The sequence below is a fragment of the Hypomesus nipponensis genome, chromosome 3 (genome assembly GCF_054491055.1).
Source record: "Hypomesus nipponensis isolate SF chromosome 3, ASM5449105v1, whole genome shotgun sequence".
Classification (NCBI taxonomy): Eukaryota; Metazoa; Chordata; class Actinopteri; order Osmeriformes; family Osmeridae; genus Hypomesus; species Hypomesus nipponensis.
In genome coordinates, this window is record NC_140363.1 from 5,256,670 (window position 1) to 5,367,033 (window position 110,364).

Consider the following 110,364-nt stretch of genomic DNA (forward strand, 5'->3'; position numbering starts at 1 on the left):
CGATGGATCGTTATTTTCATCGTAGAGTACCCTCGTAACAGCTATGATCCATATGCTCGTAAGGAGAACCATCGTACATGTCTCTTAAGTTGCACTTAACCAGACGCTGTCCATTGTACTGAAATGTGATTCTTCTGACGCAACTTCAAGACTTCAAAATTAAAACGTTAACCAATATAATTGAAGAATTACGGTACACAAAATTTTTTTTTCTGTCTCTACAGAAAAATTTACATTTATTATTGGCTACTTATTTGAGTACTTTTCAATGTACATTGTATGATGCTACATGAAGGCAAAGACATTAAGGTGATCGTGCAAACTGTGCTGCATCTGAGTTTTACACCGGTGTCAGTTCCTTGCAATCACCGCGACAAGTATAAAAATGCTCAGGTAACGCCCAAACCATTTGATGAAAGACCAATGGCGTCAGAAATAAAGGAAGGCTGGCTTCAAGCCTGACGAAATGGCGATCCTGATTGAAGAGGTTGAAAAGCATAAAGACATACTGTTTGCTATTGGTGCCCACACCAATAAACAGAAAACTAAGGTGTGGGAGGATATTGGCCAAAAATGTATGGCAGTAAGTGGGGTAAGGAGAGGGGGAACAGACATACGAAAAAAGTGGCAAGACTTCTCCAGCCTCTCAAAAAGAAAGGCAGCTGCAGTGAGGGCTTCCCTGAGCCAAACTGGTGGTGGCCCAAGCTCTGCCACAACCCTGACACCCGAAGAGGAGAGGGCAATTCATATCATGGGTGTCACGTCCACTGACGGAATCACTGGGGGGGTGGATATCCGCAGGGGTGTTTTGCCCACAGCCAGCACCTCAAGAGCACATGACCCTGATTTTACAGTCTCCCTTGGTCCCCCGGTCTCCCCTGGTCTCCCCTGATCCCCTGGTCTCCCCTGGTCGTCTGCTCTCCCCTGGTCCCCTGGTCTCCGTTGTGCTGCAGGCGGCGGTCTCAACTGCACCCAGGTTTGAGGCCACCTGTGCCTGCAGTCAGGATCTAGGGGAGCTGGAAAGGGAGAAAATCACTCTTCTGGGGGGGGAAGGGAATCCAGCAAACCCTAAAGGACTCAGCGGCCAGAGATGCAAGATTTCAGGAGGAGGTCTTGGCCATCAAGAGGGCTCGCCTCCAAATTGAGGAAAATAAGCTCATGCTTGAGAGAATGAAATTTGAGAGGCCCTCCATTTCTGTGCCCATTCTTCTGCCCAACCAACAAGGTAGTGTATAGGTTAACTTACAGCCTAAGCATACAATGTTCATTTTAATTAAGTAAAGGCTAAATTGTGTATTGTATCATATATTTAGTGTTGCCTGTCCCATCCTTACATGCTTTTGTTTTTTCATCTTATAGATCCAAGTGAGGAGCAGGAGCAGGGAGAACAAACTCCCCAATAAAACAAATATTTCTCTGATATCTTGTGCCTTGGTTTTTAACTCTTCTTGATACTCCACTTTCCATGGGCAAATCTATATGATTCCTATATTTACTACTTTACTGAGCAACAAGGTAAAATAACATGCATATAAATCGTATCACACATGCCATAACACAGCTAGCAGCCTAAATAATACAATGTACAAATACAAGCATCTCAATCTCCAACATATTCACTGTCTTATTTTCTAGTGTTGACTATGTCTACAATCTTGCAATAACAGGCCAACAGCTTTCCAAGACCATGTTTGCAATATCATGATTCCCACATTGGCCACAAATGACAATGTGACAAACAAAAGTAATGAACACCCCATGTCTTCAACATGGATTCATTGTTTCCAACATGAATATTCAACTCTAATTGATGGTTGATCTGTCTACTCATTATGATTGTTAGATGTGTCAGATGACTCTAATCAGTTTACAGACCCGTCCATTACATTATCACGGGATATAAAGAAGAGGTCTAGCCTACTTCTCAAACGGAACATGGCTGCAATACAGCAAATAATTTGCTTGCCAAAGAGAGAGAGAAAGAGAGAGAGGCGGCCCAGAAGTAGGCTGGTAAGGCTCAATGCCTTTGTGAGGACGACGATGAGTCCAATGGACATCCTTGACGATTCTGACGTCTCCACAAATACCGGCTGAGAAGGGCTGACATTGTGATACTCCTGAATCTGGTCGAGGCAGACCTGCAGAGCAAGGCCAACACGGAGGTCCTATGCACTGACCCCTGCAACCCAGCTACTGGCAGCGTTGCGCTTTTATGCCACTGGCAGTTTTTTGGAAGAGCTTGGCGATGGACATGGGCTCTCCAAGGCCTCAGTATCAAGATCTGTGCAGGCTGTAACATCAGCACTACTTCACCACATCCCAGACCACATCCACTTCCCCACAATCAGAGGGGACACGTCTGTGGTGCAGGATTTATTTTTCCAGACACACAACATCCCCCAAGTCATTGGGGTAATTGATGGCACCCTCATTCCAATTCTCACCCCTTCCAATGACGCCCACGTTTATTTTTGTAGGAAAGGCTATGCTGCCATCAATTGCCAGGTTGTCTGTGACCATCAGGGGCTCATCACTGATCTTGTGGCAAGATGGCCTGGCAGCAACCACGATTCTTCTGTTTTTTTTCAAACTCTTCTGTTGGCCAGGAAGGAAAATCTTCCAGGGATGGATGGCTGCTTCTCGGGGACAGTGGGTATCCCCTGAGGCCATACCTTTTCACTCCTGTCGCCGACCCCCACAAGGAGTCTGATGAGAGATATAATGAAGCTCACCGTGTGGCCAGGAGTATCATTGAGAGGACTCTTGGCAGATGGAAGATGAGTTTCTGATGTCTCCACAAGTCAGCTGGAGGTCTTCTTTTTCACCCTTCAAAATGTTGTTCAGTTATTGCAGTAACTGCAATGCTGCACAACATAGCTGTAAGAGCGACTACACCCTTGGGTCCTCAAGAAGACCAGCTGGAGGAAGATGGTGAGGAGGAAGAAGATGGCCCTCCCCTGCAGGCCCACGATCCCTGTTATGTCCGGTATCTGGCTGGCTTTGAAGCACGGCAACGTGTCATCAATGAATTTTTTGTGTAGGCCCAAAATGGCTTATGATTTGAGTTTTTGTTTGAGTTTTCACTCCCTCCCAGCCCCTTCACCCTGTGACTTCCCAGTCAACCCTGTGGAGTCCTTCCATTTCCTGGGCACTACCATGTCCCAGCACTTTTTGTAAATCTCTCTCTTAGAGGCGCTTTGGATAAAAGCGTCTGCTAAATGAATACATGTAAATGTAACATCAGCTCCCTCAGCAAGAAGGCACCCCCCTCATCATTTAGTTACACTATTTTCTACATACCAAAAATGTTGTTAGTGTGGAAGTTTTTAGGAAAACCTGTAGGAAGGGATAAGCCTGAAACAGGCTAACCACATTGCCCAATATTGAAGTCTAAACAAGAGCAGGTTGTAAACCTGCCAGCAGCCAAGGCGTTTCCTTGTTAGGGCCTGTTCTGTGTGTCCTGATAAGAAGGTCAGGATGACATGCACCCACAGCTGAGAGAAGGGGAAAGGTTGTCCTATGAGAAATGAAGCAACATGTATCGTGAAATATCGAGGTCAGTTGCCAATAAAATTGTTGTGTGACGCACTTATCTTGTATAAATATCCCTCTGTATCATGGGAGTGTCGGGGTTTTCTCTGAGCAGAAATCCTAAATGAATGTTGATCCAATGTCAACAAATGTCAATAAAAGCAAGCCTTTGTTATAATCGACTATGACTTAAAGAACTACTTCTTGTCCACATCATCTCACCTTGGACCATAAGAAAAGAGCTTATAGGAGTCCACAACATTACTATTCCTGTTGCTACATGGTAGTTAATGTAACCTTCATGTAAAGTGTTGCTTTGTAGATGCATGGTAGTAAATGTAACCTTCATGTAAAGTGTTGCTTTGTAGATGGGTGGTACTTAGGTGAGAGGGGGGAAGTGGATGGTGGGAGAGAGAGAGTGAAAAAAGAAAAAAAAAGCACCTGAATAAACACTGCATGCCTATCCTGTATGTCTGCTTTGCATCGTTCTCTTACATCGGCCAAGTAAGGGATGTTGCAAATGAGGTAGAGACTGTTTCAAGGTTGTTAAGCACGCTCCTGTACTGAGGGGCCCTGTGTGACTGAAAGGATTTGTGAAGGAAATGTACCTAACCAGGAAGGTCAGTGATTTGCCTACTACCTCAGCCCAGTTGGTAAACAAGTCTGAGCCCTGAGGCATGAACGTTAGGGACATGACCAGGTGTAGGGTCAGAGGTACAGGTGATCAGGGTGGTGATAGAGGTCAGGAGATATGACCTGGTTCTATGAAGAGATGATGGATCCAAACTGAATGTCTCTCCACAGCCCCCAGCTGGAGTGCTGCCCAGGCTGTCTGAAACACTGCTGATGTTTGAATCCTTCCTGCTGTGCAGGTAGAAACACTGCTGATGTTTGAGTCCTTCCTGGTGTGCAGATAAAAAACACTGCTGATGTTTGAGTCCTTCCTGGTGTGCAGGTAGAAACACTGCTGATGTTTGAGTCCTTCCTGGTGTGCAGGTAGAAACACGGCTGATGTTTGAGTCCTTCTCTTATCACAGGAGGGTTTTTGTAGAGGAGACAGGGAGGGTGCATCACTGTGCAGACTAGCAGCACAGAAATACACTGCTCCGTCACTTGGAGGGAGTGTGGAGATGGAGAGTTTTGACTTGCTACGCCCATCTCCCTCAAAGCTGATTTGTCCTTTCACATCTTCTGCTGGATATGGAGAATCAAGATACAAATAACCAAGTAGCTGGAGAGACCCATCCAAATGTTGTTTGTACCAGAGGATACGATCATAGCTTTGAATGCTGTGTGAACAAAGGATCTCTTTGTCAACAGAGTCTCCCAGGTTCTTGATCAGAGCAGAGGGGGTCTGCTGAACTGTGGGACTGGCAGAGGAACCTGTGGAGAGAAACAGTGGTGATGAGAAAAACTAAAACCATGACTCTTTGTTTTTGTCTCAAAAATGTTGTGCTGCTCACCCTTGATGCAGGGCAGACAGAGAGAGCAGAGGATGAAGGCTAGGGTCATGGTGAACAGTCTTCAGTTGTTTGATGACCTGATGACCTGCTGGCAGTCAGCATGGTCCTGTACATGAAGAGGAGGAGGGCGGGGCTACCAGAGTGACATCACAACTGTCACCTCAATACCAACATCCTCAATCTTCAAAAGTTGAGGTCTGTCTCCCCCTGCTGACTCAGTGTTCAACCCATCTCCTCATTACATACACACAATCTAACATTTAACAGCTTTAAATCCAAAGCAGCACATTCAGGGAGAAGGTGATCATCACAATGTGATTAGCCTGGTTTCTTACAGGCTGTCTTGCACTGAGCTAAACCCAATACCTTCTGTGTCATTACATGGTAGTTCATGGTACCTGAAGAAGGAAGCGTTGGTTAGCCTAGGTTAACGGTTGATGATGTTGTTTGTTGTTGTTGCCATGCATCAATAAAACCTTTATTTCAATCACTGTAGAAGCATTTGGTCAATATGTCAACTTTATTAATGTTCATTGGTTCAAGGTTGATAACGTTCATATTTGAGGAAAAGCCTGTAGATGTAGTGGAGATGTTGTAGAGGTCCTGGTGATCAAGGTCAGCAGCAGAATGTCATCCATCCTTCTAGACACGGTATAGAGCTGTAGCAGGGGAGAGCAATGGGTAAGTATCCCTTCTTTTAGAAGTTAGATCAAAAAACAGGTTGAAGGGTTCTCCCATGACATTTTCCTCATTAGATGTATATACAGGCATTTTTTATTTTACCCTATCTTGATTTCCCTCCAGGGGGCCACCATGACTGATCTGAGGCCCCAACTGAAGGTGTAGACTACGTATCCTCAAAGGCCTTTATGTTACGGTCGACCTCCTTGTTCAGTTTCTCCACATATGCTTCAATCTCAGCCAGTCTGGCTCTTTTTTTCTCCTCTTTTGTTGCCTTCTTTTTTGGTTTTACTTTCTTCTAGAGCTGGCTCCAGAAACCACGTTTCTTCTCCATGTCTGTTAACAAGAGACAAGCATTAAATACTTCAACGTGATCTAGAGCACACCGAATAACGACTTGTCAAGCCTGCAACAGTGTCTCAATAAAATTATTCTGACATTATTATATAGTACACTTTCACATCACAAAAAACATTTCTTACTTGTCTTTGACTGTTCCTTATCTGACTGTTCCTTCTCTGACTCTTCCTTATCTGACTCTTCCTTATCTGACTCTTCAGTCTCTGTCACTTCCTTCTCTGACACTTCCTTTTCTGTCCCTTCCTTGTCTGATCCTCCCTTCTCTGTCACTTCCTTCTCTGACACTTCCTTCTCTGATACTTCCTTCTCTGTCACTTCCTTCTCTGGCCCCCACGCATTCTTAACCTTCTCCCTGCATTTCTGTTTCATTTCTGCATCGTCCTTCTTTACTACTGTGCAATCCTCCTTGGTATCTGCTATTCTCTCCTCCTTAAGTTTCTCTTCCCTTTTCTTTTGTAGTTCCATCTCTTTTATTCTTTGCTCCTCTTCTCTCCTGTACTGACTCCTTTCCTCGATGGCTCTCCTATTCTCTTCCTCCCTTCTCCTCATGACTGCTAGGCTATGCTTCTCCTGCCACTGTCGTCTTGCCTCATCTGACTCTTGTCCGCATTCCTGCCGTTGTCTTTCCTCCTCCTCCCATCTCTTCTCTGATTCTTTCATTTTCTCATCCTCTCTCATAATTCTCTCCCTGTCTTTAACTAACTCTATTTGCTTGTCCAATGTTGTTTGGAGCCAAAAGTTATCTGCAGCTTTTTCTCTCATGTCATATAACTTGGCCAACTGGGTTTTGTCCCTCTCTCTTAGTCTCTCCATTTCCTCCTCCATCCACTTTTTCTCCTTGTCTCCTTTCTCCTCATGTTGTTTTACCTCTTCCTCTGACTTTTTCTCCAGCTCTTTCTGTCTCTTCAGTTCTTTCTCTTTCCATCTCCTGTCTCCTTTTTGTCTCCATCTCAGCTCCATGGCTTTTCTATTCTCTTCTCTCTGCCTCCTCTCCTCCATTTTTCTTTCCATCTCTCTTTTTCTTTCCTCCTCTTGGCTTTCCGTTTCCAGCCTTTTCCTTTTCTGCTCACTGTCTTGCTCAATTTGTTCCATTTCTCCAACCTCACCCCTTTCTTCCTCAGTGACCACTTGTTGTTGCTCTGTCTTGTAGGCCTGTAGTTGGCTAGAACTTCCGGGTCCAGTGTGGGCTTCTTGAGAAGGGGACGGATGACAGCAACCTTGAGAGCCGGTGGGACACAGCCAGACTGAAGGGAAAGGTTAACAACTTTGGTGATGAAAGGACTGAGAGTGGGGATGTGTGACTTGAGCAGAGCAGTGGGGATGGGGTCCAGGGGACAGGTACAGGATTTCATTTTGCTGACGATTTCCTCAACATGGCTCTCCTGAACCTCAGCGAGATGAAGGGAGACAGCACACACGCAGATAAGGTGTTGATGTCAGAGGGAAGCAAAGATGGAGAGCTGGACATCACAGAGCGAATGCTGTTGACCTTTGATCTGAAAAAGTCAATGAAGCTGTTGCATTGCTCCTCTGTAGCCTCAGTTGAAGAGGATGGTTGTGGCTTCAGGAGATATTTTAAAAAGCTGTTTAGAGTTTCCAGGGTTTTTATTCATTAAGCTGGAATAGGACTGTGAGCGAGAATCTTTAAGTGAACTGGAGTAGGCCCTTTGATGCTCACGGAAGGCATGTTTCTTGGAAGTCTGAACACTTCCAAAATACTCGAAAACTAGCGATAGCTAACTAGCAGTAACGTTATTGCATTACTCTGTCTGATATGATCTGACTATGTTTTATTTCTCGGTCACGGGGTACAGTTTCCAATCAAACACCCAGAATGCAACAAACAGACAGCATACCAAACATACCTAAAACCTGTTTATGAAACCAAGAGTAAAATAACTACCAAACCCCTCAAAAATCAATTGTGTTCGCTAAACAAAAAATACTCAAACATATCCAAATAACAATATGATTATTTACTGGAACATTTTTATTTTTTTCATTCTTTAATGAGCATTCAGTTATCCTGCTGAATCAGATAAACCAAAACCCCTTGTTCACAGAGAATATAAAAAAGACTGGAAACACATTTAGCAGTTTGACTAATCCAAAAGGATCCACAAAGCAACTAACAAAATAACGTCACTGAAGAAAAATCACAGAGAAACCTCCACATTGACGCTCATTAGCCTTCCATATCATATCTTCTGAGACAAATTACTAAATGATGGAGTCAGTAACAGCCTATTCACCCACAGAGAACCGGAAGAGAGAGAGTGTCACGGGACTGGCAAACACAGATGTAGTTGAGGGAAACAGTTTATTGAGGACGAACAGCCAGAGAACAAACACGACTGTTAGGAACCCCTTGGTGGAAGTACGAGGAGGCAGAGGGTTCTCACTGATGTCTTTATTAGCTATCGCCGTTCGACGTTGATTTCTTTGTAGTACTATGCATCAACATACATCGTACACGAAGACTTCTAGACACCGTAAAACTACACCAAGAATACACAAATACAACAATGTAAATACACACATAGCACAAAGGAAATCATGTCTCGAACATGTGCTACTATTACAAACATGTGATCATGTCTCGAACATGTGCTACAATTACATTCAATTATACGTGCGGAGGTAAAATATTACAAGACGACAAGTTTGACACATATAGAAATTACCTCGCTCCGTTTTCCAAAGGGAAACCATACAAATGTAGACTTATGTTCACCACACGACCATCCATAAACTAAATGCTGCTCCTTATAACAACGTCTGCATTAAACTTCTTTCAGGTAATTTAGCGCTTCACAGCTGCACGCACCTTACGTGATGACGTAAGACAGCCCAGAAACATCAAAACAAAAAGCCGGTCATTACAACGACCAATAGGTTGAAGGGAACACAGACGTTGAGGAACAGATCCTCTCACACGTTGATACACGTGGACAAACCCACGGAAGAGCACAGGCTCGAAGCACTCGTAGCTAACTGAGGAAACAGGCACGGAAGGCGCAGAAAGGAAATTAACTTGAAAATTTACTGAATGAAGGCAAACTCTCTAAGCTAACTAAACTAGACCCTGTAGCGTGAAACAAAACCCACGAGTCAAACTCGGCTAAACTACGAACTGAACTACAGACATCCCAACCTGCAGAGACTCATTTCCGGGAGACCTCCCACCCCCACCCGCCCTTCCAGAAACGTCCGGGAGACTTGGGATGTCTGAAACTATAACTAAGGCTGTGACACAAACAAGAGATAAAACTTTCCGGAAAGGAGATGATACGCGGGAATTCAGGATTGTGAATTTTGTCCATGAAGTGCGAGACCAGAAACGGAGTGGAGTGAGTGCAGGTTATATAAAGGGAGTGAATCAGGTGTGTGTGATTGTGTGATTTGGGAGATGTGAATGCAATGCAGCCGGGACGGTGAATGAGACTGATGACTTGCAGCTGGGAGTCTTATTTTTCAGTTACAATAAAGGGGGTTTTACATTGTACAGTGTCTATTTCTCGGTAACTAAAAAAATGTCTAAGCAAAAAAAAGTCACAACCATCTACGGAGTTTGGTCCGCCATCTTTTTTTAGATTCCCGCTCGTTAAGCGTGAGCATAAACGCAATCTGATTGGCTAGCGCCTGTGCTGTCAGTTATGCATGAAAGGCAATTTGATTGGCTGACGCATGCGTTGCCTCTCGAAAAGTTGAACATTTTTCAACTCCTGCCGCAAGCAACGCATGAAACGCAACACAACGGAACCCAACGGAGACACAATTCAGTTCGGCAAAGAATGACGTCAGCCCATTCAAAGTGAATGGGGATCCGTCTACCTTGATGGATCAACCCATTCCAACGCGTACTTGTGAATGGCAGGTGAGTGCTGAAGGGGGCGTGGCCAGAGCGGAGCTCAGCAGGAACGTGACAGAGAGAGAGAAAGGAGAATCATTATCATTTGCATACAACGAATTTGGAATCAAGTCAATTAAGTCCTGGCGGCTCCAGACATAGCTTGCTTTGCAAATCTCGACTAACAAACACAAAAAAGAGTACAAAATAGTACAAACAAAACACCACACTGGAGAGCAAGGAGCCACCGCACCTGTGCACGCCACAATTTTGACATCTATGTGTGTATTGGCATCAGAAATATGAAATAAAGAATAAAGTAAAAAGTGAAAAACAGTATTAAATGTATAAAATACAATTTCATTGAATAGGCAGTAGGTTCATAGACAGTAGTTACATTAAAGAGTTTCACTGAAACAGCACATCTGAATTTTTATTATGTAATGCAAAAGTGAGTAATAATCAGCTACAAGGGACAACTTTTCACCCTCTTCATTCTGCACTTGTAATGAAGCAAACTCTATATACTAACGGGATCTACATTTATTTTAAACTGAGTCATATTTTCTATTTAATTAAATTCAATTTAATTTATATAAGAGCCAAAACAATAAAATTTTCTCAAGGCGCTTTACAGAGCCCAGGGCTTGTTTTCTATATCTAACATTCTTACATTATTAAAACATTTAACTGTCAAGCCTTTACAGAGTCTAGGGCATGTTTTCTATTTCTGATACACTATATGGCATGGCTACACAAAAACCTGTTTTCCACACCCACTCTTCAATAGATTCTTGCCGCTGTTATTCATCAGTTACGACAGACTATCCAGTGTTGCAATTTCAATGCTGACATCTACAACAAAGAAGAACACAGTCAGTCGTGTTTTCTCGTGTGATTAATACCAGCTGAATGATCAGACCCCTGAAAAAGGATTTTGATCAGATTTACAAACATCAGTGTCCAAGCAAGGCTTTGGAATGTGAGTTTACTGTTCATGCAGATGGATACTGGATACAATGAAGTTCTGCGGAGATCCTGACTTACCCAAGCTAAACGGGAAGTTGGATTCAGTCAGTGCATGAGCCATATCTTCCAGTAGGTACTTTCTCAACTTGGCCTCGATAAGTTCCTTGCAAAGAAAGAAAAAAAAAGATCAAAGTCAAACAAACATTTGTTTAAATATTTCCGAAGTAATGGATTCACCTGAGTAACTAAATCTTCCTAAAGAATTTCGAAATCCTGAAGAATTTTCATTTTTGAACTTCACATGTAAAAGTGAACAAACTGTCAGATCTTTGAACAAAACCAGCATCCTGTTCTTTGCTTTGTTGAACATGGTGTGCTTCAGTGACTCAGTATGTTGTATCAGTACTCTCTGCTTCTCCAACATGGATCCCAGTCCCGAAATGTTTACAGCCACTGCAGCCAAACAAGGAACATTTGTTTTTTTATTACCGAATTTACATAAATCTTCAAATAAGTCTTTGAGGAATTAACCACAATACCACTGTCTTACTGTTGTAGCCAGGAACCATTTCTTCTTTAATGGTATCTATGATTGATGCATATATTTTCTTCTTTTGTTGCGCAATATCTATATATATCAAATCCTTCAGCTTGGCTTCCTGTATATTTTCATGAGAAATAAATTAAATATTGTATTGAGCAAACAGTAGTATATTATATAACAGTGCAAGCACTAGAGAGCTTTAATGAAACAGTACTAGAAGGCCAACAGAAGTTTCCAAATGAAGCAATAAGGCTTTATGAACATACATGGCAATTTCACTTAATTTAAATGAATTCATGGAATGTTAATGGTCTCACCACACTAGTCAAATGTGGGACACATAATAGGAAAATTCATTTTCCAAATGAATGTTGAATTGTGTTTTCACCCCCATAGCCATCGGATGTGGTACTGATATTTTTTACTGTACTTACAGTCTATTGTGGCTAGTTTTTTTTTTACCTCAGTGTTTGGTGATATATTTACCACAAAGACAGAGATAGAGCAGTGTAAACACTCTTGCTTACCTCAGCTTTTAAGAACCTCAGAATGTGAGTCATTGCGGCAGGGTTGTGTAGCCCTCAGTGACACTGATCGAGCAGACACTGAATTGTTCGACCTTCTCCCGCACTGACAGTCTAGCTTTCCCTTCATTTCTGCACACATAACATTGGACACATTCCACACAGGTAGGCTCTGGATGAATAATACTTTTAAGACTACTGTAGGAGTACTTACGGGAAGAAGGCGTTAAACTTTCCATTGATGCTTTCATACATAATTTCAGCCAAAGACTTGTTCAAGTCTCTTGTTTTTCCATTCCTTGACCTGAGGTAACCTTCATTTCTGCACAAGGCTGATAGAGTCTGATGGTATCCACGTCCACCTTTGCCTGCCTAAGGAAATAATATTTAATGGTAAATTAATTAAATGTGTGTGGATTAAAGCATGGTAGATCTGTAGCAGTTTTAAATATAATACCATAAAATAACTTGATCTGCCAAGTAGTAGTACTTACTGGTACATCCACGTTTTTCTTGGTTATTTCAGCACATTTCATCTCTGACTTGTTAACTCCATCTGAGAGGTACTTTTCCAGTTCTTTGTAACATGGCTCTAAATGATCAAACCATAGACATTTCAGTTCATCGTCCAGCTTCTTCCTCAGCTCACTGTGCAGCTTAGCTTTGTCCTTATTCTGAAACACATTCCACAGAACCATCTGAGTTTCTCCTCAAGATAAGACTAATTTACAGACAACACAAGGACACCTTCATTAATGGTGACACTTACCATCTCCTCGTTGTTATCTTTGGATGTCTGTATGAGGGACAGGATCCCTGTGGCTCTTGTAAAATACTGTGTGGCCACTCTGTTTGTGTGACTGTGGTTAAACCTTCTCAGCACATCTCTCAGCAGTTGTATCTCTTTGTTTTGTTTTTCCAAGGAAATAAATAAATAAAATACATAGTGTAGTGTCAACTATAATGACTATATTGACATGTGAATCTGCTCTGATTGTGCTCACTTCAAGAAATACACAAACTCCCTTTATGGGTGTTGATGCACACACACACACACACTCCTCTAATGGAAAAAAAGAGACAACTAGTAAAACTGATGATGCTCTACCTGTGTCCTCCTGTTTCAGATATGGCTCCTTTGAGCAGAACTCCTGTGAACTTACAGTAAACACTGAAATGCTTGGCATGTAATGTTTCTGAAAAAAAATCACAGTAGGTCAATCACAGCCAGCTGTATGATCAGAAAAATCTATCACAAACACCTCCTGGGTGAGAGAAATACCTGGTGATGATGCTGTTTTTCAAAGACTTGTTTCACTTGAATCTTGGCCATGTTATTCCTGTGCTGTATGCATTTAAGCTTTTTCTCTAACTCCTGGGAAATGGGGAGAATAATAAATCACTTTGTATTTCATCTGGCATAGATAGATCATCTAATGAAGTAGTGTCGGTTTGTATTAATTTTTCACTTACATTGTCCGCTGTGATTTGTAGATCTTCATTCTTCAGTCTAAGGGATGTGAAAATCATTATGTAATTTCTGTTGTTTTCTGCATACTGTTTCAAACCTAATAACATAATAAACTAACTAATAGTACACTGAACACACTCTTTAGTACTGCATACACTTACATACACAAAATCGAGGATAAAAAAAGAGACTGACCTTGATGATCTCATGTAAGACTGGGGATCCATATGATCAGTTTTGGTGCAAATGAAAGAGATGCATGAAGAGATGCTAGTGCATGCCCCTCCCTGTACCATATCTGTCATGCTGCTTCTCAGGATATCCCAGGCTGCCTTGTCAGATGCGGCTCGATTGATATCACTCACAACCCAAACATCTATGCACTCCCTTAACATCTGGAAAAAAAAGTTATTGTTTTTGTTGTTCGTTTGGTTTAATGGAATATATTTCTCATTACAAACCACTGGTACAGTACAATCCAAACCTGTTTCTATCTATTCAATATGAAAAATAAAATAAGCGCCTGTACCCACATAATTTGTCAGTGTATTGAAACTATAAACTATATTTTCTCCCAAAAAAAGAAATTCACTTGCCAAATATGATTTTTTTTCATTTTTATTAAGGAATTCATATATTAATGTAAAAAATGGTTTGTTTAATGATGTCACACCCTGGTTCTCTCCCCCTGCTGGTCATTCTATGTTGGGTTCGTTTATATTGCTGCCCCTCAGTTAACCTTGGTAGTCAAATCATTAACTGCACTTGTTTTTGCTTATTCTGTCTTTCTTCTGTTTTGTATCAATACTCCTCATTTTCACTTGTTTGATTGGGTGTGAAATTGTACTATCAATATGGTGTCTAAACTTGAGGTCTGACACAAGGATCTTGTAAGTTCCTTTAAGTTATTTGTTTCATTTAAATAAGTTGGGCGCTACACATGCATCCAGAATCTCCTTCAGTTTGTGACAAAGAGCACTACAGTGAGCACTTACCGATTTCCACATCTCGTCTCTGGTCTGATTGTAGTCTCCATTTCCAGGGAGATCAACTAGCACAATGTTCTGGAGAAGCTCTTTTTTATCTGGCACTTTGATTCTCACAGTCTTCACTACTGGCCAATAGAGTCCCCCAAGATCAGACTTGTGATGGTGAATATAAGGCCTAATTTCTTCAGAGAGATCTGAGGCCAGTTTGAGCATGGAATTAGACTTAGAAGGTAATCATTTTTCACAAGTATGAGCTGTAAATAAAGTAACTTGAACTCACATACAATTACAATTTACAGCTACAAGAACTGTAACTTACCTGAACATTTGAGATGGTTTTAGTGGATAACCTGAGCACGGCTGAACGATCATCCTCTATCAGTTCATCAAAGCTTTTTGCAGTTGCATTCTTTCCATACAGTGCTTCAATCTTGTCTTCTGCCATTTTGCAGATGGTTTCATTCCTTTCCCTTTGTTCTGCTAGAAAACCTAGCAGGCTCTTTAGCTCATTTTCCCAGGCCTACAAATGAACATGAAGTATTTTTCAGTATTCATTTTAAACATAGGATGTGAGTTGTTACATTACAGTATGACAGTGGTAATGTAACAGTTGTAAGAAACCTCTTTTGAGATGAATTCAATAGTTGCTGTGTACTGGTCACTCTCAGCTCCAGCCTCCACTTGTATGATGACTGATGTACAAGCAACAAGTGTCCCTGTTGGTAACAGCTCCTCCTCATCTAGGATGGCATTTATCAGGGAGCTTTTACCATCTCCTGTCTTTCCAAACACACCAATAGTGGTTTTCTGTATCCTTTTCTTTAGCAGATCTGCCATAATGTGCCTGGATACAACAAACAAACAAGTCGTAGATAAATAGCTAGATAGACATACATAAAAATAGATACATTTGTTTTAATTAACAGCAGATTCAGGAAAACATCATGGATGTTAATTTGTGCTATTATACTGAAACAGGCAATGTACCTGATGAAGTTCATAAATTCTGTGTTGGTCTTGGGATTGGTTTGGATTTTCTTTTCAAATCTGTGTTGAACCTGTGCCATGACTTCTTGTGCTTGCTGTATGGCTGCAATCTCTTTAATTTCTATAAATTAAAAGACCATTAAACCATAAACAATATCTGTTCTTTGACAATTACCTGTAGTGAGAGTAAATGTGAAAGTCCATGTCTTTTGGCCAGATCTGACCACAGTATCCAGACAGGTTTGACTAACCCTTTAATCTAAGATTTAGATTAGAATGATTGTGAATGGATTGGATGAAGTCTTAGGGCTGTTTGAATATGTGCTAAACCAAAACATTCCAAAACTAACAAACCATCGTGCTGATCTTGTTATTATTCAACTATAACCATTGTTTTATTATTTATCATAATTTAATTTGTGTAACAGATGGATGTGACACAGTATTTACCATGGAATGATGACACTATCAGTAACTTGTCTGTTATGGGACCATATGGTAACCCACAGAAGAGCCATTCTTTATTCAGAACAGTCATTTTTTAAACACAGGTTCCTACCTCCTGCTTTCTTCTTCTTCCATTCTTTGTCTTTGTGAGAATCACTCTCTCTTCCTCTTTTTGCTTTCTGTTTGCTCTCTGGAAGTAATGAGCCCCCTGGTGTCACCCCAATTTCCTCACAGGTGAGATGTCTTTCTCCATTCTCTTCCATCATCTTGTCTATCTTCTCAAAGAGTTTAAGAACTTGACTAAATCTGTAAATCTTATCAAATACGTGATGCCTCATCTTACACTCCTGTATGATCAGGCCTAAAGGGTCTTCTTTTTCACCAGCGTCAGTTGTAGAGACATGTCGCGCACTTCTAACAGTAGTTAGTACAATGGTAAAGTTCATGGCCTCATCGCTGAACAAGTTCAGTATGGCTTTCACTGTGTGTCTGTCCTCCTCTGAGAAGCTGTCAGGCTGCAGCACCAGTAGAAATACATGAGGCCCTGGAGCAGACAGGGTCACACACTCTTTCACTGCCACCGAGAGCTCATGTTGTGTGCGTTGGGGATGAAATAGGTCAGGAGTGTTAATGACTGTGATGGGTCTTCCCTCCACCTGTCCTCTGACTCTCTCACTGACATGTTCTTCACAAACCTCAAGGGCTTCAGTCTGAAATGCATCTCTTCCAAGGATGAGGTTTCCCACTCGGCCATTGTCCAGTTCATTCTTCCCCAGCAACACAAGCCTCACTGCAGAAGATTAAACCAATTGCAATATAACAGTATAAGCTTAATTTACAATTCATGTAAACCACTGGAATTAAGATTAAGCAAAATTAAGATAATCTTTGGAAGAAACTATGAATTCAGACTCAACTTGTATAGTTCATTTCGTGGCATATAGGGGCTCTCATGTAGCCTACCAACTGAGACAACCACGTCATACGCTATGGGCCTATATCACGTGTATTCATGATGTACAAGTGTAGCTAAGGGAACAAAGCAGACATCCCAACGCATTTTCATCCTGACGCCCGCAAATGCTACAATCTCCCGGAAATCGGTGATTTTGTATGTAAAAAGAGCGAGAGACTGTCCTACGATCATTTCTGGTTAAATAAAAGTGCATATCGCGCGTCCTGATTGCGCCCCGGAGGAGGGGGGGGGGGAAGCCACCTCCCGGAAATGAGTCTCTGCAGGTTGGGATGTCTGACAAAGGGTGCGTTCAAAACGGGTAAAACGCAAACTCTTGTGCCCCCCCCCCCCCCCCCCCCCCATACAGTGATACAATTCTCATAACTTCAGCTGTAAGAAAGTGTATAATTTATAAGGCCTGGCTGAATCGCTTTTGTGGCATAAAGGAGGTGTCATATACCAACCGCGTCAATCACTCCGTATAATTTCATGTATATTTCCCTAAGCAATTTCAATGCTGCAATAAATCCGTAAAAGTTAACATGTGTCGGCTATTCACCTGAAACCAAAGGACTGGGAAAGGCAGTGGCAGTGGTTGAGACAGACTACTACTGTACACCACCATCAGGAGGGCAGAATAGACGGGTACAATTTTTAAATTTAACATTAACTGTTGTTTTCCTCTATTTTATGCGCAATTTACGCAGTAAGAAATACGCAGAAAAAACTGGATGGAGTTAATTACTTACTGTTTGCCGGTTAATTGTTGCTTCTTCTTCTGCTTGTTTTGCTTAAGCTTATGTTCAATGTAGCACTGAATTAGAATTTGTCTGATAGAACTTGGAACTTCCAAACGCATTAAGTTCACCTTGTTCAGGTGACGACTAAAGGAATTACTCAGACTATGGCATCGGGTATTAGCTTACATGTACAGGACATTCTACTTTCCAAAAAATCCTTCTTTCCTTCTTAAACCAGATATAACGCTTCCCGCTCAAGTTCCCAGAAAATGAAACTTAAATTCAGCACTTCATTAACATAAGCGTAAATTTACTGGTTTAAACCAGTCATAGAAGAGCTAAGCTTCCTGCTCAAATTCCCCGATAAAGATTCAACCGTTATATAGCTTGCCCTTTCACCAGATGACTACAGCGCCTTTATAAACTTGAGTGACTGTCCTTTAAAACAGAAATCCAACAGATGTGTTATGGTTAATTTTGCTACAAAGCCTCTGACACACCCATATCCACCGGTCTTGTGTGGCGGTCCAACCTCGTTGCCAACTTCCACTACCTCTTTCGAGTGCTTCCTCCAAAGGGAATTGTTAACCTTGTGTAACCTTATGGTCATAGTGACCCACCGTTGTGTTGCATCAACTTTAGCCAATACAAAAATAAAGTGAAGCATTTTTTTTCAACAGTCGGGCTGTCTCAGACTTATGTCTCAGACCCCCAACAGTGCTAAGGGTTAAAAGAAAATGCTTTTTATCTGTTTTTGTATTGTGTAAAGTTGTCACAACACAACGATGGGTCGTCGTGACCCAAATGCAGCACAAGGGTTAAATCAATATAGTAAACGATGTGCTCACACGGGCGATTTTAGGCACGGGCGGACCGGGCATTTTTTCATGTCACGTGGGGGGCGCACAAGCATAAAATAAAAAAATTCTCTGTGGGGGGGGTGCAAGTGATAACCGGACCGCCACTGTGCTCTTTTGCATTACTTTTGCATACATTTGCTTCCGTCTTTCAAGTGCTTCCTTCAAAGGGAATTGTTAAATCAATATAGTAAACGGTGTGCTCACACTTACAATACAACTACATGTCTGGTCTTGATGAAGAAAGTGTTTTGTCCGCCTCTTCATAAACGGAGTGACTAAATTCAGTTTGCTTTCATAAATACAAACTTAAGGTCTGCATTGCGACAATAGTCTTTCTTAACGCCTCTGTCTGCTACACAGATGAATAGGTGGCCTGACAATAGTGTAGCATCAACAAGCAATAATAAAACACTTCTGTCAATAATTCCATCTTAACCCAAATGGTTTTACAGTTGTTCTAACGTTTTTAACCTACCACATCCACACTGAATGTATTAACCAAACAAGTACAAAGAGGTGATATGTCTGATGATTTAGATTAAAGCTGTTAAATACAAACCTAGATAATGTGTGTGTAATGACGAGATGGGTTTCGTCATCAGAAATATACATGTGTCATCTGTCCTGTAGGTGGAGCTACAGCTCAACAAGTCCTCCAGCAGCAGGCTGGGGGTGAAGTCTTGTTCTGGATCAAACCAGAGCTCAGAGCTCCTCAGAGTCCCTGAACATTTCTGGACCGAGAGTCAACATGATCGCATGTCTCATAGTCACAGTGATTTTCTCACTCCTGATCGGTAAATGTTTTACTATACTCTGAATAATTACAGTTTAGATATTGTCGTGGCGAGCTGATTATTGTATGGCAGAGCTGATTATTGTATGGCAGTGTATTAAGGATGGATGGAGTCACCTTTAACCATATTAGGAGAAGGCCTGTTTGAACAGGAAGGAATGTTGCTGCAGACTCTATGTCTGCCTTGAAAGGCAGGAGGGGGGCCGAGAGTGTGAGGCTGGGCTGATTAATACAGGGGGATTGACTCATCTTCCAGAAGCTTCTAGGAGGTTCCATATTGCACAATCTTATCTCTTGGGACAAGGGGTGTGCGTTAAATATTCTGCCTATATTACCCAGTGTTGCTGAGAGTTGCTTGCTTTTTTTCTCTCTACCAGTGTATGTTTGTATTCAACTATCTGCCTGGATAAAGACCATGAAGCCACCTCTTTGGACTTGGACTCTTGGAGAGACTTGAGACTCGAGATTTGAGATCCACTCCTATCTGAGGACCTTCTGAGATTTCCACATCAATATGCTAAATGTGAATGATTTCTATATTGTAATAAAGTGTTTTTTATGTCTTGTGTGTCCATGAGGTGGTAATATCTTCACTCTGTCTGTCCAGGTGTGTGTCAGACTGTGGAGGTCCACCAGACTCCCTCTGATCTCCTCAGCAGAGATGGAGATACTGTGCAGCTCGTCTGCACCCACAGTAAAACAGATTATACATTGATGCTCTGGTACTTCCAGAAACCAGGGGACACAGCTCTCACACTTATTGGGTATTTCAATTTCAGGACTCCAAACTTTGAAGGTTCAAATGAAAAAAAAATCAATTTCACTGGGGATCTCGGTGGTGACAAGGCAAAGAACACCTCTCTTGTCATTAAGAAACTGGGTGTAAACAGCCACAGTGCAGTTTATTACTGTGCTGCCAGCTATGCACAGTGCTGCAGATCACCACTGTTCTCTACAAAATCCTCCTCTCTCATCCAGGAGTGGTTTGTGTGTCAGAGTGAAACACCTGCATCTTAGGTATGAATTAGATCCAGCAACATCATGTCAGCAGAGCAGGATTAAATCACTTCCTGTTCCTGCTCCAACTCCAGGAAGTGATGCTAAGTCCTCAGTTGGTCCACCAGACTCAGCACTGATGGTCACCATGATCAGACTTTGCACTATCTTCTCTGTTCCTTTGTTCTGGATCACAGGAAAGCCTGCTGACCTTACAGGACATAAGACTTTGACGCTGCTGTGGAAATGCCTTTAAACTGTAGTTTAGTAACCTTACATGATTAATCAAATCTGTTTGGCAAGATTTAAGGTTAGTATCATTCAATGTTACAGTAATACCCTCTCCGTCTCACTCCACAGTAGAGTCACTCAGTCAAGAGGTGACCCAGACTCCCTCTACTCTCCTGGGAAAGCCAGAAGAAAAGATTCAACTGAGCTGCAGTCACAACATTCCTGATTACTACACTATACTCTGGTACCAGCGCTCAGTGGGAGACACTGCCCTGACAATAGCCTACAGTAGCTCACAACATTTGTATGAACATTTGAAAGCCCTAAATCTGGGGACTGGGGATCAACTGCTAAACTTCTCCAGCTGGAAGAACTGACCAAATCTGAACCACATCAAGTCCTGCTCGTTTCATGTGCTGCCTAAAAATTCAAGTGTACAGTATGCTCTTCCACAGCAACTCACAATACTGCTTACTGACAAAGATCAAAATGTTCATGCATCAATGTATTTAGTATCAGTGACCTGTTGTTCAGTGATAAGAGAAATAAGTCCTTATGAATATAGAAGTGCAGAAGTGCAGACCTACAGAGTCTAACCAATGGTGACGCATTCTAAACTTTGTCATTGTGATGTCATGAACCTCAGAAGTTTTGCAACATTATGTTGTGCCAACACTGCGTTCTACTGTCATTTCAGAGAAGATTCAAGTGAATGTAGTTAACTTTTGCTACTAACGGTTTGTGATCATGATCAGGAAGATGATCAGAAGTATTGAGGTGAGGACAAAGGCACAATTGAGACATTTACTATTAATAAGCATGTATGCTTGAGAGAAAGGTTTACATTACAATATGGCAGACCATGATGGAATTAACATAACAATAATAATGTATCTGTAAGACAGAAAACACAGAAACAATAGAAGCCTAAAGCATAACATTTATGAAAAAATACGAATGAACAAATATGTTTAAAATAGCTATTGTCAGGGATTTGGGATGCAGACTCAAAAATAGGCTACAACTGACAGTAAAGGGAAACAAATGTGCAGCAAGATTTAAACCATGTCATATGCTGTATGCTGCTGTAACACTAATGCTGTTCATAATTCAGCGACTAATGACTTTAACAGTCATTAGCCTGCTCTCCCACAGCTACTCACAATACTGCTTACTGATACAAGCAGTCCTGATGAATATATAACTCCCTGATCAACACAGACTGATGTAGAGACTGGAGCTAGCCAGAAACAAACGTAAACACAGAGTGACAAACAGATATGTACAACTGCTGCTCGTTTTTTTTCAACGTGAAATGGGGTTTTGTGAGACGGCAGACATGTTAGCGATTGTGTTTAGTAATTTTGAAGGGAAGTTCCGACAGAATCCATTATGGCTGCGGCGGTTGCGTCCGACAGTCTAATAAGCAATGGCGGCGCATTCTAAACTTTTGCATTGTGACATCATGAACCTCTGACGTTTTTTAACATTATGTTGTGTCAAACATAGATATATATAAACCTTGTTGCTGCTTCCTGTATCTTGTCCTTCCAGTGTTTTATTTGTTACTGAACAAAACGTAGTATTTGGTATTGACTTTCCATTGTCATGTGTGTCTTCACAGAGGAGAGAAAAATGAATTGAAAAATGCCAAGGAAGATGTAAGTTCTTTCTTACAAAATATTTCTGAGGTGCTGTTTTAGATTCTTTCTGTTTTTAGACTTTAACAATCTTTTCTAGTTATGATGAAATGTGAATTTACAATGTCATGTTGTCTAAGTTGTTGTGTGTGTTTGAAACAGAGAGAAAGTGGCTCTCTACTCTGGGGAGTTACCCAAAGCTCTCTTTTGGAAGAGGGGGAGTCGAAAGTAAGTCCGCACTAAAATAGAGTTTATGCTGCTAGACTAGTAGTTGTCAGTTTAGGGTTTGGAGGTCTGATGTGTTTTAGTTGATTTATTACAAGAATACCGAATGTTCATTTGGATGATGTGTTCTTCCAAATTGTACATTGAGTGCAATAGACTGTTGGTGTGTAGGCCTCTATCTGCATGTCACCTGTGTACAATAACACATGATGGATGTGTGTGTTTCTCTCCACAGGGATGATGAACCCTCCTCCTTCAGAGCACTCTCACCTGGACAGATTCCAGACATGAGGATGTTGAAGAACATACGGTAAGACAGGGTTGCCTCAACAGAATCGTAGGAATGTCCGGGCGTCCAAATGACGGCTAAGTTTAGGGTTGAAGTTTGGGTTTAGATGATATGATAGTTTTAAGGCAGGACAGACTAAATGCCAGTGTTTGGAAAGAGGTTAAAACACAACTGTGATGTGATGTCCGGTCTGTCGCGTTTTAATGTGAGTTGATAACATGCTGCCTGTGATGTGTCCATGTTACTGCAGAGGGGAGAGGTTCTATCTTGGAACCATCACCCTGGGGCTCAGTGACTCTGAGAGTTCCTCTGACGAGAGCGCTTCCTTCTCGTCTCACCGACTTCCCTGTCAACTTCCTGTAGCCACAAGGGGGCATCCTCAAATGAACCAGTAAGTGTCCTCTTCACAAGACACACACACTAAATGCTACAAAATGATTATGCATAAGAAATATTAGGAAGGATTTCTTGACATGTAGAGTGAACTACTAGGATATTGACCATGTTGTAATGGGTCTCATTCAGCGGGAAGATAAAGGAGCTAGAACACCTGGTGGAGGATTTGAGGAAGACCATCACAGAGCTTCAACTAAAAAATACTTCTTTGACAAAGTGGGTTAAGAAATTACAGCATGTTGAAACTACGAAGAAGGCTGAGATAAAGAATCTCAAGATGGAGGTATGACAATGTTACTTACTATTTCCACAGCACATACCCAAAGTTCTGCTCCAAAACAATGGTATTATTGTGTTCTAGCATGGTCAGTTGCAAGATTCTTTAAGGTCGTAAACACAAAAGAAAAAGTTACCATAGGGACACAGATACACACAGAAGAGTTACCATGGGGACACATAGGTGTCCCTCTTCAGTTTTTGTCATTTGTGAGTTCAATGTTTATAGAGGACAGAATAAGCTACCTTTTGTATAGTGTTTCATTGACCTTTTATACATGCAGGTGCAGACACTGAAAGAAGCAGCATGTGATGGTGCTTGCCATAGAGGTCTGGACAGGAAGAGGGTAGAGAACAGTCGAGAGAGAGTGATCAGGAGAGTGGAAAAAAGAGAGATGTACAGTGATGAAATGTACACAGAGAGAAAGGTTGACAAGCGGACAAAGCAGAATATTGACCAAAGGCAGATTGTGATAGACAGCTGGCGAGAAAAGGAGAACGAGACACGTAGTGATGTGGAGGAATGGGACAACATGAAGAAGCAGAGAGACAAGCTGCAGTGTGAGATCAAGGGGCTGAAAAGTGAACTTCTGCAGATGAAGAGAGAGAAAGCCCATGAAAAATATGAGAAGGATAGAATAAAAGCAAGGCAAGATGAAGAAAGAAACACAACAGAGTCACAGTGCCGGGCAGGAAAGAGCAGAGAAGTGTTGGGAAGGGGAGAAATGGAGAGACGGATGAAAGAGCAATCATTAGAAAAACAAAGAGAGGATGAGACACAGAGGGAGATGGAAAGGAGAGAAGAAGAGCTGACGCAAAGAGAGGCTAGGAGACAAAAGGAGAGACAAAAAGCTCTGGACACGGAAAGGGAAGCCCTGCAAAGAAAACTGGAAAAAGAGCATGATGGACAGACATATGTAGACAGACAGCGAGCGCAAGAGAGACTGGAAGACGAGGACGGACAGAAAGTGCTAGAGAGAGCGAGGGAGGATGCAAGACAAAAACATGATCATCAGAAGGAACTAGAAAGACAGAAGAAGTTAGACAGAAAGGCCAAACAGGAGATGGAGGGTGCAAGAGAAAAAGAAGCACTGAAAAGGGAAGTTGAAGAGATGCAGAGACGAGAGAAGGAGAGGGAGAGACAGAGAGAACTAGAAAGAGAGAGTGAGGCCGCAAGACAAAAAGAGGATCTTCAGAAAGAAGTAGAAAGACTTGAAGAAAAGGTGAGACAAAGAGACATTGAACGTCAACAAGAACAAGAGAGACAAGCGGAGGAGGAAAAGAGACAGAAAGAACTACAAAGAGAGAGGGAGGACGCAAGACAAAAAGAGGATCTTCAGAAAGAACTAGAAAGACAGATCAAGTTTGACAGAAAGGCCAAACAGGAGATGGAGGATGCAAGAGACAAAGAAGCACTAAAAAGGGAAGTTGAAAGACTTGAAGAGAATGTAAGACAAAGAGACATTGAACGTCAACAAGAACAAAAGAGAAAAGAAGAGGAGGAAAAAAGACTACAAATATATAGGGAGAATGCAAAACAAAAAAAGGCACTGAAAAGGGAAGTTGAAAGACTTGAAGAGATGGACAGACAGAAAGAGACTAAAAGACAGCAAGAACAGCAGAGACTGGAGAAGGAGAGGGAGAGGGAGAGAGAACAAGAAAGAGAGAGGGACAATGCAAGAGAAAAAGAAGCATTGAAAAGGGAAGTTGAAAGACTTGTAGAGATGGAAAGACAGAAGGAGACTGAAAGACTGCAAGAACAAGAGAGACAAGAGAGGGAGAGACAAAAAGAACTTGAAAGACAGAAGAAGTTTGACAGAAAGGCCAAACAGGAGATTGAGGATGCAAGAGAAAAAGAAGCACTGAAAAGGGAAGTTGAAAGACTTGAAGAGCTGGAGAGACAGAAAGAGACTGAAAGACAGCACGAACAGAAGAGACGAGAGAAGGAGATGGAGAGACAGAGAGAACTAGAAAGAGAGAGGGAGGATGCAAGACAAAAACAAGAGATAGAGGATGCAAAAGAAAAAGAAGCACTGAAAAGGGAAGTTGAAAGACTTGAACAGATGGAGAGACTGAAAGAGACTGAAAGACAGCAAGAACAGCAGAGACTAGAGAAGGAGATGGAGAGACAGAGAGAACTAATAAGAGAGAGGGAGAATGCGAGAAAAAAACAGGAGATGGAGGATGCAAAAGAAAAAGAAGCACTGAGAAGGGAAGTTGAAAGACTTGAACAGATTGAGAGACTGAAAGAGACTGAAAGACAGCAAGAACAGCAGAGACTAGAGAAGGAGAAGGAGAGACATAGAGAACTAGAAAGAGAGAGGGAGAATGCAAGAGAAAAAGAAGCACTGAAAAGGGAAGTTGAAAGACTTGAACAGATGGAGAGACTGAAAGAGACTGAAAGACAGCAAGAACAGGAGAGACGAGAGAAGGAGAAGGAGAGACAGAGAGAACTAAAAAGAGAGAGGGTGGTCGTAAGACAAAAAGAGGATCTTCGGAAGGAAATTGAAAGATTCGAAGAAAATGCAAGGAAAAGAGAGAGGGAAAGTCAAAAAGATGAAATTAGACTAGAAAAGGAGGAAGAGAGACATAAACAGATGGACACAACGAGTGAGGAGACAAGAGAAACAGAAGCACTGCAGAGGGACGTTGAAAGACAGAGAGAGACAGAAAGGGACATTGAGAGATTTGACGGGCTTGCAGAACATCGAGAGATTGAGATGAAGGGAGAACAACTGACAGGGGAGAGGAAAGAGAAGGGACAAAAAGAAATGGAGAGCGCAAAGGAGGCCAGACAAGAAGAAGACCTGCAGAGGGAAGTTAAGAGACTGAAAGAGAATGAGAGACAGCAAGAACAGGAGAGACAGGAGCAGGAGGAGGAAGAGAGACAGAAAGAACTACAGACAGAGAGGGAGGAGGAGAGACACAAAGCAGATCTGCAGAGGGAAGTTGACAAAAAGGGAGAATTCCAAGAAGAGCAGCGGACTGAAGCTGAGGACCACAGACTTATCATGGAGACAGAGCAACAACAAGTGGTCATTGAGGAAGAAAGGGGTGAGGTTGGAGAAATGGAACAAATTGAGCAAGACAGTGAGCAGGAAAGGAAAAGGCTGGAAACGGAAAGCCAAGAGGAGGAAAGAAAAAGAGAGATGGAAATAAAAATGGAGGAGAGGAGGCAGAGAGAAGAGAATAGAAAAGCCATGGAGCTGAGATGGAGACAAAAAGGAGACAGGAGATGGAAAGAGAAAGAACTGAAGAGACAGAAAGAGCTGGAGAAAAAGTCAGAGGAAGAGGTAAAACAACATGAGGAGAAAGGAGACAAGGAGAAAAAGTGGATGGAGGAGGAAATGGAGAGACTAAGAGAGAGGGACAAAACCCAGTTGGCCAAGTTATATGACATGAGAGAAAAAGCTGCAGATAACTTTTGGCTCCAAACAACATTGGACAAGCAAATAGAGTTAGTTAAAGACAGGGAGAGAATTATGAGAGAGGATGAGAAAATGAAAGAATCAGAGAAGAAATGGGAGGAGGAGGAAAGACAACGGCAGGAATGCGGACAAGAGTCAGATGAGGCAAGACAACAGTGGCAGGAAAAGCATAGACTAGCAGTCATGAGGAGAAGGGAGAAAGAGAATAGGAGAGCCATCGAGGAAAGGAGTCAGTACAGGAGAGAAGAGGAGCAAAGAATAAAAGAGATGGAACTAGAAAAGAAAAGGGAAGAGAAACTTAAGGAGGAGAGAATAGCAGATACCAAGGAGGATTGCACAGTAGTAAAGAAGGACGATGCGGAAATGAAACAGAAATGCAGGGAGAAGGTTAAGAATGCGTGGGGGCCAGAGAAGGAAGTGACAGAGAAGGAAGTATCAGAGAAGGAAGTGTCAGAGAAGGAAGTGACAGAGAAGGGAGGATCAGACAAGGAAGGGACAGAAAAGGAAGTGTCAGAGAAGGAAGTGACAGAGACTGAAGAGTCAGATAAGGAAGAGTCAGAGAAGGAACAGTCAGATAAGGAACAGTCAGAGACAAGTAAGAAATGTTTTTTGTGATGTGAAAGTGTACTATATAATAATGTCAGAATAATTTTATTGAGACACTGTTGCAGGCTTGACAAGTCGTTAATCTGTGTGCTCTAGACCACGTTGAAGTATTTAATGCTTGTCTCTTGTTAACAGACATGGAGAAGAAACGTGGTTTCTGGAGCCAGCTCTGGAAGAAAGTAAAACCAAAAAAGAAGGCAACAAAAGAGGAGAAAAAAAGAGCCAGACTGGCTGAGATTGAAGCGTATGTGGAGAAACTGAACAAGGAGGCCGACCGTAACATAAAGGCCTTTGAGGATACGTAGTCTACACCTTCAGTTGGGGCCTCAGATCAGTCATGGAGGCCCCCTGGAGGGAAATCAAGATAGGGTAAAATAAAAATGCCTGTATATACATCTAATGAGGAAAATGTCATGGGAGAACCCTTCAACCTGTTTTTTGATCTAACTTCTAAAAGAAGGGATACTTACCCATTGCTCTCCCCTGCTAAAGCTCTATACCGTGTCTAGAAGGATGGATGACATTATGCTGCTGACCTTGGTCACCAGGACCTCTACAACATCTCCACTACATCTACATGCTTTTCCTCAAATATGAACGTTATCAACCTTGAACCAATGAACATTAATAAAGTTGACATATTGACCAAATGCTTCTATAGTGATTGAAATAAAGGTTTATTGATGTATGGCAACAACAACAAACAACATCATCAACCGTTAATCTAGGCCAACCAACGCTTCCTTCTTCAGGTACCATGAACTACCATGTAATGACACAGAAGGTATTGGGTTTAGCTCAGTGCAAGACAGCCTGGAAGAAACCAGGCTAACCACATTGTGGATGATCACCCTCTCCCTGAATATGCTGCTTTGGATTTAAAGCTGTTAAATGTTAGATTGTGTTTATGTAATGAGGAGATGGGTTGAACACTGAGTCAGCAGGGGGAGACAGACCTCAACTTTTGAAGATTGAGGATGTTGGTACTGAGGTGACAGTTGTGATGTCACTCTGGTAGCCCCGCCCTCCTCCTCTTCATGTACATGACCATGCTGACTGCCAGCAGGTCATCACACAACTGAAGACTGTTCACCATGATCCTAGCCTTCATCATCTGCTCTCTCTGTCTGCCCTGTGTGAAGGGTGAGCAGAACAACATTTTAGAGACAAAAATAAAGAGTCATGGTTTTAGTTTTTCTCATCACCACTGTTTCTCTCCACAGGTTCCTCTGCCAGTCCCACAGTTCAGCAGACCCCCTCTGCTCTGATCAAGAACCTGGGAGACTCTGTTGACAAAGAGATCCTTTGTTCACACAGCATTCAAAACTATGATCGTATCCTCTGGTACAAACAACATTTGGATGGGTCTCTCCAGCTACTTGGTTATTTGTATCTTGATTCTCCATATCCAGCAGAAGATGTGAAAGGACAAATCAGCTTTGAGGGAGATGGGCGTAGCGAGTCAAAACTCTCCATCTCCTCACTCTCTTCAAGTGACGGAGCAGTGTATTTCTGTGCTGCTAGTCTGCACAGTGATGCACCCTCCCTGTCTCCTCTACAAAAACCCTCCTGTGATAAGAGTGGTGATCAGTGTGTGTGAGCAGCCAGTCTGAGGCTGGCTCCCTCTCAACACCTGGGGCTCACGTCTGCCAGGGAATCAGGAGCAGCACTTTGATCAACGCTCACACACCACCACACTGGTGCTCTGCTGATAAAGGTTCAACTGCAGTCTGACTTGTTCTGAGGACACGTCTGAAGAGCCCCACAGAGAAACAGCATCTAACCTGGTGGAGGAGGTGACAGGACTGGAGGTGGAGATCAGGAGGGCTTCTTCGGGGTCACGTCATTTCCTCCCTCCAGAGAGAGAAGCACAGCTCAGTCATGTTTCTGGTCAGTTGCTGAGATGTGTTCAGCTCTGACGTCCTCATCCATGATCTCTCTTGTCATCCCAGTCTCTGTGTTACTACTGTGGTCTGCAGGTACTGTCCAGGAACTGTTCTCTCTGCTACAGTGTGGAGAGATTCATTCTCAGGTCTGGCTGAGCTGGTGGACCTCAACGGTGGTTTATCAAGTCATCCTCATGTCCTGGTTTTGGTCTCTGTGTCTCCAGGTCTCTCTGAGGGGAGTGATGTCACCCAGACACCTAGCTTCCTCTGGTCAATCAAGGGGCAGCCTGCTGAGATGGACTGCAGTCACACCAAGGGTGCTTCATACTACCAGATGTACTGGTACAGACAGTTACCAGGACAGGGGATGAAGCAGGTTGTGTTCAGTGTAGCCAGCAGCAAGCCTGACTATGGAGAGTTCAGTGAAGTCAAATTCTCTGCAAACAAGACTGTAGCAGAGAGAGGATCTTTCACAGAGAAGAACTCTTCACCAGAAGACAACGGCATGTACTTCTGTGCTGTGAGTGAACACAGTGATACAGACATCATGTGCAGCTGCACAAAAACCCAAGTGAGCTTTAATCTTCATTCAGAACGATGAACCATCTGATGCTGTTTATCCCCATTTTGACTGTAGGGGGCTCTCTAGTTCCATCAATCCTCACGTCTCTAATGTTGCTGCTGTTCTTCTAAAACCTCAGACTTCTCATGAAAGGCCCTAAGTGTCGTCATGTGAGATGACAGTGTGTTCTGCTGACACTCCCTCCATCCACCTCCTCTGGGCAGAGTCACTGTGACACAGCAGGGGGTGGGTGTAGCTCAGTGGTAGACAGCCTCCTCCCTCTCAGTCAGTAAGCAGACTTCATGTGAACAGAACTTTAGAAACTGTTACAAAGTGCTTTCCTGTACATTTATCAATCCAACAAACCAACAAAGAATCAGAGCAAGTCCCAGTAAAGACAACAATGGTCCAGCAGTAACAGCTCAGAACAAGTCCCCAATTATCTGAGTGAAGCCTCACTGGTAGAGCTTCAGCAGACAGGAGCACCATGATCATCCTGCTCATCAGCATATCCATTCATGCTGTCTGGGCTTCAGGTGAGTTTACATTCATGAGATTATTCATTCCTTTGTGTACTTGTTATTTTTTTATAAAGGCAATAACATCTTGCCTTACCTCATCTGCAGGTTCATCTCTGAGTGACCAAGTTCACCAGACTCCTGCAGCCTTGATTAAGGACCTGGGAGATTCTGCTGAGCTGAACTGCAGACATCATATCCAAAGTTACAGTGTTATCCTCTGGTACAAACAATCTGACACAGGAGAACTAGTGTATCTGGGATACATGCAAGGGTCAACTGGATTTCCTGAAGCTGGGTTCAAAATCACAGGAAATGCAAACCAAGGCCAAACCTGCACATTAACCATAGAGAAGCTCTCTTCAGACAGCAGTGCAGTGTATTTCTGTGCTGCTAGTCTCCACAGTGGTGTAAATCCCCTCTGTTCAATACAAAAACGTCTCCCAGACTGTGCTGTCTGTGCGGTAGGACTCCTCCACACACCTGCATGAAGCCACCGTCACCAGCTTTGATCCAGGGCCAGAACTCTGCTCAGCTATGAGGAGAGGAGGAGCTTTCCGTTGCACCTCAGATGATGCAGGCCTTTTACTCACAAACACAGACACAGACACACCCTCCCGCCCTCCCAGTCCTAGTGAAACTCAGTTTGGAGAAGGTGCACCAGTGGTTCTGTTCAGAGCAGCTCTCTCCAGATCTCGAGGGCCAGCATGAGTCTCCAAGCTCTCATCCCAGTGTCTCTCTCTCTACTCTGGCTCACAGGTACTGTAGGGTCAGTGGCTACATAGGAAACATCTCCATGATGGACTAGATAACGCTCACACGGTGTAGATGTTTACAAGAGCATCACTTCCACTCTGCTATGATTATAATCTCCATCCCACAGGTCACTGCCAGAAGAGTGATGTCACACAGCAGCCAGGAACGATCTGGAGTCTTGCCCGGAAAACTGCAGAGATGAACTGCAGCCATGAGAAAGACGCGGGTCACATTCAGATGTACTGGTTCAGACAGCGTCCAGGGGAGTCCATGATGCTCATCGTGTTCACAAGCGTTGGTCTACAGCCGGACTACGGAGATCTCAGTAAAACCAAATACTCAGCTGTTAAATCTGTAGCTCAGAACGGAGCGTTCACCGTGAAGGACTTGACACCAGAGGACAGCGGGCTGTATTTCTGTGCTGTCAGCCAACACAGTGATACAAACTGATTGTACAGCTGAACAAAAACTGGTTTGTGTAAGCCTTGGGTTTGTTTTCCTGCATCATCAGAACAGATGTGGTGTCTGTCCTGTAGGTGGAGCTACAGCTCAACAAGTCCTCCAGCAGCAGGCTGGGGGTGAAGTCTTGTTCTGGATCACACCAGAACTCAGAGCTCCTCAGAGTCCCTGAACATTTCTGGACTGGGAGTCAACATGATCGCATGTCTCATACTCACAGTGACTTTCATCATCCTGACCGGTAAATGTTATATATTCTTCTCAGAGTCATTATTGTTTAGATATGCTGATGATGTGAATGATTTCTATATTGTAATAAAGTGTTTTGATGTGGTGGTTATATCTCCTCTCTGTCCAGGTGTGTGTCAGACTGTGGAGGTCCACCAGACTCCCTCTGATGTCCTCAGCAGAGATGGAGATACTGTGCAGCTCGTCTGCACCCACAGTAAAACAGATTATACATTGATGCTCTGGTACTTCCAGAAACCAGGGGACACAGCTCTCACACTCATCGGGTATTTGAATTATGGGACTCCAAACATTGAAGGATCAAATGATGAACATTTCAGTTTCACTGGGGATCTCAGTGGTGACAAGGCAAAGAACGCCTCTCTTGTCATTAAGAAACTGAGTGTAAACAGCCACAGTGCAGTTTATTACTGTGCTGCCAGCTATGCACAGTGCTACAGATCCCCTCTGTTCTCTACAAAAACCCTCCTCTCTCCTCCAGGAGTGGTTTGTGTGTCAGAGTGAAGCACCTGCATCTGAGGTCTGAATTAGATCCAGCAACATCATGTCAGCAGAGCTGGATTACATAATAATAATAATAATAATACATTTTATTTATATAGCCCTTTTCAAAGTGCTCAATGTCACTGTACATGGTTAACATATACATAAAACAAGTGCATCATATACAATCACAGCATTAATTACACATTAAAAGCAGATCTAAAAAGGTGCGTTTTGACTCAGTGATTTAAAAGTTGACAGGTTGGTGCAGTCTCTGATGGGTTTGGGGAGTGAGTTCCAAAGGGAGGGAGTGGCGATGGAGAAAGCTCTGTCACCCCAGGTTCGGTGCTTGGTCCTGAGTGGCGTGGACATGAGGTTGGCATCAGAGGAACGGAGGGAGCGGGAGGGAGTGTGGTGGTGGAGCAGGTCCGTGAGGTAGCGGGGAGCCTGGTTGTGAAGGGCTTTGTGAGTGAGAAGAAGGACTTTAAAGTGAATGCGTTGTGGGACGGGGAGCCAGTGGAGGTTCTGGAGCACGGGGGTGATGTGGTCACGGGAGCGGGTGTGGGTGAGCAGACGTGCGGCGGAGTTCCGGATGCACTGGAGTTTATTGAGGATTTTGGATAGTGAGCCGTAAAGGAGGCTATTGCAGTAATCGAGTCTGGAAGTGATGAACGAGTGGATCAGAATCTTGGCAGTGGAGGAGGAGAGTGATGGACGGAGGCGTGCAATGTTTTTGAGATGGAAGAATGCAGTCCCGGTGATGTTATTGATGTGACGTTCGAAGGTGAGGTGACTATCAAAAATGATGCCAAGGTTACGGATGTGAGGAGAGGGGGACAGAGTGGCGTTGTCAATGTTGATGGTGAGGTTGTGGGCGGTTTTGGTGAGGGATTTCGGACAGATGATGATGTAGTCTGTTTTGTCACAGTTGAGTTTGAGAAAGTTGATTTGCATCCAGGATTTAATTTCACTGAGACAGTTGGTGAGGGTGGAGATTGTAGCAGGGGTGATGGAGGTAATGGAAATGTAAAGTTGGATGTCATCGGCGTAGCAGTGAACGCAGAGTCCATAACAGGGTATGATGTTGCCGAGAGGAAGCAGGTAAAGGATGAATAGGAGGGGACCAAGCACCGAACCCTGGGGGACACCTTGGGACAAAGGGGCAGGGGAGGAGGTGCAGTTGTTGATGTGGATGAACTGTTGTCGGTCAGTGAGGTACGATCTGAGCCAGGAAAGGGGAGTGCCGGTGATATTAATGGTGGATTGAAGGCATGAGAGGAGGATACAGTGGTTAACAGTGTCAAAGGCTGCAGTGAGGTCGAGAAGGATGAGGATGTTTAGGTGGCCGGAGTCTGAAGAGAGGAGGAGATTGTTGACACGTACATCACTTCCTGTTCCTGCTACAACTCCAGGAAGTGATGCTAAGTCCTCAGTTGGTCCCCCAGGCTCAGCACTGATGGTCACCATGATCAGACTTCTCACTATCTTCTCTGTTTCTTTGTTCTGGATCACAGGTAAGCCTGCTGAACTTAAAGGACATCACACTGTGACACTGCTACTAAAATACCTTTAAACTGTAGTGTTTTACAGAAATAATGAAATCTGTGTGGAAAGCTTTAAGGATTGTATGATTCAGTATTAAAAAGTAATACCGTTGTCTCTCCACAGGAGTAACACTCAGTCAAGAGGTGATCCAGACTCCCTCTACTCTCCTGGGGAAGCCAGAAGAGATGATCCAACTGAGCTGTAGTCAACATTCTAAATTACAACGTTATTCTCTGGTACCAGCGCTCAGTGGGAGACACTGCCCTGAAACTAATAGGGTATGTTTATTACAAAACTATTACTGTTGAGTCTCCATATCAGGGCCTCTTCAATGTAAGTGGAGATGGTGAGAAAGAAGCCAACCTTCATCTCCTCAAACTAAGGCAACCTGAAGATGATGGACAATATTTCTGCGCAGCCAGCTACACAGTGGTGCAGAGCTCAGCTCCGCTTTACAAAAACCTTTCAGAGATTAACAGGCCCTCCCTTCACACCTGTATTAAACCACAATAACAGGCCTGTACTAAGACAAGATGGGTATTGTCATCATAGCTGCAAATGTTAATTTTAGGGTTTACTTTGAGAGGATGCAAAGCATGAAAGGTAGTTACATATGTTAGTCTAAAGGGTGTGGTAGACTGCTTTGAATGTAAATGTTATTTTTGAGAGCATGAAATGAGCAGAAATCAACCATGACATTGCTTTTGAAGGTATTTATTGGCAATCTTTGACATTCCTCACAATTACATAGAGATTTCACACCATTTGCGTTCTGTATCATTGCATTTGTAGAGGATTGAAATTGGGCCACTAGACATTCTGTCACAATTCCCAGTCTCTGAACCCAAACGCAGACCAGGACAAGGTAGGTGGTGAAAAAGGTTAGGCGTTACTGATGACTGAAGAGGTGTAGCCAGGTGAGTACGGGTAATGGGGTGCTGATGCTGGTGAATGGTTCTGGTTGCCAGGCCGGAGTGAGGGGAATTCCAGGGTTAAGGTACTAAAACGGAAGAACAGGAATTAGAACAAAGAGCAACGTGAACAGAGACTGACTAGCAAAACGATATAGGCTGACACGCAAGCACAACATATGAGTTTGGCTTACGATCCGGCAGGGACTGGATGTCAGGCCACAACTTAAATAGTGTTGTGAGGATGATGATCAGGACCAGGTGTGTTTACATTACATTACATTTATTCATTTAGCAGACGCTTTTATCCAAAGCGACTTTCAAGAAAGCGCTTTACAAAAGTGCATAGGTCACTGATCATAACACCGATATATCCCCAAACATTGCAGGTAGCCAACCATGAAGCATACATTGTGAAAAAACTTAAATAAAAAATAAGTGCCAAAGGGAAGAACCATAAGAGCATGAAGTTAAACAAGTTACAATTAAACAACATGAACCTCAAAAAAGTGCAAGAGTATACCTGTAGAAAAGCAAGCAACAGGAAAAATATTTCACAGTGAGTACAAGAATTTTAAATCAGTTAACCAACAAGAGCAATGAGTCTTTAAGTAAGAGTCATTGTGATCCTGGAGGAAACTAAGATCATGTCCAGCAAATCATTTTCTGGTACCGTTGTATTCCCGGAAGAAGTGCATCTTGAGCCTTTTCTTGAAGGTGGGAAGACAGTCAGTGTCTCTGATGGAGGTGGGGAGTTGATTCCACCACTGGGGGGCCAGACAGGAGAAGCGCTTGTGTTGAGACCCAGCGGTCTTGAGCGGTGGGACCACCAGACGGTTGTCAGAAGAAGACCGTAGGTGGCGGGTGGGGGTGTAAGGCTGGAGGAGAGACTTGATGTAGTCGGGTGCAGTCCCGTTCACCGCTCGGAAGGTCAGTACCAGGGTCTTGAATCTGATACGGGCTGTGATGGGAGATGAGGAGCGGGGTAACATGGGAGCGTCTGGGTAGGTTGAAGACCAGGCGGGCTGCTGCGTTCTTAATCCTCTGGAGAGGGCGGGTTGCGCATGCTGGGAGACTGGCGAGCAGCGAGTTGCAGTAGTCCAACTTGGAGAGGACAAGTGCTTGGACTAGCAGCTGGGTGGAATTCTCAGACAGGTATCTCCTGATCTTCCGGATGTTGTAGAAGGTGAACCTACACAACCGGGAGACCGCAGCAATGTGGGCTGTGACGGAGAGCTCTTCATCTATGGTCACCCTGAGGTTCCTAGCAGAGGATGAAGGGGTCACCGTCGCCGATCCCAGGGTGATTGAGAGATCGTGGGAGATGGAGGGCTTGGCTGGGATGATGAGAAGTTCTGTTTTGGCGAGGTTCAGCTGGAGGTGGTGCTTGGTCATCCAGGCGGAGATGTCTGTGAGGCAGGCCTCAACCCTAGCTGAGATCCCCGGATCAGTCGGGGGGAACGACAGGTACAGCTGCGTGTCATCAGCGTAGCAGTAGGTGCATTCAATATGGACTGTGGCTGCATAAAACGACCAGCGAGAGTAGCCGCTTGCAGTCTGGGAGGAGTTAAAAAAGGATGTGAAGTCGGACATTCCAGCTTCTCGTGGTTTGTTGCGTTGACGTCAGTCACGGCCGATTAAGCTCTGTTTGCTTACTTTACTTTATTTATAATTAAACAGTCTTTTTGTTAGTGAAAAGGCGGAATAAAACCCTTTCTTCTACAAAGGTTTTATTCAATTAAACAGTTTGGTCCGGATTTGAGCATTGGCGAAACTGAAGGTGTCAGAATAATTACGAAACACGCGTCAAAGTTGTCGTGTGTGAGTTTAGCCAATCATGAAATAGCTGTGTCGTCATTAAAACCTGTTCAGTTGCTCTTGAGAAAATGCGCTCGGTTACACATCTGACAGTTTTCAAATCGATCTCACGGTACTTTGATGGCTACGTTACAGTGACCTAGCCTCGGCGCCGTCTCAAGTCGGACCAAAAGTTTAACCAGGATTCACTGTTTCAAGTCAGCCGAATGTAGCCGGCTGCAGCGCTGCATGAAGTCAGTCCATGTCGAATGCACATAGTGGTAGGAGAAGCCATGGGATGTGATGATGTTGATTGCTGATGAGGAACAGATGAGAGCAGATTCAGAATCCCGCCTTGCACTCGTTTCCCGGCAACCGGAACGGGGTACGTTCAGGGACGTAACAGAAGAACAAACCAGACACACAGACAAACAAAACGACAGACAGGGAAAACATGCTCAAGGGGATGGGGTCGTGACACATTCTTTCCTCTTTGTCTGCCTCATGGCTGACTAGTTGAACTGGAGATAGTGTAGCATTAAAAAGTAATAAATAATAAACTGAGGTAAATAATTGTATGCTAACCCAAATAGTTTTACACTTGTTACCTTATAGCACGTCAATGTAGTTCAAGAGATCCCAGGTTCAAATCTCTCCTGAATGTGGTGCTTTGGATTAATGATGTTCACTGAAAACATAGACAATGTGTGTGTAATGAGAAATGGGTATCGTCATCACAAATATACATCTGTCATCTGTCCTGTAGGTGGAGCTACAGCTCAACAAGTCCTCCAGCAGCAGGCTGGGGGTGAAGTCTTGTTCTGGATCACACCAGAGCTCAGAGCTCCTCAGAGTCCCTGAACATTTCTGGACTGAGAGTCAACATGATCACATGTCTCATACTCACAGTGATTTTCTTCATCCTGACCGGTAAATGTTATATATTCCTCTCAGAGTCATGATTGTTTAGATATGCTAAATGTGAATGATTTCTATATTGTAATAAAGTGTTTTGATGTGGTGGTTATATCTCCTCTCTGTCCAGGTGTGTGTCAGACTGTGGAGGTCCACCAGACTCCCTCTGATCTCCTCAGCAGAGATGGAGATACTGTGCAGCTCGTCTGCACCCACGGCCAGACTGACTACAGAGTGATGCTTTGGTACTTCCAGAAACCAGGGGACACAGCTCTCACACTCATTGGATATATTTACTTTCAGAGTCCCACATATGAGGGTTCATACAAAAAATATTTTACAATGAAGGGTGATTTCAGCGGAAGTGGAACCAAGAATGGCTCTCTGTCTATTAGAAGCCTGTCTATATCAGAAGATAGTGCAATTTATTACTGTGCTGCTAGCAAAGCACAGTGCTGCAGATCCCCTCTGTTCTCTACAAAAACCCTCCTCTCTTCTTCAAGAGTGGTTTGTGTGTCATAGTGAAACACCTGCATCTGATGTCTGAATTAGATCCAGCAACATCATATCAGCACAGTCGGATTACATCATTTCCTGTTCCTGCTACAACTCCAGTAAGTGATGCTAAGTCCTCGGTTGGTCCTCCAGGCTCAGCACTGATGGTCACCATGATCAGACCTCTCACTATCTTCTCTGTTCCTTTGTTCTGGATCACAGGTAAGCCTGCTGACCTCACAGGACATTACACATTGACGCTGCTACGAAAATGCCTTCAAACTGTAGTGTTAAACTTAAATGATGCAAGCTTTAGGGATTCTCTGAATCAGTTTTACTATTCTTCTCACTCCACAGGAGTGTCACTCAGTCAAGAGGTGAACCAAACTCCCTCTACTTTCCTGGGGAAGCCAGAAGAAAAGATCCGACTGAGCTGCAGTCATAACATTCCTAATTACGACACTATACTGTGGTACCAGCGCTCAGTGGGAGACACTACCCTGAAACTTATAGGGTATGTTTTATCCATAAGTCACAATGTGTGCGGAGATGGTGTGAAAGAAGCCTACCTTCATCTCCAACTGAGGAAACTTGAAGACGATGGACAATATTTCTGTGCAGCCAGCTACACAGTGGTACAGAGCTCTGCTCTGCTCTACAAAAACCTTAAAGATAATATCAGGCCCTTCTGCACACCTGTATTAAACCACAATAACAGGCCTGTACTAAGACAAGATGGGTATCGTCATCACAGCTGCAAATGTTACTTAATTTTAGGGTTTACTTTGAGAGGATGCAAAGCATGAAACGTAGTTCCATATGTTAGTCTACAGGGGTGGTAGACTGCTTTGAATGTAAATGTTATTTTTGAGAGCATGAAATGAGCAGAAATCAACCATGACATTGCTTTTGAAGGTGTTTATTGGCAATCTTTGACATTCCTCACAATTACATAGAGATTTCACACATTTGCGTTCTGTGTCATTGCATTTGTAGAGGATTGAAATTGGGCCACTAGACATTCTGTCACAATTCCCAGTCTCTGAACCCAAACGTAGACCAGGACAAGGTAGGTGGTGAAAAAAGTGAGGTGTTACTGACGACTGAAGAGGTGTAGCCAGGTGGGTACGGGTGATGGGATGCTGGTGAATGGTTCTGGTTGCCAGGCCCCCCCCAAACATTGCAGGTAGCCAAACATGAAGCATACATTGTGAAAAAACTGAAATCAAAAATAAGTGACAAAGGGAAGAACAATAAGAGCATGAAGTTAAACAAATTACAATTAAACAACATGAACCTCAAAAAAGTGCAAGAGTATACCTGTAGAAAAGCAAGCAACAAGAAAAATATTTCACAGTGAGTACAATAATTTTAAATCAGTTACAGCTAACCAACAAGAGCAACGAGTCTCTAAGTAAGAGTCATTGTGATCCTGGAGGAAACTAACATCATGTCCAACAAATCATTCCTTTGTACCGTTGTATTCCCGGAACAAGTGCATCTTGAGCCATTTCTTGAAGGTGGGGAGACAGTCAGTGTCTCTGATGGAGGTGGGGAGTTGATTCCACCACTGGGGGGCCAGACAGGAGAAGAGCTTGTGTTGAGACCGGGCGGTCTTGAGCGGTGGGACCACCAGACGGTTGTCAGAAGACCGTAGGTGGCAGGTGGGGGTGTAAGGCTGGAGGAGAGACTTGATGTAGCCGGGTGCTATCCCGTTCACCGCTCAGAAGGTCAGTACCAGGGTCTTGAATCTGATACGGGCCGTGATGGGCAGCCAGTGAAGGGAGATGAGAAGCGGGGTAAAATGGGAGCGTCTGGGTAGGTTGAAGACCAGACGGGCCGTTGCGTTCTGAATCCTTTGGAGAGGGCGGGTTGTGCATGCTGGGAGACCGGCGAGCAGCAAGTTTTAGTAGTGCAACTAGGAGAGGACAAGTGCTTGGACTAGCAGCTGGGTGGAATGCTCAGACAGGTATCTCCTGATCTTCTGGAGGTTGTAGAAGGTGAACCGGGAGACCGCAGCAATGTGGGCTGTGACGGAGAGCTCTTCATCTATGGTCACCCCGAGGTTCCTAACAGAGGATGAGGGGGTCACCGTCGCCGATCCCAGGGTGATTGAAAGATCGTGGGAGATGGAGGACTTGGCTGGGATGATGAGAAGTTCTGTTTTGGCGAGGTTCAGCTGGAGGTGGTGCTTGGTCATCCAGGCGGAGATGTCTGTGAGGCAGGCCTCAATCCTAGATGAGATCCGCAGATCAGTCGGGGGGAACGACAGGTACAGCTGTGTGTCATCAGAGTAGCAGTAGGTGCATTCGATACGGACTGTGGCTGCATAAAACGACCAGCGAGAGTAGCCGCTTGCAGTCTGGGAGGAGTTAAAAAAGGCTCTGTTAAGTCGGACATTCCAGCTTCTCGTGGTTTGTTGCGTTGACAGTCACGGCCGATTAAGTTCTGCTTGCTTATTTTACTTTATTTATAATTAAACATAGTCTTTTTGTTAGTGAAAAGGCGGACTAAAACCCTTTCTTCAATAAAGGTTTTATTCAATTAAACAGTTTGGTCCGGATTTAAGCATTGGCGAAACTGAAGGTGTCAGAATAATTACGAAACACGCGTCAAAGTTGCCGTGTGTGAGTTTAGCCAATCATGAAATAGCTGTGTCGTCAATAGAACCCGTGCAGTTGCTCTTGAGAAAATGCGCTCGGTTACACAGCTGACAGTTTTCAAATCGATCTCACGGTACTTTGATGGCTACGTCACAGTGACCTAGCCTCGGCGCCGTCTCAAATCGGACAAAAAGTTTAACCAGGATTCACTGTTTTAAGTCGGCCGCCTGTAGCCGGCTGCAGCGCTGCATGAAGTCAATCCATGTCGAATGCACATAGTGGTAGGAGAAGCCATGGGATGTGATGATGTTGATTGCTGATGAGGAACAGGTGAGAGCAGATTCAGGATCCCGCCTTGCACTCGTTGCCCGGCAACCGGAACGGGGTACATTCAGGGACGTAACAGAAGAACAAACCAGACAGACAGACAGACAGGGAAAACATGCTCAAGGGGATCGGGTCGTGTATGCTAAACCAAATAGTTTTACAGTTGTTACCTTATAACCTTTTTTTCCTAACACTTCCCCAATTAAGTTTTAACCAGACCAGTGTAAAGACGTGACGTGGCTCATTGGTAGAGCACATCAATGTAGGTCAAGAGATCCCAGGTTCAAATATCTCCTGAATGTGGTGCTTTGGATTAAAGATGTTCACTGAAAACATAGATAATGTGTGTGTAATGAGGAGATGGGTATCGTCATCACAAATATACATGTGTCATCTGTCCTGTAGGTGGAGCTACAGCTCAACAAGTCCTCCAGCACCAGGCTGGGGGTGAAGTCTTGTTCTGGATCAAACCAGAGCTCAGAGCTCCTCAGAGTCCCTGAACATTTCTGGACTGGGAGTCAACATGATCACATGTCTCATAGTCACAGTGATTTTTCTTCATCCTGACCGGTAAATGTTGTATATTCCTCTCAGAGTCATGACTGTTTAGACATGCTAAATGTGAAAGATTTTTTATATTGTAATAAAGTCTTTTTCCAAGTCTTGTGTGTCCATGTGGTGGTAATATCTTCTCTGTCTGTCCAGGTGTGTGTCAGACTGTGGAGGTCCACCAGACTCCCTCTGATCTCCTCAGCAGATATGGAGATACTGTGCAGCTCGTCTGCACCCACAGCCAGACTGACTACAGAGTGATGCTCTGGTACTTCCAGAAATCAGGGGACACAGCTCTCACACTCATTGGTTATTTGAATTATGGGACTCCAAACTTTGAAGGTTCAAATAACGAACATTTTAGTTTCATTGGGGATCTCAGCAGTGACAAGGCAAATAACGCCTCTCTTGTTATTAAGAGTGTAAACAGCCACAGTGCAGTTAATAACTGTGCTGCCAGCTATGCACAGTGCTACTGATCCCGTCTGTTTTCTACAAAAACCCTCAGAGTCAAACACCTGAATTTGAGGTATGAATTAAATCCAGCAACATCATATCGGCACATTCGGATTACATCACTTCCTGTTCCTGCTCAAACTCCAGGAAGTGATGCTAAGTCCTCAGTTGGTCTTCAAGGCTCAGCACTGATAGTCACCATGATCAGACTTCTCATTATCTTCTTTGTTCCTTTGTTCTGGATTACAGGTAACCTTGCTGACATTACAGGACATTACACTTTGATACTGCTACTTAAATGCCTTTAAACTGTAGTGTAGTAACATGATTGATTAAATATGTGTTGCAAGCTTTGTATAAATCAGAGTGACTCTCCACAGGAGTGTTACTCAGTCAAGAGGTGATCCAGACTCCCTCTACTCTCCTGGGGAAGCCAGAAGATAAGATCCAACTGAGCTGCAGTCATAACATTCCTGATTACTACACTATACTCTGGTACCAGCGCTCAGTGGGAGACACTGCCCTGAAACTAATAGGGTATGCTGTATACAAAAATCCTACTGTTGAGTCTCCATATCAGGGCTTCTTCAATGTGAGTGGAGATGGTGAGAAAGAAGCCAACCTTCATCTCCTCAAACTGAGGCAACCTGAAGATGATGGACAATATTTCTGTGCAGCTTATATGACACAGTGGTAGAGAACTCTGCTCCGCTATACAAAAACCTTCCAGACACTATCAGGCACACCTGTATCAAACCACAATAACAGGCCTGTACTCAGACAGGATGGGCATCGTCATCACAAATATACATGTGTCATCTGTCCTGTAGGTGGAGCTACAGCTCAACAAGTCCTCCAGCAGCAGGCTGGGGGTGAAGTCTTGTTCTGGATCAAACCAGAGCTCAGAGCTCCTCAGAGTCCCTGAACATTTCTGGACTGAGAGTCAACATGATCACATGTTTCATACTCACAGTGATTTTCTTCATCCTGACCGGTAAATGTTATATATTCTTCTCAGAGTCATTACTGTTTAGATATGCTAAATGTGAATGATTTCTATATTGTAATAAAGTGTTTTGATGTCTTGTGTGTCCATGTGGTGGTAATATCTTCTCTGTCTGTCCAGGTGTGTGTCAGACTGTGGAGGTCCACCAGACTCCCTCTGATCTCCTCAGCAGAGATGGAGGTACTGTGCAGCTTGTCTGCACTCACGGCCAGACTGACTACAGAGTGATGCTCTGGTACTTCCAGAAACCAGGGGACACAGCTCTCACACTCATCGGGTATTTGAATTATGGGACTCCAAACATTGAAGGTTCAAATGAAGAATATTTCAATTTCACTGGGAATCTCAGTGGTGACAAGGCAAAGAATGCCTCTCTTGTCATTAAGAAACTGAGTGTAAACAGCCACAGTGCAGTTTATTACTGTGCTGCCAGCTATGCACAGTGCTGCAGGTCCCCTTTGTTCTCTACAAAAACCCTCCTCTCTCCTCCAGGAGTGGTTTGTGTGTCAGAGTGAAACACCTGCATCTGAGGTCTGAATGAGATCCAGCAACATCATATCAGCACAATGAGATGACATCACTTCCTGTTCCTGCTCCAACTCCATTAAGTGATGTTAAATCCTCATTTGGTCCTCCAGGCTCAGCACTGATGGTCACCATGATCACACTTCTCACTATATTCTCTCTTCCTTTGTTCTGGATTACAGGTAAGCCTGCTGACCTTACAGGACATTACACTGCGACGCTGCTACAAAAAAAACAACTTTAAACTGTAGTGTTGTAGTTTTACAGGAATAATCAAATCTGTATGGCAAATTTTAAGAATTGTAAAAATCATTATTACAGTAATACCCTCTCCTTCTCACTCCACAGGAGTGTCACTCAGTCAAGAGGTGATCCAGACTCCCTCTACTCTCCTGGGGAAGCCAGGAGCGAAGATCCAACTGAGCTGCAGTCATAACATTCCAAGTTACTACATGATTCTCTGGTACCAGCGCTCAGTGGGAGACACTGCCCTGAAACTAATAGGGTATGTTTATTACAAAAATCCCACTGTTGAGTCTCAATATCAGGCCCTCTTCAATGTGAGTGGAGATGGTGAGAAAGAAGCCCACCTTCATCTCCTCAAACTGAGGCAACCTGAAGATGATGGACAATATTTCTGTGCAGCCAGCTACACAGTGGTACAGAGCTCAGCTCCGCTCTACAAAAACCTTTCAGATATTAACAGGCCCTTCTTCACACCTGTATCAAACCACAATAATAGTAATGTACTCAGAGGAAATGGATATCGTCATCACAACAGATGTTACTTCTGCTGAGGGTTCTTACTTTGAGAGGATGCGATGCATGATGGGTAGTTACAGATGTTAGTCTGTAGGGGGTGGTAGACTGCTTTGAATGTGAAAGTTGTTTTTGAGACCGTGCACTGGACATAAATTAACCATGACATTGCTTTCAACTGGTGTTTATTGGTCACCTGTGTCATTCCTTATAATTACATATAGAGATTTCACATATTTGCGTTCATAATTCCAGACTTATAATCGAGTCTGAATGCACACAACAGTCTTTTTTAACGCCTCTGTCTGCTACACAGATAAATAGGTGTCCTGACAATAGTGTAGCATCAACAAGCAATGATAATACACTTCTGTCAATAATTCCATCCTAACCTGAATGGTTTTACAGTTGTTATGTTTTTAACCAACACGTCCACACTGAATGTATTAACCAAACAAGTAGAAAGAGGTGATATGTCTCAGTAGTTTAGCAATTGAATGCAGATGAAGAGATGCCAGGTTCAAATAACCCCCTGAATGTGATGCTATAGATTAAAGCTGTTCAATAAAAACATAGATAATGTGTGTGTAATGACGATAAGGGTATCGTCATCACAAATATACAACTGTCATCTGTCCTGTAGGTGGAGCTACAGCTCAACAAGTCCTCCAGCAGCAGGCTGGGGGTGAAGTCTTGTTCTGGATCAAACCAGAGCTCAGAGCTCCTCAGAGTCCCTGAACATTTCTGGACTGGGAGTCAACATGATCACATGTCTCATAGGCATAGTGATTTTCTTCATCCTGACCGGTAAATGTTTTATATTCCTCTCAGAGTCATGACTGTTTAGACATGCTAAATGTGAATGATTTCTATATTGTAATAAAGTGTTTTGATGTCTTGTGTGTCCATGTGGTGGTAATATCTTCTCTCTGTCTGTCCAGGCATGTGTCAGACTGTGGAGGTCCACCAGACTCCCTCTGGTCTCCTCAGCAGAGATGGAGATACTGTGCAGCTCGTCTGCACCCACGGCCAGACTGACTACAGAGTGATGCTCTGGTACTTCCAGAAACCAGGGGACACAGCTCTCACACTCATTGGATATATTTACTCTCAGAGTCCCACATATGAGGGTTCATATGCTAAATATTTTACAATGAAGGGTGATCTCAGTGGACGTGGAACCAAGAATGGCTCTCTGTCTATTAGAAGCCTGTCTATGTCAGAAGATAGTGCAGTTTATTACTGTGCTGCCAGAGAAGCACAGTGATACAGATCCCCTCTGTTATCTACAAAAACCCTCCTCTCTCCTCCAAGAGTGGTTTGAGTGTCAGAGTGAAACACCTGCATCTGAGGTCTGAATTAGATCCAGCAACATCTTATCAGCACAGTCGGATTACATCATTTCCTGTTCCTGCTCCAACTCCAGTAAGTGATGCTAAGTCCTCAGTTGGTCCTCCAGGCTCAGCACTGATGGTCACCATGATCAGACTTCTCACTATATGCTCTCTTCCTTTGTTCTGGATCACTGGTAAGCCTGCTGACCTTACAGGACATTACACTGTGACGCTGCTACTAAAATACCTTTAAACTGTAGTGTTGTAGTTTTACAGAAATAACAACATCTGCATGGCAAATTTTAAGGATTGTATGAATCATTATTACAGTAATACCCTCTTCTTCTCTCTCCACAGGAGTGTCACTCAGTCAAGAGGTGATCCAGACTCCCTCTACTCTCCTGTGGAAGCCAGAACGTTCCAGCCAATAACATTCCAAGTTACAACGTTATTCTCTGGTACCAGCGCTCAGTGGGAGACACTGCCCTGAAACTAATAGGGTATGTTTATTACAAAAATCCCACTGTTGAGTCTCAATATCAGGCCCTCTTCAATGTGAGTGGAGATGGTGAGAAAGAAGCCCACCTTCATCTCCTCAAACTGAGGCAACCTGAAGATGATGGACAATATTTCTGTGCAGCCAGCTACACAGTGTTACAGAGCTCAGCTCTGCTCTACAAAAACCTTTCAGAGATTAACAGGCCCTTCAGCACACCTGTATCAAACCACAATAACAGTAATGTACTCAGAGGAGATGGATATTGTCATCACAACAGATGTTACTTCTGCTGAGGGGTCTTACTTTGAGAGGATGCGATGCATGATGGGTAGTTACAGATGTTAGTCTGTAGGGGGTGGTAGACTGCTTTGAATGTGAAAGTTGTTTTTGAGACCGTGCACTGGGCATAAATTAACCATGACATTGCTTTCAACTGGTGTTTATTGGTCACCTGTGACATTCCTTATAATTATATATAGAAATTTCACATATTTGCGTTCATAATTCCAGACTTATAATCGAGTCTGAATGCACACAACAGTCTTTTTTAACGCCTCTGTCTGCTACACAGATAAATAGGTGTCCTGACAATAGTGTAGCATCAACAAGCAATGATAATACACTTCTGTCAATAATTCCATCCTAACCTGAATGGTTTTACAGTTGTTATGTTTTTAACCAACACGTCTACACTACACAGACGCAAAGCCTCAACGAGGCACACCTGTTGCTCATCTACCCCACTCCTGGTGAGTACAAAAGGGGACAAAAAGGGGTGATATGGTGGTTGATGTGGACATGTTTTATGCTACACAGACTCGCCCCAAGGAGAGAAGAACGCTTGAGCCAGGCAGGCCTGAGGCTACGACCCATAAAGACTGAAGAGACATGCCGACATAGTTTTCATTTTCCTTAGTACTGTTTTTGTTTTACCCCAAAAGGGGCTATTAAAAAACCTTTGTCTCAAACCTCTCTCATTAGTCTGGCTCAGTGCTTCACAACAACCACACATTAGCACTGGTCAACTTGTTTGGTCAGCTAAATTAATTCACGGTGTTCTGTAATGTTATGTCTACCTTGGAACATCACTTCCTTCTTAGCAACACAGTAATTAAACACATCCAGTAGAGAGCAGTAGCACAACACTAGCTGTGACACTGTAGCAGCTATAACTCTCTCCCACACCAGGAAGTATGAAGATCCAATAGAGTTTAGATCTCCTAGCTCCTCCCACATCAGAACCTTTAAAGATCAAACTGAGTTTAGGTGTGTTTCTGATCTACTCCTCTCTCTGAAGCTGACAATCACCATGACTACAGCTCTTGTGGTGGCCTGTGTCTGGAGACTGGGGGTCCCAGGGGGAGGTTCTGTGTCATGTCCCACTGTCAGGACTGGTACCGGGTTAGAACTGTTGGGAGCTGTCCTCCCTCTCCTCTGGATCGCCACGGCAACCGGCTTCTCAACAAACTTTGTTCAACAGTCGCCACGGGAACTCGTTGTGAAGCTAGGAGATGCCATCAAACTCACCTGCAGCCACCATGATAAAAAATACGATAAGATTTTCTGGTACAGGCAGGGGTCTGCGCAGGGGCTTCAGCTCTTGGGCTTCCTGACCTTCAAGCAGATGTTTCTAGAAAGTATGTTCCAGAACACATCAGACGCTTCAGAACCCTTCACCATGTCAGGTGACGCTGAGGCCGAGGGCTTCCTGGAGGCGTCTGCAGTGAGAGCTGAGGACAGGGCCGTGTACTACTGTGCTGTGGGTAGAGCACGGTGAGGCAGCTCCTCTCTCCACGCTACACAAAACCCCAGTCCTCCCCCTACTCCTCCCCCCTCTACCGCCCCTCCTCTTCCCCTCTCTCCTCCCCCTCTCTCATCTTCCCTTCCCACATTAAACACCAGCCGACTGCTGAACCCAGATGGTGACAGCAGTTGTCTCTCTACCACCCACTTATCAGTTAATGACAACGGAAAACCGTTCAACTAAATTCAAAAAGCTCAAATACATCTAGCTGTCTCGGAAGTCACACAATGTTTCTCAGTCTTCCTCTCTGTGCTTATTTCCCTGTCCCTCTACCTTACAGGTAAGTGTGACAGAAACATCCCCTTCCTGTCCAGGGAATCGTCTCTCTGTCCTGGCCCTCTCAGCTGGTGTTGTCTCTGTGTCTCTCTGCCCTGGCCCTCTCAGCTGGTGTTGTCTCTGTGTCTCTCTGTCCTGGCCCTCTCAGCTGGTGTTGTCTCTGTGTCTCTCTGTCCTGGTCCTCTCAGCTGGTGTTGTCTCTGTGTCTCTCTGTCCTGGCCCTCTCAGCTGGTGTTGTCTCTGTGTCTCTCCGCCCTGGCCCTCTCAGCTGGTGTTGTCTCTGTGTCTCTCTGCCCTGGCCCTCTCAGCTGGTGTTGTCTCTGTGTTTCTCCGCCCTGGCCCTCTCAGCTGGTGTTGTCTCTGTGTCTCTCTGCCCTGGCCCTCTCAGCTGGTGTTGTCTCTGTGTTTCTCCGCCCTGGCCCTCTCAGCTGGTGTTGTCTCTGTGTCTCTCTGCCCTGGCCCTCTCAGCTGGTGTTGTCTCTGTGTCTCTCTGCCCCGGTCCTCTCAGCTGGTGTTGTCTCTGTGTCTCTCTGCCCTGGCCCTCTCAGCTGGTGTTGTCTCTGTGTCTCTCTGCCCTGGCCCTCTCAGCTGGTGTTGTCTCTGTGTCTCTCTGCCCTGGCCCTCTCAGCTGGTGTTGTCTCTGTGTTTCTCCGCCCTGGCCCTCTCAGCTGGTGTTGTCTCTGTGTCTCTCTGCCCCGGCCCTCTCAGCTGGTGTTGTCTCTGTGTCTCTCCGCCCCGGCCCTCTCAGCTGGTGTTGTCTCTGTGTCTCTCTGCCCCGGCCCTCTCAGCTGGTGTTGTCTCTGTGTCTCTCTGCCCTGGCCCTCTCAGCTGGTGTTGTCTCTGTGTCTCTTGCAGAAGAAGTCCTCTCAGCCCCTATCATCCAGCAGACCCCTCAGCATCTTCTGGTGACGCCTGAACGCCAGCAGGCACGGCTCGATTGTCACCACGGCGACAACAACTACCCTTACATGCTGTGGTATCAACAAAGAGATGGCCAGGGGACCGTGGAGCTGATTGGGTTGCTACACTATGAAAACGCAAACCTGGAGAAGAAATTCCACTCAGGACGCTTCAACATAACGGGCCACTCTAAGGGCAAGGCCGCCTTGGTCATCTCCAACATGGCCGCGGATGACAGCGCTGTGTATTTCTGTGCAGCGAGTCAGCACAGTGTTACATCTCTGTTCCCTCTGTGACAAAAATTCAGTGCCAAAGCCACACGCCTGACAGCAGTCTGCTAACTAACGGGAGAATGTGTGTAATAATGAATTTTAAAAAAGATAGGTAAGAGACAGCATCGCAGATTTAAATAATCCGTTTTCAACATATACAACAAGTAGTTACCAGAAGGGGGCAGGCACAGCCACAAGTTTTTTCATGACAGTGCCAACATCCTGCTATGTGTACAAATAGGACTGAATGTCATATTCACATCTCTCAGCCATGACAATGTCTAAAGCTGGCCTTCTCGTCCTTCTTGTCTTCTCTTTTTTCCTGACTACAGGTAAACAACATAAGCAACACTCACATTTGAAAACAATAGTTTTAGATACACTCACTGCATGAGTAATGTTAATCTGAAAGACGTATATGATCATTATTTATGTCCCAGGTTGCTCCTCTGTGACTAGCAAGGTGTACCAGATCCCACACGCTTTAATTAGTGTCCATGGAGAGAATGTCGAGCTACGCTGCAATCACAAGCAGACAGGCGCTGATTGTATTTACTGGTACCAGCAATCTGTGATTGGAGAGCTCCAATTCCTTGGCAGACTCTTCTACTCGGAGCACGTCATGGAAAAGGACGTCGATAAGCGGTTATCCATGGCCGGGACGGCTTCTTCCAGCGGCTTGTTGCTGATTTCAAACGCCTCAGTAAAGGACAGCGGTGTTTATTTTTGCGCAGCAACGACCACAGTGAAACCAATCCTCCACTTCCCTTAACAAAAACTCAACTGCGAATACAAGCGGCCGAAATGAGCTTTCTCCGCAGGGTGTCCGGGCTCTCCCTTAGAGATAGGGTGAGAAGCTCGGTCATCCGGGAGGGGCTCAGAGTAGAACCGCTGCTCCTCCGCGTCGAGAGGAGCCAGCTGAGGTGGCTCGGGCATCTGATTAGGATGCCTCCTGGACGCCTCCCTGGTGAGGTGTTCCGGGCACGTCCCACTGGGAAGAGGCCCCGGGGAAGACCCAGGACACGCTGGAGGGACTATGTCACTCGGCTGGCCTGGGAACGCCTCGGGGTCCCCCAGGAAGAGGTGGTGGAAGTGGCCGGGGAGAGGGAAGCCTGGGCCTCCCTGCTTAGGTCGTTGCCCCCGCGACCCGATCCCCGGACAAGCGGTAGATGACGACGACGAAAACTCAACTGGTCCAAACTTGTATCCGTGAACACTACGGTTATTTTAGGATGAAAGGATTTATTGAAGTGTTAGGTTTAGTTAAATGGCAAAGCTTGATGGAACTTAACCAATAGTGGGCGGCTTTTAGCTCACTGTATTCGTGCGTGGTCTTTTGTGTGGGAGATTGTGGTTCTGATCTCCCTCATTGCGCTAGGCAATACTGTTTCCTAGCGGTTATAGGAGCCCATGGTGGAGTCCTGCCTCTTCTGGGCATGCTGTACATCGCCCTCTCCAGCCTGGAGCCACAGCCAACATCAGCCTCCAGGGCCGTGTACACGCCGCACACATCTCAAGGCTCACTAATAGTCCTTCTGTGCAGTCAGTTGAGAGCACTGCTAAAGATGCCCCACTTCCTCAACATAACCACTTCTATGATGTTTGTTTCAGGAGCACTGACTAGTGCACTTACGGAGCACGATTAAAGTGTTATTTTCATAAATATTTGCTATTATTTGGTGCAAGTGGGTGGCTCCTCTGTATCATTTTTATTCAGGAAGTGACGTGTTTTACTGTGATGGTTGAACTGATGTTATTTCCTGCCTCCCGTGTTCTGTACCTGTCAGTGTTTACTGTGTTTGTCTGTAACTGAGTCAACATGTTCACAGCCCTCACCGTCAGTGTCTTTGCTCTCTGGCACACAGGTACAACAAGCATTCACCCTCTGCCTTCACAACACTGAATTACCTCATTCTTTGTCTTGTGCTCGTGACAGAAAAAGTTTGAGACTCACTTGGACCTAACTCCTGGTTCTCATCTACCTCCGGTTCCGAGTGTCTAACTCCTGGTTCTCATCTACCTCCGGTTCTGAGTGTCTATCTCCTGGTTCTCCTCAGGTTGGAGCCAGACTGTGCTGATCTCCCAGTGGCCAGGCTACATCTCCAGCCAGCCTGACGCCTCGGTGGAGATGCACTGTTATCAGAACAACACAGACCATCCCTACATGTTCTGGTACAGGCAGCAGAGAGGGAAGGAGCCCGTGCTGATGGCTACTCTCGTAGCTGGGTCTCCGAGCTACGAACCTGGGTTTGATTCTGGCTTTGGAGTGTCAAGCTCGGAGAAAAAGATGTGGTCTCTGGCCGTGGAGGCGGTGCGCAGTACAGACGAGGCGGTGTATCTGTGCGCTGCCAGTCAGCACGGTGCTGCAGAGTCACGGAGCTCTGAGACAATATCCCTCCCTGGGAGGCTGCCAGGAGGCTCTGACACCTGCTGTTCATGGCCCAGCCTGCTCACTGCTGGTGGGAAAGAATGTGTCTTCCTGAATAGGCAGTTACCTTATCTACCGCCAGAGGGGAAAAAAAGTTGATTTATTTTAATTCTGACTTCAAGCCAGTACATGTTAAGGCAGAAACCAACCATGGACAAACCCTCTTGGATGAGGACTTTCTGTAGCCATGAGGAACAGGACAACATGGGTCATGTATCTGTGTTGCTCGACACGTTATTCATTTAGCAGATGCTTTAATCCTAAATGACATACAAATACTACATTTAGAAAACACAGCAGATCAAGGATCTGAATTACATTATTCTAACTTCATTTCAGGGGTTAGTCAAGGAACAGTCTGTATTTACCAGGCACAATGCAAAGTAACATCTCAGTTCAACATTGATATATATTCACTACAGGATATCTCAAGTACAATATGACAATACCATCTCAATTATATTACATAGTACAGTGCAACAATAACATTTCAAGGACAACATTACTGTTGCCTTACTATGTGAAAAGCGCCCCTGGGTGTCTTGAAAGGCACTGTTAATGTAAGTTATTATCATTAGTATAGTACAACAATAACGTGTTAACGACAATAGAGGGAGCCCAGATGCTGTCATGTGGAGTATGTGGTTAGGGATTAAACATCTCTATCTGGTGACTGTGAGTCTCTACAGACAGCAGAGGTGTCTAACTGTGAGTCTATACAGACAGCAGAGGTGTCTAACTGTGAGTCTCTCTACAGACAGCAGAGGTGTCTAGCTGTGAGTCTCTCTACAGACAGCAGAGGTGTCTAGCTGTGAGTCTCTCTACAGACAGCAGAGGTGTCTAGCTGTGAGTCTCTCTACAGACAGCAGAGGTGTCTAGCTGTGAGTCTCTCTACAGACAGCAGAGGTGTCTAGCTGTGAGTCTCTACAGACAGCAGAGGTGTCTAGCTGTGAGTCTCTCCAGACCTACTGATGCCCTTGGGGCCATGATTGTTCTGGGATGTCTCGGTTTGTTCGTCTTATTTCCATGTAAGCTTTTCCTCAGGCTATCAAAGCTCTGACTAATTGCTTCAAGAGATGTCAAACCTTTATTAAAAGGTATGCTGGTAAAATACTTCCTCTTTCTCTCTCCATGTCCTGTTTGTCTCCTTTTCTGTGTTCATCCTGTTATCTCCGTAGGTGCTGTGAAGAGCGTGACCTTCCAGCAGTCTCCGTCGGTCATGGTTACAGAGAATACCACGGTTCAAATCTCGTGTAGCCATGACGACAACAGCCTGGTGGTCATGCTGTGGTACCAGCAGCGACCTGTCTCTCGGGATATGACCCTCATCGGGTACGGCTATGCCTCCTCCGAGCCCAGCTACGAGGGTCAGTTCCAGGAGAGCTTCCAGCTCACCAGAGAGGACACCCTGAGAGGAGCGCTCCTCCTCCCCCGTGCAGCTCCTGCAGACTCGGCCGTGTATTTCTGTGCTGCCAGTACACAGTGATGTGGCTTGATGCCACCGCCTCACCAAAACCCTGGTGCGCTCAGTCACACAGGAAAACCACCTCACTGCTGTTAGGCAGTTTGGTTGTTTTGTTTTAGACGTTTCTGTGGAGGAATTGGTCAAGTTGTATTCTCAGTGTGAATTATGTTATATGTATATCAAATAGCATATATCCAAATGCTGGGAGTTAATTCACATTAGTTTTGTTCACAACGTTCCCCGACAACAAACTGAAGTGAGTCTCGTGTTCTCATGAGGAGTGAGGGAGAGCCTTCTGAGTGGTCGAAACTTTACGCTGGAGCCAATCTTAACTCATTTAGTCTTTCTAACCTCTGTACCTCTCCTCCATCTCCCTTTATAACTGAGCATCTCATGTAACATATTAATCCAGCAGGCGTTTCTATCCAAAGCGACGTACAGAAGGAATTTGAACCTGCAACCTCTTGACCTGCAGTCACATACTCTAACCTCTGAAATGTCCTTTAAGCCTATCCTCAGATTCATGTCCTACAGTACCCCTACCAAGCACCAACTCTCAGACGCTAACACAGCGAGACCCTGCATTACTAAACTCATGTCACTGATCCATCACTTCACTGCACCAGACACAAGAGCCACAGGGCACCACAGAGCAAGAGCTAGTCTCTAAGCAACACCAACTATTGGTCACGTGACCAGCCGGCTGGTTTACCCTCAACTGGTGAGAGTGTGATGTGGATGTAACATCATTCAGTAGGGGAAGTGCAAGTGCTAACCAGCGACATGCTATTCACAGTCCTAGGACTTCTTCTGACGCTGATCTACTTATGTGAGTGCAGGAGAGGAATGTTCTGGTACTTTTTCCACACAAAACAATTAACACAACTGTGTTACTGGAGCATGCACAGTACTGCATACTAAACTGGAAATGCTGAAATCATATTTCATCCTCAGATTCGATAACGTTTTTCCATCCCCCACATCTGTTATACCTGATCTCCTGAATGCTGTTTCTTCTTCTCTGGTGTTGTGTAGGCAAGGGTTCAGGCCCCACGGTCCTCCAGGCACCCAGACACCTTGTCCTCCATGCTGGACAGACCGACCAGGTGACCCTGCAGTGCAGCGTGGGTCCCGGCTTCAGCATGAGCAGCTACACCATGCTGTGGTACCGCCAGACTGGCCTCGGGGCTCCAATAGAGTACCTCACCAAGGAGTACGAGACTCCCGAGGGCCACCTCCAGCCCTCTATCGACACGTCCAGCAACAGCTTCACCCTGCGGATATCAGAGCTGTCTCCGGATGACAGCAGCACCTACCTCTGTGCTGCCAGTCACAGTGCTGCCAAGCAGACTGGGAGCCATGCAAATACATCATGTGAGGCTAATGACATTAGAATGACATGAAAGGCTGATCAGAGATGTGCAGGAAGGTGTTGTGGCTCTTCTGGTTTTGTTAGTGAGCGGGCTGGTGTAACGGTGTGTTGGTGGCCTGGTTGTCTGTATGTTCAGCTGGGAACCTTCTGAGGGGCGTTTCATTGTGATAGAGGAGGAGAAGGTTTTGAGGCTGTTGGGCCAGAATAGGAGGCCGATGGGTTACAGCCACCTCAGTCTTGTCAACAATGTCAACAAAAACTGATGTGACAGCAGGAAGTGAAGGTGTCTCCCCACCTTCAAGAAAAGGCTTAAGACGCACTTGTTCCGGGAGTACAACAGTCCTTAGGAATGATTTGCTGGACCTGATGTTAGCTTCCTCCAGGAACACAATAACTCTTACTGAGGGACTTGTTGCTCTTGTTGGTTAGTTGTAACTGATTTAACTTCTTGTACTTGCTGTGAATTATATTATATTATTGTTGCTTGAATTTTTTTCTACAGGTACACTCTTGCACTTTTGAGGTTCATGTCGTTTAATTTGTAACTTGTTTAACTACATGCTGTTATGGTTCTCCTCATTGGCACTTATTTGCTTTTCACAATGTATGCTTCATGTTTTGGCTACTCGCAATGTTTTGGGGCTATCTTGTTGTTTTGATCAGTGACCTATGCTCTTTTGTAAAGTTCTCTCTTAGAAGTCGCTTTGGATAAAAGCGTCTGCTAAAGGAATACATGTAAAATGTAAATGTAATGTAAACTAGCCACTCTAGAGGATCCACGAGTCATACTTTACAAAACCACCCCTACTCATCCAATAAGATCCTTGTGCATAATTTTCCACATGACCCCCCCACACACACACCCTCCCCCCTCCCGTGGGTATCAGTTTCTTGGTGATGTCAGTAGACGACCTCCCTCTAGGCATGGGGAGGCAGTGAGGATGCAAGGGAGGAGGCAGAGCAGGGCTGGGGACAGAGACCTGGACGTTCTCACTCTCTCTCTCTGGTGCCATGGAGCTGCTCTGTGTGTTAGTAGCTCTCCACCTCACTGTCGGTAATAGCAACCCTCTTCTCACACACAGAGGGTTATGTGCCCATCTAAAAAGTGTGTTCAGATATACATTCCAGAACATTCCACCGACAACTAAATGGCTGTTATTTCATTTCCCAGAGTTCTGCTCAGCTGTGAATGTTCAGCAGAGGCCCCGACACGCAGCGCTACGTCAAGCGGTGTCCGTGACTCTGGACTGTGAACACGATGACAGCAACTTTTACGTCATGTTCTGGTACCGACAGACAGGCAGCCAGATGCGCATGCTTGCTTCCTCCATGGGCAAGAATGTGTCCACTGTGGAGGCTGGACCCAGATATGCCATGTCTCGTCCTAACCTGACTTACTCCTCCCTGGAGATCAGACAGCTGGAGGGCCAGGACTCTGCGGTGTATCTCTGTGCCTCCAGTACTGGCACGCTGACTCAGAGCAGCCACATGGCGCGACAACAACCTCGAAACCACACCGTGGAGTGTGTGTGTGTGTGTGGGGGGGGGAGGCTGTATGAAGACAGAGCTGTCATTCTAAAAAGTAACATTCTGATTACATCGTTATGTTGCTATTTCATTTCTATGTAAAAACCTTCCCATCAATTTTCATATCAAACTTCGACTTCTCACTCTAATGACAGGTGACAGGTCTGATAGCACAGGTGTCTACCTGAACAGGAGCAACAGGCCCTCAGTCCATGCTGGAGAGGGGCACGCTACAGTCGCTTAGCAACACGTCAGTGAACCAGCTGTCTCAACTGTCAGCTCAACTAGATTCACCTCAGAAAACATCTCAATCATGATCATAGACTGACCTCTATGGGAGAAGTATGTAATTACATCAAAACATTTTTTCTATGTTTATAGAGTTTTATATGACAGGATATACTGTAGATCCAAAGTTGAGCATTTATCTGCAGATCAACAAGTCACAGGTTAAAACTGCTTTGGATAAAAGCGTCTGCTAAATGAATATATTATTATTACCACATGGAAGTTTCAGCTGTTCCTCCTCTTCCTGGTTCCCTTCTCAACTCTCAGAGGGGTCCGTTTGAGAGGGCCTGTTCAACTTGAGAATACAAACAGGTTCAGGGTCAGTAATATGAATAACCTTTGATCTGGATGGTTGGTTGGACTGTGTGAGGCTTTTTATTCCATTACAGAGACCAAAGGATGTAGCCTATAACTAGAAAAATCTGCTTGAGATACTAAAAAAGCATCTGAACAATCCACATACTGTATCTAAAGGTAAAACATCTAAGATAACATCTAAATCCTCGGATTGGAATGGATTTCTAAGCAACTTATAACCATACCATGTCTCTGTCAGGCAGTACCGGTAGTGTTTATACAATTTATACTAACCAAAACAATGGAATGTTTCAGTATGATTTAGTACTGTGTACTGTATGTGGTCCTATTGTTGGATGTAAGCTTTACCAGGATGGTGGGGGTGTTAACAGGGTGACAGCTGTCAACTTCTTTGTAGCAGGAAAAGAAACACGCAGCATATACCTGTCCTCCCCTCCTCCACCCCTCCTTCCTTCCTTTCTTCCTTCCTTCTCTCTTACTCTCCCTCCATCCTCCCCTATCCACCCTCCCTTCCCTCCTCTCCTTCCCCCTTTCCTCTCCTCCTCCCATCTACCCTTTGTCCTTCCCTCCTTCTCTCCTCCCCTCCTCCCCTCCTCCCCCACCTCCCCTGTCCTACCCTATCCCCTCCTCCCCTCCTCCCCTCCTCCCCTCCTCCCCTCCTCCCCTCCTCCCCCCACCTCCCCTGTCCTACCCTATCCCCTCCTCCCCTCCTCCCCTCCTCCCCCCACCTCCCCTGTCCTACCCTATCCCCTCCTCCCCTCCTCCCCTCCTCCCCCCACCTCCCCTGTCCTACCCTATCCTCTCCTCACCTCCTATTCTCCTCCCTTGTTCTCCCCTCCTCTCTGATGCTTTTCTTAGCGCTCACAGAAATAGAAGCCGTCCATGCAGAGCTGTCTCTCACCTCAGAGGCTCCTGCCAGCACACCTGCTCTCAGCGCCGGCCTCAGAGAGATGAGGGGTAGATATGGAAGAGTGTGGAGAGGAGGGGGTAGGGAGGAGTGATACTGTTGCAAAAGAGAGAAACTGTGTTTTTGTGTGATGGTTTAACACCGTGGGGACAGGGGGCCACGGTGATACATTCCTATTGAGCCGCCGTACAAAAACCTCCTGCCATCAACTTCTATGGAGGAGAGCACTGCAGTGGCCTGGGGCAGGGGAAGCATGGACTTCCTTAGTGACCAGGGAGCCTACAACAACTAAGACCTCTGACATTCACAAAATAAACATTAAAAGTGAATATTTGGAATAATATGCAGAATTTTGGGAGATTCTATCAGACAGATACAAGTGGTTGTATCCCTTCTGTCTCACAACATCTACTTCTGTTTGGAATGAAGAAATACATTTCTTCAGTTGGTCGTGGATACCAATTATCTTGAAACATCCCACCAAGTCTTGGTTTTGGAGTGACCTGGGTCTTTTTGGAAGAGAAGATTTTCAATGTGACACTGGAAGTCAAGCCTACTTTGGGAATGGAACAAAACTGACTGTTTTAGGTAAGTTCAGCTCCTTCGAAATAACAACACTGTAATTAATCTAACATACTGGAAAGAATAATGAAGTTGTCATGAGAGATGTTGGGTTCTGTCAAAAGTTCCACTAATGGGTTGGTGTGAAAACACTGTGACCTATACTGAACCAGCCTTCTTTGGCAACGGAACCAAACTCACAGTTTTAGGTAAATATGTTGAAAATGCTTGAAAACATTTGTCCTTATTTCCCATGTCTCTCAGGGGCTTGTTAGTGTGGCGTTAGGGATGGGACTGTTGTAGAACAGGAGGTTGGAGAGGACGGGGCATAGTTAGCATATTATGCTAAACCCCATCAGTGTGTACAGTGGCAACCCAGCATACTTTGGAGCTGGAACCAAACTGACCGTTTTGGGTAAGAAACTGCACAATGTCTCTTTGTTTGGAGTAGTTGAACTGCGATGTGGGGGATTGATACTGTATAGTGAAGAATGCTTGTAGATTTCCACTTGGCCCTTTTTGATGTTAAGCTTGTGCACTGTGCCAATTATGAAGCCTACTTTGGTCCCGGCACAAAATTGACGGTTCTGGGTGAGTAATCCTTATGAAATATGTGGGTTGTAACTGCAGGTGTACAGTAGGTGAGCTGAAATACCCAAACCTCGCTGAATATTTCTGTTGTTTAAATATTAGCGTTTCAGTTTGTATCCGTTTGTGTTTGGCAAAGTGGGTGTACTGTACCATGGTGTTGAAGGAGTCTGTCAAGAGAATAACATGATTAAAATGCAAACGAGATCAAATGTACTGAAGAGAGAGGAAGGCAGCTGGGAGAGATGGGTGAAAAAGAGTTGAGGTCTGGAGAGCTGTGACTCTGGCAGAGAAGCTTACTTTGGTGGAGGAACCAGGCTGACTGTCCTAGGTGAGACCAGATTTCCTTTAAATCCTGTTCACAGCCAACACAGGATAGTGTGATTAAAATATGTAAGTTGGACTCCTTTGTGTTGTATTATAACAATGTGTTGGGACAATCTGGAAGCAGGTTGACTGACAGATTGTGACATGGTGATCGCAAAATACAAAAAAAAAACTGCAACATCAACAACAACACTAAAATGTACACAATTAAATGAAATAGAATTGTACCTATGTATAAAGTGCAGTAAAGGAAGGCTGACCTCCTGATGTCAGATCATACTCTGATCTCATGGATCTTGTCACGCAAAGAGTCACAAAGACTGAGAACGTTTTCTAAAGGCAGAGTGACATCAGGAGAATTTGTAAAGATGGTTTTTGTAACAGCATAGACACTCTGTGCTCGTACTCCCAGGCATACTTTGGAGCTGGAACGAAACTTACAGTTTTAGGTAAGAAAATATGCTGTAAATTGTTATGATATGTGTGTAAAGCTTTCCGATAAGGTTACAGTCTTGGCATAATCAGTATTGTACAAACATTTAGCTGATTACGACCATTTATTTGGTTGAAATGACATAAGGATGTTGCATTTGGAAACTGTAAAAAAACATTTCAAAGTCGTGTAGGATTTATAAACTATAGGAAGCACTGCTTGTGCTCTGCCATCATATTGGGTTATTGCGGTGATTATGTGCAAGACTTGGCTCTATGCCCAGATCCTGGTGCACAATGAGTTTATATCTCCGTTAGCGACTGTGGGTTTCAATGAGGCTTATTTTGGGAACGGAACCAAACTCACCGTCTTAGGTAAGACTTCATTTGACTTAATTAATTAATGTTTTAAATGTCTCAGGGATAGCCTACTGTACCCTATTTGCAGTGATTGAATAAGGCTGATAGAAATTGGGAGGGTTATTTTTGTTAAATGTTTGTGGAAAACATTTGTCCTTCAATCAGGAATACAATACAGCTGATAATTGTTGATGTTGGTCAGATTATTAATCAGGATGTAAAATATGAGGTTCTATCAAAATCCGTGTGGTGTAGAATTGTGAGAAATGATCTCACAGTAGCACGCGGACGGGCATGTGGAGGAACAGAGGACGGAGAAGCAGGGTGTTTTTTCTGTAGCCGTTTATCAGTGTGAACTACGACCCTGCCTTCTTTGGCGGCGGGACCAAACTCACGGTACTAGGTGAGAAACCTTTAGATTTCAGTGTTTAAACTTTGGCTGTGAGGTGTATGAATTCCCATGTTAATGAGAGATGCTGGAACTGTCTATTAATCCTATGTATCAAATGAAGGATGAGTGCACTCTAACATGTTAGATTATCTGAAAGAGTAGCCTGATATTGTTTCCTATACATGGTAAGAATGTGAACATTCGAGAATAATGTTTTCTGAACAGCCTTAGAAAACGGGCAGGCTATAGTTTTCTGCTAGTGCGTATGTGGTGTGCTCCGGTGGTTATCCTGCTTACTTTGGAGGGGGGACTAAGCTAACTGTGCTCGGTAAGAAATCTGAAATGTTGTTAGAATTTTTTTTGAATGCTCCTTGAATTTGGCCTGAAAATATTTGACGTTATAGAACAATGTGAATATTCGGTGTTGAGAATTTTGTATTCCCTCATTGCAGATCCCAAAATATCAGAAAATGCCATCGCACCGACCAACGTCAGTGTTCTGCCCCCCTCCACACACGAGTGTAAGGATGCAAAAGACAACAAAAACAAGAAGACCCTGGTGTGTGTGGCCACCGGCTTCTACCCGGATCACGTCAGCGTGTCCTGGAAGATCAATGGCGTGAATGTGACCGATGGAGTGGGGACGGACAACTCGGCCGTGTGGGACAAAGTAACGGAGAGGTACAGCATCACCAGCCGCTTGAGAGTGCCTGCCGGACAGTGGTACACAGACACCAATCGGTTCACCTGTACTGTCCTCTTCTTTAATGGTACAGAAGACAAACCCATTTCAGCGTCTGTTATGGGAGATAAAGGTACGTTAAACGAATGACTTAGATTTTCCAAATCAAAAGGCTGAACGTAATGGTAGGCTACTGTGTCCTGTGTGTTATTGTGGAAAATATATTTAATGTAATTTGATGGTGAATGTTACTGTATCAAAGGTTGGCTTTTGTTTGTCTCTGACAGCTCCGTCAAGTGGAGGCATGACAACAGGTATGTTTCGCACTTATATTTTTTACGAGCTCAAATTGTGTGAAAGAGGTTGACTACTGTATCTTTGACTGCCATGGTAAACCCACATTGCCACCCAGGCTTATGGAAGTGTGTTGTTTTCCACAGAGAACTACATGAAGAGCACTCAGACGGCTAAACTGGCGTACATCGTGTTCATCGCTAAAAGCAGCCTGTATGGGTTCTTTGTGGTCGTGTTTGTGTGGAAGCTCCAGGTGACTGTTCTACACTAAACACCCACTCCACCCCTGCAACAGCTATGGAAACACAACACTGTTTGTGCTATAATATAGTATGCTTAAGAGCCCTGAGATTGCCTTGACAATAAAGGGCACACTAATAATATAATGCCTAAATTATTACTACTACACTATTTTCGAAACTATTTTAAATGCATGCATTTATGGGTTTGCTGAGTGGTCAGAGCATTTTAACAGCAGATCAAGAGGTTCGAATCCCCCTAACTACACTTAGATCAGTCTTCTTCTAAATAACACATTATTATGATTCCCGTCCGCTCATTCCTAGGCAGTTGATAAAAGGTTCTGTAATGACAGTAACATCAGACGGTGTGTTCCTGCCACCTGTCTCCTCTCTCCTCCACAGGGTAAATCTGGGAAGCATTTCACCTGAGGCCACAACAGGAAACCTGTGTTGACCGGGACGGTGATGGTCTGGATGGTGTGGTGTTGCTGATGTGGGATTATAATATGCAGAATATGCATATGATCTGTCTCCATAGATGACCCATCATTTCAGGTCAACTAGTGTTCTGCAGTTTATAGACGCGCAGATGTAATGTGAATAGAAATAAAACCTGCTTATCAACCTAAAATCTCACAGTTCATAAAAAGGTGATACAACAATCGGCTTGTACTGTATATAGAAATAATTGCAGAGTAAAGAGGCATTTGTTAATAGGGATTTCTGAAATAACCTCAAGCCTGTATAGAAAGAACATTGTGAAGACAAGCTTTAGTTCTCCAACTTTTCACTGAAATGAATGAACCATAATAGAGGATGTTTGTATTCAACATAGCAGCTGCATCTGCTAACATAATTCACATTCAGATATTTCATTGTTAATAAAGTTATAAAATATATTTGGAGTGATGGTTATTATTATTGTTATTCAGACATTTAGTCAATAATGCCATTTTAACTTCAAATGAATGAAGAGTGGGTGAAACTTTCAATTCAACAATGAGTGTTCAAACTGATACAAAGGCCACTGGAAGGAAAGTAGGACTCCTTCTACTTGTGTTCCAAGCTGTATTACAGTATTTCCACAGGAAGTGCACCTGAGAGCAGGATATTCGGAGCAGATGTTCTCATTCTGATGTGTGACTACGTTTCTGAGAAACATGCCCTGCTCAGCGCCCACACGGCAATGCGGTTTCCCGGTAGCGCTGCAAAGTGCTGCAAAGTGCTGCAAAATGGTGCGAGGCACGATTGCTCACTGGGGCTTTGTCTGAGTTTTTCCACTGAGCTAAACCGGATCTCTGACATTTAGTTTGGGTATTGTGTTTTCATCACCACATATCTTTTCCATTTCGCCTAGCAGTCTTAAAACAAAAATGACATGAGTTAAGGAATGAGAATCTGTTCACTAATAGATAAATTGATCTGTATAATTAATATTTGATCTGTACCACTGGTGCACTCGGGGTGGGGGTGGGGGTGCAGTGCTGTATAGGGTACTCCTACAGGTTTCAAGATTTTATTGTCAGGTGCACAGAACAACACAAGGTCATACTGGGCACTGAAATTCTTAGAAAATGACAACGCAAGCAAAGACATCTATGATAAGCTAACATAGAATATTAATAAAATAATAATAAACCTCCTAAATATACAATATAGTAAGCAATATACAATACAATACACTAGACCGTTTAATACACATAATGACCTATACTAACCTTATAGACCTAACTAACCTAAGACAAGAACTATACTAACCTAAGACAAGTGGGGTAGGCATATCAGTTAATGATGCACTATTGCAATCCCTATTGCAATAGTGCAATAGGGATTGCAATAGTGCAATCATTAACTGAAAGTGACAGTGTGTAAAGTGACCAGTGATAAATGTATCAATGTCCATATCCATGTCCCTTCAGAAGCCTGATGACCTTTGGACAGAAACTATTGTCCAGTCTGCCAGTGCAAGACCAAATGCTACCTTAGCGCCCGCCAGAAGGCAACTGGATAAAGAGACTGAAGGATGGGTGGTAACTCTTAGGGTCCTGCCTGCTCTCCTGAGGCAGCGTGTGTGGTAGGTGTCCTGTAGGGCAGGGAGCTTCCTGCCGATGATGAACTCAGCAGACCGGACCACACTTCGTAGGGCCTTGAGGTCCCTATCTGTGCAGCTCCCATAGCACACTGTGATGCTACCAGTCAGAATGCTCTCTATAGTGTATCTGTAAAAGTTATTGAGGATGACTGAGTCCATGCCAAACTTCATCAATCTCCTTAAGAAGAGGAGACCAGACCAGGGGAGGTCATTCCTGATGTTTACCCTGAGGAACCTGAAGCAGCTGACCTTTTCCACTTCGGATCCGTTGATGTGTAGGGGTGCATGCTCCTCCTCCTGCCGCCTCCTATAGTCCACAATCATCTCCTTGGTCTGGCTGACATTGAGAGAGAGGTTTTTGTCCTGACACCATGATGTCAGGGTGTCAATGATGAAGTGCTCTGGCAATGGAGAGACAAACAATTCTAGTGAAGAAAATGAAATGCAGCCCTCCAGTCAGCCCTACAACGTGCCCTGCAGGACATGCTGTCCCATGTCCCATGACATAACTTGGGGTGCCGCTGAATACTTTGATAAGATTTAGAATTTTTCTCGAACCCTGCTTACATTCATAACACATTGTATGGCCCGCTAACAAATCTTTTCAAAGATTTTGCCAGGGGCAGATAAATCAGGCTAATCTGCACTGTCCCGTGTATCGTTCTTTCGTTACATAAATCCTTTAGGTTATATTATGTTAGGTTAACTGTCTTTGATAGTCAAAGACAAAATGATTGTTGGCAACAATGGACATCACTCTAGTCTAAGACCTTGCTATTGTGCATGAAGTCCCACAGAGTTTCTTAAGAAATAGGAATCTAGCCATTAAATAAACTAATGTTGATCTGTATGATGAATGTTTATTTAAATAATTGTGGAAGAAAAAAAGTCAGTTTCCAGTAACAGTGTGGCTTCAGTTTAGATTCCTGAGTTATTCAAGGATAATATGAGAATAAAAGCATTCATAATGAAGAACAGTTTGCTTTTCTTCCACAATCATTTTTGACCTGTATATTGAATGTTGATCTGTAGAACAGCTCGTGATCTACATATTTTTGAGACTGCCATGTACATGAGTGTCGTAGTAAATCTAGCACGGAGTTGCACCTGACAACAGGAAGAAGAAGTTCTCTTCCTGTCGGGCGCCAGCCAAGGTCAGGAAGTGGTCACAGAGTGCAGCGTAGCCTCAGGCCCATGTGCACAGTGTGTGTGTGTGACCTTGCACCTCACCACCACCGCACACAGACACACACACACCTGCAGCCACGCAGCTCTGCTCCTCCACCCACTCGCTTTGTGCAGAAACAACTACAGTATGGGAGGGTGAGACAGGGTGAGACAGGGTGAGACAGGGTGAGTCAGGGTGAGGCAGGGCCGGTGAGACATGGAGAGGCAGGGTGAGTCAAGGAACGTGAGGCAGGGAGAGGCAGATGGGGATGGATACAGCTAAGGGGTTAGAACATTTAATTACAGATCCAGAAGTTCCCGGTTCAAATCCCTCCCAGTATATTGCTTTGGATAAAAGTGACTCCTAAATGAACAGAACATATTACAGTATTAGATGAGGGGAGATGAGGCCTCAAGCTCCATTCCTGAGATGACAGTTGTGTTACACGGCCCTGAGTATCACACAGTCATCTTCTACATGTGACAATGTACTACACTGGGAGTTTTTCCTTGTCTTCCTTGAGGGTTTAGGTTGGTTGAGGGGCAGTTCTATGGGCGTATGTGAAGCCCTCTGTGACATGCTTGCGTGTAAGAAGGGCTATACAAATACATTTGATTTGATTTACACTCTACACTGCTAAAGACACTGGTTTGAATGGATTCATTACACCCATCCACCTCATCCCTTGGGACAGTGGTGCTTGTGGGAGGAAGGTGTGGGGCTTTCATGTTCTGTCCAGATGACAGTACAGTACATGACTGTAATGACACTGGAGTTTTTGTATGGCTCCCAGCCTGCTCTGCTATGCTGTGGGTACTGGCTGCACAGAACCACACGCTGGGCTCTGTCTGGGCCACACCGGACGACTGCAGAACCATCGTCTGGCTGTCGGGCCGCACGGCGCTGAACCCGTCCTTACTGGCTGGTTCTACAAACCCAGCAGTGACCGAGGTGAAGACCAGCCTCATACCGTCTGCCCTGGTCCAGCAGTACCAATAGAGGTAGGGGTCGCTGGTGCCAGAGACCGAGCAGGAGACCTTCACAGGGGAGAGAGGAGACAGAACCTGGCTGGGAGGATGCTGCTGGACGTCCATGCCCTCTATGTCTGGAAGGGAAGAGGGACGAGTTAGCATAACACTGATGGAGAGAGAGGTATGGATTTAAGACAAACTCTACTTGGTATGGTGGATGTGTTCTCTTACATTTAAGCAGCAGGAAACAGAGAACAGACTTCATAGTTGGTCCAGGGGAACTGAATAACTGACTGACTGTTTACACTTGGAAATGGGTAAACTGTCTGGAACAGGGTTAGGACAGGTTTGGGTTCTGGGTCTCGAAGGACCTCTAGTGGTGACAGGGAGGTGAAGTACAGGGAGGTGAGGTACAGGAAGGTGAAGTACAGGAAGGCAAGGTACAGGGAGGTGAGGTACAGGGAGGCGAGGAAGGGCTACAGGCTGAATAAGAGGCAAGACTGTTTGGGAGTTTCTTCATTTTGCTGAGTCAGAAAATGTGTTTGTAGAGTGACTTGTATTTGTGTTATTCTTGGCCCAATGCATCAGTTACACAGCTGCTAACAAACTAGAATAAACATACATAACCAGTCGGCTTAGACAAAGTTATACAATAACAGAAAATCAAGGCCATCTTATGTGGAATACCGAGTGACAATATATATAAAGTGTTGTGTCAGTACAACAGGCAGGGTTTTCTATTTCTCAATGGCTCCTCTGGTTCTGTGTCTCTTCTCAGCACTTGCTGCTTGGCCTCTTGGCTTCGAAGCTCGTGTGGTTCAAGACTTTCAAACTTGTAATGAATTCTTTTACAAAAACACTGAACCCATGGGTATAGATCAGAATGCTGTAAAAATATGCCAGAAAAAACGTTTCGACTACTACGCTTCCCTGTATTCCATAAGTCATCGGATGCCAGTGTACAGTGCCTATACCATTGATCCTACCTGCATGAACAATGATTTACAGAGAAGAGGAGTCTGGTTTATTGAACCACAGGTAATACTGAGTGGATGATGTTATTAGTAGGCACAGTTATATTAAATATATTCTAATTATTAATGGTGTTATTCATATGTGTTATTCATATGCTCCTTTTTTTTTTTTTTTTTACAATTTACTTTATCCGTCAGTCCATTCATTTAGATTGATGATCTCTGAAAAATAATCGCAATCAACGCTTTTAAAATTAACTCAGTTGAACCGAAAACAGAAATTCCATGTCCTGTCAATGCACTACATGCATTTGCTATACTCCCATGCTTATTTGTAGCCTACATACAAAAATATTATTATTTTGATGTCTTGTTTTTAGATTTCTAACCTTGAAGGAGAAGACATGACTGTTGCAGGACAAAACAAAGACTTGATCAAACAAAATCAAGCGCTCAACGAGGATTATGAACACACCGACTACGACCGCGGACACTTGAACCCGAATAGTTATCACTGTAACGAAGGCCGTGTCGCCACTTTCACGCTGACCAATGCTGTGCCGATGGATGCGTGTTTCAATCGAGTCCATTGGAAAAAATATGAGGATTATTTGAGAACTATAGTATTAGGACTTATTGGGATGGGAAGAGGCTTTTTTGTGACAGGGGCTGTGCCTTCAATAAACAGAATCCCTCTGCCAGGGTTGGACTCCACTGAAAATGTCCGGGAATTTAGTAGGGTTGCAATTCCCAGTCACATGTGGACTGCTCTGTGCTTTGAGCACAATGATGAAGAGTATTCATTTTCTATAGGTTACATAGGAGAGAATAAAGCAGATGCCATCATCCAAGTAATGTCAGTCCCTGATCTTGTGCACAGGCTGGGTGAGCTATACAACAGCAATTACCTGCAGATCTTTGACAATGACTGTCATTCTAATTCTCAGAAATCTAAAGAAGTTCTACAGCAACTCTATAAAAAACTGGATCTCCCTCAGCTTCAGAGAATGTTTTTCTTAGATCAAAATGTCCAACATCTTTTATCTGCAAGCTTATCGAAAAGACAGAGGCGCAGTGGAAGTCAGGAACCGATTAAAAAGCCCAGAATTTCTGAAATGACGTTGGAAATGAACTACAGGGATATGACAGAATGGTTCGACAGTAACGAGTACATGAAGCTCAACACCGAAACCTCTTGTATGTTCGAACTCAATTCGAAAGTGCAGTCGTCCTGGCCGACATTCTCCAGAGATGAGCTTCGTCTGAGACGTTCTAATGAGAAACTTGACGAGTACATCTGTAAACTCATCCCAGAGAAGTCTAGACCCGAGTCTGACATCACGGCCGATGGTACTCATTGCAAAACAGGCATGAAGTGTTCTAGCGGCAGCTGTCCAACTGATGAAGGGAATAAAGAGTGCTGCACGTCACCCTGCCTGTATGACCACGTCTCGAAAGATTTCATGTGCAGTTCGGGAGAGCGAAAAATCAGGTGCTCCACCCAATATTCCGCTGTGACTGTAAACGGTAAAGCATGCAGACAAGATCACCCATGTGGGACTTATGGAGAGTCGTATTATTGGTGTTACACGGGTATGACTGATTGGCATTTCTGCAGCCCGCCTTATGTTAACAGTATAGGTATAAATGGAAAACCTTGCCGAGACGACCATGAATGCAGCACCTATGGGGAACGTTACCATTGGTGTTATACTGATCGAGCCAACCACTGGACTGAGTGCTGCACCGATACAGATCCCTATGTAGCTGTGAATGGTAAAATATGCAAACCAGAAAAACCATGTGGCACCTATGGAGAAAATTTCCTATGGTGCTACACCACAGATGGTTCGTGGGATTACTGCTGCGCACAATAAAACTAAGTTTCTGTGGTGTCTATTAGGTCGCTACGCTTTTCTGGTTTCTTTCTGTTGCTGCAAATAATTAGATTATAAATGCAGGCAGACTGACTTTGATGTGCTCTGATGCATTTCTTTACGTGTCATTCTTTGCATGGCAATAACCTTTTCAGGTTTAATGTTTAATTTATAATCACTCTGCCATCAGGGGATCATACCCTGTTTATATGATTCTTTATAGTTTAATTTGGGGGGTATACGTTTTGAGAACCGTTGCAGCAAGCAAAACCTGAGTTATTAAAGAAGTATTAAACAAACCTGGGAATGCTTGTACAATGAGTCAGATTGAAACATACTTACTTTGTCATGGTGGTAACTAAAGACTAAGATTCCTTGTCTTTTTGTTTATGACAATTGAAACATAATTGTTTAAGCAAGGGGGTGCATTTTTGGCTAAAATTGGTACAACGATTGGAACAACAATTGTGAGATGAATAATGTTCTGTTGTGTGTTAACATTGATCAAATTATTCTTGATCCGAGCAACAATGAAGCAGATGACAGTGATTAAATGGTAATGGTACAATACAATACAATGATGGATGGATACCCTGGATGGACAGAAATACCAAATTGTGAGGTAAATGATATGAAGGTATGTATGGGGAGATGAATAATGAGCCACGCCCCAAGTGCTAGCCTAAACTCCCCCTAGCAGTGGCACTCTACATTATGCTAAGTGACTGGGTTGAAGATCTTTTGTTAACAGGGCCTTTGAAAGAAAAATTAACGTTTTAGTGATCTTATGCTGTCACATCCAATGTGCTGTCACTGAAATAAAAAAATGTATTTTGAAAGGTGTTTTCTGTCGTATTCTATTTCACAGAGGAACGACGGGCGCAGAAACATTTGCACGCTCGTTCTTTTAACCAGTTATATTTTTGGCAGTGTAGGAATTAGGGAGACATGACCTTTTACTCTTTCAGACGAGTGCGGGGGAGATGTTTGGTCATTTGTAGGAGCCACTGACCCAGTCTCAGAAGGCAGGTTCTCCTTTTCCACACCCTTGCTAGTCCTTTCCACAGACAAGGGCACCCTTCAGGTTTTTGACGAGGTGGGGAACATCAGGCAAACATTTAGCAACCTGTCTGGTGTCACAGGAAGTGACACAGAGGTTTGTATGTGACCCACAACAAAGCACCTCCGCATGGCCTGGTTAGGACCCATGTCAGTACTGACGTTGACATTTAAGACAAGCAGCCTGATAGATGCTGCTCTATGGATAATGTCAATGCTGCTCTATGGATAATGTCAAGGATCAGTGGTTTGTACACCTCACCTTTTGTGAGTTTGAGGCCTCCAGCTCCATTCCTGAGATGACAGTTGTGTTACACGGCCCAGAGTATCACACGTTTCACACAGCCATCTTCTACATGTGACACTGTATTAGTGTACTACACTATACACTGCTAATAATTGAATACATACATTTCACCCATCCAACTTCACGGGGGAGAGACAGAAGCTGGATGAGAGGATGCTGCTGGACGCCCATGCCCTCTATGTCTGGAGGGGTAAATCAAATCAAATGTATTTGAATAGCCCTTTTTACACGCAAGCATTTCACAGAGGGCTTCACATACGCCCATAGAACTGCCCTTCAACCAACCTACACCCTCAAGGAAGACAAGGAAAAACTCCCAGAAATGGAAGAAACCTTGGGAGGAGCAAATCAGAGAGGGATCCCCTCCTCCAGAGACGGTTGGTGAGAGAGAGGAGCAGAACACAAGCTAAACATAGTCATACAGTGTCAATGGGTTTTGAAATCCATTGATCAGCTTTGTAGATGTAGGAAGGGACCGGGAAACTCACTGTTGCCCGTCATGGAGACTGGTTTCCGGTTGGCGACCAGGTCCAGCGTTGGAAGACCGAAGACCAGACAGGTGCTGGCAGCTCAAAGCCCCCACACCACAGGGGATGTGTGGAGGGGGGACAGAGAGAGGAGAGCAGGGATTAGAGAATCCCAGGAGCAGCTAACAGTAACAGTCATATTAGAATGAGATCCCCACCGGTCAAGTGTGGACTAGTAGAGGGACGGTCAAGGAGAGAGAGGTACGGATTTAAGACACTCTACTTGGTATGGTTATTACAGTGGATGTGTTTTCTCACATTTAAGCAGCAGGAAACAGAGAAGAGACTTCATATTTGGTCCAGGGGAACTGAATAACTGACTGACTGTTTACACTTATAAATGGGTAAACTATCTGGAATATGGTTAACAGGTTTGGGTTCTGGGTCTCGCAGGACCTCTAGTGGTGACAGGTGGTATCTCCCTTCTAAACGCTTCTAAAACGTAGCACTGTAAGGTGCAGATACACATGCCATTGCATTTACATTTAATATATTTTACAGATTCTTTTATCCAAAGCGACATTCTAGATAGAGGTGGACACTTAAAAACAAAATAACAATGTCAAAACAGAGTTAATCAAAATATCATTTTATTTCACAATAATTACAGAGTAATGAAAGGATGAAGTGTGAAATTACAGTCATTCTGAGCTGGAACTAGATCCTTTATATCATTATGTTCCCAGCAAATATTGATTTAAAGTGATGAAACAGCAAATAAACCGAATTTCCAAAGTAGGTCAAATGGAGTGATGCAAGCTAGTTTAACAAGATCTTCAGATTCTCAGAACAAATTCAAAGACCAAAAAAGCAACTGATTCAGTTTAGACTAGAGCACCTGTAACACCCTACAGGTTTGACAGATGCAGCGGAAGAGTGTGTGTGTGTGTCTGTTTGTGTGTTTGTGTGTGTTCACTACTATGTACCAGTTCCACCCAGCTTAAGTGATGCTTCACAAGTAGTGGTTTCAACTGGACATGAAACTGAATATAAGAACAGTACAAAATATTCCCTGAACAGCAACAACAGGCATGTCTCCTTGATTGAACATTTCTACCAGGACAGACACACGAATGTGGATCGTCCCAGTTAGATGAAACACCAGACTGAACAGACAGAACAGTGTCAGCATGTCAGTTTCGGTACCAACGACAGGAGGTTCTGGGATCTGTGTGGGTTCAGGAGACAAGTCCTCAGGAAGGACCCCCCCTCGGCCTCCCCCTCCTTCCCACGATGCATCAGCGCTGGGCACCCTACCCCGTCCGGCGCCCCCTGGAGCCCCCCTGAGCGTGGCGGGCACAGCTGGCACAGCAGAAGCTGGCGTAGTAGGGATTGTTGCACAGCCGGGCGTACACTATGAGGTTACAGTTGGCCAGGTCGGGCTGGTCCACGCACTCCGCTGGCACGCCCACCTCTGCATCCTGATCTGGGGGAGCGCATTGAGAGGAGCAGGGATGGGGGGCAAGATCATGACATTTACATTACATGTAGTCATTTAGCAGGCGCTCTTATCCAGAGCGACTTACAGTAAGTACAAGGACATTCCCCCCGAGGCAAGTAGGGTGAAATGCCTTGCCCACGGACACAATGTCATTTGGCCCAGCCGGGAATCGAACTGGCCACCCTCTGATTACTAGCCCGATTCCCTCACCGCTCAGCCACCTGACTCCCTAATAGACTCTCTAATAGTGTATGATAATGTTGTTGAATGTCTGTTTTGCTGAAGCTTCTAAGATGGTCCTGCCGGACTTGGACAGGTACAATAGACAACGTGCGTCACCTTGCTGCGAGGGCTTGGACAGGTACAATAGAGAACGTGCGTCACCTTGCTGCGAGGGCTTGGACACGCGGATCTCGGCCGTGGCGCTGACAGAGTAGGTCCCCACGTAGGCGTTGCAGGTGTAGGAGCCCTCGTCTGCCAGCTGCACGTTGTTCAGAATCAGACTCCCGTCCGGGGACGTCTGGACGTTACGCCCGTCCGCACGCACGGGGACGCCGTTTCTAGGAGACGAGCGCAGAGGAACAGGAAGTGGATATCATGGGATGTTTTGTCTTGCTTCCAGGTCAAAGGTTAGCTTCAGTCGAGAGTGCCGTCGTTGGAGACTAAAATGGGTTTTGATCAATAATATAATCTGTTTTTAATCATTTTTTATGCTTCTATGCAATAAGAACAAAGTGCACGTGGAACGCACAGATATATATGTGTAATAAATAACTACTGTCTAGACCCCTTTGTTTGGATAAAGCGTAATGAATAACCTGCTACATAGACACTTCTATTTGATGAGAGTATATTGAGAAACTTTTGCATTAGACACAAACCACCAGGCTTGCATCATGTACAGAAGAGACAACATCCGTTCGTGGAACAAGGGTCTGATGAAAGCGTAAACAGCTACGATGTGAACTTTGTCCTAAGATCAGGATGTGAACCCTGAGCCAGAATCCTTATACAAGACAGGGGCTCCTGACACTCAGCACTGCTTCTCTGTGCCTCTGTATCTCACCGACACTGTTGCTTAGTTACTGTTGCTTGTTTCCTTGGAGAACTCTGACTCAGACAGCTACTGCCCCAGAACTCTTGTAATCAAAACATCTGTTGGAACCAATAAAATTAATAATCCCAGAACGTAATAATTATAATATAACGATTTTTTTTTTAAATGATCGAAGATTATTAAAGACGAAGACGGTAGAGGATGAGGTGTGAGACAGACCTGGACCAGCCCACGCTGACGTTGTCCCCGGATACGACGCAGGGCAGACGTGCCGTGTCGCCCTGCGCCACCTGCAGGTTGTTGGGCGCCGTGGTGATGAGGTCGCCGTGGACACGCAGCAGCAGCTGCCTCTGCTCCAGGTGCTGGTGAGTGGAGGCCGTGCAGGTGTACGTCCCCGAGTCCTGCGTGCTCAGCTGGCCAATCACCAGGGTGCCGTCTGAGTGCTGGGAGTGCCTGCCAACCAACGACCAATCACAGTCACGCGCCGGCACAAACGCATAACCACAGTGGGAATCGGTGGTGGCAATCAGTGAGACTGCATCTGGTGGTTGTTCAGGTGTGTGTGTGTGTGTGTGTGTGCGTGCATGCGTGCCTGGGAGAGGTGAGGGGCAGGCCGTCCCTGGTCCACTGCAGGCTGACCGAGGGCAGGGCCGAGGCTGGGAGCACCCTGCAGGCCAGCCTCACCGTCCCCCCTGCCCTGCCCTCCAGCTGGGACGAGCCAGAGCGATCGATGCTGAACCTGGAGCACACACACACAAACACACAGCCGTAGGGTACTTGGGGTGGAAGAGGTCTACGTATACATCGGTGAGGGGGGGGGGGGGGTTGAGGGTGAGGGTGTACCTGATGGAAGGCTGGCGGGGAGGCTGAGGGTGTAGAGGCTGGGAGACTTCTGTTCCTGGCCTGTCATCCTGGGGGATACCCTCTGTCAAACACACACACAAAACAGGCACACACACCACACACACACATACACACACAGTCACACACACAATTCACAGGCCGACTTTATCTTATAAAATGCTTATGCAAGCTTTGTCTAGAAGGGTATAAGATAAATGTATAGGGTTGTATACAGTGTTCACTCAAACGTGAACACAAAATGTGTTTTGCTACAAGTTGTTCACAAAAACTGAGCCAAGGCTAAAATGTATTCATCAATTTAAATTATTTGTCTTTTAGACAACGTTGAAAATGAGTCTCACAGACCGAACACCACACAGGGGTGAATCCCAGACCGTAGGGTGTCTTACCAGATACAGACAGGTAGATGTAGCGATGGTCTCTTTCCCGGTCCTGGTCTCGCGTCGCAACACAAAGCAGCCAACCAGAGTCAGCCACTGTGAGAGGACCGACCAATAGGGAACCGTTAGGTTGCTGATTATGCCTATGAAACAGAATAAGAAAAACAAAATGAGTCACGATAACAAAATTAAAACATTTAAATATTGGTATTTTTAAACACTGACTAAAAGTCAGCACTTCAACAGGGCAATAATACTGTAACCCTCAACTAATAACACCTCAACTACAGACCAAACAATAACGTCTCAACTACAGTATTAGCCCACATCTTACAGTGCAGCAAAAACAGCATCAAACTATTTAGTGGCGGCTGCAGTCTCTTGCGAGACAGTAGTACAGGTTCTCAAATCCAACATGAACTGCAAAGTGCTGCTTTCAGTGCCCTGCTAGCCCCCAAACCTCCACTGATCCCTGCCACCAGGAAACCGTGACTCTGGGGGTGAACATGGGGCTAGGGTTAGGGTGTCCAGGCGGAGAGGTAGGACATCACCTGTGGGCCGGGAGGGGAGCGCCGTCTCTCCTCCACTCCACCACCACGCTGGAGGACGGGGGAGGGCTGACGCGGCAGGGGAGCACCACCGTCTGGCCCGCCAGGGCCTCCACCGAAGACGGGTCCGACTTGTCGATACTCACCCCTGGACTGGTCAGGCTGGAGGCCAGGGAGGAGGACAGGAGAGAGGGGGAGGAAGGGAGGAAGGAAGGAAGGGAAAAGGAAGAAAGAAAGATAGAAAGGAAGAAAGAAAGGTAGAAAGAAAGAAAGAAACAAAGAGAGCAGAATGGCAAATAGAGGAGAAAAAAGGAGAGTAAAGTCACTTTATGCTCTACTGTTGGACAGTAGCTTCAACAGTCACCAAAGCTCAGCATAAAGAGCAGCCCAGCTTGGCTACAGAAGCAGGAGAGACACAGAAAGAGACAGAGACGAGGGAGACAGAGACGAGGGAGAGAGAGAGAGAGAGAGAGAGAGAGAGAGAGAGAGACCAGGGAGAGAGAGACCAGGGAGAGAGAGACCAAGGAGAGAGAGAGAAACCAGGGAGAGAGAGGGAGAGGGACGAGGGTGGACACCACACAAGCCACTACCCACCCAGCAACACAGACAGTTAAAACATATGAGGTGAGTGTACGAGCTTGCAGGGTGCTGTGCAGGATGGAGAACATGGAGGAGTTTGACATCCCTCCAGTCCCACCTGGTGGAGGACGACAGACATGAAGGAAGGCCCGTGTGAAGAGTGGATGGAGCGACTACTACAGACACACAGACACACAGACAGACAGACAGACAGACGAGGACTGGAGCACCACAGCAGATTTTATTAGTTTATCGTCATGACAACAGAGTGACAAGCCCAGAGATTACATGGGAGGGGGCTGACAAGATGAGGGTGAGGGCGGAGCGGGGCAGGCAAAGCGTTTTGGCTGGTTTCCGAGTGAGAGGGGGTTAAGTGTCTGCAAGGCTGCCATCGTGTGTCTGAAAGCGTGTTTACCGTACGTCTGCTTAGGCGTGAAGCACACGTATGCACGTGGCAGAGCATGTTGACAGTGTTATCAGTGTGTGTACGCGTTTTGGCGACTGTTCGTGTGTGTTCGAGCGCCAATGTGTGTTCCCGTATGTGTGTGTTTTATCGGCCATTTGTTTCAATAGATGTACGCGTGCGTGTCTGTTAGCAACTGTGCCTTTAGCGACTGTTCATATGTGTGTGTCTTAGCGTGCGCGTGTGTGTTTGCTGCTGTGTTCCTGTGCTCCTCTGGGGCCCCGGGACCCGGGGTGAGAAGGGCAGGGCTGGGGAGGGGCCGCTCCCTTCTGAGAGGGGGGGGGGGGGGCGTTGCTCGCCGGTCGCTCGGGGCTCCTCCACCCCTCCTGTGTCCTGGGGTCTTACCTGGCGGCGGGGAGGGTCTGCTGGACGGCCACGGGCCGGCGAGGACGCAGGTGGACCCGGGCGTGGTGGGCGTGGGTGGCAGCGCTGGTGCCCAGTCTGCCACTGGAGCCGGGCTGGACGCTGCCCGCGCCACGCCCACGGCCCGGGGTGGAGGCGTCGGGGGTGGGCGCCCCCCCCCTGGAGTCTGTGGCGGGCCGGGGGGCGAGCTGGCTGGGCGAGGCCGACTGGCACGACCGCTGGCACTCGGCGCGGGACAGGAAGTTGTTGTTGTTGCCGTGGCAGCCGCCGAACCAGAAGTGGACGCAGCGGGCGGTGAGGACGTCGTAGTGGTAGCGGGGTGTCCAGCCGGCACAGGAGCCGGCCGCCCGGGGCAGGGAGCAGGTGGAGCGCTCAACTGAGGGGTGACACAACAGGACGCTCACCTCTGACCTCTAACCCCCTGCTATTGAGGGAAAATGTACCATGTGACCCATGCTCGCTAGCTGAGGAGGGTGGCTACTTTGTGTCTGACTCTCTACAGTCTTGACTCTAACCACCAAAATACACTATACATTCTGGTCCTTGGTTTTCTGCCATGTTTTCTATATGTACTATTTGTGAGTATCTATGGATAACTATTTATAAAAGACAGACCAAACACAACAGGACATGCTGTATACGCTCCAGCCTTTCTCCTTCCACCTCCCCCTCTACTCCCTCTCTACCTCTTCCTCCGCCTCCTCCTCTTCCCCTCCCTCCCCCCCCCTCCCCTCCCCACCCCTCCCTTCCCTCTTCCCCTCCCCACCCCTCCCTTCCCTCCTCCCCTCCTCTACTCACTGCCACTGGGGGGGTTGGGACAGCCATCTCCGTTGGGCCCTCCAGCGGGGGTCGTGCGGTCGTAACAGCATCCGTAGGTGCTCAGGCGACACTGGACACTGTTCTCAGCTGGGAGGGTGGGGGCAGACTGGGGGGGTGGGGAAGAGGGAGCAGATTGGAGGAGGCAAGGGGAGGAGAGAGTATGGGGGTGAAGAGAGTAAGGAGCATGTGACAAATGTTTTGGTTAAAATCACGACAACAAGCGCAGAGCGTTTGCTTACCGTGGGGGCGGGGCGGTACTCCTGGCAGCCCTCACGATTGGCTCCCTGTGCTGAGGTCACAGCATCCTGACAACACCCATATCTGACCCACGAGGAGGGGGTGGGGGGGCAGAAAAACATTCTAAAATGAGACTTGAGACCACAAACTGCTGCGGTCATCCAGACACGTAAAAAACATCCCCCTATCATCTGGTCAGCGGTCAACAACACATAAAACACACACACACACAAAGAACATGTCAAAATAGAGCCTGTGTTTTTCTCTGTTCCACCCCTGGAGCCCAGACCATAATGAGGGGGCCTGGCTGGCGCTGAGTACCTGGAGGAGGTGCAGGGGGGCTGGGCAGGGGGCAGGGGGGGGCTCTGGGTGCAGCCCAGGCCCAGCGGGCCCCTGGCGGAGGAGCGTCCGTCGGGGCAGCAGCCGTAGTAGGTCTGGCTGCAGTGCAGGGCCGGGGCCAGGCTGTGGGGGTCGTACACCGTGTTGGTCTGGGGGCCGGCGGGCTCCGGTCTGGGGACTGAACACCACACTGTGTTTTGCACCAGGCACACACACACGTCTACTCAAATACACGCACACACATCTACACCCACGCACACTACAACACACATGTTTACACACACCTACACACACAAACATTTCAACACACACTAGAACACACATCTACACACTCATGCTCTTTCAACAATAGATTCTGAAGGGACAACTTCTAGACAAATCTAGATTCTGCACATCCCCAGCAATTCATTCATGTCCACCATCAACATTGGTTTTACGTTTGTAACTTTGCAACCCTATTGCCCTATGTATTTATTCTTTTTTCCAATTGACAGGTAATCCAGGGTTTTCTCACAATATCACAAATGTGATCGACCTCGCGAAAAGCCATTTTTTTGTTCGTTCTTTAAGATATAGATGCATAGCTATGACACAGAAAGGAAATACCACAAATAAGAGATACTATGTTGTGGTATTCTCTCCCTTAAAATATGCTCATGGCCCAAACCAGAACCTGAAGCAGCTCCCCTGGAAGGAGGCATGTGTGCTTTCAGAAGCTAGATGTTAAAACAGCAGTGAAGCTCTTGAGCCAGACTCAATCTACGTCTACATTCTTGGCATTCCTCCACCAAGCCTGCCTGTGATAAAATACACGCCTGGAACACAATGAACATCTCTGCACCATGGGGGTTGTTGGGAGAGCCCTGTGGCGTGGAGTCACACACACACACACACACACACAGATATGAACACCGAAGCGACAACAGTGAGGAAAAGAGCCAGAGTTGGTCTGACTGGGACCATACACGGAACACAGAAACCCGGAACACAGAACCCCGGAACACGGGAACTGTGGGAACGCTGGCAGGCGGCGAGGGAACCAACACACCCTGGAGCTCCCCCTGCCCTCGCCAGCGGTGCCGGGAGAGGAGGAAGGCCAGGGCCAAGGCCAGACACGGCCCAGTCCACAACGGCCCAGTCCACAACACTGGTACAGCTCACTGCCTCCCAGGTATGTTAATCAGACTGACATTGTCCACGGCCCCCAAAAACATGTCAACGAGGCCCGGATAATTAGTGCTGGGATGAAGGGTGGGAGGGAGGGGATGCAGGAGAAGGGGTAGGAAGGGGGGCAGGAGAGGGGGTAAGTGCTGGGACAAAGTGACCGCAGTGAGGGCAGCAGAGTGTTGAGGGAGCGTAGGAGAGGCAGACAGGAGAGAGCCACAGAATAGAGTCACGGTCAAGACTGCTTCAAACCTGTTGAGTGGTCAGGTACGTAGGGATGGAATCCTAGCTGGGTGTTGTCATGTCCTCTTGGGTCCTGCATGCTGGGGACCACTGGAGGAGAGGATATTGGAGGGGAGAGGATAGAGGAGAGGAGAGGAGAGAAGAGGAGAAAGGAGAGGAGAGGGGAGGTGAGGGGAGAGGGGGAGAGCAGGAGAGGAGAGAGGAGAGAGGAGAGAGGAGAGAGGAAGAAAGGAGGAGAGAGGAGGAGAGGAGGGAGGAGAGGAGGAGAGGAGGAGAGAGGAGAGAGGAGAGGAGGAGAGAGGAGGAGAGGAGGGAGGAGAGGAGGAGAGGGGAGAGAGGAGAGGGGAGAGAGGAGAGGAGGAGAGGAGGGAGGAGAGGGAGAGAGGAGAGAGGAGGGAGGAGAGGAGGAGAGGAGGGAGGAGAGAGGAGAGGGGAGATTCACGGCGGGTCAGCCAGGTGTACATGCGGGTGTGTTTGCATGCGGACAGTGCCGGATGGAGGGGTGGTCTCACCCTGGGGGCTGTAGCAGGGCTGGTCGTTGCAGCCCTCCACGGTGGAGGGTTTGGGGTAGGCGCCGCAACGCTCCACAGGGTACAGGTTCCTCTCTCTGTCGGAGCAGATCACCTGGCGCTCGCGTAGGCCGGTGCCACAGCTCTTAGAGCACTGGAGAGGAGAGGAGACACAGGGCACAGAGAAGAGGGATGAATTGGGATAGAAATCCTTTGTGTGTGTGTGTGTGTGTTGGGGAGGTATATATCCATGCGTGTGCACGTGTGTGCGAGTGAGCTCACCAGTCCCCAGTCTCCGACGTGCCAGCCGATGTGGACGGGGCAGGCGGCCAGGGTGCAGGCCTGGGTGAGGGTGGGGCGCGGCAGGGCGGAGCAGGCCACATCCTCCAGCCTCATCCCCCCCGAGCCCACGCACAGCAGCTCCCGGCTCTGGAGCCCCGCGCCGCACGTCACGGAGCACTGCACGCCCAGCACGACACCGCGGTCAGCTCTCCCAAATCCCCCGTTTGACCCCGTTTAAAAGACAATTGTGGTTAAAGGGCCCCCTACCTGGCTCCACGCTCCGGCTCGGTACTCGACGCAGCGCTGCATGTTGCAGGTCTGCAGGGTGGGCGGGGCCTGGGAGTAGGCGGCGCAGATGGCGTCCTCCACCACGCGCGGCCCGGCCGCCTCGTGGGACACGCACTGCACGCTGCGCACCTGGGAGCCCCCGCCGCACGACACCGAGCACGGGTTCCACGAGCCCGTCTCCCAGCTGGGACCCGCCAATCAGGAGGAGGGAGGGAGGGCGCGGGGGGACGGGGATTGGTGGGAGGAGGAAGGGGGGAGGGACAGACGTCAGAGGTTATGTTAGTGTTGGGATCCCTCTGACAGGAACTTGTCCTGTGCAGCGTGACTAGCCCCCGCCACCAGCACCCCGACATCAAAGCCCCCAGCTACCACTACACACAAGCCAGCTAACACCGCGGTCTGCTTTGGGTTTCTATTCTTGGTTAGTTGACAAAACGATGTTACCTGGAGACAGTAATCCGTTTACACACGCATACGTTCGGCTGTGAAACTGCTGAAACTCCCGTAGAAAGCGTGTTCTATAGTGAGGGTTCACCCTTTTTACAGATCGCTATGTCACGTTTTTACAAATGATGACTCTGCAGTTAGCGCTCTCTGCCTCAGAGGGAGTGATCAGCAGGTGTGGTGGAGGTGATCTGTTGGCGAGTAAGGCCAGAATAACGACACAAACAATGGATTCTGACTGACTGTGCAGTGGGTTTCAATACAGTGCCTATGTACCAGTGCATTTCACTTCGTACATTTTCAAAATGGCGACTGCGATATTTTCCCCGTCTGCGACATGACTCAATCATTGGGAATAGCTCAGTTTGTGAGAGTGCTGGGATGCATTTGACCAATCCGAACACAGATGTTTCACAATTCCTGCACAGTAGCCTGTCGGTATGTGGAGCCACCATGTGGAGCAGCCCACCCAGTGCAGACAGGACCTTTAAGACACCCTGTGGTGAGAGTGTGGCGTCATGGCGATAGCAAGGCCCCGCTTGGGCTCTTCCAAGGTTTCACAGGCCTCTCAGGTTTCTGAAGACGACCATCAAACTCAAATTATTAGGAAATGCATAAAAAGCACATTTCTAAGAAATTATTGTGAGTTATTATTTAGAGTGTTTTAAGACATTTAACAAACTGATAATGTTTTACTTGATGTGTTTTTACCGCCCTGTCCGTAAATGTAAAATGTCTTAAATCAATTCAAAAACAAACATCGAAGACAAGAACCAAGAAATAGCACACAGGCAGTCAAGCCACAGCGAGGTCATCTGGGACCTACACAGGAACACATACATTACCACCACAGTTGAGACCCTGTGTATGTGTGTGTGTGTGTGTCCCGTGTGCAGTGTCTGTTCTACACATAAACCAAGCTAACACACACAGACAGGAAGCGTTACAGACACGGCTGGCTACGAGCACTATCAGACAGCGGCCCAGCTTAGGGATCAGGGGAACAGGGGTCACACCAGGGGCCTCTCTGATGCGACCCCTGCACGACACGAGCTCCCCCCTGACCCCCCTGCCTCGGGGAGAGGTGCGAGGGGGTCAGGGACGCACAGGACATGAAAGAGCGGGGTGGAGGGGGGGGGGGGGGCAGGGGGGGGCAAGGGGGGCAGGGGGAGGGGACACGGATCTCTGAGCTGGACAGTTGCCTCTCGCCGTTGTTCCGGTTCCCTTGAGGAAGAACAGGCGCTACACTCTGAAACCCCTGACGCCCCTCCTGCGGACCTCAACCAGGGGGTAGAGACACAGAGCGTTCCGGAATACCCGGGAATCACTCTGAATCGCTCCAGCCGCCATGTGTGGCTCCAAGCCCGGGTTATGACATGCTGCATGTAGTGGTGGGGTCCATCCACTTTGGGGGATGTGGAGGATTCAATCGCATGTGGGTGTGGATGTCGTTGGGGAGGATTCAACCCCTTAAATGGGAAGGTGGATGATGTAAATCAGTGTCTGGGCGTGAGGTGCCAGTTCCCCGTGGTTGAGGTCCTCTCCCTGGGCCCCTGGGGGCCTTGTTACCTGAACACATATGGCCTGGGCTGCTCTGAGGGCCTCCACATGTGTGGCGCGTACAGGTACGCCATCCTTTCAGGACAGGAGCAACACAGCAGCAACAGTGAGGCCCGCGGCGCACTGGGCTCACAACCATGTTCCACTGTACACACCACTCATTACTACTGGACTGAGACGTTCATGTAGTTTGATCATCTATTGTACTTTCGATTGATAAAGTCATGTCATTTGAGAAGCTAACGTAGTTTGTGAAGCTAACGTCGTTTGATAAGGTAATGTAGTTTGTGAAGCTAACGTCATTTGAGAAGCTAACGTAGTTTGTGAAGCAAATGTAGTTTGTGAAGCTAACGTAGTTTGTGAAGCTAATGTAGTTTGTGAAGCTAACGTAGTTTGAGAAGCTAACGTAGTTTGTGAAGCTAACATAGTTTGAGAAGCTAGGGTTCAGTTGTGAATGGCATGGCCGGGGGTCTACTGCCGCCGAGGCCCTGGGGCACGTCCGCCTCACCTGTGTGTCTGCGGGCAGGGCTGCGGGTTGCAGGTGCGGTTGCTGAGTGGGCGGGGCAGCGAGGAGCACAGGTAGTCGGGGTAGGCCTCGTTGTCGATGGCACAGAAGACCAGACGGGACTGGTACCCTGGGAGGAGGAGGAGAGTGGACTATCAGTCACATATCACTCCATCACACATCACACCACACACCAAATCAGACATCACACCACGTCACTCGCTGCAGCGCATCGCAAGGCTGTCACTGTCATCCTCAGTATCATCATCCTCTTCATCACCCTCACAATCATCATCATCCTCAGCTCCTCATGATGGAATCAGACTCTACAAATTATTCAGAGGTTTGAAAAAAAAAAAAAAGACTAAATGAGTCATGATGGGATGGAACTAATCAGCTCCCGCTGAAATACAGACCATGTGTACCAGTTCCAACCCCATCAGTTCAATATCCATAACTTTAACAGAAGGTTAGTGTGGATACAGATCTAATAAAAGTAGCATGTGAGGGGAGGATACATCAATGGTTAGAACATCTGCCTAAAGAACAAAAGGTCAGGGGTTCAAATCCCCCCTGTATGTTGCTTTGGATAAAAGCATCCACTAAATAATTACATTATGTACCGATCCCATCCTTTGAAGAAGATTATAATCTTCATAAATAGAAGATTTAAACTAAGGACCTCTTGATGGCCAGTCAAATGCTGTACTACTGAGCCGACCCTCTCCCCACGAGGGAGGAGCAGTGATCCTGACCTGATCCACACTCCATGCTGCAGGAGGACCAGGAGCCGTGGCTCCAGTAGTAGCCCTGTCTGGAGCGCCCGTGGGGCAGGTAGTACTCAAACTCCACCCCCTGGTTGGGCTCCTGGACGATCAGCTGCAGGGGCAGAGGTCAGAGGTCAAACACCCTGGAGAGACTGTACGGTGAGGTCTGAGTCACGTTAGCATGTAGCGCAGCCGCCCGCTAACGTCGGAGACTTCAGCGCAATACCATGAAGGTCATTTTTTTCTTGATATATAAGAAGCACAAACGCCTTTTCGTCAGGTGTTATACATTTGTTGACAGCATGACAAAGTTAGCTAGCTTGTCGCAGCATCTACTAGGGTCCAAACTTCAGTAAAAAAACACACACATTTATTTATTTAAATACTGCCCTGCTCCGGATAATAAAATGTCCCAGAACTCTGATTTACGTCTATTGATGGACCTCTATAACTCAGACGATGGTTACAGGAATGCTAGAGACACTATCCAGAGGTCAAAAAACCTTTAGATTATGTGAATAGCTTTAGACAATATCATCCGAACCATCTGGTTTCAACTGGAATTTGTTAAATATATGGACATTTATGACGGAATCAACTTACATTTATAGCTTGTATGTATATATCCAGTATAGTTGAGTATGTATATAGCCAGTATATCTTTGTACCATACAGTAGGATATGCTTTCACAATTCAACATTCAGCACAGATTGGCATATTTGATCATATAATGATATGTGCTACTTTGTTAATTCTCTACTAACTGATTAATACAGGTTCTTGTGTTCATGACAAGGTGCCTGACCTCGATGACGAGAGGCTCTGTGGTGGGGCCCCGGCCGATGATGGTCTCAGGAGTCATGTCTCCCTCTGCACCCCTCTGGTAGTACAGCATGGTGCCAGCGATGGGGGTGGCGCGGGAAAACTCAATTACCCAGTGGCCATTGAGGTAGTACTCCCCTCGCAGGTTCTTAATGGCTGATGACACACACAGCCGCTTCGGTGATACGTCCGTTGTTAATCCGAGGTAATACAGTTTATCTTACAGGCTTTCATAGACACTCTTCTAGGTGTACATCTATAACCGTATCGTAAATGCATACACATATACACCTATATTAAAACACATATTATCCATTTAGCATTAACCTTCTATCCAAAGCGACATACTTAAATCGTCCATAGAAAGGACAGCAGAAACTCAAAGATCGGAAGTGTAGATGGTGGTCAGAGTCAAGGAATGGGCCAGTATTCCCTGAGTCTCCTCTGTGCCATTATGACATGCACATCTTGCAGCCCCCCACCAGACAGCGAGCTAGCTGTCCTCCAGTGACTCACCCAGGTAGTTGCGAGTGGGGACCGTCTCCCTGATGCTGATGGTGGTGGCGCCCACGGGAATGATCACCACCTGGTTGTAGCCTAGGAAACACAGGTGTGCTTAAAAGATAGTAACACAAGCTTTCTGTGAGTCACAGGTGACTGTCTGGAAACCCCTCCGTACCTCGGGGCAGGTCGCGCACAGTGAAGGAGTTCCTGGATGGGTAGCAGGACTGTCCGCTTCCCCCGCACTGCAGGCAGGGGTCCTCCTGCTGGGGAGACTCCAGCATGTTGTCACAGCCCAGCCGCTGGAGGTCAGGGGCCAGGGAAAGGGAGGAGTCAGAGAGAGGGAGGAGTCATAGAGAAGGAGGAATCAGCAAGAGGGAGGGGTCATAGAGAGGGAGGAGTCAGAGAGAAGGAGGAGTCATAGAGAGGGAGGAGTCAGCCAGAGGGAGGAATCAGCAAGAAGGAGTCATAGAGAGGGAGGAGTCCGCAAGAGGGAGGGGTCATAGAGAGGGAGGAGTCAGCCAGAGGGAGGAATCAGCAAGAAGGAGTCATAGAGAGGGAGGAGTCCGCAAGAGGGAGGGGTCATAGAGAGGGAGGAGTCAGAGAGAGGGAGGAGTCAGCAAGAGGGAGGAGTCAGAGAGAGGGAGGAGTCAGTGCTAACAAAAAGTTTACGAATTGACAAGGTTAAAAAGAACCACCGAAAGCTGCTTTCCAGAATTCCTTAGACGTCACCATAAAGATCCAGCTACTATCATCACTTCAAGTAATCCCAATTCTCGGTTCAGTCCCCATGCCCACCTTGCAGACTCCGCCCACACACACGTCCCTGCGTCCAGGGTGGCAAGGCGTGCCGTCCACCACAGCCGTGCGGTGGCGGTAGAAGAAGTTCTCGCCGCGAGGCATGCAGTTCAGCTCACACGGGTTCTCCGCTGGAGAGACAGCAACACGCTCCAGTTTACATTTACCTCACAGACACGCCACAGTACAGGTGACGACAGGAGGACGCACACACACACATAAATACTGACACACACACATTGACATTTTAGCAATTTTGCAGACAATCACATAGACAGCACTGCAGAAAATCAAAAAAGGATCAGAAATGCATAATTCCAACAGTGATTTTGGTGGTTACAGTTAAGGAATGGTCAGTATGTACCAGGGTAGTCTTCTACCCATGGACTACATCTCGTGCCTTTACAACCATCTCTAGAGGAGGAGATCCCTCACTGAACTATCACTTGACCCAGACTCCCTCCTCCTAACCTAGGATCGAGATATGATGTCTTTAACCTCACTACTCACCTCCATAGTGAGGCAGCCACTTGTAGCGCTTCCCCTGGAAGTCAGTTCCATCGAACTGAGAGCACTGCTCCTCTCTGAAGTCCCTGGAGCCCTCTGGGCAGTCCTGGGGAGAGATATACCAGGAGACAGGGAGGTCAGAGAGAGATACCAGGAGACAGGGAGGTCAGAGAGAGATACCAGGAGACAGGGAGGTCAGAGAGAGATACCAGGAGACAGGGAGGTCAGAGAGACACAAGTTTTGTGTGTTGCATTGTATGTTGCAAGAGAGACTTGAACCTGTTACCTCTTGATCTACAGTCAACCTGTTATACCACTACGCTACATCCAGTGACTAGCTTTCTGACACCTACTCACGAGATTTACATTGACCTATATGGGAGATGATATGACAGTAGAAAGTCATGTTTATTTTCCATTTGTACTGCTACAGAACTATTGGCCCTGCTAATATCATCGGTTTCCTAGCAGCTTACTCTATGTCCTATCAGTTTAAAGGTTTGAGTTTGAGGAAAAAGATGGAGCAGGAGAAGGACAAGCACGAGGGTCTATTACTGTCTCCTGTGTACGGAGCGGGAACTGTAAACAGGGATGGCTCAGGCTGTGTCTGGGAACTGGGGGCATCTGGGATTTCATACACGAAACAAATCCGACATGTGTAACACAACGGCCATAATGGCCGATCAGGGAAGCAGGTAGTGAATCACTGTGACAGCTGTTTCACAGGTTTATCTCAGGTGCTTAAAGTCAACTCTTCCAAGATGTTGGTGGTGTTTGATGTCTCTGAAGAGAGAGGCGTGGGAAGCCCTCACCTGGATGTTGCAGGAGCGGTAGGACTTCTCTGGGCCGACACAGTTGTTCCCCCCGTCCGTCCTATTGGGTTTAGAAGATTTCACATTAAAACGAGCGTTTGGATGAAAAAACAAACAGCAAAGGGTCCATGGAGAGGAGTCATCAGTCCTCACAAGCATTGTTAAGGACGTTTTCAAGGACATCGTTAGGGACGTTTTCAAGGACGTTTTCAAGGACATTGTTAAGGACGTTTTCAAGGACATCGTTAAGGAACGGTTTCAAGGACATCGTTAAAGACGGTTTCAAGGACATCGTTAAGAGAATCCTTAAGGACATCGTTAAGGTCCATGTTTAGAGTCTTGTTAAGAGAGAACTCTCACTTGCACCACTGCACAGGTAGACAACCATGACGCCAATCATTGTTTTTGCTGGTAACAAGTGCAGGGTATGTGTTCACCCGTGACATGCTTGGGTCCTGAACAATACAACTTGAAGATTTTCACTTCATACAGTGCCCTGTTCTTGAGATAATTGAGCCACAGACAGACACACAGACATGCCTGCCTTTCTAGTTGGATGTTTAGTCTGTCTTCACATGCGTTTACAGACTGGAGAGCAGACAAGTGTTCAGAACGTCTCAGGATAGCGGCTGCTCCAGCGTGCGTCAACACGCCTCTGCTGGCCCACACCCACGCAGGGACGGACACACGTCGGACACCATCCTCCACTCGGCCTCGCACAGGGTGTGGGTATATACCAGTCTAGATATGTATTAGACATGTGGAGGGTGACATCACTCTCTTCTGGGAATCAAACTACCCCTGTCTGTTCTTTTTCATCCCACTATTTCCCAGAAACCCTGTGTAACATCTGTGACGTGTGTCTGGTGTGCATCTGCCGCTGGGGGGCAGGGCAAGGGCAGGTCAGAGTGATGTAGGGGGAGTCTGCTGCAGTGCAGGAGTACAGGTGCGGCGTGTGACTAAGACGTCTCAGGAGACAGATGAGCACAGGGCTGGCTCACTTCCCGCTCTGCTGTTAGTCACGGGAGGAGAGGGCTGGATGACGAGGGGTGTGTGCCTGGCTGCTGGGCTCTCTGGGGGAGTGTCGGAGGAGCCGTGCCAACACCACAGGCCCACAGGTAGACAGAAAGTCAACATGACCAGTACAGGCCCACAGTTAGACAGAAAGTCAACATGACCAGTACAGGCCCACAGGTAGACAGGTTCAACTTCAAGCCTCAGCATGACGATCGCGTACAAACCTTTTTCAAAAAATGTTCTACCTCCCTCCCGTTTTTACTGCACAGAGAACCATGTGGTGTCCCTGTGAAGCGGGGGAAGGGGTCAGATGGATCTGCTGTGAGGCGGTAAGTCAGGGTGTGGCTCAGCTGGTATCAGGAGGAGCTGTGCCGGAGCATGTTCAGCAGCCCTTTTTAACTCATCTCCTCACTGCTGGTGGAGGCAGACCTGCGCCTGCAGCTCTATTCTTGAAAAAGCGACTTGTTCTGAACCCCGCCCCGCCCCTCCCCACGCCACCCCACCCCTTCTCTGTACCCCACCCCCCTCTCCTGAGACACACCTGCTGCTGGTTTGCAATCTCAGCAAGAAAAAAATGATGCGCCTCATGTTTCTACTTCAAGCCACATAAATCTGTACTTGAAACAACTGTCAATGTTTGGCTGACAGTAGGATGATGTTTGACACAATAATACTATTCCAATGGCCATAATACTTTTAGGTAATTACACCTCTCTATGCAGGGGTGAAGTGTGAGTCATGGTGTGATGGTGTGAGGCATGGGTGAGGGGAGGGAGGGATGGGTGAGGGTGAGGGAGGGATGGGTGAGGTGAGGTGTGGGTGAGGGAGGGATAGGTGAGGTGTGGGTGAGGGGAGGGAGGGAGGGAGGGATGGGTGAGGGTGAGGGAGGGATGGGTGAGGTGAGGTGTGGGTGTGGGTGAGGGGAGGGAGGGAGGGATGGGTGTGGGTGAGGGAGGGATAGGTGAGGTGAGGTGAGGTGAGGTGAGGTGTGGGTGAGGGGAGGGGAGGGGAGGGATGGGTGAGGTGGGCTGGGTGAGGCTAAGGTAAGGTGGGGTCTGTGTGGGCCAATGGAGGGCTGAAGGTGGGGCTAACCTCCACCAGTGACAGAAGGGCTGCAGAGGTTATCCCTGGTGGCAAACACTGAGGTGCAAGAGAGAACACGCCAGCAGGATTCCAGCGGAGTGATTTACAGACCGAGAAGCAGAGGACTGGTGGGTACAAGAGACGAGCCCTGTCTCTGAAACAGTACTCCATCACACCCGCCCCCGTCCCACCAAACAGGAGCAGATGGATTACAGGCAGCGCACGCACAGTCACAGATGAAAACCAATTCACGACATCAAACGCACCCATACACACGTACACACAGGCACAAACACACACACAAACACACACACAGACACATACAAATGCACACATACCCATACACGCACACAAAATCACAGGTTCCCCTGTGAAAAAAGAAAGGTGCAATATTTGCACAGCGCTTAATTGATTCCCTGTCCCAACAAAGCACAGACAGACCCAGATCGCTCCTTATCCTCACTGAGCTACAGTCTGGCTGCCACAGGCAACAGACAACGCCCGGCTGACAGATCCTGTCGAAGCTGGAGAACCCCTCCCTGTCTTCTTTATCCTCCCCTGGAACTCCAGGGGATTCTTTTATGACTCATCATTATTGACCTGAAACGGGCTTTCTCCTGGAACAAAGACTCCAATGAAAGGGAGGAGAAGAGGATGAAAGAAAGAAAGGTACAGGGGCTGGAGGGATGTGAGGTGAGGAGGTCCTACCTGAGGGTGATGCACCTCCTGGACCTTGTGGTGACGCCCCCTCCACAGCTCCTGCTACACTCCCCATACGGCCCCCACTCCTCCCAGTGGTCTCCACTGGGCACCTGCTGGACCCCGGGCACACACATTACCAGCTGCTCTTCATACAACCACTACCTGTATGTTGCTTTGGATAACAGAGTCTGCTCAATGATTGCAATGTCAATGTAAGGGTTTAAACTCGCTCCCCTCAGTATAAACACGGCCCAGCCACCGACTGCTGGGTTGTCGCTGTAGCTGGCTCATGAGGCGTTTTAGGTGGAAAGATGCGTGTGTGAGTCCGAAAACCTGAGCTACAACCCTGGAGGGAGGAGGTGATATTGGCAAATAACACCTGACACACACCCTCACCCCTCACTAACCCACTCCACTGCCCCCCTCACCCTCACTTTACTCCTCCCAGTTGATAATACAGTGTCAATTACACATACTTTATTTTTTATTTTTTACATTTTAGTCATTTAGCAGACACTCTTATCCAGAGCGACTTACATTCCCCCGAGGCAAGTCGGGTGAGTTGGACACAACGTTAAAATTTGCACCGCTGGGAATTGAACCATCTGATTAACAGCCCGATTCCCTAACCGCTCAGCCATCTGTCCCCCCTGTACATACTGTACCTTACATACACTTTCATGGTGCACGGTGTACTTACTAGCAGTGCTGGAGTAAGACACAGCTGCAGAACAGCAAGGCCAGCCAGCAGCATCTTCATACTTCCCTACCGAGGACAATGCCAGTCACTTCCTGTACTGATAATAGACCGAATTATAGATGTTGACGACTAATATTGATTTACTCGTTATAATCAAAATCCTTTGAAAAGCTTTTCACCCACCTTTGTTTGTTGGCAGTTGAGCACGTATCCAGCTCCTTTTCTCTTCAGACGGACCAGACCAGCCTAGGAGGATCAGACGGGTTCATCGTTCTTGAACAGTGACTGAATCACTGACTGAATCAGCGACTGAATCGGTGACTGAGTCAGTGACTGAGTCAGCGAGCTCTGAGCTGCGGGCATGTTGGGCTCTGCGTCGCTGTGGTCTGAGGTTAGAACCGGAGCCAGCATCCCAACCACAGGAAGGATGAGCCAGCCCAGACCGCAGTGCCGAGCACATTGGGTGCCCTTGGCAAGGTCTACCTACACCCCCCACAACACGGACACATGACGTGCCGCGGTTGGCGCCCTCTGCTGGTAGTGCGTTTGAAACTCAAGGACAGCGGGAGGGGAGGGGCAGCCCCCCTTTTCATGCCACCTTAGGCAGCTGCCCATGTCGCCAATAGGAAGGCCTAGATCTGTCACCTATGTGCCCCAACCAGACCATCTGTATTCTGTAGCACACAGCGGCCCCACCCCTCCCTCTCTCCCTCCCGCCTTCCACCCCTCCCTCCGTTCCTGGATCCCTCCGCGAGACCGGATTGCTTAATTGAGATGAAATATTGATGCTGTGCGGTACGTAAACCAGCTTGTTGTTTGTTTGTTTTCCCTGGCTTTCATCATGGCAGCAGGACGCCTGTGCTTGGCCCAGCTGGAAGGGGCAGACTGGGGCTGCCAAGCCTCTTCCTACCCTCCCAGGGAGCCCAACACCCAAGGCCCTGTCTGGGGGCATGGGGTAGGGACACCCTGGGGGAGTGGGCGAGGAGTCAAGGCTCCAGCCATGCAAGGGAGGTGGGGTGGAGAGGTTGGGGGTGAGGGATGGGGTACTTTGTTCTGACTGATCTGACTATCCATAATTGTAACCACTTGAGGCTTGTTATTGGTGTCAGAGCTACTGGGCAGCTGATCTATGAGCCTATTGTGCAATAATTCAACCCTTCAGAAACTCTGTGCTGACAGGATAAATGTGCTGAACAACCCATACCTCGATTACACAAGCACACACTCTCTCTCTCTTCCTCTCTCAAATGTGTGCATCTTCTGCTGGCTGTGGCGCCTGTGAGGTGCTTCTCAACCTTATCACCTTTTCTGTCTACTCGTGAAAAATATCAAACATGATTGTGACAGGAAAGTTTTATTCTTGCGATTATTGAAGCTGTCTAATCTTTCCACAATGCGTCTCTGTTTATGCAACCATGCTGTTATGAACCTTCAAGCAAAACATTTTAAACGGCATCCCTGAATTCTTTTCAATCTCAATGTAGCCTAAATGTCTGAAGGCGCAATGCAGGTTCGCTCCAGTTTAAGTAGCGTCTTGACTTTGGAATATATATCCCTCAAAAGGTACTCGTAATTAAAGAAAAAAAATTAAACTAGCCTAATCCTGTTCTTAATATCATTCACCGCCATAAAAATATTCAACCATTATTTACAGTCATCAGTGAAGTTAAGTTTGTTTTAACAAACAAACAAAAAATTGTTTAAGGCATAACTTAATATAATTTCGTCTAATAAAAACTGTTGTTCATCTTACCCGTTTAACGTTTAGGCGTCGGCTTGCTTCCCAACTTTTCAAATAAACACCTGGTGAATCCTCGAGCTGTTGACTGTGAGCGGCTTGCGTTGGTATGCGCCCAGTGTGTGTCTGTCCGTTGTCCGTAGCCTCCTGGTGTGAGGAGGTTATCTGAAAGTCTAAACCCACTCTTTCCCTTTCTGCTTCCACTTTCCAGCAGGAAATTCAAAACTGGGAGAAAAAAGTATCGTTGGTGAAACCTCTCGAGTCCTCTGCAGAGTACTGCGTACCCAGGGCAATTATACTGCGCGTGCTGATGACAGAAGTGGGAAGCGTGCTCAGAGACTGTAATTTCACATAGTAAAAATAACTGTTAATTATTACGTCCATTACGTCCATGTGGAGAATCTCCCTAAACCTGGTGTTAAATGGGTTTTAAAGGACTCATTTACACAGCCTTCATATTCACCATGCTGTTATTACCGCAGGGGCCAGGAGCTGTACGGTAACAACCTCTAATACCAGGGTGTTCGCACGACCCCTTCATATTGTAAAACAGAGAGAAAGTTACCCTGGGAATAAAGGGGACACAATTTGAGTAGGATTTTTTTCATGAATGGGTATGTCATCTTGGTATTATTTGAAAACTTTCTTCACGAGTCTTAATGGAAACAGGCCCGTGTTGCTCTTTAATTGACCAGTATGGAAAATATTACAACTTCATATTGTTACTTTGTTAGGATGTAGCATGTTGAAAATTTGGTTAATTTGAATATATTGAATAAAACACTGTTCAAAAACTTGAAAGAAGTTTAACGTTTTATTATGACGTTATCATTGATCTCTGGCGCGAACAGACAGTTAAAACGCTGAATGTCAACAGTGTGGTTATGTCTTTTTACAGAGGAAGCCAGTCTGGTCACTAGGAGGGCTATGTTTAGGAAATTGCCACCATATGTTTTCCAAAATGTCCTTCCCTCCCCGTTCTTAGGGGTGAGGTTTCAGGGAATACGGAGATCTCAAGTGCTCTCTCTTTTTGAGGAAGAAACACCCAAACAAACTGTAATTGTGGGAAAGGGCAGCCATGTGAAAATATGTATTTGGGTAAATTCAGTGATGGTTCCAATTCCACTTATACTAACATTTTCCTGCTGTTTATCCTTTTATGAGGTGTCTGGTTACATATATGTTATGTGTGGTTTTCAACAGCCTGTGACAAATACATTGATAGAGCCCGCAAATTGTGTACTGTGCTATGGTGGTCCTATCAATCCACATATAACTGGAATTAAATCGAGTCGTTTTTGTTCTGTGGTGAATAGCAAAGATGGCTGTGTGATTTTTGTAATTAGACCAAAAAGACAACATAAATGTAATTTCTCATGTTGACAAATAAACATATTACATCTCAGGCTGTGTTTATAATGGAAGGATGTGTGGAAACAACATTTCACAGCATCAATAATATGGATAAGTGGATACATAACTGGAAAGAGCCTTTGTTTCTGTCTGAACGTAGGAGGTTTTGACTTCCTGCCCAAACTGGAAGTGCTGCTTCAGTAATCTCCAGACTCCATCTGTATCTTCATGGTCCCCTGTGGAGGCAGGTTCCGCTGGCCTCACATGAACACTTACCAGGGCTTCACAAACACCATCAGTCAAATCCAGAATGAGATGACCACCCTCCGTCGTCACAGTCACTCATCCCTCACGTTCCCCAGCCTGTCGGAAGCTTGTCAGTGTTGTGTGACAATTGTTTAGTCTGGCTCCACAATGTTGTTTTTGTTGTTGTTCTTTTTTGGACCACTAATGAGAAGAATGTGTGTGTTTGACCTTTGTTCCAGTTAGACAGGCCTCTCTGTCCCCAAATTCCCACATCCGTAATGATTTGAGAAAGCCCCAATCTTGCGTCTTGGTTGTCATTACACATATAACCATGGGTTTTAAAACGGACGCTGCACAGCCACAGTATTTAAGTTTACATTGAAATGACTCCACCTTTCGCCTCCATTTCACCCCCTTCCACCCCTAAGCTCTGAACCAGACATTAAACGTTCAACTATCTATACATTCAGGACAACAAACGTGCCGAGATTCCATCGCGTGCCACCCTGTCCTTCCAGACCTCCAGTTTTTCACCCTCAAGAAGAAGCCAGTGTTTCCAAGAGACCATCTAACATCCTACCGTAATAACCATACTCTCTTCTTCCCTCCTGGGGAGTCAGAGCTGCCGGCTTAGCTTCTGAGCCTGTCTCTCCTTGGCGTCGAAGGCGTACTTGGTGTCCTGCAGCTGTTCTATGATCTCCTTGGCCTCCTTCATGTCCACGGCCAGCTGGTTGTACTTCTCCAGCAGCTCCTGGTTCTCCCTGCGGAGCTCCACCACCAGCTGGCTCAGCTCCTCGCTCTGCTTGCCGCAGTGCTGCTTCAGCTGCTCCATCTCCGCCAGCGTCCCCTCCATGCGCTTCACCAGGCCCTCCAGCTTGTCCTTCGACATCCTCCAAGACTCCCCGCAGACAGAGCAAGAGAGGGTAGAGAGAGAGAGGGTACAGAAGGAGCGGTCACAAGGTGGTCGTTCGTGGTCGTCGGTCTGGGAGAGAGTATTCTAGGTGTGGTGGGGTCTCGGGTCCCTGTCGCGGTGTGTCCTGTGGTTGTGTTCTGTCCTGGGTGATTACCCGATCCTAATCCCACCATCCCTTGCACGTCTCACATGGACCAGCCTCCCCCCGCCCCCCTCCCCGGTAATCCCCTAAGCAGAGCTATCCTGGGCTGTCGACGACGCAGGCACACCTCACACACACCTCACACACACCTCACACACTCCCGTCTATTAATGGGAACAAACCACAGATTACCTCCTTTAAGAAACCAGATTACACTCTTACTGAGAACGTTGCAACAAGGAGCCAAATTAATTGAGTTCAGGCTGTTAAATGTCCAAAGCAGGAATGTGCCATGTCTATACTCAGTGTTAATCAGGAATTTGTTTATGAAGAGGTGCTTTGAGGAAGTGACCCACAGTTGTAACCCAGCCAGAAATCCCTCTGCACAGATATGGCAGTGTGGTGCCTTGTTAAATCCCAGTGTGCTACCAAACACAAATGGATACATGGTCATAAAACGCCACTGTCCTCATGGCTTGCAAGGCCGAGCAGTCCCCATGGCGACAGTTAATGCCTCCGGAGTTCTAGGCATCATGCCAGTCTCGCTGTCTGCCAATTGGCAGAGAGGGATCGACACGGAATGCCAGTGCACCAATATTCCATGGAATGTCCACAATGTTCCCACCGCCCAGAGAGTTCTGTTGCGTCAAACAAGGGCGACTCAACAACGACTATGCTGTCAGGAATCACGACTGGACAACGGCTGAACACAATGGAGCCCCTTGGCCATTATACAATCCCCTATGGACACAGGACGATGATGTGGAAGGTTGTAACACTGGAATACTGCCCTCCACACAGGCATAGCTTGCTGGCGAAAAGACAGGTTTACATGGGGTGGTACAGCTCAGTGGTAAAGCATTTGACTGCCAATATAGAGGTCACGGGTTCAAAACCCCCTCTTTATGTCACTTTAGATAAAAGCACCTGCTAAATGAAGAAGTGGTTAACCCTTTAAATCCACATGACAGTGTGGATTAATGGCCATGACTGATGACGACTGGATACGACTACAGCATTGCTGGGCCTCCTTCACGGTCTAATGTTGTTAGCCTCTTCAACAGGTGGGGGGGGGGGGGGTAACAGCAACTCACCATGGCTAATTAAAGGCTAATAACTAGAGCTGATTACAGTAGCTAATTATAGCTAACTACATAGCTGGTTGCTCATTAAGATCATCAGTTATTTATCTAATTTACTTGCAATCAGCAACATTGATTCCTTTATGATCGTTTGTTTATGATACATCTGACATCTTAACTGTACCATACTTATAATTATACCGTGGTTGTCCGTTGAATAAAACCAATTTAGTCAATTAACCCCCCAGGAACAAATTATGTTGATTCATTTATAAATCATGTGGTTGGCATGCATCACTGGGACCACAGACCTGTTCAATTCTTTATTTATAAAAAAAGAAAGATATTTCAAATCAATAACTTTGCATAATGCACATATGCATGTGAGGGGTGAAGAAAGGTCAGTCACTCAACATATTTTCCAGAAACAGAATAGCAGAAACAGGCTCAGAACAGTGTAGTTTCCCTCCTCGACAGAGTGGACACTAAACCATCCATAAGAGTGCAATAATAAAGAGTTAATTGGCGCAGCTAGTCTCTTCTTGCCCGACAGGATAATCTCTATTTAGAGAAGCCAGGAAAAGTGTGTCATTCTCATGAAACCCAATTCAGCGAGTTTCACCTCTGCATTCCTCGCAAGTACAAAAGCTTATGGTGTGCAGCAGAAAGATGATTATGAAGCGGGTGTGGTGCTCTGACACTGCCCCAGAGAAGGACAGATGATCTACAGACCTATCATTTCCTCCGACCCACAAAACGCTTCAAAGCATCGAGTTTAGCACAAACCATAGTGGGAGTCCATGATGACATGTTCACAGGGCTTCAGATTCACGCTGAGCATCTGTGAGTGAAAAGACTCGGTTCTTAGAAAGCTAGACGAAGCAAGCCCTCTCTCTCTACTGACATTTCAAACACAATTCAAACACATTAACCAGTATCATCATCCTCATCATAGAATACATCACGTCACATTAAAGTCCATATGCGTTTCTAAGGCTTAAACATAGTGTTGATTCAGACTTCCTCTCGGAGGGGGGAGCGGTGGTGGGAGGGTGCTCGTCGGGTGAGAAGTGATTTCGGTGTCTGTCTCTGAAATGTGCCGAGGACCATTGCCACGACAACTCTGTGTTGCAGTACCCCCCCCCCCCCCTCCTCCCCCTTTAAGAGGAAAAACTCATCACTCGGGATCCAAAATACAAATTTAAAAAATCAATCAATCATCATGGTTAAGCACAACAGTTGCCGTGAGGATGGAGGATGCAGGCTGGGGCCCACTCCAAGCCCAGACACAGACAGAACTAACGAGAACAGCTCTGGTCCGTGGCTTCATCACAGGGGGGCTGGATGAGCCCCCTACATTGTCCTTTGACCCGGGAGTGTCAGGGGGGGGGGGGGTGGGGGGTGCTCTGGTGTGTGTGTGGCCTGAGCGTGCGCGCGTGTGCGTGTGTGTGTGTGTGGAGGGGGGGGGTATCTCTTAGGAGATATCGCTCTCCTAAGAGATCTCCTGCTAGATGTAGAACTGGTGGAGGGCCAGCTGGTCCATGAAGGGCCGCACCAGATTGTCCGTGGCGAAGTAGAAGACCAGGCCGAAGAAGATGGAGATGGGCAGGGCGGGCAGGGCCTTCTTAAAGATGGCCAGGAGGAGCAGGGTTAGGCACAGGCCCTGGGGACACACACACACGCAATGTGAGGGGAACATGGAGGACTGAGAGGGACCGTTACTTATAATGCCCATATTAGAGAGAGAAGGAGGCAGAGAGAGAGAGAGAGAGAGAGAGAGAGAGAGAGAGAGAGAGAGAGAGAGAGAGAGAGAGAGAGAGAGAGAGAGAGAGAGAGAGAGAGAGAGAGAGAGAGAGAGAGAGAGAGAGAGAGAGAGAGAGAGAGAGAGAGAGAGAGAGAGAGAGAGAGAGAGAGAGAGAGAGAGAGAGAGAGAGAGAGAGAGAGAGAGAGAGAGAAGGAGGCAGAGAGAGAGAGAGAGAGAGAGAGAGAGAGAGAGAGAGAGAAGGAGGCAGAGAGAGAGAGAGAGAGAGAGAGAGAGAGAGAGAGAGAGAGAGAAGGAGGCAGAGAGAGAGAGAGAGAGAGAGAGAGAGAGAGAAGGAGGCAGAGAGAGAGAGAGAGAGAGAGAAGGAGGCAGAGAGAGAGAGAGAGAAGGAGGCAGAGAGAGAGAGAGAGAAGGAGGCAGAGAGAGAGAGAGAGAGAGAGAGAGAGAGAAGGAGGCAGAGAGAGAGAGAGAGAGAGAGAGAGAGAAGGAGGCAGAGAGAGAGAGAGAGAAGGAGGCAGAGAGAGAGAGAGAGAGAGAGAGAAGGAGGCAGAGAGAGAGAGAGAGAGAGAGAGAGAGAGAGAGAGAGAGAGAGAGAGAGAGAAGGAGGCAGAGAGAGAGAGAGAGAGAGAGAAGGAGGCAGAGAGAGAGAGAGAGAAGGAGGCAGAGAGAGAGAGAGAGAGAGAGAGAGAGAGAAGGAGGCAGAGAGAGAGAGAGAGAGAGAGAGAGAGAGAGAGAGAGAGAGAGAGAGAGAGAGAGAGAGAGAGAGAGAGAGAGAGAGAGAGAGAGAGAGAGAGAGAGAGAGAGAGAGAGAGAGAGAGAGAGAGAGAGAGAGAGAGAGAGAGAGAGAGAGAGAGAGAGAGAGAGAGAGAGAGAGAGAAAGAGAGAGAGAAAGAGAGAGAGAGAGAGGCAGATGTGCAGATCTACAGGCTACAGAGCTGGCGACAGGCCAGTGGGTCTTACAATGAGGATGGCCACGAAGCAGGCCAGCGTGGTGTTCCAGTCTCCGCTGGCCGCGGCTGAGGCCTTGCCCACCAGCATGCTGTAGAAGATGAAGTCTCCCAGGCCCAGCTTCACACCCCCTGGAAACACAGCACAGCGCTCAGAGGAGAACACACACGCACGCACGCGGCTCTTCAGCCCTGCGCCCTCTAACCCCCCCCAGAACACACGTGCATAACCAACCCCCTCGCATCCCTCCTGTACTGCAATTACTGTCCTGTGGGGGATCCCACCCCATAGTTACTGTGACCTTATGAGCTCCAGAGGAGCGGGAACGCTTGAGAGACGTGAAGTCTGGTCCTCTCCCTCTCTTTACTTTCTAATCTGTTCTAAAAACAGCTGACTGCCAGGCACATGCGGACACGCAGAGCTGGGCCCCTCTACCAGAGGGGGCCGAGTCCAGAACCACCAGCCTGCCTGGGAGACCCAGGGGCCCCATCTGTCCGGTCGGAGGCGGGTGGGAGGGACTCACTCTCCTCCTCGTCGTCGTCGATGGGGGGGCGGGCGGAGGGCAGCTCCTGGACCTCTCTCCTGGTGTCTTCAGTGGACTGGAGCGGGCCCAGCTGGTGCTCCTGTTGCCCCACCCAGTTGGAGGTGAAGCCACCATCATCCTCGGAGGGACTGGCCAGGGCTGAGGCCGGGGCCGGGGTTGAGGTTGGGGCTGGGGTTGAGGCAGGGACTGAGGTTGAGGCTGGGGTTGTGGCTGAGGCTGTTGATCCAGACCACATGAAATGAGAATTAATATGCTATACATGCATACATGACTATAGTATAATGACAATCCAAATATATAAATACATATCATGTTAAATGTTGTTGATGCTAAATGTTGCTGATCCAACGATGGGGGTCCGTAGTCCTCTGGTCACCACCACTTACCCTGGCTCTCAGGCTGAGAGGCGGAACCAGAGTTCTTCCTGGGTCTGTCGGTGTCGGCCATGTTGACCAGCCACACCATGGTCGCTGTGGGGAGGAGGAGGGAGACATGTCTGGTGAACATGGTTCAGGCTAGCGTGTCTGTGCCGAGACGCATGCTGGAAGTCTTACAGGAGTAGATGAGGGCTGGGAAGATGGGCTCGTTCCTCTCCTGGGCCGTCTCCACCAAGATCCTCAGAGGCCCTTTAGGACACAGCACCGCCAGCAGGTCTGGAGGGGGGAGGGAGGGGGGGGAGGGGGGGACAGAGAGAAAGGGAGAGACAGACAAGTGTTTAAAGTATGAACAGAGGAGTCTTTCCAAGGCTGAGACCAGACTGAGTATGAGATCAATGGCCGGGCGGGCTCTCTCCCTTAGTCTCTGACTCTGTGTATCTCTCCATTTCTCTCTCTGTCAGTGGTTTCCTGCTGGGGCTAAGGTTAAGGTTGGGGTTAGATTAGGGCCAGGTCATCCTGATTCACCCACTTCCTCCCGAGTCTCTCCTTTCTGTGTGTGTAGACTCTGCGCCGACATCCTGTTGCTAGACAGCAACCAGCCGGGCCCTGCATTGCACACAGAACATGCTGGAACCTTCAACAGCATGTTGTTATGTTTACATTAAGTCAACCTATTAGGCCACAGATAAAGAGAGGAAAGAGAAGGCAAGTCTTCCTCATGGAAAAAACAGGAAACAGTCAGAATAGAGTCAGATATAAAACCTCATAGCCAAGACAAAGAGAGCAGAAGCAGTGAGGAGCTGGTCAGAGTGCTGGTCAGAGTGCTGGTCAGAGTGCTGGTCAGAGTGCTGGTCAGAGTGCTGGTCAGAGTGCTGGTCAGCTGGTTAGAGTACTGGTCAGAGTGCTGGTCAGAGTGCTGGTCAGAGTGCTGGTCAGAGTGCTGGTCAGAGTGCTGGTCAGAGTGCTGGTCAGCTGGTTAGAGTACTGGTCAGAGTGCTGGTCAGAGTGCTGGTCAGAGTGCTGGTCAGAGTGCTGGTCAGAGTGCTGGTCAGCTGGTTAGAGTGCTGGTCAGAGTGCTGGTCAGCTGGTTAGAGTGCTGGTCAGAGTGCTGGTCAGAGTGCTGGTCAGCTGGTTAGAGTGCTGGTCAGAGTGCTGGTCAGCTGGTTAGAGTGCTGGTCAGAGTGCTGGTCAGAGTGCTGGTCAGCTGGTTAAAGTCATGGTTAGAGTGCTGGTCAGAGTGCTGGTCAGAGTGCTGGTCAGAGTGCTGGTCAGCTGGTTAGAGTGCTGGTCAGCTGGTTAAAGTCATGGTTAGAGTGCTGGTCAGAGTGCTGGTCAGAGTGCTGGTTAGAGTGCTGGTTAGAATGCTGGTCAGAGTGCTGGTTAGCTGGTTAGAGTGCTGGTCAGAGTGCTGGTCAGCTGGTTAGAGTGCTGGTCAGAGTGCTGGTCAGCTGGTTAGAGTGCTGGTCAGCTGGTTAAAGTCATGGTTAGAGTGCTGGTCAGAGTGCTGGTCAGAGTGCTGGTCAGCTGGTTAGAGTGCTGGTCAGCTGGTTAAAGTCATGGTTAGAGTGCTGGTCAGAGTGCTGGTCAGAGTGCTGGTTAGAGTGCTGGTTAGAGTGCTGGTTAGAGTACTGGTCAGAGTGCTGGTCAGAGTGCTGGTCAGAGTGCTGGTCAGCTGGTTAGAGTGCTGGTCAGAGTGCTGGTCAGAGTGCTGGTCAGAGTGCTGGTCAGCTGGTTAGAGTGCTGGTCAGAGTGCTGGTCAGCTGGTTAGAGTGCTGGTCAGAGTGCTGGTCAGAGTGCTGGTCAGCTGGTTAAAGTCATGGTTAGAGTGCTGGTCAGAGTGCTGGTCAGCTGGTTAGAGTGCTGGTCAGCTGGTTAAAGTCATGGTTAGAGTGCTGGTCAGAGTGCTGGTCAGAGTGCTGGTTAGAGTGCTGGTTAGAATGCTGGTCAGAGTGCTGGTTAGCTGGTTAGAGTGCTGGTCAGAGTGCTGGTCAGCTGGTTAGAGTGCTGGTCAGAGTGCTGGTCAGCTGGTTAGAGTGCTGGTCAGAGTGCTGGTCAGCTGGTTAGAGTGCTGGTCAGCTGGTTAAAGTCATGGTTAGAGTGCTGGTCAGAGTGCTGGTCAGAGTGCTGGTCAGAGTGCTGGTCAGCTGGTTAGAGTGCTGGTCAGCTGGTTAAAGTCATGGTTAGAGTGCTGGTCAGAGTGCTGGTCAGAGTGCTGGTTAGAGTGCTGGTTAGAGTGCTGGTCAGAGTGCTGGTCAGAGTGCTGGTCAGCTGGTTAGAGTGCTGGTCAGAGTGCTGGTCAGCTGGTCAGAGTGCTGGTCAGCCTCTCACCATAGACGGAGATGACAGCGAGGATGAGCCAGGCGGTCCACTCAGGCAGGTACTTGATGAAGACGAGGGCCATGAGGGCGCTGATCATGATGAGGTAGGCCTGCTGCAGCCGCAGGGGGCCCTGCCAGTGGATGCAGATCATGCCCACCACACCAAAGTTCCAGATGAGCACGGCCAGCGTGATGTAGTCCATCGCCACGTTGTACGTCTTGAACACCTCCCTGTGGAGGGGAAGAGGGGGTGCACGGTGGGGTGGGGCCAGAGGGGGAGCAGAGGGAGGCGGGGTAGGGGCAGGCCATCAGAGACGCTCACCTCCGTAGCGTAGCATTGGAGATGTACGTGCAGGATAATCCTGTTTGAGTCATCAGAAAGTACACCCGTGGACCCACTTGGCCATATCTGTACGTGTGTTCCCTCACCTCAGAGAGAGAGAGGAGGGAAAGGCATGGGAGGAGGGAGGAGAGGCGGGGTAGAGGGAGGGGCCAGACTCACTTGAGGTAGATATAGGAGAAGAAGAACAGCAAGAGCAGGGAGGACAGGAAGAGCCAGCCCTGGATCACCTGTGTGGACAGAGGTCAGAGGTCAGGGGTGCTGGTCAGACCAGGAGTGCCCGGACAGGCGTGTGGGCCTGGGGGAGAGGGGGGGGGAGGCGTACCTTGTAGCAGCGGTACTTGTAGAGCAGTACCAGCACCATGGTCATCACTATGATGACGCTGATCATGATGGTGGCGTTCAGGATGGAGTTGACGGCCCGCTGGCCCACCGTGTCCGTGTCCTCAGGGAAGGGGGTGTAGATGCTGGACAGCAACAATAAGAACACAGTTATACCCTCATGTGACGCCATGTTTAGCAGATGCTTAGCAGATACTACATTGAGAGGGGGATTTGAACCTCTAGATCTGATGTGCAGTCCAAAAGTCTCTACCATGGAGCTATACCTTATCTCCACAATAAACTACATCTTAACCCTCTCAATCCCAGTCAGAACTGTGCACTGAGAATGAATATATTTGATATTTATCAGGAAAGACAACAATTTGGAGGTCTCCAAAAACCCTGGTCTTCGTAAGAGACTCTCTCACCATTCGCACACCAAGGTCACGTGATCTTCTTAGAAGGGGGATTCACTTTTCCCAGATAATTGATTGGTGAGTAGGCAGTGCTTTCATACGAGGTGATCTGTTGTTATCTCAAACATAACCTGCTCCCCAGTCAGGCCCAACAGTAGACCGTCACTGCGTGCAGCTCAGTGGTAGATCATTTGACGACAGATCAAGAGATCACAAGGCCTCTTCCCAACATGCAGCTTTGGATAAAAGCTGCTCAATTCATCCATTATAGACACTCTCCTTCTATACTGCATGAAGACGGTTTGTCTGGATCGAGGGATGAGAGGATTGTGTGTTGCGTTAGCATCATCTAGTGGCCATGCTGGAGTACCGCGTCCGAGGCAAACCACAGCTGCTTGATTGCGATGTCTTGGCATCACATTACATTGACATGTGATTCCTTTTGCAGACACTTTCATCCAAAACAACATCAGGAAATGAAAGTTCAGTGACGCGGTTAAGTGGTGTGGTGCACTGGTGTAGCGACCCTGCGCCCATACTGGATCACGGGTAAACCTCCAGTGGGTGCGATAAGAGAATTCTCAAGTCGAGTCCTCAGTTAACAGCCCCACAGTCCAGTGGGAACCGTTGCGCAATACTCACAGTCTCTGGCCATCGTTCTGCGTGTAGAAGCTGACGGACTTGATGGTCGCCACGACCACCACCATGCAGAGCGTGACGGGGACGAACAGCATGATGACGTGCTTGGCCCCGTACTTCAGCGTCAGCTCCTCGTCCTCGTCCTCGTCGTTCTCCACCACCTGCGGGGGGGGGCGCGCGGCGGGGGGCTGGCCGTTCTGTTCTGTCGACCCCCCCCCTCCTCCTCCTCCTCCTCCTCCTCCTCCTCCCCCCCCTCCTCTGGACCTCACCCCAGTCACCTCAGGCTCCGAGGGCTGCGGAGTCTCGTTCGCCTGGAGAGGAGGGCAGGGAGAGGAACGAAAAGGAAAGATGACAGGAGAAGAGAGGAGTGGAAACGAGAGATAGTCAACAAACTGAGCACAAACAAACCACATCCAGTGTGTGGTTCATTCCACACCTCGGCAACGGCAACAGCAGGCTGGCTCACGCCACTATCAAGGCATGCCCTCCTCCACCCTGCCCTCCTCCACCCTGCCCTCCTCCACCCTGCCCTCTTCCACCCTGCCCTCCTCCACCCTGCCCTCCTCCACCCTGCCTTCCTTCACCCTGCCCTCTTCCACCCTGCCCTCCTCCACCCTGCCCTCCTCCACCCTGCCCTCTTCCACCCTGCCCTCCTCCACCCTGCCCTCCTCCACCCTGCCCTCCTCCACCAGCCGTGTCCACACACGCCAGGCGACACCGTGAGGAGGAGGCGGCAGGGGAAATACTGTCAGGTTGCCTGGCAAGTCCAGACAGCACACCTGCCTCAGGTACCGATCAAGGTATGCAGCTTTATACCCTGGCTGGGATCCCGACAGCTATGCTGGGGGGCGGGGATACATATACATTACATTTAGTCAGTTAGAAGACGCTCTTATTCAGAGCGACTTACAGTAAGTACAGGGACATTCACCCCAAGGCAAGTAGGGCAAAGTGCCTTGCCAAAGGCAACCCCCCCCCCCCCATTCTGACATCAAATTCATTTTGAGGTTCTGTGTATTGCAAACGTGGTTTCTCAAGCTTAAGTTTTCCACAATATATCCTAGTGGACTAATGCTAATGTAGTGTATTCGTTTAGCAGATGCTTCTTATCCCAAGCGACGAGCAGGGGGATTTGAACCTGCAAACTCATGATCTACAGTACAATGCTCCATCACTGTGCTACACTCATCCCCAGTGACAGCAGAGTTCTGTGTAAGTGTAGGGGGGCTGGTCCATCCTAAACAGACCCACTTTCTCCTGACCTGAGAGGCTGCAGGTGTTGCTGTGGAAACACAGAAGCAGAGATAAGGGAAGCAGAGATAAGCCCAGGCTCCGAGAAGACTGGGGAGCAACTGAGACAGCAGGACTTTGACTCACGGGTGACACAAGCCACACCTTAGTCTGCAAACCTTTGACAATCAATCATTAATTGATTGATAAAAAACAATCATGGGGTACAGCATTTGTCTGCGGATCAAGAGATTTCAGGTTCAGATCCCCCTCTGTGTGCCGTAAAAGTGTGTTTGCTAAATGACTGTGTTATCACGCTCATGTAGAATATTCACATCCAGCAACCATGTACCCTCTCAAGCTGGATTCATACTGACCATATTGTTTTCAATATCTTCTGCATTGTTGGCCATTGTTGGCTGAAAAGACTTGTGCTTTCACATGCAGGCAAAGTTCTTCTTTCCTAGAAGAGACAGAGAATATCGCCTGTGTCAAGTGTAAAGTATAGTAAGTTGAAAATCTTGTGACTGGACATCAGTGACAGGTAACCAACACTGTGCATCATACTTAATATAAAATCGTTATATTCAATTTATGACATAGATGCTTTAATTCATAGATAAACGCAAAGATAAATAAAAACAGAACAGCCTGAAAACTCGATAACGCCATGCATCTGTCGTCTGTGTATGACAACACATGAGTAACTAAAGCGTTTAATAAAGTAAATATATAAATACATATTTGTATAGCCGTTCCCCTGCCTCTTCTATCAGAGCCTCTCTGATACAAACCCCTACGAGGGTCATTGGGAACATAATATGGACAGAATTAGCAAGTCAACAGTTACTATGACTTTTCCCTCCCTCGTTCTTTTCAGCGATGTCCATGTAACTAGCTGACCAGCTACATTCGCACCGGTCATGCGAACTACCGGTCATGCATTATACAGCAACCGTTTTCACGCTGGCCAGGAGGACACAGCAACTACCTCCCCAAATCTAGCTTTACAATTTGTTCAATTAACAGTTCTGACTTCTGGCGTTGCCCAAGAATTAAAACGATTAGGGAGACATGGCTAACTGTGGTTAGCCTAATGATTGAGGCAGGGCAGCACGGCCGTGCCTGTGTTGTGCGGACGCGAGACGGGCGAACCTGGTGCTTGATGATGCCCGATCCTATTTCGTTTTTCCGTTTGCTAGCAGACGAAAAATGCAGACGTTGCCAATGTGGTTTACTTTCTACGACGATATAGGAGCCAAGGCGTTGCTGTTTTTAAACCCGGTTATGGGCACTTTCTTCCTTATTGTTCCTTGGTTCTTTTTGTTGAAGGCTTAGCATCCGGGCTGTAGGGAAAGTGCTTCCGTTGTTACAGTCAAATTTGGGAGGCATTCAAGATTGCAGGGTTGTTGTTATAGTTTGTACACTTTAACGGCCCTGTTGAACAACGTAAATGGTATGTGTTGACTTAAAACTTCTAAAAATAAGACACAATTTTTCTATTTGGTTCGAATATGACACTATTCTACACCAGGGCGGAATTTAAAACTATCCAACCGCAAACTCCACCCACATGATAATGAACTGGCTGGCTCATGGCTCAAAATGTATGTGCCCAATGCAAACCTTAAAGGAAAAGACACGCCCCGTTGCTACGTATGTGAGTTTTTTCCGGTGCAAGCTACATAGCAAACCGACCTGCTAGCGAAACCACGAGTAAAAGTAGCAAGATACGCGTGTAATTGAGAGCCCCTTGGAGAAATCATGGTCAGTTGCTTTTAATTTCACGTATTCATGTGTATTTCGAGACATCAAACGCATGTAACCATTGTAATTAAGCTACTATTACTGCAGGCTTGTGTGACGATAGGTTTCATCTGCCAATGCAATGCTGCCAGAAGCAAGCTAGCTAGCTAGCTAACTAGCCACCTCATACATTTATGAAATGGGGGATGGTAACCCGGGCGACTGATGTAACATTAACTACGATATTTAGACATTCGCTGAGACAATCAATGGTCGATAATACTGACCATTGATAGTGTACAGCTGTATACTGTAACGTGAACATTACAAACACTATCTTCTTGGATAGCACATATTAGCCCAAGGGGCAGTGCTGACTTCACTAATTAGTCTTGTGTTTTCCGTTCAAAGAGTGCTCTACATTTTTAGAACCAATTACATTTACATATAACTATATACAAATTGGGCGTATTTATTAGATTATATTTGTGGCCTTTCCGTTGATCAAAGTTGTATGCATTTCTAAGTCTTCCCGTGACGTTTGATATTTCAGTCTCACACCATTCTGCTCGTGCAGCCCACCAAGAGACCAGAGGGCCGTACCTATGCAGACTACGAATCAGTTAATGAGTGCATGGAAGGTAAATTCAATAAAAAATGTACCTGTAAGGGACTGTCGTTAGGATATTTTGTGTGTGGGGGTGGGTTGGGTGGGTGTGGGGGCACACGATAAACGGGTGATACATATTCGGGTTCTAAATATGACAGTAGAGGTTGAGTGAGTTTGAGTGCTTGTCCGGTGAGTAAAGTGGCCTAAGAATATAAGTATTTTTGACATTTCTTCACTTCCACAGGTGTGTGCAAGATGTACGAGGAGCACCTGAAGAGAATGAACCCCAGCAGTCCCTCAATAACATATGATATCAGCCAGCTGTTTGATTTTATTGACGACCTGGCTGATCTCAGCTGTTTGGTGTAAGTCTGCCTGCATGTTCTTCATCCACAGCTTGGAACTTGAGTGACTTTGTGACTTAGATTAAATATTTCACTTCATACTTTAGATATTTAGTAGCCTGACGTTGTCATACTCATAATTCTAGTCAGAATATGAGTCTAAAAACTCTCCGTTGGGCTGTGACTATGGGGCGTGTTTCAACCGAACTCGTAAAACAAATGCCTCTACGCTCAATTGGATAGACCTACAATCAATCAGAGCAACGTAATATGTTTTTTGTTGAAAACGAATTCAACCCAAGGGCTCTTTTGTGACGTTTTTGATTACGTTACTGTTGATCATCTGTCCATCATCGTATAAAGCCCACCTTGGCAATTTCATTGGTCCGCCCAGATCCTGGTTTTATATAGTTGTTCCCAATACGAGACCCTCCAGACCCAACTTCCCGACCAAATTTTTTTGTGGGCGTGGGGAAGTTGGGCTGGCAGCCAGGCTAGATATTTAGCAGACAACTTTTATCTCAAATGTTTGTGTTCAAGTGCAATCATGATAGTATAAATCTACACATACGCCAAATCTAATGAATGACTGTGTCTGCTACCATAGCTATAATCAGTTTTGGAACTTGTAAATCCCAGTAGCTGCGCCTGAGGAAGTTCTGTCTGCCATCTCTGAGGTGTGTGTGTGTGTTTGTCTCAGGTACCGTACCGACACACAAACCTACCAGCCCTACAACAAAGACTGGATCAAGGAGAAGATCTACGTCCTTCTGCGTCGCCAGGCCCAGCAGTCTGGAAAATGAGACCTGGAGCTCCACCATGCATGTGTGTGTGTGTGTGTGTGGGGAGGGGGGGGGGGGGGATTATTGGCAAGAATTGTAAGGGTAAGAATGGAAAAAAGTTTGATGCTGTTTGAAGTCCTTAATATTTTACTATTTGTAAGTTTTCTGATTTCTTTTTTTTTTCTGGCACAGAGATTTTTTCCCCCGTTTTGTATTAAAAGGCCTACTTCTATTAAAAACGAAATACCTTGAAACTCAATTTTGTTTATACTTTTGCTTGTCTTCTCTCCCATATGTTGAATTATATAGACTACAAGTGCATCGTTTGACACTACTAGTTTGTTTGAACTACTCGTTCACTCGAAAGATGCAACCAAAAGCATGTTTAATTTTAAGGAAACTAGTCAGGTGCCAATCGTTTTATATGTACGGGCCTGGTCACCCCAATCGATTGTTGTTAACGATAATTCACGACAATATTTATATAATTTGTTTGACTTTTTTAACATTTCAGATTGCGTTTCAAAATGTTCTTGTCTCATATTTTGTCTGGTGCTGTCGCTGTTATGTCTGTCTCCTCGATATCGGGCTGAATTTGGTATGAGGGACCGAATTTAAGGGACACATTTCTCATTGGGTTCCGTGATCACACTATATGCGTACAGTTACAGCTCACAGAAGATCGCGCATTAGCCAAGAGCGGGCATTTTTGAAGCGTTTGAAGCATGCCTGAAAAAGACAAGAGCACCCCGTACCCGCTTTCACATCTGAGGGGCATAGCGGCGGCCGGGCCACATTACTATTTTCTACCTTTGTGTTTCTGATCGGCTTCCACTCTTGTTTCTCACACCCACCCCAGTACCCCCACCCCCAGCACCCCCCTCCCCTTCTCCTTAGCATCTGAAAGACCTCTGAGTGAGAATCGATGGCGCAGAGGCCCGCTTGACAGGACAATAAACCACAAAGAAGGGGTGAGTTTTTTTTGGGTTCAATTGCCGAATTATTCTGACGGTAAAATGAGAAAACGATGGAGAGGGAGGTAGCATAGCTGTGCTGTTTACACAGACGTCTTTTGTTATTGCGAAAAGATGTGCGGCGGAGACAGCGTCAGCCCCTACGGTCCCCCCGTTAAAGAAACCAAGGAGCATCTGTACCCCCCGTCCATGCAAACACACACACATTCACAACATTGTTTCTAAGGTTATTTACTAGGTCTGCTCACTTCCACCTTACGCAGGTTATATTTGGGCATTTATGCGTCACTGTATCTCCATAACCAAGGCTATTTGCGTGACAATAATCGATCCTGCGCGCCGCTGCATGTTCGATGGGTCATTTGCTTATTTCAGCGCTCGATGCGGTACGGCGATGATGTTAATGCGGCGGTTGTGAGTTGTAAACAAAAATATGACAGTGAAGCGCGGAGGAGGATAGTCTTATTTTAAGGGACCTCCCCTGAAAATTGAGCGAGCGAGCGAGGGAGTGATTTTGTATAAGGCTGGCTGTTGCGAGGTTCATGCGTTCTCTTTATAGATACCCACGATGACAACCCGTACACGCCAGTGGGTAGCCGTCCATGAACAGATTTGTCCTCCAGTTTTCACGTCTGTTTATAGAGACTTTCTCACAATAATCTCGTTTACAAGTGACAGTCGCTTTTTGTCAGCTCTACGTTTATTGAATTGATGACAATAAAGATCGTGTTTACTGAATGTCGTACAACATTAGATAATGTCTCAAAGTGGGAATAAATTAGTCTACTTAAGATTGTGTTCTAACATGAAACTCTTGCCCTACAAATGATACAAACACACACATACACTTCGTGTTAGGCTAATATCAAATGACTGCTAAACGATTAGATCGATTGTGCATACAACCACGTGAAACAAGTGGGCTACGTGGAACGAATCACGTCAACCTTAAATGACCTCGCAGCACGGACACGTCTGTTTGTAGGCTGTGAGGAGCAGTGATGCCCCAGCGCACGGAGGTTCTGCCCCCGAGTCCAGCTGCCTCCCCTGCCTGGCCCCCAGCCCCTGCCCAGGCCTGAACCCCGGCCAACACGTCCCATGAGGCCACCACGACAACTCCGTCTGTCTGCTCTGCATGGGGTCTCCCACATATGAAGTAGGTTCACATTACACCTCCCTGGATCACGCTTGCAAGGGGAAACGAAGGCTGGGACATGTGTAACTACCCTGAACTGCATAGAATACCTTATCAGTGCACAATGTCTTGCTGGCTTCGTGGGGTTTTCATTGACAAGAGGCCAAAACTGAGAATGTGACCATACCTCACTTTCTCTTACCCTGGTCCCTTTTTTTTTTTTCTCTCTCTCTCTCTCTCTCTCTCTCTCTCTCTCTCTCTCTCTCTCTCTCTCTCTCTCTCTCTCTCTCTCTCTCTCTCTCTCTCTCT

At 46.5% G+C, this 110,364-nt stretch overlaps 8 protein-coding genes and 2 long non-coding RNA genes across 17 annotated transcripts; 7 read left to right on the forward strand and 3 right to left on the reverse strand.

Moving 5' to 3' along the window:
• Positions 1 to 5,495: 5,495 nt before the first annotated feature.
• LOC146299492 (uncharacterized) lies at positions 5,496 to 7,127 on the reverse strand. The gene is made up of 3 exons (XM_084684694.1): positions 6,158 to 7,127; positions 5,778 to 6,011; positions 5,496 to 5,653 (listed from the first exon to the last, which is right to left on the reverse strand). Exons 1-2 carry the CDS (start codon positions 7,125 to 7,127, stop codon positions 5,974 to 5,976), a joined length of 1,008 nt encoding a protein of 335 aa, XP_084540820.1. The 3' UTR covers positions 5,496 to 5,653; positions 5,778 to 5,973.
• A 10,174-nt stretch (positions 7,128 to 17,301) lies between these two features.
• Positions 17,302 to 20,885, forward strand: LOC146299493 (uncharacterized). Of its 2 annotated transcripts, XM_084684702.1 has the most exons (5): positions 17,302 to 17,416; positions 19,002 to 19,165; positions 19,772 to 19,928; positions 20,143 to 20,365; positions 20,526 to 20,885. In XM_084684702.1, exons 2-5 carry the CDS (start codon positions 19,120 to 19,122, stop codon positions 20,766 to 20,768), a joined length of 669 nt encoding a protein of 222 aa, XP_084540828.1. In that variant the 5' UTR covers positions 17,302 to 17,416; positions 19,002 to 19,119; the 3' UTR covers positions 20,769 to 20,885. The 2 variants fall into 2 exon arrangements, 1 of the variants encoding a protein (XP_084540828.1); XR_014735975.1 differs by lacking the exons at positions 19,772 to 19,928; positions 20,143 to 20,365; positions 20,526 to 20,885 and adding an exon at positions 19,542 to 19,726.
• Positions 20,886 to 21,013: 128 nt separating this feature from the next.
• On the forward strand, positions 21,014 to 27,989 carry LOC146299494 (uncharacterized). Of its 4 annotated transcripts, XR_014735626.1 has the most exons (9): positions 21,014 to 21,168; positions 22,016 to 22,052; positions 22,194 to 22,259; positions 22,492 to 22,566; positions 22,796 to 22,936; positions 23,071 to 23,224; positions 23,502 to 27,240; positions 27,387 to 27,620; positions 27,744 to 27,987. XR_014735626.1 is itself a non-coding variant. In XM_084684674.1 (8 exons), exons 2-8 carry the CDS (start codon positions 22,039 to 22,041, stop codon positions 27,554 to 27,556), a joined length of 4,359 nt encoding a protein of 1,452 aa, XP_084540800.1. In that variant the 5' UTR covers positions 21,014 to 21,168; positions 22,016 to 22,038; the 3' UTR covers positions 27,557 to 27,989. The 4 variants fall into 4 exon arrangements, 2 of the variants coding, with proteins under 2 accessions (XP_084540800.1, XP_084540801.1); XM_084684674.1 differs by having other exon boundaries at positions 27,387 to 27,989; XR_014735642.1 differs by lacking the exon at positions 21,014 to 21,168 and having other exon boundaries at positions 21,395 to 22,052; positions 27,744 to 27,988.
• A 9,345-nt stretch (positions 27,990 to 37,334) lies between these two features.
• Positions 37,335 to 38,081, forward strand: LOC146299495 (uncharacterized). Its single transcript, XR_014736039.1, has 3 exons — positions 37,335 to 37,347; positions 37,463 to 37,577; positions 37,885 to 38,081. It is a non-coding gene; the product is annotated as an uncharacterized LOC146299495 (long non-coding RNA).
• Positions 38,082 to 45,326: 7,245 nt separating this feature from the next.
• Positions 45,327 to 46,860, forward strand: LOC146299496 (uncharacterized). 3 transcript variants are annotated; one of them, XR_014736028.1, is made up of 3 exons: positions 45,327 to 45,583; positions 45,747 to 45,889; positions 46,705 to 46,860. It is a non-coding gene; the product is annotated as an uncharacterized LOC146299496 (long non-coding RNA). The 3 variants fall into 3 exon arrangements; XR_014736022.1 differs by having other exon boundaries at positions 45,327 to 45,480; XR_014736016.1 differs by having other exon boundaries at positions 45,327 to 45,889.
• A 5,880-nt stretch (positions 46,861 to 52,740) lies between these two features.
• Positions 52,741 to 62,221, forward strand: LOC146299497 (uncharacterized). Its single transcript, XM_084683157.1, has 9 exons — positions 52,741 to 53,043; positions 54,069 to 54,407; positions 55,622 to 55,930; positions 57,397 to 57,495; positions 59,564 to 59,728; positions 60,557 to 60,919; positions 61,074 to 61,100; positions 61,227 to 61,333; positions 61,725 to 62,221. Exons 1-9 carry the CDS (start codon positions 52,788 to 52,790, stop codon positions 61,749 to 61,751), a joined length of 1,692 nt encoding a protein of 563 aa, XP_084539283.1. The 5' UTR covers positions 52,741 to 52,787; the 3' UTR covers positions 61,752 to 62,221.
• Positions 62,222 to 66,296: 4,075 nt separating this feature from the next.
• LOC146299498 (uncharacterized) lies at positions 66,297 to 69,243 on the forward strand. Its single transcript, XM_084683316.1, has 2 exons — positions 66,297 to 66,591; positions 66,908 to 69,243. Exons 1-2 carry the CDS (start codon positions 66,301 to 66,303, stop codon positions 68,402 to 68,404), a joined length of 1,788 nt encoding a protein of 595 aa, XP_084539442.1. The 5' UTR covers positions 66,297 to 66,300; the 3' UTR covers positions 68,405 to 69,243.
• Positions 69,244 to 70,870: 1,627 nt separating this feature from the next.
• Positions 70,871 to 92,091, reverse strand: paplna (papilin a, proteoglycan-like sulfated glycoprotein). Its single transcript, XM_084684706.1, has 27 exons — positions 91,846 to 92,091; positions 90,276 to 90,338; positions 90,093 to 90,189; positions 89,399 to 89,505; positions 86,591 to 86,651; positions 85,782 to 85,884; positions 85,272 to 85,402; positions 84,652 to 84,775; positions 84,489 to 84,569; positions 83,956 to 84,128; positions 83,138 to 83,261; positions 82,386 to 82,512; positions 79,853 to 80,057; positions 79,586 to 79,762; positions 79,307 to 79,457; positions 78,804 to 78,884; positions 77,370 to 77,565; positions 77,051 to 77,132; positions 76,791 to 76,917; positions 75,975 to 76,368; positions 74,591 to 74,749; positions 74,049 to 74,182; positions 73,639 to 73,720; positions 73,388 to 73,534; positions 73,015 to 73,248; positions 72,123 to 72,298; positions 70,871 to 71,723 (listed from the first exon to the last, which is right to left on the reverse strand). Exons 3-27 carry the CDS (start codon positions 90,150 to 90,152, stop codon positions 71,551 to 71,553), a joined length of 3,609 nt encoding a protein of 1,202 aa, XP_084540832.1. The 5' UTR covers positions 90,153 to 90,189; positions 90,276 to 90,338; positions 91,846 to 92,091; the 3' UTR covers positions 70,871 to 71,550.
• Positions 92,092 to 95,876: 3,785 nt separating this feature from the next.
• On the reverse strand, positions 95,877 to 105,823 carry psen1 (presenilin 1). The gene is made up of 11 exons (XM_084684707.1): positions 105,620 to 105,823; positions 104,842 to 104,927; positions 103,238 to 103,545; positions 102,181 to 102,322; positions 102,018 to 102,085; positions 101,526 to 101,746; positions 99,375 to 99,473; positions 99,207 to 99,290; positions 98,800 to 99,036; positions 98,289 to 98,407; positions 95,877 to 97,229 (listed from the first exon to the last, which is right to left on the reverse strand). Exons 2-11 carry the CDS (start codon positions 104,875 to 104,877, stop codon positions 97,074 to 97,076), a joined length of 1,470 nt encoding a protein of 489 aa, XP_084540833.1. The 5' UTR covers positions 104,878 to 104,927; positions 105,620 to 105,823; the 3' UTR covers positions 95,877 to 97,073.
• A 77-nt stretch (positions 105,824 to 105,900) lies between these two features.
• On the forward strand, positions 105,901 to 108,205 carry LOC146299501 (enhancer of rudimentary homolog). Of its 2 annotated transcripts, none has more exons than XM_084684709.1 (4): positions 105,901 to 105,920; positions 106,764 to 106,851; positions 107,065 to 107,185; positions 107,865 to 108,205. In XM_084684709.1, the coding sequence occupies exons 1-4, from the start codon at positions 105,918 to 105,920 to the stop codon at positions 107,965 to 107,967; spliced, it is 315 nt and encodes a 104-aa protein (XP_084540835.1). In that variant the 5' UTR covers positions 105,901 to 105,917; the 3' UTR covers positions 107,968 to 108,205. The 2 variants fall into 2 exon arrangements, with proteins under 2 accessions (XP_084540835.1, XP_084540834.1); XM_084684708.1 differs by lacking the exon at positions 105,901 to 105,920 and adding an exon at positions 106,073 to 106,231.
• The last annotated feature ends 2,159 nt before the right edge of the window (positions 108,206 to 110,364 follow it).

Coding starts and splice junctions, on each gene's coding strand:
- LOC146299493 (XM_084684702.1), top strand. CDS start 19,120: ATGATCGCATGTCTCATAGTCACAGTGATTTTCTCACTCCTGATCG. Junction 19,166..19,771: donor GATTTTCTCACTCCTGATCG/GTAAATGTTTTA, acceptor CTGTCTGTCCAG/GTGTGTGTCAGACTGTGGAG. Junction 20,366..20,525: donor TCTGGATCACAGGAAAGCCT/GCTGACCTTACA, acceptor TCCACAGTAGAG/TCACTCAGTCAAGAGGTGAC.
- LOC146299492 (XM_084684694.1), bottom strand. CDS start 7,127: ATGGAACAAATTGAGCAAGACAGTGAGCAGAAAAGGAAAAGGCTGGAA. Junction 6,012..6,157: donor TAAGGAACAGTCAAAGACAA/GTAAGAAATGTT, acceptor TCTTGTTAACAG/ACATGGAGAAGAAACGTGGT.
- LOC146299494 (XM_084684674.1), top strand. Junction 22,567..22,795: donor AGGATGTTGAAGAACATACG/GTAAGACAGGGT, acceptor ATGTTACTGCAG/AGGGGAGAGGTTCTATCTTG. Junction 22,937..23,070: donor GGGCATCCTCAAATGAACCA/GTAAGTGTCCTC, acceptor GGTCTCATTCAG/CGGGAAGATAAAGGAGCTAG.
- LOC146299501 (XM_084684709.1), top strand. Junction 106,852..107,064: donor AGTTAATGAGTGCATGGAAG/GTAAATTCAATA, acceptor TCACTTCCACAG/GTGTGTGCAAGATGTACGAG. Junction 107,186..107,864: donor GCTGATCTCAGCTGTTTGGT/GTAAGTCTGCCT, acceptor TGTTTGTCTCAG/GTACCGTACCGACACACAAA.
- paplna (XM_084684706.1), bottom strand. CDS start 90,152: ATGAAGATGCTGCTGGCTGGCCTTGCTGTTCTGCAGCTGTGTCTTACT. Junction 85,885..86,590: donor ACCGCTCCTGCAACATCCAG/GTGAGGGCTTCC, acceptor ATCTCTCCCCAG/GACTGCCCAGAGGGCTCCAG. Junction 76,369..76,790: donor TCCCAACCCCCCCAGTGGCA/GTGAGTAGAGGA, acceptor GTCACCCCTCAG/TTGAGCGCTCCACCTGCTCC.
- psen1 (XM_084684707.1), bottom strand. CDS start 104,877: ATGGCCAACAATGCAGAAGATATTGAAAACAATATG. Junction 102,086..102,180: donor ACAAGTACCGCTGCTACAAG/GTACGCCTCCCC, acceptor CTGTCCACACAG/GTGATCCAGGGCTGGCTCTT. Junction 101,747..102,017: donor TTCTCCTATATCTACCTCAA/GTGAGTCTGGCC, acceptor TCCCCTCCACAG/GGAGGTGTTCAAGACGTACA.
- LOC146299497 (XM_084683157.1), top strand. CDS start 52,788: ATGGTTACAGAGAATACCACGGTTCAAATCTCGTGTAGCCATGACGAC. Junction 54,408..55,621: donor GAGCCATGCAAATACATCAT/GTGAGGCTAATG, acceptor CCCGACACGCAG/CGCTACGTCAAGCGGTGTCC. Junction 57,496..59,563: donor CGGCCTCAGAGAGATGAGGG/GTAGATATGGAA, acceptor TATAAACTATAG/GAAGCACTGCTTGTGCTCTG.
- LOC146299498 (XM_084683316.1), top strand. CDS start 66,301: ATGGCTCCTCTGGTTCTGTGTCTCTTCTCAGCACTTGCTGCTTGGCCT. Junction 66,592..66,907: donor TCTGGTTTATTGAACCACAG/GTAATACTGAGT, acceptor TCTTGTTTTTAG/ATTTCTAACCTTGAAGGAGA.